The sequence below is a fragment of the Medicago truncatula genome, chromosome 7 (genome assembly GCF_003473485.1).
Source record: "Medicago truncatula cultivar Jemalong A17 chromosome 7, MtrunA17r5.0-ANR, whole genome shotgun sequence".
In the NCBI taxonomy this organism is placed as follows: Eukaryota; Viridiplantae; Streptophyta; class Magnoliopsida; order Fabales; family Fabaceae; genus Medicago; species Medicago truncatula.
The window spans coordinates 56,005,628-56,119,822 of NC_053048.1; the positions used below are offsets into that span (position 1 = coordinate 56,005,628).

At 33.0% G+C, this 114,195-nt stretch overlaps 10 protein-coding genes across 12 annotated transcripts; 6 read left to right on the forward strand and 4 right to left on the reverse strand.

Moving 5' to 3' along the window:
• Positions 1–17,340: 17,340 nt before the first annotated feature.
• On the reverse strand, positions 17,341–18,541 carry LOC25499744 (uncharacterized protein C594.04c). The gene is made up of 2 exons (XM_013595168.3): positions 18,288–18,541; positions 17,341–18,213 (listed from the first exon to the last, which is right to left on the reverse strand). The coding sequence occupies exons 1-2, from the start codon at positions 18,513–18,515 to the stop codon at positions 17,473–17,475; spliced, it is 969 nt and encodes a 322-aa protein (XP_013450622.2). The 5' UTR covers positions 18,516–18,541; the 3' UTR covers positions 17,341–17,472.
• A 13,438-nt stretch (positions 18,542–31,979) lies between these two features.
• On the forward strand, positions 31,980–36,191 carry LOC120577095 (uncharacterized). The gene is made up of 6 exons (XM_039828035.1): positions 31,980–32,113; positions 32,426–34,784; positions 34,899–34,963; positions 35,011–35,179; positions 35,257–35,362; positions 35,458–36,191. The coding sequence occupies exons 2-6, from the start codon at positions 32,428–32,430 to the stop codon at positions 36,103–36,105; spliced, it is 3,345 nt and encodes a 1,114-aa protein (XP_039683969.1). The 5' UTR covers positions 31,980–32,113; positions 32,426–32,427; the 3' UTR covers positions 36,106–36,191.
• A 91-nt stretch (positions 36,192–36,282) lies between these two features.
• On the forward strand, positions 36,283–38,777 carry LOC112416753 (uncharacterized). Its single transcript, XM_039828158.1, has 7 exons — positions 36,283–36,921; positions 37,034–37,281; positions 37,369–37,578; positions 37,656–37,748; positions 37,832–37,933; positions 38,155–38,448; positions 38,625–38,777. The coding sequence occupies exons 1-6, from the start codon at positions 36,768–36,770 to the stop codon at positions 38,185–38,187; spliced, it is 840 nt and encodes a 279-aa protein (XP_039684092.1). The 5' UTR covers positions 36,283–36,767; the 3' UTR covers positions 38,188–38,448; positions 38,625–38,777.
• An 18,181-nt stretch (positions 38,778–56,958) lies between these two features.
• LOC25499746 (probable RNA-binding protein ARP1) lies at positions 56,959–58,541 on the forward strand. 3 transcript variants are annotated; one of them, XM_024771585.2, is made up of 4 exons: positions 56,959–57,606; positions 57,709–57,760; positions 57,855–58,056; positions 58,222–58,541. In XM_024771585.2, exons 1-4 carry the CDS (start codon positions 57,134–57,136, stop codon positions 58,257–58,259), a joined length of 765 nt encoding a protein of 254 aa, XP_024627353.1. In that variant the 5' UTR covers positions 56,959–57,133; the 3' UTR covers positions 58,260–58,541. The 3 variants fall into 3 exon arrangements, with proteins under 3 accessions (XP_024627353.1, XP_013450624.1, XP_024627352.1); XM_013595170.3 differs by having other exon boundaries at positions 56,962–57,606; positions 58,216–58,541; XM_024771584.2 differs by having other exon boundaries at positions 56,962–57,606; positions 57,858–58,056; positions 58,216–58,541.
• Positions 58,542–64,122: 5,581 nt separating this feature from the next.
• LOC25499747 (ATPase 10, plasma membrane-type) lies at positions 64,123–74,527 on the forward strand. The gene is made up of 21 exons (XM_013595172.3): positions 64,123–64,368; positions 64,439–64,558; positions 64,670–64,768; positions 64,852–64,989; positions 65,100–65,234; positions 65,393–65,572; positions 67,228–67,434; positions 67,734–67,853; positions 69,523–69,642; positions 69,751–69,873; positions 70,146–70,250; positions 70,898–71,042; positions 71,285–71,446; positions 71,876–72,114; positions 72,362–72,394; positions 72,523–72,604; positions 72,775–72,935; positions 73,035–73,208; positions 73,337–73,519; positions 73,619–73,788; positions 73,956–74,527. Exons 1-21 carry the CDS (start codon positions 64,300–64,302, stop codon positions 74,050–74,052), a joined length of 2,862 nt encoding a protein of 953 aa, XP_013450626.1. The 5' UTR covers positions 64,123–64,299; the 3' UTR covers positions 74,053–74,527.
• Positions 74,528–74,664: 137 nt separating this feature from the next.
• LOC25499748 (triacylglycerol lipase OBL1) lies at positions 74,665–77,076 on the reverse strand. The gene is made up of 3 exons (XM_013595174.3): positions 76,297–77,076; positions 75,517–76,205; positions 74,665–75,195 (listed from the first exon to the last, which is right to left on the reverse strand). Exons 1-3 carry the CDS (start codon positions 76,850–76,852, stop codon positions 74,938–74,940), a joined length of 1,503 nt encoding a protein of 500 aa, XP_013450628.1. The 5' UTR covers positions 76,853–77,076; the 3' UTR covers positions 74,665–74,937.
• Positions 77,077–83,286: 6,210 nt separating this feature from the next.
• LOC25499750 (protein STRUBBELIG-RECEPTOR FAMILY 7) lies at positions 83,287–90,133 on the forward strand. The gene is made up of 16 exons (XM_013595176.3): positions 83,287–83,549; positions 83,684–83,822; positions 83,949–84,020; positions 84,101–84,166; positions 84,254–84,325; positions 84,410–84,481; positions 84,771–84,842; positions 84,931–84,996; positions 85,081–85,143; positions 85,240–85,559; positions 86,441–86,724; positions 87,073–87,344; positions 87,901–88,033; positions 89,191–89,327; positions 89,416–89,572; positions 89,674–90,133. The coding sequence occupies exons 1-16, from the start codon at positions 83,459–83,461 to the stop codon at positions 89,827–89,829; spliced, it is 2,172 nt and encodes a 723-aa protein (XP_013450630.1). The 5' UTR covers positions 83,287–83,458; the 3' UTR covers positions 89,830–90,133.
• Positions 90,134–93,141: 3,008 nt separating this feature from the next.
• LOC25499752 (uncharacterized) lies at positions 93,142–97,246 on the reverse strand. The gene is made up of 7 exons (XM_013595178.3): positions 97,028–97,246; positions 96,532–96,894; positions 96,405–96,457; positions 96,137–96,174; positions 95,712–96,030; positions 94,291–94,598; positions 93,142–94,001 (listed from the first exon to the last, which is right to left on the reverse strand). The coding sequence occupies exons 1-7, from the start codon at positions 97,038–97,040 to the stop codon at positions 93,422–93,424; spliced, it is 1,674 nt and encodes a 557-aa protein (XP_013450632.1). The 5' UTR covers positions 97,041–97,246; the 3' UTR covers positions 93,142–93,421.
• A 4,344-nt stretch (positions 97,247–101,590) lies between these two features.
• On the forward strand, positions 101,591–103,093 carry LOC25499753 (RING-H2 finger protein ATL3). Its single transcript, XM_013595181.3, has one exon. The coding sequence runs from the start codon at positions 101,956–101,958 to the stop codon at positions 102,823–102,825; it is 870 nt and encodes a 289-aa protein (XP_013450635.1). The 5' UTR covers positions 101,591–101,955; the 3' UTR covers positions 102,826–103,093.
• Positions 103,094–103,841: 748 nt separating this feature from the next.
• Positions 103,842–111,038, reverse strand: LOC25499754 (pumilio homolog 23). The gene is made up of 8 exons (XM_013595182.3): positions 110,060–111,038; positions 109,792–109,959; positions 109,129–109,272; positions 108,765–108,884; positions 108,436–108,621; positions 105,706–105,854; positions 104,749–104,931; positions 103,842–104,525 (listed from the first exon to the last, which is right to left on the reverse strand). The coding sequence occupies exons 1-8, from the start codon at positions 110,891–110,893 to the stop codon at positions 104,078–104,080; spliced, it is 2,232 nt and encodes a 743-aa protein (XP_013450636.1). The 5' UTR covers positions 110,894–111,038; the 3' UTR covers positions 103,842–104,077.
• Between the last annotated feature and the right edge of the window lie 3,157 nt (positions 111,039–114,195).

The window sequence follows — 114,195 nt, forward strand, 5'->3', positions numbered from 1 at the left end:
ACAAGACAATCATGATTTTCACTCCTCCAAGGTGTTTACAATTGTTTCCCAACTCTAGAATATAACCCCCAAAAGAGAACCAACCCTTAGCCTTTGATTTCACTAAGGATCTTCTCTTTTGGTTTCACAAGACTCACCCAAGTTGCTCACAAAAGACTCTCTACTCATGTTTTTTCCAACCCCATGAATCTTCCCCAAAAGGCACCAACCCTTTTCACAAGAGCCCCCTCTTTTGGTTCACATCTTGAAGCTTTGAACCTCACCCAAAGACCCTCAACCTTTAGTATCTAAAACCCTAAAAGTTCCCTCCTTTGGTTTCCATGAGATTCACCAAGCTTACCCAACAAATGGGTAAAAGAATGCATATATTGTGTTCAGATTCGGACAAAATTGTGTCATGATTTCCCCAATCGTGACACGTTTGGTGCAAGCCGAAAATCGTGTCACGTTTCCCCATAATCGTGTCACGATTGTGCACCCTGCAAAACAGCTCTCGACATTGCAAAATCGTGACACGCTTCACAAATCGTGTCACGATTCCAAGTTTTCCAAAACACCAAATTTTGAGCCATCCTCTACAATTTATTTATTATTAATAATTATAATTCTTTGATTGTTCAAAAATAAAAGGGGATTTGCTTATCAATAAATTTGATGATTTAACTTTTTTCCCCCTTGATTTAGATTCTTCTTAATTCTGAAGATTAATATAGCTAACCTTCTATATGTTAATTGAAAATTCATTGATATTTTCTACCCATCCAATGCAATAATAGTAGCTAGCTAAGTACTTTTGGAGCAGCTTATCAGCATCAACTAATACATAGTCCTTTTTTTTTTTTTTAAATTTAAAAAAACTAGCACATTACTGAAAACAAAATCATCAACTTACACAATTTGATCTTGTAAAAAAAACTTATACAATTTGATGATGATGATGGTGATGATGATAAAAGGTTGCATGCTTTTTCTTTTACTTTCATGAAATGAAACGTGATATGCGTACAAAGATAAAGCATATGCATGTATTACATATCACTAATACTTTTTTGAGTGGTGATATATGTACACACTCAAGTGGCATACACAACCTTCCACCCACACAAAATTTTGACATTTGGCAACTGTACCCCAGACAAATACACTCAGCAACTGTTTCTTTCTCTCTTTTCTCTCTCTTCCTTCACCCTCTCTTCTCAGACAATCCGCCGCCGCACCCACCGCCGCCGCCGTCTACCCTTCTCTCTCTTCCTTCATTCTCGTCACCGCCTTTCTCTCTTCTTCACCCTTTTTCTCCTTTCCCCCTCACTGAACACCACCACCGGCCACACCTAACCTCCACCGTCAACATCCCAAAACTCACCACCACCGCCGGTCAACTTCTTTTCCGGCGACGGTGATGGAAACGACGATCTCCCATCCATTTTTTTAGATCTGGGCTACCTCCGTCCTACTCACTCCATTGTCGTCGTTGCCTCCGTCAACTTCTTTACCTCACCGCCACTGTCCCACCAACCTCCCACCACCACCATCACCATCGTCCTCTTCTCCGGCCTTTTGTTTCTTAAACTGCCGGATCCACCGTCCTCATCACCACCGTTCAGATTCATCGCCTGCACAGTCGGTGGTAAAGATAGAGAGAGGGTCGAGAAAGAGTAGAGAGAATGGAAGATAGCAGAGAGAGAAGGGGACTCTCTGTTAGGAGGGAGAGTAAAAGGATTGAAAAAAAAGGTAATGAAATTACCAAAATAGCCTCCTAGTTGGGTGTGTACAAAAAGTGGCATGGGAAAAGGTGTTTATGAATCATTTTCCTACTCAAGTGGATCTTCTACATACAAATGACTCATTTTATAATTTTTTTGCTATTATTTAAAAAAAATATTCTCCAACCCATCACCTCAAAAAAATTGATAGGGTTTCACCAATAACTCTATATCATTATATATTTAAAATTCATTTATTTTCATAGAACTTATTAAATTGGACCAACAAAAAATGAAAAGAGAGAGTGCTTCCAAAGATATCATTTCAACAAACGCTTAACTTTTTTTTACCATAATGAGGGTGTCTTTTTAACATGATGGTAAACAGGGTTCGAACTGTTGTCGTGACATCCAGCTCAACAATTTCAGCATTTTTCTAGTTGAATTAATAGATTTTCATCATTGCCTTTCAACAATATTCATTTATTTTAAATACAATTTATTAATTGAGATCTGGAAAGAAAAAAAAAAAAAAGAGAAGAGAGACGATTCTTCCACATAGCACATATGTACCATTCTCTATAAACACCAAATATATTCACTTTACAAGGGAGAGTATCCATATAAACTTGGTGTTAAGAGGTGAAACACCCACCGTTATAGATGCTCTAAGTGCTAAAGAGGTGAAACATCAAGATTTACAGTTTAGTTCCAATAGAAACACTTTAGGGAATTAACCCATCGTTGATAGTAGAGGTAAGTGCCCCCATGCCCTAGGAAGGAATACTTTCCATAATAGTACTTTGATATATATTCTACTTGTGGCATATTAAGTTTCGGTTGTTCGAGAAAATAATATTTTCTATTCAAAAAGAAATGATTTTATTTCACATCATCAAGATGAGAGTAGGTGGATATTGACACTAGGGAGGGAGGGAAGGGATCTGAGATACTCCTTCAACAACGGTTACAAGTTACAACAGAAAAGCAGCATATAGTACATTCAAGTCCTCCTCCTCCTCATCATCTTCTATATATGCCTGTCTTGTCTCGCATACTAGTGTAGATCTAAAAGTCTTCCCTCTATATATTGCTTTTTTTTGCTTTCGATAATTGTTGTGAGTTCCGTTAACTAATCTCTCCTTTTTATGTGCTATCCATGAACAGTCTATTTTTAATAAATGCGACCTTAATTATATTCAAACCTCAACAGTTTTTATAAATACTACTCCCTCCGTTTCAAAATACATGCCCAATTTTTCCAATGTGCACTATTCATTTGACTTACTTTGACCATACTTTTTAACTAATATATAAATACAAATATTAGCATGTAAGATGTTGTTTGATTTGTCTCGACAAATATTTTCAAAATATTAAATTTTTATAATTTTTTACTTTAGAAAATTAAAGATATTAACAGTCAAAATTATGCATTGGCATATGTGAAGTGGTTGACTTGGACATGTATTTTGAAACGGAGGGAGTTGAATAGAAGAATTTGAACTTTGTGCTTTTAATTAATAATAAAAATAACTTTGCACTTTTAATTAAAACTTGAAGGATTTGCCAAAAAAAGAAAATTGAAAGATTAATGTCTTCACACGACAATTTTAATGTAATATTATATAGTTACTTGATTCTAGTTTATAGTTGTTGATTAAGAAAAGCAAGTAGCACTGCCAGTTTATCTGCTATATCTTGGTATATACGGATGAGGAATGATAAATTAACAACAAAAGCTGTCATCTACCGTATTTTAATACAACTAAGAGTATAATTCAAATATTTTAATCATCTTTAACTGCTTTGAAATGCGTGCCAGTTTGAAATTTCTTCATGGAAGAGCTACGGTATACAGGATTCACATAAGCACCCAAGGGAGAGATTCAAGATTGTAGATTGGCAAACCATGAGTGGTGATTTTTGAATTCATCACTCATCTCTCGTCGTTCTCTTATGTCATGATGTAGAATAAAATTTGGTGTCTATGGATTTTTTTTCTTTCCGTATTAGGTCTATGAGGGCCCATCCTCTTTGATGTTGAAGCTGATGGTTGCTCCATGTTGTTAAGACTTCTACCCAAGCGTAAGTGCATACAACAAATGTAGTCGTGGCCTAGATAATTGATGTATTAATGGTATTCGTTGAAGTGTCCTATCGGACGTGCCATATTTGTTATCGTATCTAAAAGTTAGATAAGTGATAATAGATCTCAATAGTTTGTCCTTTGTACTTCAAACAATTATGCAGAGTTTCATACTATGTCCCTGACTTATGAGTTCCTTAACTCCTCAAAAGAGTGTTAAATATATAGCAAGGTTTTTTGAGAGTTGCTAAACTAAGAAATGTATAAGTAAAATGAAAAGCATAATGAAAAAAAGATAAATTTACCAAACTAAGCTTATGTTGATTGGTTGAATTTGTTAATGAAATGTACTAGTGTGGTATTCAAAGAGAAAAGTAAATATTTGGACCAAAACAACACGGCCTACCGAATTTAGCCTCTTTTAGCTATTTTTGAAGGTAATATGAAATTCTTCTCGTAGCTAGGATTACGTAGTGCCCCACATATGTCTTGTTTATTCCCTTTTTGTGGAGTTTCTGTTTCTCTTATCCATATATGCATCGTTCCCTTGGAACGTGCCTTCAAGTAAATATAGTTGTTTATGTTAGTAGAACTATAAACAAAAAACACAACACGAGTCAAATGTCAAATTTTACTTAACTTTAACCCATAAATCTTTGTAGACGTGAATAAGATCTGTCTATCGCATGTTTTCATTATCTTCGTTCAACCGAATAGAATTGATTTTCCTGTAAATTCAGCTGCTAGCTTATTGTCTAATAGCAACATAATTTTTTTAGGTCTAAACATTTATAGATTGACCTCGTATAACCTCCGATGAAGGGTCCCCACCCTATAAAAGTAGACGTTAGGGGTAATTAAGAAGAGGATGGGGGGTTGCATGTTTATTTACGATGACATAAAGCAAATTGTACCATAAAGTTGGCCCAAGTTCTTCACTCTAGCTACTTAGTCATGCCGGCCGACCGACCTTTCATTAATTAGTTAATCTATTGAAAAATGTATCATTGGTCGAATGCGGTGTCTATCAGTGATCAATCCAAATCATCATCATATAATTTTGTTCTAAACTGGACCACATCCCACTACTTCATGCATAGCCCTTTATTAGATGAAAAGAATCGAACGAGAAAGTACCGGTAGCGTTGGATGACATATATTACTATGAATCTATGATCAGCAAAGAAAACATGAATTTATATTGGATTGGAGTACTGGAAGAAGCACTCTCAAAATGTATCATGTTGGCTATCTTTCAAGATTAACTTATACCATATGGAGAGGACATACATACATGATACATCTCCTGCCTCAACAACTCCAACTATGACCTGAAACATGACCACATTACTAAATAGACACATTTCATGTTTTTAAATAATAAGGGTTAAATATGTTTTTATCATTATAAATATATCGACTTTTTATTTTATTTTTTGTTTATAATTTTTTTTATTTTTAGTTTCTATAAAATTTTCAATCACCATTTTTGGTTCATATTTTTAAGTCAATTCATGTGTTACCTTTGCATTTTTAATAAAATCGTGCATAAATGTGTAAAGTATTGAAAAAACCTCTAAAAAAAAAGAATTTTTTAACAAAATAAGAATTAAATATGAACTTTTAATCGCAAAAAATATAAAATTTCATATTTATTTCATGTTTTATTTATTTTTGAGAAGGGATCCATTGACTTCAAGAGTAAAGTCTAAACACTTACTCTAAATCTTGACCCTTCATTTTAATAATACTTAATGGTTGTGATTAATTCTAATAATTGTTAAGGTGGGGTGTTTTCCTTCTGTGCACACAATAAGCCTCTATCTTTCCTTTCATTCTTCTCTCTCTCTCTCTCAAAAACTTCAATCCTTTTGTTTTAGGGTTCCTTATTAACATGTTGAATCCTTATTTATCAACGTTGCTTCACAGTAAAAATTATGTTTTTTTCCTCCAAAAATCTAGTTAGAGTTTATCCGATACACAATCTTTGATTGTTATTTGATAAGAAATTGAGTTTATGTGCATGTACAGAACGATTGAGGAATATTTGAGGAGCTTAATTGGTTCAATCGTTACTTTGTGGTGTCTCATGGCTTTTGGATGATGGCATACAACACCATTTTTTTTAATTGATTAATACAACCTTGTTCAACAAAAAAAAATTGATTCATGCAACCTTTGTAATGGCAGAAAACACCATATATGAGATAAACAAAGGCAAGTTTAATGGTCATGCACTTACAAAGGTTCCGATCCTTATCCTTACTGATAGGTTTATTGAAAAACTAACAAATTATTAAGAAAATAAAGAGCAAGCAGAAAATTGTTGAAACAAATCTTCATAGGAGAGCAAGGATCGGAACTTTCAATATCTGGATATGCAAAATTGGGTATTTTTTAGATTGCCCTCTCTTGTTTAGAGATAATTACTCTCTCATGATATCAACCAATCAAAATGTAATATACATTGATAACATTAAATGTCATAAATGAGTCAATTTTTTTTAAAAAAAAAATCAATTATAATCATAAAGTAACTTTTAATAATTTTAATTTTTATTTAATTATAGACATGATTACATTAGAGGTCATTTATCTTATTTATTTGTAAAATTTTATTTTTTAAAATATATTTTTATTAAAAATGAAAAAAATTCAGAAATATGATGAAGATATTCATCATCTTCATCTTCTTCATTTGAATCTTCATCATCTTCATTGAATCAAAAAAATTCTACACAAATATCATGAATTAATGTTATATTCACCTCAAATCTTCTTTTAAACACATAAATCAAAACCCTGTAGAGAAAGAGATTTAGTTTCATCGCAAAAAATAAAAATAAAAATTGTCACACTATATATTATTATTATTATTATTAGTATTTTCTAACTCAATATTCAATACCAGCATAAAAATAACCCCAAAATTGAGAGTAGTTTTGCACATCAATTTTGTTGTTTTCAGAACAATCTTAACTTTCGTAAAGCCTTACCCTTCCGCCAGTGACTAAGCCTCCACCATCCGCCTTGCAACATTTGTGAAATTAAGGTTTTGATTTTTGTGTTTAAAAGAAAATTTGAGGTGAATATAACATTAATTCACGATATTTGGAGATATATTTTATTAGAATTTTTTATTTATTTAAAGAAGATGATGAAGATTCAAAGGAAAAAGATGAAGATGATGAACATCTTCATCATATTTCTGGATTTTTTTTTTCATTTTTAATAAAAAATGAGAAAAAAAGATGTATATGTGCTTCTAAGAGAGATAAAGGACCTAAACGGGAAAAAATAAAGATAAAGGACCTAAACGGGGAAAAATAAAGATAAAGGACCAAAGTGTTACAAATAAATAAGATAAATGACCCATAATGTAATCTTGCCTTAATTATATTTAGGTGTTCAATCTTAATTAATTTACATTACAGGACTGACTTAGAACAATTAAAATTTGACATCAAATTTCTTTTATCTGAATGTCCTTAAATTTATCAGTTATATTCATAAAATTTCTTCTTCCCATTTTGATTGTTCAATTTTGTCGTTCCCAACTGCCGCATTTTTAAATTTTCGTGAGAATCGTCGTCGTTAGTTTGATTCCAAATATCGTGAGAATTGTCGTTATTTCCAGTACCACGTCAGGTATGGTGACTTGATTTTTCTTTTTGATTTGATTTTTCTTGGTTGTGAGGTAGTTAATTATGACAATTGAGTAAGTCATCTGTTGTACTTTGAGGGCTGCTAGCAGGTGTTGCCGTTGTGATGTTGTGGGAGTCTGCTAGCATTTTTTTGGTGGCTGCTGAAATGGTTATGTGAAGAGGCTTTTGTTCTTTTGTTTGGACTTAAAGGCTTTGGCTGATAGTCAGGAAGGTCTATCCGTGTTATAAGATTTTATTAGGTTGGCTGCTTAAATAAAAAAAATAAGTCACGATACCTGACACAGTTCTAGAAACAACGATAATTCTCACTATAATTGGAAACTGCGGTAGTTTGGAACGACAAAATTGAACACTCAAAATGGGAAGAAGAATGAAAAAGAAACAAGAATTGATCAATAGGAAAGAATAAAGAAGAAGAAATTTGAATGAAGGAGATGTTTTTGTTCTCACGTTCGGGGTTCTGGAATGGAATAAATTTTATGAATGTAAGTGATGAATTTAAGGACATCCAGATGAAAGAAATTTGATGTAAAATTTGATGTGTTATAAGTCTTGTGGTGTAAATTAATTAAGATTGAACACCTTAATATAAAAAATAAATCATTTGCTGTTTAAAAAAAATTAAATAAAAATTAAAAGTATTAAAAGTTACCTTATGATTAAGATTAACTCTCCTTAAAAAAAAGATTAAGATTAACTCTTTTTATTTTTAGAAAAAATCTACTCATTTATTTGACATTTAATATTACTTATGTATATTGCATTTTGATTGGTTGATATCATGAGAGAGTAATTACCTCTAAACAAAAGAGGGTAACGTAGGCCTCACCGCAAAATTGAGATGCGAAGTATGTACAATTGTTAATCAATTTATTATGAATTAATGACAGACATTAATTAACACCCACCTTAACAATTATTATGAATTAATTACGATCATTAATTATTTTTAAAATGAAGGGCTAAGATTTGGACTGAGTGTCAATTGATCCATTCTCTTTATTTTTTGGAGAGATTTTTATAATATAATAAACTTTTCAGTAAAATTTTGAAAGACTAAAAAGTCGAATAATTTTTTTAAAATGATTAAAACGAAAAACTAGTATATTTATAGGGTCTTTAATTAACTTGCGTATGTTTTACAAAGGAAAATAAGTTTTCATGCTTTTTTATCGGTGTTATTTTTAGTTTATATTATTTTTGTTTGAAAGATTAGGGAACAAACAGATATATGAAAAAATATATACATATGATTTCATCTCATCAAATGCAAGGAACAAGCAAATCTATGAACCCATTTAGCGTTTCAAAAAGAGGTACCATTTTAACTAAGGTTAAATATGTTTTTGGTCCCTATAAATATGTCAACTTTTTGTTTTAGTCCCTCTAAAATTTTCCTTCAACTTTTAGTCCCTATAAAGTTTTCAATCACTATTATATGATAGGTATGAATATATAGACACGCTTTTGTGAAACAAAGTGAAGCATGCAGATACACATCACATGACCATCGATCTCAGGGAGAAGAATTATGATCAGTGGCGAAGCTCGCAAAAAATTTATGCAGGGGTCAACTATAAAAAAGATTTTTTTTTTTTTTAAACAAACATATTAAATTTAAGGATAAAATATATTTTTAGTCTTATAAATTATAATTTAGGGTTAAAAAAATTATTCAATTTTTGTCTTTGTTTTTAATTTTTTAAAAAAAAAAAGTGTTTTTAGTCTTGAATTTAATCTCTAACAAAAAATTAAGGACTAAAATTAACAAATCTTAGGAACATAAAAATCGCTACTCCCTCCGTCTCATAATAACTGTCTCTTTACCATCTTTTCTTTTTCTCAAAATAATTGTCACTTTAAAATATTAATGCAGTATTTATTATTTTTTCCATTATTATACTCTTATTTATTGAATTTCATCCAACTTAACTACATCACTAACTACGATTAATAAGGATGTTTTAGTAATACTAGTTTTACCATCAAAATCAACACAATTAATCATTTCCTTAATAATCATGCATAAACCTCAAACGACTATTTAGAGATGGATGGAGTATTTCGAAACGTTGGCAAAATATGTTTCAAGAACCCAATTTCATCAATAATTGTTTGTTTAATAATAGATTAATAATGTGTTTTCAAATGTTAATAAATAGGTTATTTGCAAGAAACTCATTGTACATTTAATTTGTCTATGACTATTGTCTTGATCATTTTTATTGTTGAAAAAGTTTTCTTTATTGTTGTTATTGAGACGGGAAGTATCAAACCAATACAAACAAAGCTATAAAGTGTGTGGTGCTGGTGGGTTGAGAGTGTGTGAGCCTACAATTGTATTACTTTATTTGTTAAATAAACAAAATATTGTTATTATTTATTATTTATCTCTTTTTGGTATTAATCTTTCGGTTCCTATACGACATTATCAAATAATTTGAAGTTCGACCGAAAGTTAAATAAAGATAGAAAAAATTATTTCACTTAAAATTAAACTTGGGGTAGCTAAATATATATTATTAGGGGTAGTTAAATATAAAAATATACCCACTCGCTCAGAAAAATATTTTTTTTTGGGGTAGCAAGGGCTACCCCTCCCTTGTACTACCATCCGCCCCTGATTATGATAATTAAGATAAGGGAATTTTTTAATGAAAAAAATATATTAAAAATTATAATCCAAATAGTACAAAAAGTATTATTTTATGGTGACAACTAGGGTACCCATGGAAGAATGGTGTATAATTTACCCCAACCAATACACATTAGCCACATAAGCACATTTTTAAGTGGTATACATGAATTATCTTGACCCCACCAACAAATTGTTCATTTTCATTGGTTGGTGGATAAATTACCCACCATTCTTCAAAGGTAATCTAGAAAAAACCTTATTTTATAGATTGGTTTTTAAATAAAAAAGTGAGCATTTTAGTATTTGTGTAAAGATAATTTATGAATAAGTGATTACAAATGTTTTCGGTCTTCTTACTAACTAACGTACTCTCCTATTAAACATAGCTTCCTATATACTCATTCCGTATATGTAAATATCTATTTGATTTTATTTTTGTCTTTAAATGTAAATCCTTTTCAAATTACTAGATGCATTTATTATTTTTTTCTAAACATATCCCTAATTAATACCACTATCTTGTCTTGAAATATGAAAAGTCAAATTTAATACACATACAAACAAAAGACAATTTCGTAATATTAATACACAAAACAGACACATTAATTACAGTGACAACTTTTCTTAAAAAATGTGAAAAATGCAATAGATAGCTACATTAAGGGAGAGAGGGAGTATCTTATATACCAAGAAAGCAATAAATTAAAATATGAGGATCACCTAGTATATATATGTATGTATGAGTGATGATCGATATTCAGGATGAATGAGGCCATAAGAAGGCTCCCATAGCAAAGATTCTCCTTTGTTGAAGATCAGCAATGATTGGTAAGCCATACTGTTTGAGCAAGCAATCAAGCCTCCACTCAGGCATTATCTCATAGTCAGCTTGAGTGTACCTTGGGTAGTGCAATGGCATCTGAAATTCAAACCCACCAGAAGATGATGATGACCTCATCTTCTTTCTCTCTTGCTATTTTATAGAGAGATACATAGACAAAGACCTTTTTGGACAAAATATTTAGAATAAATAGACAATTACTCTCTTGAAATTGTAGTTTCGTCATTTACCTCATGAAATTAACAAAACGTCAATATCCCCTGAAATTGCACAACGTTAATCAATTTAACTCATTCGTCAAATTTTTCTGTTAGTCAACATGACGTTTTGCAAATACCCCCCCTGAAGTTTTGCACTTATGTGCAAAATGCAACCCGAACTTGAAAATTTATATATTTTTTTTCTTATCCTTAACTCAAAAGATATTAAAGACAAACAATTAATGATTAACTTTAATATTTACATGGCTCCTTCATTCTTAAAGGGGCATGCGATAGACGACCAAAGACTACAAGCTAAAGATGATGAACTCTTATCTCAACTTAAATCTAAAAGTTACCTTTGCTAGCTGAGTCATCATCGATGGAAATTACTAAGAAATGTATGTGTTAGAGACATAATGTATTATCCAAATTCTTTAGAGGATATATCACTATTGTAACCTTAAATATTGAAGTTAATCATTAATTGTTTATCTTTAATATCTTTTGAGTCAAGAATAAGAAATAAATAAATAAATTTAAAGTTCAGGGGGCATTTTGCACATAAGTGCAAAACTTCGGGGGGTATTTGCAAAACGTCATGTTGACTAATGAAAAATTTGACGGATGGGGTAAATTGATTAACGTTGTGCAATTTCAGGAGGTAGTTAACATTTTGTTAATTTCATGAAAGTAATTGACGAAACTTACAATTTCAGGAGGGTAATTACCTATTTACTCAAATATCAATGCCAATACAAATGTATCATCAATCTTTCCATACGAATAATCGTGTGACTCAGTCTAGCCGCGTTGCTATTTCTTGCGAGTTATCGCGACCATTTTTTTTGATTACATTTTATCGTGACCATTTGTTTATCTACTGTCAAGGAAAACTTGACATTAGATAGGCTCCAACAAAGTTTATTATTTGATTAAATAAAAACGTCACCTTTTAAGTCATCTGAATGTCCCCTAATTATTTTTTATTTGAATGTCTTTTCCGAAATCTAATGAATGAGTATAAGTAATACTTTTATGTTGTTATTATTGTAAGAGTAAATACTCAATTTGCCCTTGTGACAAAAATATTGAGATCTATTTTGCTCTCCTAACAAAAAATGTAACTTTTAGTTAAAAAAGTTATGTCAAAAAAATGTATGTGAAACTACGAGTGAAAATAAGTTATGTCATGCTACAATGGTCTACGGTATAATCTACGTTTAATCCAAACCAAATCATTTTTTTTAATAGGATAGACCAAAAAAACATTTAGACAGAAAGACCGGATCACAGAGCATAAGAAAAGTCTTTTAAGACCAATCAGACTGGCTTATTTAAACAAATATGAATAATTTTTTATTAGTATTAAATATATTATATTTTACACTTCAAATTAAATTATAAATTGGTTAACATGTCCGGTTTACGTTTATTAATCTACATTGTTTTTCTCATATTTAATTTTATTATTATAAACTAGAATTGAAATATCATATCATATCATGCATAATCAAAAAAATTAAATGTCATGTTAAATAATAAATGAAAGTTTAATATTATCAAATTGATAATTTGTCACTCTATGTAAACGTAAATCAAATTATCTATTTAAATACGTTCATATGAAGTAGACTTTTGAACATGCTAACATGTCATATCAGACTTTTAAAAAGTCAAACTCCGACAAAAAGAAATAAGCTTATGAACAGCTACATGTTAGATTTAAACCTTAATATTTTTTACCGTTTAAACTTAAACATTGCAAAGTTTAATTTGACCTAACCTATTCTCACCTCTATGTATTAGTGTAAGTACGCAGCCTATATTGATTAAACTCAATTAATATATAATAAATTTATGAAATATAATCCAGAAGTCCTAGCTCAACTGGCAAAATGCCGAAATTGTTAGGCCGGATGCCATGACCGGGGTTCGAACCCCGGTACCTTCACTTATGTGTGTGAGTTTATAATGGCTTTGCCATTTCGTCTATCTACCAAAAAAAAAAAAAAATTATGAAATATAAGGTTGTTTTGGTGGTTAAAGTGAAAGAAAAGGTATAAATGCGTTTTTAAATTTGCTTTCCATCTTGAACAAAATACTAACATAGAAGTATACAACGGTGCGTAACATAGAGAAAAAAAAAAATTCACGACATGGTCACAAAGGCTATTTATCACTGCATGATGCAATTCGTGATAAAAATCTTTTGAGTTTTTCTAATTAGACTCTGTTTAATTCTGGTTACACCTTAAAATGATAAAATTATCCTTCCATAAAATTTAATTTTTAAAAAGCATCTTTTTTTTTTTTTGGTTACACTCTAAAATTCCTCTTCAGTTTAAGTAGGTCATGTAAACTTAGTTTCAGTAGGTCATGTAAACTGAATTTAAGTGTACATACTTAAACTCAGTTTAAGTAGGTCATATAAACCGAGTTTAAGTGTACATTTAAAAGTTCAATCTTGTTCAATGATTCTACGTAATCTCAGTTTAAGTATGTACATGTAAACTTATTTTAAGTAGGTCATGTAAACTAAGTTTAAGTGTACATACTTAAACTCAGTTTAAGTAGATCATGTAAACTTAGTTTAAGTAGCTCATGTAAACTTAGTTTAAGTATACATACTTAAACTCAGTTTAAGTAGGTCATGTAAACTCAGTTAAGTAGGTCATGTAAATTGAGTTTAAGTGTACATCTAAAAGTTCAACATTGTTCAATGATTATACGTAATATCAGTTTAAGTAGGTTATGTAAACTAAGTTTAAGTAGATTATGTAAACTAAGTTTACATGAACCTACTTAAACTGAATTTAAGTTAACACCAACAATGTAAAACTGAAACTGTCGTACAGTGCAGTTGAACAAGAAGAAGAAAATTGAAACCAGCGTTATTGAAAAAGAAGAAAAAATTCACTTATTTATATACAATCGAGTATGAATGAAAGATATTTTGATTCACTCTTTAATCTTCCATAGAGATTAATTGAACATCATGATTGTTTAATCGTTGGTGGGTGAAAAAGAGTGAAATTTTAGAGTGACAATGAATCAAATCAAGATTTTATGAAAATTTATATAAAAGGATGATTTTGGTATTATCAAAAAAAATTTAAAAAAACTGGGTGTAACCAGAAATATATAGGGTGTGAATAGAAAAACTCAAATCTTTTTGATGCAATTTGCGATAAAAAGATTCGTGAAAAATAGCTTCGTTGGATAAAATATGGAGTAATTTATTTAAATTGACCCTCTAATATACGTGAAATCTGAAAAATGAGAATGTAAAAATAAAAATACATATTTTAATAATATGAGATAGTTCATATTTTTTGACAAATTAATATGCAAAGAGTCTAGAAAAGTGTCATAGATGTTGGATTTTTGTCATGATTTTTTCAAGGCGTGTTAAGCACCCTATATTATTCAACCTTTAAATCACTTTTTTAGACTTCCCGTATATTACAGGGTTAAAATAGGAAACATTTCAAATTACATATTTAAAATATGTGTTTTTATTTTTACAGAGTCATTTTGAAGACATGTGTATATTGAAGGGAAGAGGTAATTTTATTTTAGGTTAAATATGTTTTTGATCCCTATAAATATATCAACTTTCGTTTAATCACTATAAAAAACTTCAACTTTTTGACCCTATAAAATTTTCAATCGCCACTTTTGATCCCTATTTTTAAACCACTAAAATTTATTTTAGGTTAGAAATAAGTCGGTTCGAATTGAACTCGACATAGCTCGATTTGATAAGAATCTATTCAACTTTAAATTCGACTCGAGTCTAATACAAACTTTACTATTGATTGAAACTTGACTCGATTAAAGTTTACCCAGAACTTAGTCCGACTCGTAGCTCAAATCACATTACTTGAAGGTCAATTTTTTTTTAATATTTTTTACGTTAGCTCGAACTCACTCGATTCAAGTTTACGAATAACACAGTTCGACTCGTTAGCTCTTGAGGTGTTCGTCGTGTGGTTTGGATCGGTTTTAAGCAAAAACTCATCAAATCCAAGGATTAAATTATATGCGGTTCAATTATGTTTTGGATGATTAATTTGGATCATATTTTGTATTCAATCCAATTTAACGCGGTTTAATTTGGATCAATTTTTGGATTCCAAATTATAAATTTTAACTTTTTTTATTAATTATAATCTTTTAAAAATATGGTAAAATAGTAGGTTTGATTCAAAATATAACAAGTAATTTATTATCTTTGAAACATGTGAAATAATAACAAAATTAATTAGATTAAACTCATATGTAGTATTAAAAGAATTAAGAAGAAAAAACTAACAGCTTAATATAATATATTATACTTATAAATAATGGAAATATGTACTAAGATATATGTATGCGGTTCGGTTTGATTTGGTTCGGTTTTGAAAAATCAATCCAAGATCCGAGCAGCTTTCACAAAATAACATCCAAACACATTCAATAAAAGTCAGTTTTGTGTGGTTTTCGTTTTTTTAATTGGTTTGCGGTTTTGATTTTGATCGGTTTAGATTTGACCGGTTGAACACCCTAGTTAGCTTAAATCACATTACTCAAATGGAGAAATTCATTTTTGGGTCCTTAAATTGGTACACACGTGTACACAATACTCATTTTTAATTTTTTAACGTTAGTACCTAATAAACATTCAATTCCTCCAAGCCAGCACCTCACACAAATTTCTTAAACGGAATCCATTAATCATCTATCAATAACTTTATATCATTACATTTCATTTTTTAATATCAAATATGTGTGGGACCCACATGTATATGAGATGCTTATTTGAGACCTCCAAACTCATTAAGCACTCAACTTTTTTGCATAAATGGTGGTACCTAATAGGTTCCAAGTCTTATAGATTAATTGATGGTCTTAAGCAATTGCTAAACTCTTCAAAAAAGTAAATAATTACTAATTTTTTAATTAAATTAGCAATAATAATTCTTTTAAAAATTACATACAAAAATATTAGAGGAAGTCGTCCTCATAATTGACTCAGTATTGCCTAACAAATTTTAAATTTAGTTAATTATTTTTTGTATAAAAAATAAGCTAACTATTTTTAGTGTATATTCATGTTCACAATCTTTTATTTTATTTTTTATTATAAATATAATCGAGTCAGCTCATGAATCAAACGAGTTGAACCACATATATATCTTGAGTTCAACTTATTTGGTTAATGAACCAAGTTTAACGAATCAATTGTCGAGTGAAATTCAAAATTTTGTTCGAGTTTGCTCGATTCATTGTCAATCCTACTTCTAGCGTCCAAACTCTCGTTTGATGCTTCAATGGTTTATTCAGACATCAATGTTTTCAAAATGACAACAAAGTCCTCCTACCAACAATACTTCACTACAACATGAAATTTGAAAATGACAACCTGAATTGATTGATTGTGCATTTGAAATTTAGAATCCTACTTTGAGTAAGCAGTTCATTCATATGTATTTTTTGATTCAAGGATATTCATGAAATTTAATTTCTATCTTGCATTTCTTTGAAACATGCAAACTTTCAAAAAAGTTGATTCAAGCACTTTCGATTCATCATAAACCTTAGGATAAATGATCCACTATAGAAATTTTTAGGTTTATGTCTTGAACCTACTTTTTTTGGACTTTAGTTTGAGTACAAATAAAGTTTTAAGTCGATGAGAGTTGATAAGTGTCAGTTGATAAGTGTTAAATTGACGTTAGTTTAATTACCTATGTATTTTAAGGCACTTGTTGATTTATATTTCATGAAATGAAAAATCTCCAATTCTTATAAATATTACTAAGTCAAGTCCATATTGATTTCCTTGTATTTTTACCTTGTTTTTCACATATTTTGAGTAAATTATAACAAAGTAATAAATGGAAAAAGCAAAGGGTTAAAAAGAGGCCAATCGATTTGTTCGTCTGGTGAGTAGATCAAATGTCAGCGATTCAAGGTAGAGAGTTCAAAGCTGGGACAAGGCAAATTTTCCCATGTAATATGGAGAATTAGTCATGCTAGACTGACTATATATATAGTGAGAGAAATCTCGCGAAGGCATCGGGAACATGAAATTATGCGAATTTCTTTTCACTATAAACAACGTTTTCCTTGATTTAATAATATGTTAAAAATTAGCTGAAAGCAAATTAGAGTTATTTGTTTCACTGTAAGAAATTAGAGTTATCTATGTAAAAGATATATGGAAACTTAATATAAAATATTGAAAATTAATTGATTTCATCCACAAAAAGAATTAAGATTTTAAAATCCCACCAAGTTGAATATAAATAAGTGACAGTGTCTCATAATGAAGAAACAACAAAAGATGGATCAGGCATTCTTAGTTTTATTGAGTGGTAAATTAGGATATGATGATGAGTTGAACTTGAAGCAGGGGATCCATACAGAAGTTGTGTTCTGATACTTCCTATATGCTTCTACTCTTTCGTCTTGTTTCAACATTCTTTGTTCCACAAGTTTGGTCACATAACCCAAACACATTGTGTTGAGCAATGCTCCTATAAAGGTCCACCCATACCCCAAGTTCCAACCAAATACTACAAGTCCCCACCACCATAGCTGCTCACCAAAGTAATTAGGATGCCGAGTATAGTACCACAAACCACTCTCAAGGATCATATCATTACTCATCATCATCATCACAAAATTGTAAAGTTGATTATCCGCAAAGTATGCTATGAGGATGCCAGATACACACACAACAACAGCTACCAAGTCCCAGATGTTCAAAGGCTGATTTACTGAGTGGATAACATAAAAGGGAAGTGACAATCCAATGAGCAACAACTGGTGAGGTAGGTAGATGGAGAAAAAGGAAGCCCACCACCAATGTTTTCCATATTGTTGAATCATATCAGTGAAACGCCAATCTTCCCTTGCACCCCATTGCCACTTCTCTCGTCTGAAGTAGTTGTGGATGAGTCTAATACTCCACACCCAAGTCAACAGGATCACTATCCTTGACCTCCAGAAATCATAGTGAGCCAAAGGGTGGGCTGCATAATAATGGACAAGCATCACAGGTATCACTGTCCAATAAGGGTCAATCATCTGCATAACATAAATATATATATATCAATCATAGTGATTAAAAGAAGGAAGAAGATATACGGATATATACCCACCCAGTGGCTGGATTGGATTAGAGCGATGAGCCAAAAGAGGATATTGACGTTGAAGAAGAAAAGGAGATTGACTAATAGGAGGGGGTGGCGATAGCAGAATGGGTGATCAGTTGCATTATTAATGAATGAGAGGTAGAAGATAATGGAGGGAAGAGGAGCCAAGAATGCTATCACAGCGTTCTTCAAATTGCTGGTACACCCCATCTTCATGCTCATTTCAATATTCATGCCTTCCTCTTTATATATTATAGCTAAAAACTGAAGAATTAATTAATGAATATCCAATTAATAAATAATTAAACAAACTTCAGTTTTCTGCTTAATTAATTGTGGGTTCCCCACAATACTACATAGCATTAGGCACGCCCTACCCCCTGTTTATCAATTAGATGATGATCCCACACAATGATTGATTATCCTAATTAAAGTCAAAAAGTAGCGACTGCTTTTTTCGAGTTGAAACCAGCCTGCATGAAAAATAGTAAGTAGTCATAATATAAGGGGAGTTCTTCAACTTTCTTTTTTACAAGAAAGTAAACTTCATTCGAAAGATAAAATCGAGTATAATTAAAATGACCATGTGTTGGGACAAGCCTCATCCATATTTTGAAGGCAATCCTAGTGATCATAATCAAAGCCAAGAACAAGAACGCATTAAAGATTTACATTAAAGGTGCAAAAAACAACCAGAAACTAATTCTAACTACTTACTTTCACATGATTAATCATCAAGAATAATGGTCAATAGTCATATAAGTGAAATTCCTCAACTGAAGTCATATTAAACTGAGTTTACCCTGCTTACGCAAATTTCGTTTATGTATATAACAATGTGTGCACATGCAATATTTCTTTAATTTAGAGATTTGTTCAAAATATTGAAGATTGTAATCTGGAACATGTTCATATTGGTCGAAAGTTGAAGGAAATCATCTATATAGGTTGGAAGCGGCCTCAAGAAGGTTGGATCAAGCTTAATAGTGATGGTGCTTGCAAGGTTATGGGGGTTATTGCCGGATGTGGCGGCCTTTTTTGTGATTCAGATGGTAGATGGATCAAAGGCTACACTAAGAAGATTGGAGCTTGTGATGCCTTACATGCTGAGATGTGGGGGCTATATTTGGATTTGGACATGGCTTGGAGGGAACATTACTCTTATCTTATAGTGGAAAGTGATTCAAAGATTTTGATTGACATGATTTCTGATAATTTCAAGTTTAATGGGAATATTCCTGTTTTAGTTTACTGTATCCGGAAGCTGCTGAAGATGAGTTGGAATGTTCAACTCAACCATACTTGGCGTGAAGGAAATAAGAGTGCTGATTGGCTCGCTAATTTAAGCATTTCTACAAATCATTTTAATTTTCTAGTGTTGGAGTCTCCTCCTTCTGAGATCAAAAGAATCCTTTTTGATGATTTATCCGGGGCTTGCATGCTTAGGAATGTTCGATTAGCTTCTTAATTTTGTTTTCTTTTGAGCTTTGCCCTCTCTTACACCAAAAAAAAAAAAAAAAAATGTGTGCACAGGCAGCACATCTAGTCTAGCGAATAAAAAACTGCATTCATGAATGAATGAGTGAAGGACAATATCTATTCACACGTCAAAAAAATTTAGTTACACTTAATTTTAATTAAAATTTCTTGTTAATACCAAAACTACCCTTGATCAAATAAACTCAGTATAAGTATTCTTTATACACTCCTTCAAACAAAAAAAAAAAGTATTCTTTATACACAAACGGAATTTGCGTAAGCAAGTTAAACTCAGTTTATGCACACAGAAACGTAAACTCAGTTTATATAGGCTACATCATAAGCCCAATTTGTGATGAATACATGTTTTGAATAGGAGAGAAATGATTGAACGAATTTTAGATACAACTGAAATTATATTTTATATTAAGGATATTGTAGTCATTTCGGGGTATAATCAAATTTTGTTAAGGCAAAACCAAAAACTTTATATAATTTCAACTTAATGACATATTATGAGTTCCCATGAGTTTAACTCATTTGGTAAAGGATAATGTACAATATGTGCAGGGGTTGGGTTCGAACTTCAGACACTCCACTTATTCATCTTTAAGGTGAATTTCTCTAGCCACTAAGCTACTTGCCAAAAAAAAAAAGACATATTATGAAAGTTCTTCTAATTTATTATATTTACAAATATTGTGATTTAAATTAATATGTTGTTTTTTGAAGTACAATTAAAATTAATTTGTCTTTGTAATATAATTATGCCATAGTCAATAGATTTCAATTTAAAGAATGAATTTGTGAAATTATGTTAATTTATCCGATTTAATGAAAAAATGATATTTTTATTGAGACCAAATGACACAATCGAGTCATCAAATTTTATTTAATTTATTCATGCGATTTAACATCATGTAACTCAATACCCTAAGCATACCTTGTGCTTGGATATTGCTGTATGGTGTGTTATATAATTTCATTTTGATTTCTTAAAAAAAAAAAAAAAAACTCAATACCCTTGTACCATTAGGGTGATATTTTTGCTTGCTGCCTTCCATAGAAAACAGGGTCCCACTTCCCTCTCTTCTTTGCTTCAATTCCCGCCCCACAATCTACGCAGAAAAAACGAAAGTAGTCAAAGATTTTACCAAGGTCTATTTGGTAACATCCAAAGAGTTTTTAGCTCTTAGCTTATAGTTTATAAACTTGTTTGACGGAAAAAACTTTGTTTGGTAACACTTTTCATCATGAGTTTATAGTTTATTTCACGAGCTTATAAACTATTTTTCAGAAACTATTTCAAGTAGCGTTTGAGCATATAATTTATATCTTCTCACTTTTAATTTTAGTTTTACCCTTATTATTCTAACTAAATTTCATTTTTTACCCTTAAACATTTATTATATTATAAATTAAAATACATATGTTTTAAATATGAATGCTATCTTTTTATGAATGAATGATCCTTTTTTTCTCAATAGAAAAAGATATTTTTTTACCGTTACGTTTAAGTTTTTTTTCTTTATAATTGTTACGATTTTTTTTTTTGGACTATTTTAATATTTAAATATTATTTTTTTGTACAAACTATATTTTATTTATTGTTACGTTTAATTTTTTTTACACTTTATATCTAATTTTTTTAGGCAAATGAAAATAAATATAAATTAAAATTTAGGAATTAAAAATTAATTTAATAATAATAATATTAAATTAACAATTTTTAATTTTAAATACTTTAAATATTAATTGATATAAACTTTATTATGAATTAAAAATGTCCTTTTATGTAATTTTACATCTATCAGCTAATTGAACCGCTAATTTTACTAAACACTTCAAATAACTTATCAGCTACTAGTCATCAGCTATAAGCTATCAACTAGCTTATTTGTCATCCACTATTGTTACCAAATAAAGCCCAAGCTTCTGCTAGCTAAGCTGGCTGGAGGCACCATTATTGCCATCATCATCAATGCCCCCTGTCACCATGTATGCACTTCTATAATAATTTGTAAAGATTAAAGAACAATGCTTTACTCCACCCACTATAGACAACATTCCTTATTCATAACCATGCGCAGAGTAGCTCCAGCTAAATTTAAATTGATTTTCTTAAAGCAGCATGTTTGGCATTATACATTGGTGAGCAAGGTTGTCAACATTGAAATTTTACTTCAAATCTAAAGGAAATAACAAAATCGAAAATCGTAAAATCGCAATTGAAATTGAAAGATTTTACTCAACTACTTTTATATAACTAATAATATAGGATAGGAAAATCGTAAATTCCCAATCAAAATCGATGGATTCCACAAAAACAATGATAAATATTTGTTATGAATTACATACAGTCATAAATGACTCAAAGTTTCATGTTCAACAATATTTATACATAAATTACTCAAAACCTTAGATGCTAAGGAAACCTGTGATTTTATACAAACCGGTCAAAATTGACACATATAAATAAATTTCTTATAATCCTTTAAAATCGAGCGATTTTTCAAGGTTTTCACGATTTTATGTGATTTTCATGAGATTTTACTAGAATTTTGCATGTTTTTGAATTCTGCAATAGATTAAGGGTGAACATCTGAAATAGTGAGAGCATGCTAGTTGTTGATTCTTCAATTTAGTCTTTGGGCTTTGGTTTAACTCTTATGTTGCCTTTATAAGTTTACTAGCGAAAAGACAGGCATTCACGTGTCTGTCTTTCCTCTCTTTTTATTATGCTAACGTTTAAAAATTATTAACGGTGTTTTTTGTAACAGCCCGATTTTTAGCTAGATTTATTTTAATTACTTTTATTATGTGTTTGTGTGTGATTAATTGTGCTTGGGTGTATTTAATTGTCATTGGGTGCATTTACATGGATTACCTTATTAGAAGGGTATTTTGGTCATTTGGCAGGTAAGGGTAAAATGGTAATTTTGGTGAGAATTATTTTAATGTTTAGTGAGAACCCTTATTTTATTAAGTTACTAGTGTAGTGATTAGTTTTTACCGTTTAGTGACCGTTGGTTATAATTTACCGTTGTTAGTAATTACCGTTGAGTGTATAGAAACTTTTTAAAATTGTGGTTTGAATAGAAACGGGTTAAGCCCACTAAAACTAAGTTAAGCCCACTAGGGGGAAATAACATTAGGGTTGTGAGAGCAAATTCATTCATTCCTTTTCATTTCACTAAGTTAGAGAGAGAACTGAGAGGTGAAGGAAGAACAAGGTTAGAGGAAGGGAGAAACTTGAAGATTGAAGCAATTAGGAGCTAAAGTGAAGCCTAAGTTAAGATTAAACATCATCTAAGGTAAGGGGGTTTGTTTTCATCATAATCAATTCAAATTTTTGCATTTTCTCATGTTTTACGAAAATGGGTTGATGAACAATTGATGCTAAATTCGTGCTCTTACTGTGATGTTGTTTTCTTGTGCATGAATTGATGATTATGGTATGTTTGTGGGTGAAATTACATGTTCAAAGCATGCATAATTGTTAAGTTGTGAAATTATAACCAATTTGTGAATTTTTGATGTGTTGTTGAGAAATAAGATGTGATTCATGCTCTTTGATGTTGTTGTTGTTAATTGATGATTATTGTGAGTGAACCATGACTTGGGTATACATGTTCATGGGTTGTTGATGAGAAAAATGAGATGTTGTTGTTGTTTTGAGAAAATGGGTCAAATGGTGATGTTGTTTAAATTGATGTTTGATTCAAGTTTGTATATGATTTTAAGTATCTTTTCATGTTTAAAAACGTTTGGGTAAACTTTGGAATCAATTTGGGCATTGGGAAGTTGAAAATTGGGATTTTGGGGTGAAAATGGATTTTTCACGAAAACAGAGTTTTCTGCAAACTGTCAACACTCGCGAGGCGAGTGGGAGGCGAGCTGGTGGCGAGTAGCCACTGGAATTGCTCGCCATGGCGAGTAACCCTTACTCGCGAGGCGAGCTGCCCAGTGACAGCTTTCCCAGTTTCGCGCTCTTGCATCGTTTCCGCATATTTCTGTTTTGTTTTGGACTTTGGATAAAACATAAAAGTTGTAGACAATTGAGTTGGTATTCCTTTGGCTTTGGTTTGACTTGAAAATATTATTTTGTTTTTGAATTATGAAGAAAATACTCTAAGGATGTTTTACTAAAACTTTACGAAAACTTCCGCACCATTGCTTCTAAGTCAACCCAACCCTTATGGATAGTTTCCAAACTTCAAAGTCTGTTGTTATGAGTTCATTTAAAAGTGTTAGAGTATTTGAAACTTGGTTTACTTGAAAATGGGGATGTATGGATAATTTATGATACGTTGATATGATATTAAGATAGTGTGTTGTATGTTCTCTTAATTAATACTTGAGAATTATTGTAATGATAAGATGAGATCGATGAGTTCATATATATTGTTATTGTGATATGATGATGATTATTTATGTGGTGATGAATTATTGGTGTGATCGCGTAAATGCAAATAATATTGGTGAGAATTTGGTGAGTTGTTGTGTGGACATATGCATTATTATTGAGTCATATGTTCATGCATACATGACTGATGGAGATGGATATTTTACATATCTAAATGGTGATGATTTTGGTGATGATTATGATGTTCTATCGGCATCATGGGCGACGGCCTAATTATTTGTGAGAATGGTACCGCATGCATATAGAGGTATGTCTAGGATCATATCATGTTGTGGCATGAGTCCTAGTTGTGAAATTACTTGATGTACTTGTGGATGTACGTGATTAACGGTGATGTTTGTATTTGATGAATTGTTGTGTCATGTTATGATTAATTTTGTGAATGATGAATATTGATAACGATGTGTTCATTGAATTTATGTCGGCGAGACTTGGATTGTGGTGATAATGCATGTATGGAATTTATCTATTTTGATTCATTACATGATATTGGCTATGCTATTCCTGCTTATCTATATTATTGATTATGTTGATGTAATGCTCACCCCCAATGGTTTTAACCGCCTACTTGCCTGTATGGGTGAGTAGACGTTGTGCAGGAGTAGTGCTCGGTGAGTCTTGCTTGGGATATCGGGAGCTTCCTCCGATATCGGTGTTGAGTCGGCTCTGATCTAGGCTTGTTGTGTCGGTCTAGATTAGGTTGTTTTATTTTCCTTTGGATTATTGTTTTGTTGATGACTGCCCGTATGTTTGGGTTTTGAGATTCATCTTTGAGATATGATTTATTTATTCATGGCATGTACATATTTTGATCACTCTGATTTATATTCCGCTGTAATTGTTGAGGTTTATATACATGTCTATCCGTTTTGAATTTTGAATGTGGCGTAACCTCTATTTCTTGAATAAATGTATTATTCGCATGTTTAATTGCTTAAATAGAAGTAGGGCGTTACATTTTTTTTTTATAAAATTTTGATTTAGATTAAAACTAAAAATATAAATGTATGTTGCTTTGAAGTAATAAAAAACCAAACTAATCATGATTATTTATTTCAATGACACCAACAATATAACTAAAAAAAATAAAATCTAAATTCTTTGTTTTAGTGACACCAACAACGATCTTTATTATAGAAAAAGTTGTTTAAGGGTATAATTGGGATAATAAAAAAGTAAGTATAAATATATTCATATATTTTGTTACAATTTTTAAATATAAAGGAATAAAATATATATATATATATATATATATATATATATATATATATATATATATATATATATATATATATGCTAGAAGCCATCCATGAAGGTGTCTTTTAGCAACCCACACCTCAAGGTGTGATTTCCATTTTTTAGTTATAACTTTGCTAAAAGACACCTTCATAAAAGGTGTCTTATAGCAAAACCCTATATATATATATATAGGGGGCATATCAAGTGAGAATGGATATGTTATGTGAGAATGATAGGAATAATTGTCAGCCCTTAGATTAGTTTGGATGGTGGAGATTAAAAACTTTAATTTAAGGAACATCATAGTATTATTTTTCCATTACCCATTCATCTTCATCACTGTCCCTCATATGCAAAAGAATGTTGTCTTGCTGCCTCACCATCGCCGCCGTTCACACCCACGTCGCCATCTCTGTGAAACTTGCACCTCGTCGTTTCTCTTCATGAGCGTTGTCCCTCTCACTCTCACATCATTTTATCCACGGTTGTCTTTCTCACTATCACGTCTCTCTTTCCACCGTGAGTCGAGATCTGGAGATGGCATCAAGAACAACGACGACGAAATAGGATAGGTGAGGCGGCGAGGCAAGAGTAGATCATGTTTTCACGTTCCTCTTTGGGTTTTTTCCGTTTGATTTTGTTCTACTTTGTTACAGAGCTTTGATTTGTTTCTGAATTATAAAAATGGCCTTCAAAAAACAAAACCAATCTAGAGCTTGATGAAAATTGTAGATAACAACCTTACAATAATAAAAAAAAATCAGATCATCGATAACGATGAAGATGAATCGGTAGTGGATGAATAATACAATAAAGTGATACACACGTGCTCTTTAAATTAAAGATTTTAATCTCCACCATCCAAACTAATCTAAGGGCCGACAATTATTCCTATCATTTTCACATAACATATCCATTCTCACTTGATATGTCTCCTATATATATATATATATATGTCTAGTGAGAATGACTTCTTTATGTGAGAATACGACCTATCTTTACCTAATTCATCATCTTAGTCGGAATCCGACCGTCGTGGAAACGAGTCGTAACCGATCGTTATCTTGTTCAGTCGTCTTCATGATTTTTGTTTTCTTTCTTTTTTGGAGCTGTTGTTAATTTTTTTAGATTAAATAATAATTAAATTGAATTGAAACTATACACAGGTTCTATGAGATTAAATCCTTTTAGTAATCGGCTTAATTACCTTTTTGGTCCTCTAACTATTTAGTTGGTATCAGATTGGTTCTCTAACTAAAAATTGATTTATTTCGGTCCTCTAAGTTTCTCACTGTTACTACATTTAGTCCTTTCTGTTAGTTTTATTCAAATAAACGTTATGATTTGTGTTATGTGAGTATCTGACCTCTTGTTTCACACATACATATGAACCATAACAGTTACCAATAATATCAGTCACTATTTAATCATAATACCTTAACAAGGAATATGACCAAAATGATACTAATAAATAAAGTTAGAGGACCCACATAACACAAATCCTAACGTTTATTTGAATAAAACTAACAGAAAGGACTAAATGTAGCAACGGTCAGAAACTTAAAGGACCAAAATAAATCAATTTTTAGTTAGAGGACTAATCTGATACCAATTAAATAGTTAGAGGACCAAAAAGGTAATTTAGCCTTTAGTAATCAGTAGAAAGCTTGAAATCGGATCTGGGGTTGTTTCTGTTACACGGTTTCCGACCGCGAACGGTTCAGATTGGTGGCAACAACGGGATTCTGATCACAAACCGGCGGTGGGTGGTGGCGACGGCGTGCTTCGCGCCAGGGAGTGTCGGAGTTGCCGGAATAGATCAGTGGGGGAAGAAGAGACATCATCCATTGAAGGGAGAAGAAGAATAGTTAATAGAGAGAAGAGAGAAGGAATTGAGTGAGATTGATTGGTACATGTTGTTAAATTAGGCTTTTTAATCTTAGCCAATCAATTTTAATATAAAGGCTTATAATGTATTCTCACATTCTCACATAAAGAAGTCATTCTCACATTCCGACGAAGATGAAGAAGTAGGTAAAGATAGGTGGCGAATGGGTACAGATGCTGGTAAAATGATGAACAGTCAAAACAACAGGTTGATTTGTTGATTCATTCATTCAAGAGTCATGTTAATTGCTGATTCAAAGAAAGAAAGAAAAAAGAGGCATGTTAATTGATGAATATGCCATGGCTGATGAATATTAGACGAGGAAGAAAGGTTTAAAAGAAATGATAGAGTAGAGAGAGGCATGTGTTGTTAAATGAAGTTTTTGAATCTCATCCAATTAATTTTAATCTAAAGGCTCATAATGTATTCTCACATAAAGAAGTCATTCTCACTAGACATGTCTTATATATATATATATATATATATATATATATATATATATATATATATAGAGAGAGAGAGAGAGGTTGATTGGCTGAGATTAAAAAGTTGAAGAATCCGATATCCAATTTCAAGCTTTCTAGCAATTACTAAAAGAAAACAGTTGCTCACAGTGCGTTTCACGGCGGTCGGATTCCGACGGGGATGAAGAAGTAGGTACATATAGGTGGTGAACCGGTACAGATGCTGGAAAATTGATGTTAGCCCCAGGTTGAAGATGAACAGTCAACAACAAGAGATTGATTCATTGATTCAAGAGGCATGTTAATTGTTGATTCAAAAAAAAAAAAAGGCATGTTAATTGCTGGAAATGCCATGGGCTGATGAATATTAGACGAGGAGGAAAGAGGAAGAAAGGTTTAAAAGAAATGATAGAGTAGAGAGAGACATATTTTTTGTTAAATGAGGCTTTTTAATCTCAACCAATCAATTTTAATCTAATGGTTCATACTGTATTCTTACATTCTCACATAAAAAAGTCATTCTCACTAGATATGTCATCCATGAGTTCATCTTTGCTCCATTTACCATTGCTCCATTTACTCCTTTTGAATGCATGAATGTTTGACATGTGGAAAAAACAAATCTAATGGCTGAGGTAGATTTACTTTATTTACACCTTACTTCATTTGATAAAAAATAAAAGAAAGAAAATGCTTTTTCTCTCTGATACAAAAAAATTCAGAACTGCATATTCATCAAATATTTACAGACATCAATCATAGAACAAAACAGATTCAAAGCAAGAAACATTATCAACCACAATTTAAGTATTTGTTCGAAATAGAACAAATACCTTGAGCAAAGCAATAATGGAGGAGAAGTAGAGATTTTTTTTGAGAGGAGGAGAAATATGTCACGCCGTTTATTCTATAATGTCTGGAAATATTTAAATATTCTCCATTTTTAGTTTATGCTGTTTTGGAGTAAGGGTTTCATAACTTTCAAATCCCTAATCGCCGTCGTCTCGCAACCGCAAGCAAATGGCTGATTTGTTAAAAATAATTTCATTAACAAAAGTACAGCAATTAAGTACCCACTTTCACGTTATTGATGATTCCTAAACCTAAACCTTTACTTTCAAAAATAAGATCTAATTTCATGAACTCTTCATTTTTATTTGATTAGTTTCTTATAATTTTTGGCAGATGAAACGTTGGACGTTGTATCAGAGAGAAGAAGCGTTTTCTTTCTTTTATTTTTTATCAAATGAAGTAAGGAGTAAATAGAGTAAATCTACCTTAGCCATTAGATTTGTTTTTTCCACATTCAAACATCCATGCATTCAAAAGGAGTAAATGGAGCAATGGTAAATGGAGTAAAGATGAACTCGTCATCTATATATATATATATATATATATATATATGGTCAAATGCATCTAAAGGTTTTAAGTTTTTCATTTTTCCCAAAGTCGTCCTTTAAGTTTCAAAAGTCTCAAACAAGTTCTTTAAGTTTCAAAAGTCTCAAACAAGTCATTTTAGTTTTTGAATCGTTTCAAACAAGTCCTTTTAGAGGATGATAGTGATGATTTAGATGATAGAAACAAAGAGCATTATCCACCATTTGTCATGCCTAAAAAGATGATTAATTTTAAGTGGGTGTTAGGAGCCAAATTTGGTGCAAAAAATGAGTTCAAGGAAGCAATTACCAACTATGTTATCTACAATAGGACTTGTTTGAAACGATTCAAAAACTAAAAGGACTTGTTTGAGACTTTTGAAACTTAAAGGACGACTTTGGGAAAAATGAAAAACTTAAAGGACCTTTAGATGCATTTGACCTATATATATATATATATGGTGGTCGGGGTTTAAACCCCGGACCTTGCATATATTATGCATTGTCCCTAACAACTGAACTAAGCTTGTTACATATGTTATTTGTATTGAAAATTGAAGGCATTTTTTGAAAGAGAAAAAGACAATCCAAAAGAGCTTAAAGAGATTATTTTCTTTACATATACTGTATATAGTATAGATTATAGTAGTAGAGAGTAGATAACCGTTTTTTTAGTTTGTTATCAATTTTCAAAGATTATATATTAAAATATGACCATGTACCCCATTAAATTAAATTGGCTCAAATGTACTTTTCGTCCCCCTATTTTAACTTAATTGAGATTTAAGTCCTCCTATTTTTAAAACATTATTTTCGTCCCCCTATATACACTACAAGAAAAACTGCATTTTGCGACACTTCATCTGCGACCCTTAACTTACAACTGCCTCAAAATGCATTTTTGCAACAGTTGTTGCGGCTGTTTTGATGAACCGTCGCGAGTTTTCTTTGATAATTAATTAGAACGCGCGTTATAATTTTCATTCCCCGCTTAACCCAAATTTCATTCCCCCCTTTAGTCTCACTTCCCCCTTTCGTCTCCCTTTGCCAAATCTCAGAATCAAATCCCCCTTTCGCTCCCACTCGTTGCTCACTCCCAAAACCCCCAAATCTCAGAATCAAATCTTTCCCAAAACCCCCAAATCGTTGCTCCCACTCGTTGCTCCCAAATCATTGCTCACTCAATCTCAGAATGACAAAACCTAACCCCCAAAACCTAACATGAGATTCACGAAACCTAACCCCCAAAACCCCAACAATCGGTGGTCACTCAATCTCAGAATCACAAAACCTAACCCCAACAATCTCAGACGGTTGAATCGGAACTCAAACGGTGCTCAAACGGTCGAATCGGAACTCAAACGGTGCTCCAACGGAACTCAGCTCACTCAATCTCAGAATCTTCTCACTCACTCACTGAATCGGTGCTCAAAAGGTTCTCACTCACTCTTTGTTCTCCTGAATCGTGTTTAAAGAATTTTTGGATAATTTTTGTTTTTATTTTTTATTTTTTAAAGAAATTGGCTTATATTTACTGCATTGTTGTGTTCTAATTTTACTCTTATGTTTTTTTATCTTCATTTTGTGTTCATTGTTGATTGATAATACAATTTTGAACACTCTTATGTAGTAAATTTTACTGAATCATTGTTGTGTTCTAATTACAATGGGTACACTCTTGTTCAACAATGTAGTTCAGTCAAATTGTATTATAAGAATTTGGCTTATATTTACTGCATTACAATTCTAGACCTTTGAATATCAAGCCCGCATAACAATTTGAGCATATTTAAGCCATTTTTTTTATCTTCATTGTTGTGTTCTTTTGTTTTATTTGACTGAATCAATACTTGTATGTTGTGGTCAAAGTTTTTTGTAAATAATATTGAATAATTTTAAATCTCAATTTGTTAAAAAAATGCAGTTGCATATGTATCCCTCACAATCTCTGTTAACTGAATTCTTTATGAGTGCATATCATTGTGTTTGATTGGAAAAGCTGCCAACAGGTGTAGTACAAAAAGCTGCTATCTTTTGAAAACGATGAGATTGAAAAGGCTACAAAACTTGTGTATGAAATGAGCCATGTGATGGATGTTGCTGCAAGAGTAGTTTTTGGGGTCTTAGTATATGTTTAGGCTTGTGGAAGCTAAAGGGTTTGCCAACTCCCACTAACACCACACTGTTAATAGTTTAGTAGTTTTAGTATATCTCTGCTGGATCTGATGTCCTATTTGGTAACTTTGGATGTAATTTGTTTGTACTCCATGGTTTTTGCATTCCATTGATATGTTGTGACTCAAACTCTATGGAAAACTTCAATTCTGATTAGAAATGTGATTTCTGCAACTTTTTGATAAATTTGTTTTTCATTTGTTAACATATGTTGTGACTCCCTCATGTTACTGATATTTTCCCTGATGCTTCTTTTATGCGTTCTACTTTTTGTCTCAAAATGAGGTTTACTTATAATAGCGTACTACCAAATTAAACCAAAAAGACCAGTTTAATGTCGGCTTAATCAGTATGCATAATTAGTAGAAGTTGAATGTGAGCATAATCAGTATGTTAAACAAAACTAGAAATGAAGAAAATTCAGTTGAACCATTTGAATTTTTTAGAATTCTAATTTCCTAGACAGAGAAGCAAAAGGTAGAGATGATTGGTGAAGGACTAGCATGTGTTCCTCTAAAACTCAGAAAACGTTGTGTGTGTAGTTATCGGCGTGATTACATTAAGGCTGTTGATTATGAGTTATATGTCTGCTATTTTCCATTTTATTGGTGTTATTTATCAACATGTTAACTCTACTAACAAAATGTTTACGACAGATTCACAACAGGTCTGATCTGTTACGTGCATATTGTGTCGCGTTGCCATCTGCTCTGTTTGTGCCTACTTCCTTTTGTGTCGCTCTCTGTTCTGCACACTATTGGTTTTTTAAGTCTGCTGCTGTTTATGTAAGTCTTTTTTCCTTCCTGTTTTTTTTTATCTTCGACTGTTAATTTTGCACATTTTTTCGATATGTTATTGCTGGAATTGTTATTCATTGTGTTGTAAAATGGGGATATAGATTATGTCTTATCGATTTGCTTCTGTTTGGTGTTTTTTGTGATGGTTGTATAAACTTGTTCTAAAATATAATGACACCTAGCTATGATTTTCTAAACTACATACTGTGTGAATCACTTTTCATTATTGAAATCCATATGTTTAAGTCAATATATTTGTCATTTTGTGAACTTATTGAAATCCATATTTTATATTTAAAGCAATGGATAAGTCATGGATTATGAAACCACAAACGTCGGCTGCATACGAGCAAGGGATAGTGGAATTTATTAATTTTGCCTTTAAAGACGAAGTGGAAAATGGTGAAGTAATATGCCCTTGTAGAGTTTGCCGTTTCAAAAAACCGCAAAGTAGGAGCGTAATGTTCGACCACCTAAAGTGGTCACCATTTCCAAAGGGGTACACTGTTTGGCTGCATCATGGGGAGTCCTTGGGAGAAACTAGTAGCGTCCCAACTAGTACTATTCCAAATATAGGTCAAGACACGGTGGTTGTTGAAGATCCTATTCAAAACATGATAAATGATGCGTTTGGAGTTGATAGGGATCAGACAAATGCGGAACCCATTGCATCAAATGTGGAGATTGATCGAGATGAAGATGTGATACCAAGTGTAAGTGAAGAAAGGAATGAAGCCAAAGAATTCTATGAACTAACTAGAGATGCAGAACAACCTTTGTATGAAGGGTGTACAAGATATTCAAGATTGTCTTTTTTGTTAAAGTTGTATCACATCAAGTGTTTGTGTGGGTTGAGTGATAAGTCGTTGACAATGATTTTAGAGCTATTAAAGGATGCATTTGAATTTGCAAGTATTCCAAGTTCGTTCTATGAAGCAAAGAAAACAATTACAAAACTTGGTATGAATTATGTGAAGATACCTGCATGTCCCAACGATTGTATGCTTTATTGGGGTGAAGATGAAGAGAGGGAGACCTGTAAAATTTGTAACACTTCAAAATGGAAATCAGGGGAAAAGGATTGTGTTGTCAATAATCGGAAAAAAGTTCCAGCAAAAGTTCTTCGTTATTTCCCATTAAAACCTCGATTGAAAAGACTGTTTTTTTCATCAAAGACTGCCGAGGATATGAGATGGCATGCAGTTGATAATAACAACGATGGAATGATGAGGCATCCTAGAGATTCTGAAGCTTGGAAACAATTTGACCTGAAACACACTTGGTTTGCATCAGATCCGCGAAACTTGCGTCTTGCATTAGCTAGTGATGGCTTTAATCCATTTGGTGTAATGAGTTCAAATTATAGCATTTGGCCAGTTGTGCTCATCCCATACAACACTCCTCCATGGTTGTGCATGAAAGATACATCTTTTATAATGTCGATGATAATTCCTGGTAAGTATTCGCCAGGAAATGATATCGATGTCTACTTACAACCTTTAGTCAAGGAGTTGAAGGAGTTATGGACAACTGGTGTGGACACATATGATTCTTTTAAGAAAGAGGTGTTCACATTACACGCAACCTTGATGTGGACGATTAGTGACTTTCCGGGGTTAGGTATGCTTTCTGGTTGGAACACATACACCGGTTTTGCATGTCCTTCGTGTAACACCGACACTGAACCTTGTCGTCTTCAAAATAGCAGTAAATGGTGTTTTATGGGTCATCGTCGTTACCTTGATCGGAGACACAGATTTAGATTGAACAAGGTTCGCTTTGATGGTGAGCAAGAAATGCGTAGTCCACCGGTAACATTATCTGGACATCAAGTTCTTGAACAGGTTGAAAACATAAAGGTCATTTTTGGTAAAAAGCCAAAGAAAGCAGGGTTGGGAAAAAGAAAAGGCAAGAAACAACCTACACAAGGTGACCCTCCAAACCAGAAAAAAAGGACAGGCAAGAGGCAATCTACAAAAGATGACCCTCCAATCTGGAAGAAGAAAAGCATATTCTTTGAACTTCCATATTGGAAGGACAATCTTCTGCGTCATAATCTTGACCCGATGCACATCGAGAAAAATGTGTTGGATAATATCATATATACTTTGCTTAACGATAGTTCAAAGAGTAAAGACCATGTTGATGCTCGTAGAGACCTTGAAGTTATGGGCATAAGATCTGACCTTTGGTGCAATGAAAATGGAAAAATTTCTCCGGCAATTTTTACTTTGACTGGTAAAAGTAAGAGGGACTTTTTAACAATTTTAAAGAATATCACAGTGCCTGATGGTTATTCAAGCAACATTTCTAGATGCATTGACTTAGAAGCTCTTAAGTTGAAAGGAACGTTGAAGAGTCATGATGGCCACATATTGATGGAACAACTTCTACCATTAGCCATTCGGACAACATTACCTACTGAAGTTTCAGCAGTATTGATCGAGTTATGCTCATTCTTTAGACAACTATGTGGTAAAGTATTGAAAGTTGAAGATTTGGAAAAAATGCAAAATCAAATTATCCTCACTTTATGCCACATGGAAATGATATTTCCTCCATCATTCTTCACTGTCATGGTTCACTTGGTTGTTCACCTTGTTGAAGAAGCTAAACTTGGAGGTCCCGTTCAATATCGATGGATGTATCCTATCGAAAGGTAAAATATGTCGGATTTCATTCTTTCAATAATTTAGTAGTTTGTAATTTTTTTTTTTTTTACAAGTAGTTTGTAAAGTTATTGAAAATAATATTATTGTGGTTCAATTTATAGGTACAACCAGAAGGGTCTATTGCAGAAGGGTACATCATACATGAGATTCTTACATACGGTTCAAGGTATGTAGAAAACATTGAGACTAAATGGAATCAACCAGGTCGTGTAGATGATGAGCCTATTAATGATGTACAATTTGACCCGCGTGTAACCGAATTATTTCCTAGAGTTGGAAAACCTGTTGGTGGATCTTCACGTTACACTCTTACACTGATTGAAAAGTTACAAGCTCATAGACATGTTTTAACAAACTGCCCTATAGTTGAGGACTATCTAATGTAAGTAATTTTATCACATTAAAAAACTTTATTACTACTTTTTAAATTTTTACATCTAATATGAAATAACCAAATAGGCAGTACAGAAGTATCATACGAGGTCAGCTAAGGAGTAGTGCAAGGACTACTTCTGAGGTAGACAAGAAGGTTCATAAAGAGTTTGCTTGTTGGTTCTTCAATCGTGTTAGTGTTCATAAACCCATATAGTTTCATAGAGTTTGCTTGTATGTGCCTTTAAGAATAAGCATGTGACTAACTGTATATTTTATGGTGTTTAGATCTGCAACAATCTTGACACCATTGATGGACCAGATAAAGATGTTCTCATTAGTCTTGCTCAAGGTCCTTTTGATAAAGTAAGAAGGTTCACTGCATACAATGTCAATGGATTCAAATTTCGAACAATGGCGCGAGACGAGTTATTAAAAACACAAAACTGTGGAGTTTTTGGCATGTTTGGGACGCGAAGTTATTCAAGCAATAGTGATGCCCAAATGAGATTTGGAGGGGTGCCTTACTATGGAAGATTAATAGACATCATTGAGCTTCGCTATGATGGCTTCACAGTGCCAATGTTTAAATGTGAATGGGCTAATACCACAAACCCAAGAAACATTAAAATAGATAAGTTGGGTTTTAAGTCTATAAACTTTACAAGATTAACACATACTGGACAACATGAAGATGATGAGCCATTCATTAAAGCGTCAGAAGCTCAAATGGTTTATTATGTGGATGATGAGAAGGAAGAAGGATGGAGTATACCTGTTCATTTGAAGCCAAAAGACTTGTATGACATGGGTGGAAATGATGAAATTATGGCCCCCACTGAGCCATACCCATCACAAAATTTAGAACAAATATTCTCTAATGATACCACACATATACAATTAGCAAGACCGACTACATATGATGATGATTGCTAAGAAGTCTATGTAGTTGGGTTAACCCCGATGTACTTGTGATTGTTATACAATTAATGCAATGAAGTGTTACTTTTGCTAGTTTTTTATTATACTACTCTGCTAGATTTTACTTTTACTTGAGATTGTTATTTTTTAATGTTACTTGTGATTGTTATTTTTTAATGTTACTTTTGCATCGTTCTAACTTGTTTATCATCAATCTTGCAGTGTAAAAACATGACACCATACGAGGAAGATAAGTTGAAAAGAGTGGCAGAAAATCAAAAAAGGATTGAGGCTCTAAAGATTCCAATTATCTCTCAAGAACTTGCAAAATCCCATTCTGCCACTTCAAAACGTTCAACAAAAAAGATTGGAGGCTCTAAATATTCCAATTCTGTCTCAAGATATATGTTCTTATTTTTCTGTCATTTGATAATTTGATAATGGAATTCTTTCTTTAGGTTGTGAAGGGAAAATCAAAGTTTGTACAACCTGGAGCTCTTGAGGCAGCCAATAAGAAGCGCCTCCGTTCACAAGCTTTACCACATGCAGCTTCACAACCTACACATGTGACACCTTCACCTCATGATCATGTTACAGATCCACCACCCACACATGAGACACCTCCATCGCCTACACATGTGACACCTTCACCTACACATGTGACACCGACACATGATATGCCGTACCCTGGCTCTGAAGATGATGATGTAGATGATTATGTAGATGATGTTGTAGATGATGATCCAGATGATGATCTACATGATGATGTAGATGAAGAGCTAAACATTACTGATAAAAAGAAACCAAGATACTGGGAGGTTGATGTTATAAGTATGTAATCTAGTGTTCCTATTTGTGGTGTTGTGTTTTTTCTCCTGTAGGTGCTGTTATTGATTGTTTTAAATGGTTAACTTATGCTATGTTTCAATTTCTTATGTGTTAGATGCGGCGGGTCAGATTTCAAGGAGACGTTTAACAGTGGCAGATGTGCTTGAAGAATCTCCAAATGGAACCAGGATAATGACTCGATGGAATGATGTTCCTCAACCGGTGGGGCAATCTGCTAAATTGTTAGCAAATTATTTGGGCCAATTGGCAAGGCAATTTAAAGATTTTCCGATAATGGTTGAAAGATGGGATGCTGCAATTTTAAAGAAAAAGAAAACTGAGTTTTATAATAGCAAAGTAAAGGTATAATTGATATACATTTGAATATATATGATTTTTCTTGTTTTTTGTGTTAACTAACAATTTGCTTTTTTATGTTTATGTTGTAAGTCAAAGTTTGTTGTTGATGATGATGGAGACCATAAAAAATATGTTATGTCTAGCCTTGGAAAGAAATGGAAGGATGGAAAGTCTCGATTGTTTAATAAACATTACAAATGGGAACTCACATTAGAGGAGAATCTCAAAAATCGCCCAAGTTTTATTCACCCAGATCACTGGGCTGTTTTTGTGAATTTTAGGAGGAAGGCTGAACAAGTGGTAAATTATGGTTTCATTTGTTTTTTTAAAGCTTTTAACTGATGCGTGTATAAAAATTATTGTTTCAATTAATGCAGGCGATTGCACAAAAAAATGCAAGAAATCGAAAAAAGCAAAAAACTCCTCATACCCTAGGAACTGACTCGCTTGCGATCAGAAAAGATGAGTTGGTATGGTTCACTCAAAGATGAACAAGTACATTATAAGATTGTTTGGAAATGAACAAGTAATTATTATATGTGCTTACTTGTAGGAATTGAGATATGGTCGAGAATATAGCAGGGGAGATATGTATGTTGTTTCGCATAAAGATGCCAAGGGAAAATTTGTCAATGAATATGCAAGTCAAAAAGCTGTAAGTGACAATTTCTTTTCTGCACAATTGGAAAAGAGGTCATAATACCTCATACTTCGCCTAAAATGAAATGTTTGACATTATCACTGCATTATTGCCTAAAGAGGTCATAACATTGAAAGTTTGTTTTGTTTAATTTATGAAATGCTTGACATTATCACTGTCAAAGTTTGTTTATGTTCTATTTTATTTAGTTGTTTCATGAACTGTTGTATATGCAGGAACTATTGCAAGTTGAAATGCAAAACACTTAATGTGAGAATGAAGCATTTTTCAAAGTGTTTGGAAAGGAACATGCTGGATATGTCCGTTCTATGGGGCTTGGGATAACACCATCTCGAATCTCTAGTCGCTCTACTAGATTAGCCTCATCTTCCATCGATGCTAATGAGAAAATGTTGAAAATGCAAGCTGAGATTGATTCTCTTAAGGAGAAGGCTTCACAAGTTGATTTCTTGAACGCGCAAGTTGCTTTTTTAATGCAAATGCAAGCGCAAAATTCTAGAGACAAAGAGGTAACTTTTTTTTCTTGACAACTCTGGTGCTTTTTTTTAGCAATACAAGTACTCGAATATTGTGCCATTTATCGATATATTTGATATCTCTGGTTTTTTTTTTCCTTTTCAGTTTCAATATTTTGCGTTTCAATTTACTAATCACTGTCTTATTTTTTTTTTCTTCTTCTTTTCAGCCAACAAACTTAGAAACAAGAGATGGTAGACATTCATCTGAGTCTAGCCACCGCCTTCAGGATCATTGAAGCAACATCACTAGGGAACTTCTAATTTTGCTACAGCTGTTTTGAATGTTCAATCACTAGTGTTTCATTTTTTGAATGTTTAAACTTGCCACTGTATATCTTTTATTTTAGTTAAGTTGATGTATGGATCAAACTTCTTACTCTTGAATTATGTATATTTTGCATTTTAAATCTTTAGTAATATATTTTGAGATTGTCTTCAAATTTTAGAGAAATTTTTTTAAACAGGGCATATTAAATTATATTTTAAGATTGTGACTTTTAAAAAAAAAAAAAATTATACATTTGCGACTGTTCAAAAACAGTCGCAGCATAATAAATTATCAATTTTAAATTACACATTTGCGACGGTTAGCAACCGTTGCAAGTCCCTTGAAATCCATGTGAATCTCCTCATTTGCGACTGTTCGCAACTGTCGCAGTGCCTTTTGCGGCAGTTGGTGCGGCTGTTCCATGAAGGGTCGCAGATGACACTTGCGACCCCAACATCCGCGACTGTTACGGAACAGCCGCAATTGTACATTTGCGACCCTTCTAACAGTCGCAATCAGCCATTTTAAAAGTCGCAAAATGCAGTTTTTCTTGTAGTGATAATACATTTTTTTGGGGTTTTTTAGTCCCCATCGATTTGGGTGATTAGTCACTCTCGTAACACTAACATGTCATATGTGTGTTGATTTTCTCATTATCCATGTCATTTATAATAATTAATTTACATACATAAAAAAACTAATTGATTAATCATTAAAATAAAGAAAATAATTAAACGATGAGAAATTCCTCAACCCCCCTCTTCATTCATATTCCTCCTTATTTTCAAATCAAACGAATTCAAATTCCTCATCCCCCTCTTTCATTTTCGAATTCATTCAAGATCTAGCATGATTATTTTTGTGCAATTTTTCAAGGAGATCAAATGCAACTTTCCACTGAAACTATTGTTCCACAATATCAATATCCAAGTTCAAGTATGATCCTCTCAAAAAAAAAAAAAAAAAAGTTCAAGTAATGATCCCAATACCGGACAAAGTATTGTCACTTAAATCTAGAGACTTCAATGTTTTCATATGATTTTAATAATCATGGACCTTTCTTATGAACGATCTAATGTGTGGAATCTATTCATCGTATTGTTAGTACATAAAAACAAGTGAGCTCCTGAAAATTTGTTCTAAGACAACTTTAGAAATGATTCACGTTGAATTTATTTTGGAATTGAACCTTCAAATTGAGGAATTCGAATTTGTTTGATCAAAGAAGAAGGAGGATGAATGAAGATTGGGGATTTTAGAATTTAGGGTTCATAGTTCCTCAATCTTAAGTTAAAATAGAGTGTAATCGAAAGTACATTTAAGCCAACTAAATTCATTAAAAAATTGACCGATGACACATTAGTAAGTTTTTTGGACATCGATTTAAATATATTATTATTATTATTATTATTATTATTATTATTATTGTTATTATTATACAGCGGTAGATTTGATTGTAGTGTATTCCAAAAAAAATATTGCCAAATACAAGAAAATAAACATATAATTAAATGCAATAGAAAAGCAGTAAGAACGTTAGGATCCGTCTTTACGCTAATAATAATAAAAATAATAAACCCACTTTGATTAGTTTGATAGTGTTGGTTTTGGACTTTAGAGTTTGCTCCTACCAGAGCAACACTAATATATTATTGTATAAATGCAACTCTTAAGTTAACTAATGTGTACAAATTTTCAATCGGATTTTTTTTGAAAAATTTAGAGTTTAGAGTTTGCTCCTACCAGAGCAATACTAATATATTGTTGTATAAACACAACTCTTAAGTTAACTAATGTGTACATACTTTTCAATCTGATTTTTTTTTTGAAAAATTTACACTAAACAACTTAATTTCTTTTTTAAAAAAATTGTGACAACTTTTTTGTCTAAAATTAGGGTTGGAAATGAGTCGAGTCGAACTCGTCTGAGCTCGACTCGATATGAATCAGCTCAGCTCAAAACTCAACTCGAGTTCGATACTAACCTTTTTTTTAACTCGAGTCCGGCTCGTTTAATGTTCACGAGCAACTCGATTCGATTCGTTAGGTTCAAATCGTTTACTAGAGTAACCTAATTAAAAAGTTTTTTTTTGTCAAAATTGGATATCTTGACAATTTAACTTTCTTTTTTTTAAAAAACAAAAATTCAAGTAAAATAAAACCATTAACCTTGTTGGTCTTAAGACTACCAAGGAAATAAAGTAGGAGCACTTTTTTCTCATCTCTAATGCCGTTAAACTCCCAGATGTGGGACTAAATTTAGCAAACATATAATTGGTTGAAAGAAAGCCTGCATATATGTTATTAACTTCTTTTCTATATTAGATTGATATTTTAAAAGACTATTTTGGCAAAAAAAGTTTTGAAAATTTTAAAAGATTGTAACAGAATATATTAACTTTTAAGATTTTGAGAGATTTTAACTCATAGACTTTTAAGATTTGAAAGTACTTTTTCCTAAAAAAAAAAAAAAGATTTGAAACTACTTTATAAGAATTCCTAAGATTTTATGAGATTGACTATAATAATAATAATAAGGGTAGTGTTAACTTGTGCCCTTAGGGCACATGTTAAGAAACCTAAAAGAAAAAAATTTCTCTAAAATTTTATGCATTCAATTCATTAAAAAGTTAAAGACTAAAGACAATGTACACATTCCAATAAACTATTTTTATATTTTATTTATTAACTTGTGTCTTAAGGGCACAAGTTATTTGATTTAATAATTACTTAATTAAATCAAACTTATATTCCTTACAAAAGAAAAAACTTATTGATGAAAAAAGAATAAACATGAAGCTTGTAATAAACTATTCCATCCAGTCACATTTATAAATAAAAAAAATACTTTTTAGATTCATTGAATACATAATGTATTTGGTCTATATATAGATTAAATACATTAAATATTGAATGAATCTAAAAATCATTTTTTTGCTTATATATGTGACCGAAGGGAGTACATATTTATCTTTAATATTTAAGTTTGTACTCTGTTAATATTTACCAAACTAATATTACATATATACGCACACATATACATATATGTATCGAGCTAACTCATGAATCAACCGAGTCGAACTATATTCAACTCAATTCTAACTCATTTATTTAACGAACTTAATTTTTAGCTCAAGTTCAACTCATTTGGTTCATGAACCAAGTTCAACGAGTTAATCTACGAATCGAGTTCTGAACTATTGTCGAGTTGATTTGGTTCATTGTCATCTCTATCTAAAATAAAGTAATATAGATATTATAAAACGGAAACAAAGTAATTAAATTAAAACAAATGGTAAAATATAAACAACAAATTACAATCGAAAAAAGCTGATAGACAAGCATGTCTATGTGCATCTTTTCGCTAGTAGTATAGTAATAATAATAATAATTTGAAAAGTGTACAACTTGTTTGCTGCCATAACATAGTAGTAACATACAACATTAATTAAAGTTTCCCTTGGTCACTTCACTTGCATATGCCTGATCAAGTAGCTCAGGAAAGGAAAAAAAAGAGCAGCATCAACTGAAAGAAGTGCAGATTGTGGTAAAAGCAACACTGAGGGTATCCATAAAACTCTCCTGTTTGTCCCCTATCTATCTATATTAGAAAGAAAAGAAAAAAACCACGGGCTTTTGGTAGCCCAAATGGGTCAAAAAAAATAGGGGAAGGAAGGAAGGAGAGACTAATTAAGGTGGCAGCCTGCAGTGAAGCTCATACAACCTAACTGAACAAACAATCAACCAGATAGAAATGGAGAATATATATATATATATATATATATATATATATATATATGATAACATTAAACTTAAATATATATGTAATTAATTTTATAGTTCAGTCATCTCCTTGGATATACGAACAGAGGAGCATGGTGGCACAGCGGCGCAAGATGTAGAGACGAGCACGTTGTTCCTTAACCAAAGAAGTGCATTTGTTGCTAAAACCAAATCCCTTTCTCTTTCTAAGGACCTTAGCATCATCCATAATCAATATTGAAAACTAGTACTGTTCTTCAAAGGCCAATTATCACCCAAAAAAAGAAAAAACAAGTATGTAGAGGAGATGGACTAATCTATATATATATATATATATTAAGGTGAAAGTTGCACGGAATGGAATGGAATGTAGTGTATAGGAAGTTAACGTACGTGTGGGTGGGGAGGCTCGAAAACTAAGGCAAAAAAAGAGATTTGCAAATTAAGTTGGAAGGGAGGGAGGGGGAGTGAATGTTGTTAATTTAACTTAATAATGCAATAAAATAGTGTCCTTGGTCTTACTTGTATTGTCAATGAAATCAAGGTGGATATATAATATCAAAAGATTTATTAGAAAAGTATCAAAGGTGAGCATAAAAATAGGAACAGAACAGTGATCAAGGTGGATATAAGATTTTGTTCATTCTTCCTTTAATTACATTCTCTTTATGACCGTCGACAAAGATCAATCAGGATACAATTGTTTATTTTTTAAGGGGTTGAACATCGAAGTTGAAGCACATGTTGTAAGCTGAATACCATGAGAAAATCATAACAAGGCTTGATTTCATTCATTCATTCATAAACAATGCATTCATTGTACCTCCTCCACAAGTGTCTCACAAGCCGTCAACTTCTACTATATGCAACAATAGAGTACAGTTTTAGCAATTTTTTTTATTATCACGTATACATGAAAATTTAGATTCACCTAAAAAGCTTCATGGTTCGTAATCATCTTTGGTTACATGTTTTTTTTTTTTACTTCAACGTTAAAAATAATTTTATCAACAAAAATATGACAATAAGTTAAATGTAAAGAGGTGGAATCTCTTCTATCTATATATTTTTGAATTATGAAAAAACATATTTAGCTAATGGGGAAGGACCTTGAAGTACAAGGTGTGGATCTCTTCCTTAAGTTACAAGACTATAAAAAAAATACAACAATCGTCATATGTCTACCACTTGACTTTATTTCATCAAATTGGGATATTTGCGGTCCTTTAAGTTAGATACAGGGCCGGCCCTAGGCATAGGCCACGAGTGCGACGGCCTAGGGCCCATGCCGGTAGGGGGCCCTAAAAAAATTTTATTGTTCGGGGTGTATATAGTAAGAATTGGTTTTCTGGGGGTTTATATAGTAAAATATTGGCAGGCCCGAAAATTGCATGAAAAGCTGGGTTGCAGTCCGTTAGTTTTGGCCTTTTTGATGCAATTTGCTATATATACCCCATATGAAACAAAGCTTTCTATATACACCCTCCCAAAAAAAATTGGCCCTTTGTTTCTAATAATGTGCCAAGAATTTTATTTATATTTTTTGGGGCCCTTTGTTCCTAATAATGTGTCTTACTAATATTAAAAATACATGTGATATTTATTATCCAAAAAATTGGGAGAATTTTCATAACCAAACAAATTATATTTTAGTTGAAAATGGGCCTACTGAAGAAATTAATCTTAATCTTTCCTTGAAAGTATCCAAAATAAATTAATTATATCAATATAGTAATATAAACTTGGTACTTATAGCATATAAAAAGATGAATGATTTATTTGTAGTATAACAAATGAGTTATTGTATCTTAGATTACTCTAAAAAATTTAACACTAATTTTGTTTATCAAGTATTATTGTTGTTATGTGTTTAGCATTGGAGAATTTTGTATCCAAATGTCTAAAATTTAATTAATTACGTGTTGATATACTTTTATTTTTTTGGTTTTCCTATCATTAGATGTCAAAAATTAAGTGTCTACTATTTAGGTGCTAAAATTTCAGTCTACTTCGGAGAAGCTATTGTATCTGTTTAGTTTTGTTTAGTTTTGGTTTCTATAGAGTATTTGATTTATTTGAAGATGTTGCCTAAAAAAGTTGTTATCTTATAGTGAAAAGTGAAGGAAAAGAGCGTTAGTAAAATCATAACAAGAAACTAAAAAAGTTTATGATGTATTATGTAAGGGCCCATTTTTTCGAACTATGCCTAAGGCCCCTTAAACACTAGGAACGGCCCTGGTTAGATATTTATAACAAATCATTCATTTAGATTTTTTTGGTTACAAATTGGTCCTTTAAGTTAGGAAACATTTGCACTACGTAATCTTATTTTCATCAAACTCAGGTAAAAATGCTTATGCGGACGCTTAATGTTAAGTTGGTATGTCCAAATTCACCGTTGTTAAAAGTAAGGTTCATAAGTATATTATCCGAACTTGAGCAAATGTTCTTTCAAATGCATAGATTATCCAATCAGAACACTTCCATAGATTATCAAGAAGCATACAAAAATAATGAAATTAAATCATTTTCTAATATACATGCAACAGAGTAGATGTTTCTTTCAAATACATTTTTTTATGGGTTTTAATTTAAGTGAGAAATGCTCACCTTTAACAAAGGAAATAGAAGGAACTAATAGAGAGTGTTTCCTTATCTTCCCTCCTTATACATGCCCAACCTCAACTAAATTCCTAACTTTTCCAAGCTCTAAGATAAGTGATATGACATTCTTCTCTTTTCTCTCTTGATGTATTTGTGAGGGATGGATTGCAGTTTTTGTTAATGTGAGAGTGCTTCTTTTCTGTTAGAAGCATAAAATTATACAGAGGGTTTAAATTTTTGTATGGGTAAAAATTGGCCTTAAATAAATATTAGTGCAACAACACAGTTTTCATTGTTTACTCGAGTGTTCTATGGAACTTTGTATTTCATATTTTGGTTTTCATGTTTTTAATTTGTATAGCTAACATTAAAAAACTAACCAATAGATGAACGACATCCACAACAGTGAGAAACGATGAGTTTGGTCTGGCTTGTAGCTAGGGTTTCTTTTTTAGTAGAAATGAAATATAGTCCGAGTGATGAGATGATGAAGGAAGAAAGTGAATGAATTAAAGAGTATTTTATGTTGAACTTTAATTTAGTCATAATCATATGTGTGCGCGCTTCAATTTGATAATCGAATCAAACTAGATAGTTTTTGTTAGTTCAGTTCAACTTTTTTATGTGTCACAAAAACAAACATGCCATAATTATGCATCTTGAATGCATGCATGAGCTGCTTAAATGGCCCTTGATCATTGTTGAATTAAAATTTGGAGATTATTAAAAAGAAAATCTAAATTTTCCATCTTACGCTTCAATAGCATTTATGTCAACAAAGTATATTTCAATGGAAACAATTGATTTTTATTCAAAAATATGCTTCAGGAAGGCAAAAAAGAAAAATTCGTTGTATTTTTTGAAATTATATATTAAGACTGGGTTATTAAGCACCAAAAGGGTCAACCAAAGACATCCTGAACTTAGCTACAAACCATAATATAAGCAAGATTTGAGATTCAAACTCCGACAAACATTAGATAAAAAGGGTCAAACCAAAAATAACTTTGAAAGCAATACAAACTGGTGTATTAAGCAAATTGGAATTGGTCTCTGTACATGTAGGGGCGGCGTGATTTCTCACTGCATACGCCTCTACAAACCTAGTTTTCAGTTTTCACTCTCGTTACAACTATAATTACATTATCTTCATTATTCACAATGAAGTACTTTTGAGGAGGATCCCACTTGATATTGACTAGCTTATAAGATTACCTAGATAAGCTTCGCTGATTTTCAAGTGACTTTTTGGACGAGAAGAAGCTCCCTTTGAAATTTTAGGGTTAACTAGATTAATTGTTGACCCGTGCTCCGCTCGGATTTATTGCAAATAGATTGACATACAAATAATAAAATGTAATATATAATTGATAACGGTGAAAAATAACACGTGATAATTCATAGTAGACAAAATAAAACACTTCATAAAATGTATGAAATATGAAAAATATTATAAAAGAAAATTCGGTAATCCTATCAATAATTCGGTAAAAGAAATATGAAATTTTTAGTACATTGGCATGTATTTTCATTACACATTCCAAAATGAGTAGTGATATTTGAACAACTCTTTTGGTACAACTTTTGGAACAACCTTGTTGTGTTCTCTTCGTATTGGTCAAAAACAATAGAGAGAGAAAAAGGAAGAGAGAATAAGAAGATAATGTGAGTATGAGAGAGAAGGTTGTACAAAAGTTGTACAAAAATGGTTGTACAAATATCATTTCTCTTCCAAAATACTTCTTATTAGACGTTACATTTGTATCTTCACCATCTTCATCAATGTTCAATATCTTTAGTCATTCTCTGGATGTACTCTTGAAACAGCAACCAGCAATCCTATCAACCAAAACTTCAAACTTATTTTTCTTTCGGTCGATCAGGTTGACCAAATAATTGATTTTGTCTCCGAAATCAGCTGCAAACATGTTTGGTAACTTGACAACACCCTAAAATAAAATAGAAACGACAACTTAGGAAGGAAAACGACAACTTAACATGTTTTGTGTCCTAAAAAACAACATATTAGGAAGAAGTTAGGAAGACAACACCCTCAAATTGTTAACTATAACAATTGAGAGAAGCAAAATTATATTAAACAATGGAAATTCCTAAGCAATAACTCTAGCTAGAAACAAAATCATTCTCAATCATTGCAATGGCAATCGAAAATCAAACAATAGTCAAGTAACAATCAATATATATATATATATATATATATATATATATATATATGGAATACGGCTCGAAACAGTAGCAATAACAATCCACAATTTAAAAAAATTTAAAGTAGGGTAACGTAATAGCAACAAGCAAAAGTAATTGGAAAAGTAATGGCTTTAAAATGACAAATATTGTATTTCACACTGCTTTGTGTTATGTATTACGTAAACTGCTTAGTGCTGGTGACTGCAATATTGTATTTCACACTAAAACTTTAAGTCCTTTGTTGCCAAATAATATATTGCAGAATGATAGTTTTCGTAAAAAACAAAAAAAGACCAAGAAATTAGGAAGGAAAATGACAAATTACATCTTCTGTGTCGTACTAAACTATGTATGTTATGTACTTCAATTGAAGTTTGGTGACAGTCTCATCCATCACAGTAACAGGATGAGTCATCAAAGGACCTACCAAATAAGTGGAAAACAACATGTTACAAAATGTATGACAGTTGTATAATTCAAAAAACACTAATAATAACAATCCAAAAAATGGAAGAAAAAAAAAATCAGAATTGAATGAAAGTTACTAGTTAGGGCTTGAAATAAAGTTTAGGGCTTGGTATATATAACCAAGTTTACATGAAAATTAGGGTAGCCGAGTTTGCATGAAAATTATGATATTCTATTTGTAAATGTATTAAATAAGTGTAGAAAATATTATCAAAAATAAAAAGGCAACAGGATAGGAATGAAATAAAGGCATGAAATTGGTTCAAAAAAAAAAGTGTGCAAAATATTGTAAAAAGAAAAGGCATGAAATTAGTGCGATGAATTTTCTAGTATTGTCTACAAAATATTGTCAAAAGAAAAGGCAAGAGGATAGGAATGAAATTGGTGCGATGCATTTTTTTTAGATGAAATTTGTTAGGTTAAATAATTGCAAACCTAATAAAGCAAATGAGCGGGAAGAAATTAGGTTAAATTGCTGCAGACCTTACAAAATTAATAAATAAGGATATGCTCATAGTTTCCAGAACAAACGTGAAGCATCAAATAAATGAAAATATTTCCTTCAAAAAAAAAAAAGGCAAGAGAATATGAATGAAATTGGTGCGATGCATTTTTTTAGATGAAATTTTTTTGGTTAAATAATTGCAAACCTAATAAAGCAAATGAGCGGGAAAAAACTATGTTAAATTGCTACAGACCTAACAAAATTAATAAATAAGGATAAGTGTAGAAAATATTGTAAAAAAAAAAAAAAAAAGGCAACAGGATAAGAATGAAATAAAGGCATGCAATTGGTTTAAAAAAAAAGTGTACGAAGTGCAAAAAATTGTCAAAAAAAATATAAATATTTGAAGCCCTAAACGTTAAGATTGGTGTAGAAAAATATTTCAAGCCATAAAAATATTGAAAAAAAAAAGTGTACGAAGTGTACGTAATAAAATTGGTGTAGAAAATTGTACCAAAAAAAAAATTGGTGTGAAAATATTTCCATAAAAAAATGGCAAGAGGATAGGAATGAAATTGATGCGATGAATTTTTTTTTAGATGAAATTTGTTAGGTTAAATAATTGCAAACTTAATAAAGCAAATGAGCAGGAAAAATTAGGTTAAGTTCCTGCAGACGTAAGAAAATTAATAAATAATTAAGGATATTTGTTTACCCCTCCTATTTGAACGAGTTTTGGTCTACACCCTTGTAAAATAAAAAGTTTAAGATTTCTCCTTGCCATTTAAGATTCTTTAATTTTTGACCTTAGGAACATCTTAAACTTAATATGTGGCACATTGATTATGCATTAATTAATAACATGGCACACTAACTTTGTTTTTTATGAGGATATGGAATTATAAAATAAAGTGACTCATCAAATGTCAATAAGAAAATAAAAAATAAAATAAAAATACCAATAAGAGAATAAAAAATAAAATTAAAAAGGGAATACAAAACTTGCTTCTTTTACGTTGTTTCATCTTCTTCAATTTTCCCCAATTTTTTTTTTTTTGTTGTTGTTTGGAATTCGACATATTTAAGACTTTTTCTAGTTACACCATTTATATTTTTGGTTACACCCCAAAACGACAAAATTACTCTTTCATAGAATTTATTTTTAAAAAGCATTTTTCTTCTTTCTTGGTTACATCCTAAAACTCCTCTTCTTTCCTCTTCCAAAATTATACTTCTCCAAGCAAGATTTCAAAGAAAATTCGAAGCATGTGAGGTTAGTAAGTTGTGTTCTTCAATCGATTATATTTTTCTTGTTATTGGTTCCATAATTCTTAGCTTTTTCTAGGATCAATTTGCGTTTTCCTTCTATTGCAATTTAATCTTAAACTCGGTTTAAGTAGGTCATGTAAATTTAGTTTAAGCATGTCATATAAACTGAGTTTAAGTAGGCCATGTAAACTCAGTTTAAGTAGGTTCATGTAAACTTGAATTGAATTTAAGTTGACCTTGATGTAAATTGCAACTAGCGTACAATGCAGTTGAACAAGAAGAAAAAAATTGAAACTAGATTTATTGAAAAAGAAGAAAAAATTCACTTGCTTATATGCAATCGAATATGAACGAAAGAAGTTTTGATTCACTGTTTAATCTTTCATAGAGATTGATTGAACATCATATTGTTTGATAGTTTGTCGGGTGAAAGGGGGTGAATCTCGGTGACAAGGAATAAGATTAAGGTTTTAAAAAAAATTATATAAAAGGGCAATTTTGATATTATCAAAAACTTTTAAGAAAATTTGGGTGTAACTAAAAAAAATATCGGGTGTGAATAGAAAAACTACATATTTAATTTAGATTACTGCCATTTATGTTACAAGTAGTGGTGTTCGCAGTGCGGTTCGGTTTTGAGGGTAAAATTCATCTGAACCGCAAGATTAAAAAACATGCGGTTTGGTTTGGTTCGGTTGACTTTAAAAATTAAATTTGAACCAAACCAAACCAAACCAATGCGGTTTGGGTTGGATCGATTGGTGCAGTTTTTTTCGAGAAGATACAATTTTCTTTACAGCATTAAAATCAAGTTAAAAAGCTTAAACACACCATATTTACAGCAATGTTTTAAATTTCATCAAATATTACAATTTCATTTTCATTTTACAATGTTTCCAACAACATAGACCAAGTTAAAAACATGGACAAAACGTAATCATATTTTGTAAGAAATACAAAAGACTAAGATTTTATCATTCTCTAAAAAATCAAGTAGCACATAAATAAGTTTAAAAAAAAAAAGTAAAGAAAGAATGTAACAAGAGAAAAAATATGTCATTTTATAAAGTTTTCATTGAGTTTCTATGAGTATTGGTATAGGTGAGATATGTTTAATTAACATTTTTCTTATGTTGCGGTTTGGTTCAGTTGGTAAAATGTAAACTGCAAACCAAACCAAACTATGTGGTTGAGCAAGAAAATGATCCAATTACATCTGAACCAAATGCAATTTTTTGCGGTTTCGGTTTGGATTGGTTCGGTTTGCGATTTTTCAATTGGGTTGGTTCGATTTTGAACACCCCTAGTTACAAGGAATTCAATAGATTTAATTAAGATTACTACAATTTATTATTTTTGACAAAAATAAACGATATTCATTCATTCAAATTGATAGAGTACATCGATACTGTTAGAACTTTATATTATTTAGTATGTTTTTCGTATTTTATTTGACAAACTCACAATGTTTATTGTTGACTCATTGTGAGTTTGAGGGTAGATGTTAGATGATAAAATATTAGGTTTAAGTTTTTGGGCCTTTATATTAGCAAGTTAGAGTCTATTAGGTTTTTTTTTTCAATAATTAACAATAACTTAATATTACAAATCGAATTAATAGTTTTGTACATATAGCTAATAGTTTTGTTTGTTGGTGAGATCTATGTAGGATCTTTGTTATCATAGCTTCTCATCACTATCTTTAAAATCTTAAATGGTTTAAATTTGTTTGAGTCTTCCTTTAGTGTCATGCTTTATTCAATTCGAATTTAATAATTTTGTTTTGGGGTCTATTCACGATAATCAATTCAAGAAGGGCAACATTCCACATTAAAAATGTGTGATTTCTTTTGTTAAATAGTTATACTTTTATGTTGTAGATCTATATTTGTATAATTGTTACTAAATACAAATATATACTTCAAATTAAATTCTATTAGGTTATTAGTAAATGTATGAAAACTTATATATAAAAACACTAATTTAAATCATAATCGGAATTACACAAAAAATATTGCTTAAAATTTATACGCGTCAGCACAGTAGAAAAAGCGGACAGACGGGCACGAGAGTGTCCGTCTGGACGCTAGTATAATATAATAAATATTTTATTTATTTTATGTGTACAATTATTAAATTTATTTAGCTATTTAAGGATAAACCTAAACATAAAAACTAATATGGTAATCGTTTCATCCTTACCTTCGTAAGCTCACGAGCTACAAATTTATGATTTAAATCAATTTGATGTTTATTTTAGCATGCACTTTTTTATATGTATTTTGAATGTTTTTAGTTGAATTTTCGAGGAATTTTGGATGTTTTTTCATTTGGTTAAATACTACAATTTGTACTATTTTATGAGTTGCTTTAAAAAAAATTGGATCACAATTTTATTTGAATTGTGATGTTTTTTATAATTTAAGTGCGGGTAATGGGTACAGGTATGAGCACTTAGATGCCCACAGGGTATAGGGAAGGGCACGAAAGTTGTTACTGATGACAGTCAGTCATTCTTTATTTTTAGTGTCATTTTCATGATGTTTTGAGTTCACAAGCAAGCTTAAACAACAAGGAAAGCATGAAAAATACAAGATTTTGAAGAAACAGTTGTTTTGATGTTTTTATTGAGTCTGTAGCAATTTTAGACAGCCTGGGGGTGTAAAAAGCAGAAATTCTGGAAGTGCTGGAAATTAGCAACTGTGGCGCGATTTTGAGTGGCGTGGCGCAATTTTGTGACCAGAATGAAGGTTTGGTTCTGCCACAGAAATCGTGGTACGATTTCTGGTGGCGTGGCGCGATTTTTTAGAATCTTGTCGCGATTTTATGAGGCATGGTGCGATTTTGGACGCATAAAATGTTGCCTATTTAAGCTGAAGACTATTCTGAAAACAAGGGTTACGATTTTGGAGAGTTAAAGTGCGATTTTAACACCCAGAAGACTGCAGAAGGGGCGATTTCATCATCTCTAATCCAGTTTATGTATGTTTTAATTCTTCCATTGATTATGCTATATGTAAACTCAATTATGCGTAGCTAAATCTCTTAGAGATTAGGTCTGAGATGAATCCTTGTAACCCTAATTGATCCATGTTGCTGTGAAACTCTATTTATTATTAATGACAATCTAGTTTTTATTCAAATCAATTGTTCTTAATGCTTTTTATATCCTGATCAAATATAAACATGATTTAGTGATAACGAATGACTACTGACCATAGCTTTTGACTTAGACCTAATTGAATTGTTCTAATAAACATGGTTAGTCTAGGAATGGATAATCGTTTGTTACTGATATTAGGTTAACGTTCTTAAACCTTCAAAGATTATTAGACCACCTAAGGAATTAGGGGCTGTAGTTTGAGAAGAGGGTCCTAACTCAAGGGATTGATTAGGGCTATTTTGTTAACCATCGTGAAACTAGAAAATCATTCATAAGAATAGGTGCAGTATACCAATTAGGGGAACATCGATGATTCGAAAGATCTAGTCTCATCTCTCCATATATTTTCCAAACATATCTTTATTTTCTGTTATTTACTTTTATTGCAATCAAATCAAATCAACTGCCTCAGGCATCAAAATATTTTATACATCCTAAATATTTACTTTATTGCTAAATTGAAATTAACACAGTCCTCGTGGATACGAACTTATTTTATTACTTCGATGCATTTTTAGTACACTTGCTAAAAGTTTATCAAGTTTTTTGTTTTGATGCTTTCCTTGTTGTTTAAGCTTGCTTGTGAACTCAAAACATCATGAAAATGACACTAAAAATAAAGAATGACTGACTGTCATCAGTTACCCACGAGGATACGTGCTCGGATACATGCAATTTTTACAAACACATGTATGGGGAAGGATATTATAGTACCCTACCCATTGGGTACTCATTGCCATCCCTAAATCTAACCGTACAAATAAGGAGTAAATAGTCACTTTGGTCCCTGACTATGCACCTCGCTGTCACATAGGTCCCTGACTCAGGATTAAATACAAATAAGTCCCTGACTCTACACTTCCGTTATCACTTTAGTCTCTGTCGTTAAAAAAATATATTAAGTGATGATGTGGCGCATATAAGGTGTCACAGAGACCAAAGTGAAAGTAAAAAATGGTCACTTTGTCCTTGAACCAAAAATTAATATTTCTAAATTGAATATCAAATTCCTAAATCCCTAAATCTCAAATCCCTAAATGTCATCTTAATTCTCTTTTTTGTTCAAAATTAATCTTCCATTAAATACAACTTACTGTTAGGTCCCTGACTGTGCATACTTACTATCAGTTAGGTCCCTGACAATGAATAAGCAAATCCATTAGCATCTATTACTCTTGATTATTGTTATATTCACATGATAATTCATATCTCAACCCCATAGGTCCGAGCATACAGTAACCAAGAGCTCAAGGTATATTCAAATGATAAATCATTTCTGTTGAATTTCTTTTAACATAATTTCTAACTTAAAATTTGTTCTACTTAGTAGGTACTAGTGCTACATCTAACATAAGTTGTTTATGTTTCCATGTTTATTATCAAATTTCTCACTTTAATTTTTTCTTTCATGAGAAGTTAAAGCAACTAAAGCATAAGTTTTTTCATGTAACTTAATAGCATGAATATGATATTTGATACTATTGAATCAACGCCTTTCTGTACAAATCTGAATGTCATTGTCTATGCACAATGTCTTAAACTTTGGTAATAATAATCACAACAGGCAACTTAAAGTCTGTGTATTTTAGTAAGTGAATTTATGCATTAGTTATTCAAATCTCTCCACCAAAAATTGGATATATTTGTTGAAAGACACATAAAAAATTAAGCTATGACTTTAAAATACTTACAAGGATTATAATTAAACACACCGTTAATAATTCATTTCTCTATATATGTAATCCTGATGCCATTATATACTAAAGGGAGAAAGAGGTAACAGAACCACAACACTATGACACTACTATAAAACTCCAAACCTTAGCCCAACATACCATTGCCTCAATATCAGATTTCAAGTCAAAAAAGTCCCTAATAGCCAGGGACTTTAGTGAAATTTCGTGTTTACTGTCAGGGACCTAACTAATAGTAAGTATGCACAATCAAGGACCTAACAGTAGGTTGGTGTTTAATGGAAGATTGATTTTGAACAAAATAGATAATTAGATGATATTTAAGGATTTAAGATTTAGGGATATAGGGATTTGGTATTCAATTTGGGCATATTGATTTTTGGTTCAGGGACGAAAGTGACCATTTTCTACTTTCACTTTGGTCCTTGTGACACCTCATATGTGTCAAATCATCACTTAACAGATTTTTTTAACGTCAGGGACTAAAGTGATAACAAAAGTGCAGAGTGAGAGACTTATTTGTATTTAATCCTGAGTCAGGGACCTATGTGATAGCGAGCTGTAGAATCAGGGTCTAAAGTGACTATTTGCTCTACAAATAAGGTATAACACGCGTATAATTAATTTTTATTTTCATTTTTTTTTTCAAGTTGGATATACCCTTACAAGTCATTATGTAAAAAAAATAAAAAATTAAACATCACCACACGTTATTCTTCCATCTCTCTCAACAAACAACATTTTCAACTCTTTCTCCTTCCATCTTCTCCATTGTCTTCATCACTCCATTAATGAATATCATTATCAAACTACCTCCTTCTCATCCTTTCCACTTGTTTCTTAAATTGACCAATCTGAACCCTATACCCCTCCCTCAACCTCCTCCACTTTTATTTTTGGGTTAATTAAGTTTTTAGTCCCTATAAATATTCTCAGTTTTGTTTTTAATCCGTATAAAATAAAATCACACTTTTTAGTCCCTGTGATATTTTCCTTAAGTATTTTAGGGACCAAAAATGTTGATGGAAATTTTTGAGAGGGACTAAGAATGCTGATGGAAAAATTTTATAGGGACTAAAAATGTTAATGGAAAATTTTATAAGGACTAAAAAGTGTGATTTTATTTTGTAGGGACTAAAAACAAAATTTTGAATATCTATAGGACCATTTACTTAATTAACTCTTTATTTTTTCAATTTTCGCTCCCTTTGTTTGGGAATAACGTTTGGTGATACTTGGATTTGGGATGAACATGGTGATTAAGTTTGGGGATATTTTTTTTTTTTGGTAAATATCTCTTTTCGTCCCTGTAATATCAGCGAATTTCGATTTTAGTCCATGTAAGAAAAAGATTTAGATTTTGTCCCTGTAATTTCAGATTTTTTCATTTTTGGTCCCTCATTCCACCACGTAAGTAGAATCTGCATACATGGCACGTAAAAGGAGGGACCAAAATTGGAGGAATCTGAAATTACAGGGACGTAATTTATGCAGATTCTGTTGACGTGATGAAAGGAGGGACCAGAAGTGGAAGAATCTAAAATTACATAGACAAAATCTAAATCTTTTTTTATAGAGACTAAAATCGAAATTCGCTAATATTACTGGGACGAAAAGAAGTATTTACTTTTTTTTTTTTTTTCAATTGAAGAGATGAACAGAGGGATGTGATGCATCAATCTTATTTCTTTGTTTATTTGATGGTGATTGATGTTAGTCACCATAGAAAAGAGAAAGAAGAATAACCAATAGAATAAAAATTACATGGATACGAAAATTTTGGGTTTGAATGAACTTAATTGTTGATGTTGGATGATGTTTATTGAATGAGTTTGGAGGAAGGTTTAAGTTGAAATGATGAAGATCAAGATTAATATTGATGATCATTTAAGTTGTAATGAAGAAGATTTTGATTTTTTTTTAAAATTTTTTGTTTTAAAAATAATGACATTTTTGTTTATTTAATTTTAAAAAAAAAAAGTGTTGAACCAAAAATGCTATATGTACCCAAAAACATTTTAAAAGAAAAATAATTATACAGTCAGCGCGCCACATCAGCTTATTTGTACAGTCAAATGAGTTAATGATTTAAAATCAAAGAATCTTCAAATGTTAAAGGAAATTAAAATTTTATTTTTTTACAGAGGTTAAATTAAAATTCGCTCACATGGTAGTGGTGTAAAACAAGGGACGAAGTTGAATGCAATTAATTTTTTTTGAACAAACCAAAATAGAATATAATAAATCACTACTAGTGATTCATCTCGCAAAGTTGAATGCAATTAATTATTTTATACGTCAACTAAATCAGCTTGATTATGATGGTTGAGTCAAGATCAAAGAATTCAAATAGTTGGATCTGCATAAAACCATGATAGTTGAGTTGAGTGTTTGAATGCGGCAAATAGTTGAATGCACGTAAGGGTTATTGTATTTCCGAAACAGGGGGCGTTGTTTTTAATTTTTTTCTTTTCTACAGCCAGGCTGGCTGGAAGTCCTGCATGATGAGCGGTAATAGGGTCACGTTGATGACTGCTAATGCTTAATCAAAGTCTACCTGTCTTCCTATCTGTCATTGCCTCCTTGCCAGCCTTTATAATACTAACTATATTACTCTGTCTCTTATTATATCTCAGAGATACTAATAAGTAGTAACGTGCACCCAAATATTTTTGTTAGTGAGTGATCATCATCATTCATCAAATTCCTTCTTTCTTATAGACTGACTAGTTAGTATTAATTAGTAGCAGCCGGGTGAACCAACTGATATTTAGAGAGATCAATCAAATAGATTGATGATGGGCAGCAACAATGGATCACCATCACAGTTTGGGGACACAACGCTGACAAAAGTGTTCGTTGGAGGTCTTGCCTGGGAAACTCCGAAAGACACATTAAGAGAACACTTCGAAAAATACGGAGACATCCTTGAAGCTGTCATAATTTCTGATAAGGTTACCGGCAGATCCAAAGGGTATGGATTTGTAACATTCAAAGATGCAGATTCTGCAAAGAAGGCTTGCGAGGAACCAACTGTGATCATCAATGGTCGACGAGCCAACTGCAATATCGCTTCTCTTGGTGCTCGTCGTCCAAGGTCTTCTCCCATCACTCCTCCTCCTTCTCCTCCTCCTCTTCCATACACACAAGGAGGAACAAAGAATATCCACCGTAGAAATCAGCAGCAGGTTCAATGGTATTATCCGGTGGTAACACCTACACCTCCTTCCTCAATATTCCATCATCATCATGCCCTTCCTTTCTACGGGTATATATATTATATTTTATTCTTGCTTTTTGTTCTAAAAAATAGGCGTTGAGTTTTGGCATATAATGTGATTTAGTGAATCTCTTTCTCTCATTCATTCAGGTACACGCCCACCTACATTGCAACAGATCATATGAATTACAATTACAATCAGGTAGGTCTGGTGGTTATTACGTATTGCATGCCCAATTCAATAACAAGAAATAATATTTTTATTTTTATTTGAAAAAATTGTTGGACGAATGCAGCAGAAACTGAGCTATGGAATGGGTGGGGGCTACGTGTACCCGCCGCCGAGGCAGGCTATTGTGGGTGCGATGCCAATCATGTACCACCACCCTGCTCCTGTCTACAGATCAACCGAGGCTATGGCAATGGGTGTCCCTCCACCTCAAATCTTCCACCAAACTCATCAATATCATTATGCCCCATCCATCACTCCTACTACAGGTTAATATTACCCTTTTATAAATTAATCTCATCCGTAAATATTTATTTTTACAAGAAACATGTCCGAACTTTTGTATGTAACCTTGAAGATTTGTTTATTGATTTTATGTATGTATTTTAAAGTGACAGTTTGTCTTTGTGGGTGTGGAATATTGATAGGTACAGTTGGCACGGGTGAATGCTTCAAAAGGGTAGTGGTCTGAGTCAGAGTCAGAGTCAAAGGAGAGGGACGTGATCGTGAATGCACGCAGCTACATTATTATTTCATCTGTTCTGCATCTGCATTCGGATTCTTTATTATTATTTTTAATCCTAGGTGTTTCATTTCATTCATCATATTCTTTCTTTCATTATCTCTCTTAACTTCTCAGCGTGAGCTGTGAATTGTTTCATTTCAGTACAAGAAAACAACAATATGCCCCATACATCTGTAATATCTTCAATCAATCACCCATAATACCTAATGGGTTTCTTTTCCTCACTTATTCATGTCTTCTTCATGCCTATCTTCTTTTCTTTTTAATTTACTTTTTATGTACATCGTCTTATCCTACTTAATCTTTAAAAACGGTAACTTAATTACATATTTAATTCATTAAAATACCATCTAAATTTTGAACAAAACAAAAAATAGCATCTAAATTACATTTACAATGACATTCAAATTACTAATTGTTCAAAACTAACATTATTTTTTCACAAAATTATGCAAGTTTGATTCATTTCCTAGTCAAGCCATTTAAGTTTTCTTCTTTCCAAATTGTTCGTATGTTACATTTCGTTTGCATTATTATAATTGTTTTCTTTCAAAGACATTTCATTAAAAAAATATGATGTCTTGAAATCCAGAAGAAAAAAGAAAACTAGAATCATCTTCCTTTTGTCATATTCAAAAAGCTCAAACCCCCCTAAATTTTCAGGCACAAAATCCAAAATCAAAACCAAGACTAAATTAAACTTTAATTCACAAATCAAAGTAACATACCAGCGGATGTGATTGAATAAACAGTTTTTTTGTTGCGTTTCAATTGAAGAAAGTAACAAAGAAGTTTAGGTATTTTGACTTTTTGAGATAATACACAACATCCCTAATGAGTAAGGAAGCCACAATCCTGATCTGAAGAAAACAACAACGTCCATGCACCACTTGCACAATCTAACGAGCCCGCGTACGGACTTGAAACCAAATTGCAAAAAATGTGGTGTGTAAGTCGTTGCGCATCGGATTCATGTCTTTGATATGACGAAAGAATTTGACCGTCAACACGGTAATGATGAATACATTCACCTATAATTTACTATGACAACATCGAAGAATTCTCGGTCATGTCTAGACATACAGTCCATCTTCAATCACGAAGAATTGACGAGGACATTAATATGGTGACCCGAATCTGAAAAAGTTGAAACAACCTCGAACCTCTAACGCGGTGAGGATAGATTTGAAAATGAAATGATACTGTAGTGAAAAGAATACAGTTGAAACCTATAAAGAACAATCCACTAGGTCTAAATCAAATCAACAAGAAAAACCACCACCACTCACGACAAATCTTGCAGACCAATGTAGAACAACGACAAAGGAGGGTTAAATGAGGCTAGAATAGTGGCGGTCACAGGAAGGAACCAGATCTCGCCATAAAACAGTTTGAAAGGAACAAAAGCAACCAAATTTGGAAAAGAAAAAAAAATCCCATCATGAAGAAACACAAACACGGAAGCATCTTCAGGCATCACGAAACATAAGCATGTTGAACCACCGCAGTTAGAGGATCATATTTTTGAATGACCCTAAGAAAGGGGTTTGGAGATGGTGATATGGAGAACCTGCAGAGTGCGTCGCATCACCAACAACAAGATTACATTCAATGATCAATACACAAATTTGTAAAAGAAGTTGACTAAGAATGAAAGTGATTTGTTCAACATTGTAAACAGTTTAAAGATAAACGACTAACTTGACAAAAAGAAAGAAGGTAAATAACTTGTTTGAAATTTTAAAGAGTTCCGATACACTCACTCATATGTGACATACCACTCTTCTACCACCATTTAGTTAGCAAATTTAATAATAAAAAATTATGCTTATTCCATATAAAAAAAATTGAATGCTCTCTCTTCTCTGACCACTTTGTCGCCCCTCCGACTCGCCGCCTCCGAACTCACTCTCCTCGCTGTAACGCCCTGAATTTTGATCCAAGACATTACTCCTAATTCATGCTCATTTTTGAAAATTACTACTATTTTCTTTTTATCATGAATAATAAATTCTTAGCAAAATCAATACAAAATTCTTTACATAATTTAATAAAAATTCCTAAAATAAATATCCTTTAAAATTTACAATTCGATAAAAACCCAATTTGTCCCCCGGTACGCACTTCAAGCAAAAACTTCAAAGCATAGACCATCTCTTCTTTGGTACCTAAAATATTAATGTAAGGGTCAATTTCCTTATCCAAATTGGTTCATACTCAAAGCACAAGAAACAATGAATAGATAATATCAAAACTTCTCAATCAAAAAGATTTAAGAAAATACATTCAAGTCATATGTTTTTAAGTAAAGTTCATACACATTTCTTTTGCATTATAATAGTTTAACACTTATCAACACACAGATGAATAAAGACACACATATGTATATAGCAGACCCAATGCAATGCAATTATGTGTAAAATGCAAGCTCTTAAATACTACATGATCCGGATATAACCCGCCACACAGGCACCGCACAGAAATAACCCGCCACACAGACACCACACAGATGCATATGTTATGCATGATCATGAAAATGGATCATGAATCCCGCCACTTAGGCACCACAAAGAATTATAAGTTTAACCCGCCACTAAGGCACACCAAAAATGCTTATGTCATGATAATAAAAATAGATGCAATCCCGCCACTTAGGCAACCACACAGAAAGTAATAACACAACATCTTATACATGATAAAAGAAATCTTTCATAAAAGGCTCATTTCTCTTCTTATTATTTCAGTTCGATAACGATCTCACATTTATGTTCATCAATCCAACGCATATACCAACATAAAAGGAGAGTCTACCTTTCATCTTTTGAATTCATATATTAAGTCCTACCAACACATACATACTCATGAGTAACAAACAACTTTATTTCTATAGTTCATTAACTTAATTATTTCTATTGGAGTGGAGAACATTAACTATTGTCAGCTAACTACAAGAATTAATTAAGCTATACATATACCGCAAGTTTAGACTATTAAACGTACAGAAAAATAAAATAAACTTAAGCATTTTGCTCCAAGAATATATCACCACATATATGCTAAAAATAACAATACAAGCATTTTTCTCCGGTAAATAATATAGTCACATATATACTATAATAAAATTAAACATTTATTAATTTATCCAGGAAGAATTTCAGCAACCATATAATCATTATTTCTAAGATTTATACCCTTTTTCTAATACTCACATCATCATATTTTTCCTCTCTTTGGTTTTTCAAAACAAATTCTAACATTTATTTCCTACATCACAAAAACAAATAAAGCATAAACTTTTGTAAACTGTTAAATATTACCACCTAAATATATATTTTAGTTGTTTTTCTTTCCAAAAGACAAGAATTTGTACTTCTAATTCACAACATCATCCTAGTACTTAGTATGGACGTATGGGGAAAAAACCCTTACCTCGAAAGCTTTTGTTCCTAGCCGAACTCTAAACCACCTCAAACTCGATACACATCATTCCTCACTCCACTAACTCTCCTCGACTCCAATTGGCCAAGACAACGGTAAGAAAACATGATTCTCAAATGTGTTGATAGCTATATGAGATTCTAGGAAAATATTGACGAAAATGAATTATAAGTTGTGACCAAGATAAAAGTCGATGAGTTGGATATAGATGTCGGCATATATGTGGTGTTTGTGGAAAATTACAATAGGTGGAAAACCCACTCCTAGGTGACCATTATACCAAGAGATGATTGAGAGGGTTTGATTACCTTTTTCTAAACCGTGTGGTACATGGCCTATGAGAGACTAATGCCTATATAAGGAAATGTTAAGTTAGAATATAAGTAAGTGTGAGTCATACAAGAAGTGTTTGGATAGCGGTTACCACTTAGAATGGAGAAATAAGAGTGGTCGAATGTTTGACAATGGGAAGTGAATTCATGCGGATAATTATATGGTATGGCTAGTATAAATTGTTGGTTAATTAACAAAATTGATGCAATGAAATTTGAGAGGAATGGCTCGTGTATGTATATTTAACTAGTGGGAAGCCAACTGATTGTGAGAGACTTGGACGTTGGCATATATATATATATAGCTAACGTGTGCTTATTTTTAGGAACAAAATATCTATTTCCTTGACTCCACAATTTAAGGCAACAACAAAGTGACATATAGAAAGGAAGAAATATGCACGTTTCCTGATAGTGTATCTAATCTCTAATTACTATTATTATGCCACAAACAATAAAAGGAAGATGGGTTGGTTACCTATTATTTCTCCCAAGCAAGGCCACAAAACCATGTATATAGGAGATGAGTTGAAGCATGTAATTAGGCAAGGAAAAACGTGTTGTGTGACCAAATCAAAATAGAAAACCAATTAAAATAATAATTAATATAATAAAATTAATTAACTCTAAAATAGATTACAAATAATAATACAATATTAAATTATTTGAAATTAAATCATGTAAGGAATTATTATCCTATTTTTGGCACACATAATTGATTAATAAAAATGCACTATATGAAAGAAAATCTAATTAATAAACCAAAGTAAGGAATACCAAGATTTGAAATTTCTCGCACATAAAATAAATTGTTGAACAACTAAGTTACAAGTCAAGAAAATCATTTAAGATACATATATAAATTATTGGGATGTTACACTCACCATCTCTCTTCCTCTCTAATGTTTTACTCTTCCTCATTGTGAATCTGATCGTCACCAGTGTGGATCTAAAGGTCTCGGGTCCTCGGTAATGTATTGCATAGTACTCGTGTTGACTTAGGGTGCGACTGATGTTGAAGCATAGGTGGTGGCGGCAATGGAAGGAGAACATAAGGTTTTTTTTTGGGTGTGGATCTGCTGGTGTGATATGAAGATATGGTAGGGCGAAGGGCAAGGGTTGTGGTGATCGAGGGTGTGGTCGATGGGCGACAGTGGCGAGAGAGGGTGGAGGGTGTGGTAGATGGGGGATGACGGTGGTGGTGGTGGTAAGGAAGGGTGAAGTGTTTGTGTGTGTGTGTGTGTGTGTGAGAGAGAGAGAGAGAGAGAGAGAGAGAGAGAGAGAAGAGAGAGAGAGAGAGAGAGAGAGGAGGTGGTGAGGTGAAATTACAACAATGTCCCTAGTGCCACATGAGGGTGTATAATAGGAGTATGAAAAGAAGTGTGTTCATAAAAAATTGTTCAATTTTAAATTAAGTTTAAAGACCTCTTGTGCGGATTTGCCAAAACCAAAACAAATATAAAAGACACATTTAAGCATCAACAAGTGTTAACATGTGTCTAAGAGAGTGCATGTTAAAGAACTCAATATAAAAATATTTGTCTTAAAATTCATGCATTCAACTTGTTTTTAAAGTCAAAATATGAAATGCAATTGAAACTTAAGAATTTAAAGCATCAAACTGAAACTCAAAATAAAAATAAGAAATAAAAAATGTAATTTAACTTTGAAAGGAGAGTATGTAATGGAGCAAAAAAATTGTATTTGTAACTCAATCGAACAAAATAAAACGAATTTTTTTTTTTTAGAGGAGTGAGTAAAGTGAAATATAAAATTTACTTAAAACACCAAAAATATAATTTAGCCAAAAATAAAACGGTAATTAATGAAATTAGAAGCTATAAATTGAATTTGGCAGTAGCAGTACCATTAATACTAGTAGTAGAAGTTGAAGAAGGTTAGATTTTGAGGTAAGTTTTGAAAAGTAGTTGGAAGCCAACGGTCTTTCTTTGTTTGTCCTCTCTGCAAATCTAATGTTGGAAGGTGCGGTGCCAATAAAAATTGAGACATTTGCATTTTGCATTGAAAATGGAAATGGTAATGTATACAACCACAAAAAAATCTAATGTTGGAAGGTGTAGCTAGTGAGTGATGAGTGAGTGAGAGTGATCGTTCCTTCATTTTATGTATTCTAACAAACAGTCAACTGGTATTATAAATAACATTCATATTTATCTACTATACTATACTTACGTACTAAACAAACTGTAAACAGCATGGCTGAGGAGGAACTGGATAAACCTTTGCTTGATCCTGACAATTTCAACCGAGAGGGCATTGATTTGGTAACTAGCTTTCTTCTTGCATTTTCAACTTCATTTTGTAATTTTTGCATTTACATGTTCTTGACTTCAGGAGCGCATACCACTAGAACAAGTTTTCGAACTGTTGAAAACATCACCAGGAGGACTTTCATCCGACGATGCTGAAGCCCGACTTCACATATTTGGCCCAAACAAACTCGAAGAGAGGAAAGTAAGACCCCTTATCCTATGAAGCAACATATACAGAATTTACTATCCATACCTAGCATTATGCAAGTAAAAGTAATTCTAGCCATAACTCCATCCTCAACTTTTGTTGCAGGAGAACAAACTATTGAAGTTTCTTAGCTTTATGTGGAATCCTCTTTCATGGGTTATGGAAGCAGCAGCGTTGATGGCAATTGTCCTTGCCAATGGCGGAGTCAGTACAAAACTTAACCTTCAACATTAATTTAATTCCAATTTTGTTCCTTATTCTTATTTGAAGAGGTATTTTAATTTCAGGAGGACGGTCCTGATTGGCAAGACTTTGTAGGGATTATATGCTTACTGGTAATAAACTCAACAATTAGTTTTATAGAAGAAAATAATGCTGGTACTGCTGCAGCAGCACTAATGGCTCGCTTAGCTCCTCGAACAAAGGTGACCTTCCTCTTAAGAGTTTTTGGGGAATAAATGAATTACCTTCTTCCTGAACTTGATTATGGCTCCTTCCTTGCATATACCATTAATAAGTAAATCTAATCATTCAGGTTAGAAGAAATGGTCAGTGGAAAGAAGATGATGCGGCTATTTTAGTACCTGGGGATATAATCAGCATAAAGCTAGGAGATATCATTCCAGCTGATGCTCGCTTGCTTGAAGGAGACCCTCTCAAAATTGACCAGGCAAGTCTTCATTTGTTAGACGGAAATGAAGAAAAATTGTGTTACAAGTTTCTTCTCATTAATGTTTTCACTATATATTTTTTCATGACATAAACTGTATATAACTGATCAAGAATCAGGACGGAGTTCATATGATGACTTGGTTTTGATTCATGCAGTCAGCCCTTACTGGAGAGTCCCTACCTGTCACGAAAAAAACTGGTGACGAGGTCTTTTCAGGTTCAACGTGTAAACACGGAGAGATTGAAGCTGTAGTGATAGCAACAGGGGTTCATTCCTTTTTTGGAAAAGCAGCACACTTGGTTGACAGTACCGAAGTTGTTGGACATTTTCAGAAGGTAACTCTCAGAAACTTTCAACATTTTTTAGCATCGTCTCATTCATACGAAAAATGCAAAGCCAAGATATTTACGAAGGGTGTTGCAATATGTTTAATGAATGACCCTTGAAGCTTCTCAGTCAGTTTTAATTCTCCTAAATTCTAGGCAATAAAGATTAAGTGGCTGATTTGATTTCCTTTTATTTAGGCATCAGTTATGTTAATTAGTGGCAACGTATTTGCCTTTCTACTTTCCTTATGGTTGTATAAGTACACCAGTCTTTCCTGCTAAATAATACACAAGCCTTTTGCATCATATTTGCTCTTTGTTCATTCTTGTTATAACCACTATATTTCATCAAATAACCAACAAATTGGTAATCAGAGCATTTTTCTTACGGGATCTGTGAGATGAATGCTGAAACAAGTTTTTCACATGTTGCTCTTCCTATTTTTGATGGTGAAACTGAAAGCTATGATCTATGGGCTGTGAGGATGGAAGCCTACCTAGATGCTTTAGATCTTTGGGAAGCTGTGGAAGAAGATTATGATGTTCCTCCGCTTCCAGAGAATCCCACCATAGCTCAGATTAAAAACCACAAAGAGAAAAAAACCAAGAAGTCAAAAGCAAAAGCATGTCTATTTTCCGGTGTCTCAAAAACTGTCTTTACCAGAGTCATGACTCGCAAAACGGATTCTGAGATATGTTAAGGGCACACTTGATTACGGAATAAGGTTCGTTCAAGTTAAAAGTTTCAGCCTTCTTGGTTATTCAGACAGTGATTGGGCAGGATGTGTTGATGACATGAGAAGCACCTCAGGTTATTGTTTTACAATGGGTTCTGGAATTTTCTCATGGTGTTCAAAAAAACAAGAAGTTATAGCTCAATCAACGGCAGAGGCAGAATATATCGCTGTTGCTGCTGCGGTGAACCAAGCTATTTGGATCAGAAAGCTCATGACAGACTTGCACATGATTCAAACAGAAAGTACTAAGATATTTGTGGACAACCAAGCTGCAATTTCAATTGCTAATGATCCAGTGTTCCATGGTAGAACCAAACACTTCAAGATCAAATTTTTCTATCTAAGAGAAGTTCAGAAGGATGGTGAAGTTCAACTTGTCTATTGTAGAACAGAACATCAGAATGCAGACATCTTAACAAAGGCACTTCCTAAAGCTAGATTTGAGTTCATGAGAAAAAGGCTTGGAATATGCAGCTCCAGTGTCAAGGAGGAGTGTTTAATGAATGACCCTTGAAGCTTCTCAGTCAGTTTTAATTCTCCTAAATTCTAGGCAATAAAGATTAAGTGGCTGATTTGATTTCCTTTTATTTAGGCATCAGTTATGTTAATTAGTGGCAACGTATTTGCCTTTCTACTTTCCTTATGGTTGTATAAGTACACCAGTCTTTCCTGCTAAATAATACACAAGCCTTTTGCATCATATCTGCTCTTTGTTCATTCTTGTTATAACCACTATATTTCATCAAATAACCAACACAATACAATTCCTGGCTTGATTTACTTATGACAAAAACTGGAACAGAGGAGTAAGGAAGATTAATTATTTATTATATATGGAAATTCACTTGAATATAAAATTATTTTTGCAAAGTTTTTTATTAACCACTCAAATATTAAACTGTGATCTAATTGTTTACTTTTCTGTAGGTTCTTACCTCAATTGGCAACTTCTGCATTTGCTCAATAGCTATAGGGATGATTCTTGAAATAATTATAATGTTCCCTGTGGAGCACCGTTCATACAGGGATGGAATCAACAACCTTCTTGTTCTCCTGATTGGAGGAATTCCCATAGCTATGCCAACAGTATTATCTGTAACACTTGCCATTGGATCCCATCGCCTTTCTCAGCAGGTTTGCAAGTTTTTATCTATTAGCTTTAAGTAGTATAGTCCGTATCAAATTCCCTAGTTATGTTCGTTTGGCACTAAAATTCAAACAAATGGGGTGAAGTTAATTTAAGCTTTTGTCTGCGTTACTCATAACTGTAGTTTAAGTTTGGCAAATTCTGTAATACTCATAAGGATAATCATATATCCCCAGAATCATTTGGAGAAAGTTATCACATAGGGCATATGGCGACTACAGAATTACAGCAGATGTTTCCACAGCTGACTGTGCTTTTTCTTTATTTTATTGACTTCATTCTTAAGGGAGCTATCACAAAAAGAATGACAGCAATTGAAGAAATGGCAGGCATGGATGTCCTATGCAGTGACAAAACGGGTACTCTTACGCTTAATCGCCTGTCTGTTGATCGGAATCTTATAGAGGTAGGTACTTGAAAAGTACATTTGAAAATACACTATCCATGTTGTTAACGAAACATTTACAGCCCATTTGATTTTCGTTTTCATTTTTTGTTCTGTTTTAACTACAAAGTTGTCATTATATTTATTTTGTTGACTGTTTCCAAAGTTTAAACAATGAAAACAGTTGTTTTTACGTTTTTCTGTGCAAAGCTTTTGAATCAAGAAACAAAATGCCAATAAGGACCTAATGTCTAAATCATCAGCTAGGACAGAAGTTCCCATGAGTCGTTTACATAACTATTGAAAATCCGTATTATATCATGTTTGGAGAGTATATGCTGAATTTTGAAGCTGTATCTGAGAAATCGTGGTTGGCTTAACACACCCCGTCACAAACCAACACTATTGGGCTTGGTTCGTGGACATAAACTCCATATTATATCATGTTTGGAGAGTATATGCTGAATTTTGAAGCTGTATCTGAGGAATCGTGGTTGGCTTAACACACCCCCTCGCGAACCAACACTATTGGGCTTGGTTCGTGGACATAAACTCCATATTATATCATGTTTGGAGGGTATATGCTGAATTTTGAAGCCGTATCTGAGAAATCGTGGTTGGCTTAACAACACCCCCTCGCAAACCAACACTATTGGGCTTGGTTCGTGGACATAAACTCCATATTATATCATGTTTGGAGAGTATATGCTGAATTTTGAAGCCGTATCTGAGAAATCGTGGTTGGCTTAACACACCCCCTCGCGAACCAACACTATTGGGCTTGGTTCGTGGACATAAACTCCATATTATATCATCTTTGGAGAGTATATGCTGAATTTTGAAGTCGTATCTGAGAAATCGTGGTTGGCTTAACACACCCCCTCGCGAACCAACACTATTGGGCTTGGTTCGTGGACATAAACTCCATATTATATCATCTTTGGAGAGTATATGCTGAATTTTGAAGCCGTATCTGAGAAATCGTGGTTGGCTTAACACACCCCCTCACGAACCAACACTATTGGGCTTGGTTCGTGGACATAAATGGTGGGTGGCCCGAAAGCGGAAACCTGATAGCAGGTGGCTCAATGGTTCTTAAAGAGGCTCTGATATCATATTAGAAATCGTGGTTGGGTCTAACACAATCTCACAAAACCGGCTTGTGAGGTGAGGATTGCCCCCACCTATAAATACATTGTCAGGTCATCTCCTATCTGATGTGGGACTCTTAACATCGTAGCTAGGTTGTTTCCGATTTTCTTTTCAATTTACATTTTCTTTGTTTGGTTATCAGACAAAAGTCTCTTAAATTGCCATCTGGAACTGCTCAGGTGAGCATATTACTTAGCCCTACTTTGACATATTCTAGAGGACAAGAAATTATTCCCCACCCTCAGTAAAGTATTAAAGAAGCACTATAAAAAAAATTAAAAATTGAGGTCCAAATAAGTCATACAATTGAAAAAATAAAATAAAAAATCCACTGTTTGTCATGAACCAACTTTCCCACTACCTTAAGTTATTAGGTGAAGGCATGTGAATAGTTTAATACCTTTATATCCACATAAGAGTGTTAAACTTTGATAATCTTTCTCTTAGTTTTCTAGATAGTTTTTTATTTTTCAGAGGACTGCTGGGAAGTGTTGTCCTTACTTAGAGCTTCACCTGAAAAATTTACTTGTAAAAACAGGTCTTTAACAGCAATATGGACAAAGATATGATTGTTCTACTGGCAGCTAGGGCAGCAAGATTGGAAAATCAGGATGCCATTGATGCTGCCATCGTTAATATGCTAGCTGATCCAAAGGAGGTAGAGTGTAAAGAAACATGTGTTACAAAAGTTTTCCCAATACTCCTCAACAATATGGAAGCAATGGCATACTAATGAAAGAAAAATGATTTCCCTTTTTCTCTACAGGCACGTACAAACATAACTGAAGTTCATTTTCTACCATTCAATCCCGTAGGCAAACGTACAGCTATAACATACATCGATTCTGATGGCAACTTTTACAGGGCCAGCAAAGGAGCACCGGAACAGGTATCAAAATTTTATGAAAGATGCTGAATACACATAGAATATTTTAACTGCTTAACGGTTTCTCATTTTACTTCAAATCTAAATCACAGCTTATCTCATAGGAGCCTTTTCCAAAAGAGAAAATTTATCTACAATGAAGAAATTTGAAATTTTTAATCTTATTTCATATACTACACTGTGACAATTATTTATCTCGGTGTAAGATGATTGTAAGTGCCGTTTAATTTTGTATCAGAACTTCACATTTCCTTTATATTCTTCCTGAATATCAGATTCTAAATATGTGCCAAGAGAAAGACGTGATTTCCAGAAAAGTGCTTACAATCATAGACAAATTTGCTGAAAGGGGATTGCGATCTCTTGCAGTTGCTTTTCAGGTATAGCAGCCAGTTATCCTGCTGTACTTACGTTTCCTGCTGAAAGGAGAATTTAATGAAGAGACGTCAATTCATGTTTTAACTGATGCAAGTTTTCCAAAATAGAAGACACGGTCATAACTTGAGCAATTTTAGAAAGTTAGGGTATGTTTGAACTTTGAATGGAGATAAAATGTTATTTTTCTTTTCTAAATTAAGGAAGCTATAAAATGTTTCTCAAAATAAATTAAGTATAATTGAAATGTTATTTAATCATCTATCATGTTATTCTTTCAATTTCTTTAAAACCTCAAATATAGACCAAAAAATAGATTTAGCCCTTCAAAACCCTCAATCCAAACATACCTTTAGATAGGAAAGCACTCATGTGCTTTCACCCTTCATGATCACATAACTATGCCAGACCATCAAATTTGGCAGAGTCTCTATAACTATGTGGTATAGAGTTTGATCCTTGTTTCCCTCGTACCTCTAAATCGAAGAAAGTTTTTAACACAAGGGAAATGAACCTGTGTATTGTGACGACTTCAAACTTTGTGTGAAGGATTATTTTAAATAATGTGTTTAAATTCAGTAGCTGATGGAAGCATTGGCTTATCACATAAAAATTAGTTTGTATTTCTTAGATGGATTATAACCTCTTTCAGGAAGTACCTGAAAAATCAAAGGATAGCCCTGGAGGTCCTTGGACGTTTTGTGGTTTATTGCCTTTGTTTGATCCACCAAGACATGATAGTGCCGAGACCATCCGAAGAGCACTTAACCTTGGTGTTTGTGTTAAGATGATTACAGGTAATAATGATATTCTAATGATAGAATAGAAGACTATAGTTTAGTCATTTGTTACTTTTACAGAGAATTGTGTGCTTCTGCGGATATATTAAGTCATGCCAATGCCATGTTCCAATCTAACTCAAGTTTAAATATTTTCTAATAAGATGGTTAAATATTTTATAATGTCAACTAATTTTGTTATATGCACTTGCACATTTGAAATGGTGAAGTCAGATGAGGCAGTTTACATGTCAATGCAGGGGATCAGTTGGCTATTGCAAAGGAGACGGGCAGAAGACTTGGCATGGGGACAAATATGTACCCTTCTTCATCTTTGTTGGGTCGCGACAAAGATGAGAATGAAGCTCTCCCAGTAGACGAGCTCATTGAAAAGGCAGATGGCTTTGCTGGTGTATTTCCTGGTATTTGAATTTGATATTTCAGAAATTTTGTGGTTTCTCTCTGATCATATATTTCTCTCTTCTATCCTATCATTTCCATTATATCAGAATAATAAATAAGTAAATAACTACAAACATAAAGCAACCTCACTATCCCAGCAAACAAATACAGAGAATGATACAACATTGATGAACTAGATGAGCAAAATCTTCTGCAATTGATCTTTGTTACACTTTTTAGCTTCCAATAACCTATAAATATAACCCAGAAAATATGGATAAATTTTCGATCAGATATGAACCTTGTATAATAATCCATAGTCAACATTAGTTAATATTTTCCATCCAAATAAGAAGTAATCTTGCGGATGTGGTTACCTGTTATTTTCATAAATGCTTCTTTTTCACCAAATATGCTTAATGATTAGTTTTAACAACGAATATTTTCAGAACACAAATATGAAATAGTTAAAATTTTACAAGAAAAACAGCATGTTGTTGGAATGACTGGAGATGGAGTAAATGATGCCCCGGCATTGAAGAAAGCAGACATTGGAATAGCTGTGTCTGATGCTACAGATGCCGCAAGAAGTGCTGCTGATATAGTCTTAACTGAGCCTGGCTTAAGTGTTATTATCAGCGCTGTGTTAACTAGCCGAGCTATATTTCAAAGGATGAAAAATTATACAGTTGAGTCTGCAAAATCCTCTTCTCTTTTATATTACCATTGAAGAAATATATTTTTCTACTTTTATATATTATATAGCCTCAATATGAAAGCTTGATTCCAAGAAAATAGCACCATCAGGTAAATATATTGTTCAGTCCACCAGTTATTATAAATGTAATATCCAGTAATAACTAATAACTCAATTAAAGTATTTCATGATTTTTATTATTTATTTGAAGTAAATTTTATAGTTGTCATGATTGCAGATATATGCAGTCTCCATCACAATAAGGATAGTGGTAAGATAAGTTCCTATCACCTATTTCAGTGTTATATTTTTTATGCTTTGTTTTACATAATCTTGGACTTTAAATAAGTCCCTCCCTCTGTACTTGCATATAATTTGTCAAACTATATCCTCTTGCAGCTTGGCTTTGTTCTCCTAGCATCAATCTGGGAGTATGATTTTCCACCCTTCATGGTCCTGATCATTGCAATCCTAAATGATGGTAATACATCACAGATAAGTGTTTCCATCCGAAAACTTGCTTCTATTTTCCTTCTCTTCTGTAAATACATACATAAATGATAGATGGAAACTGTACTCAACAATTTTGTGTGACTAAATGACAACATAAAAATGAGGACGGTATACTGATATGTAACTGTTTTAAATTAGGGACTATCATGACCATAGCTAAAGACAGAGTAAGGCCATCCCCAACACCTGACAGTTGGAAGCTGCCTGAGATATTTGCAACAGGAGTAGTGATTGGGACTTACCTTGCTTTGGTTACTGTCCTCTTCTACTGGGTAGTAGTCGAGACCACTTTCTTTGAGGTACAAAACTATATATTTCTCTATTTATTTTCAAACCCTCAAATAAAAATTTGATTTCATTCAACCAACATCTTTAAGCTAAATAATGTGTTGTTGCAGACCCACTTCCATGTAACCACCTTATCTAGTGACAGTGAGAAAGTTTCCTCAGCTGTATATCTGCAAGTTAGCATCATTAGCCAGGCTCTAATTTTTGTTACTCGTAGCCGTGGTTGGTCATTTCTGGAGAGACCTGGAGCTTTACTGATGTGCGCCTTTGTAATAGCTCAGCTGGTAAAGTTTATAAATAAATGTAGCTCCTACAAGGTGCTTTAATATGTCCATTACATGAATCCGATTAGGAAATTTAGAATATTTACTATTGTTTGAATAATGGATTGGGTTTTGTGGATTATGGTCAGGTGGCCACCTTGATCGCAGTCTATGCAAATATCAGTTTTGCTAAAATTCAAGGGATTGGATGGGGATGGGCTGGTGTTATATGGTTGTTCAGTTTAATCTTCTATGTACCCTTGGACATCATCAAGTTCACAGTGCGCTATGCCTTGAGTGGAGAAGCATGGAATCTCCTATTTGACAGAAAGGTTAGTAAAGAATCCCTCCAGTTTCGCCTTATAATGTTGTCCCAATTAGATAAGCCTTTGCTAGTTGTGGTATGCGTATTGATTTGTCTATTTCAACAGACTGCTTTTACATCTAAGAAAGACTATGGGACGGAAGACAGGGCAGCAAAGTGGGTTCTTTCTCAGGGAAGTCTGCAAGGACTGAATCAGATGACCTCAGGCTTGGAGGTCAGTGGAAGGCGGTCTTCTATGATAGCTGAACAGGCCAGAAGACGTGCTGAAATAGCCAGGTACATTCAATTTTGGCTCATTCATTAGTAATCACCTTCTTACCTGTTTCTCTTGAATGATCTCTACTATTTGACTCGCATTTATTACTTGGCAAATCCTTCTCCATAACACCCTTGATCCCCAACTTAAAGTTGTGTTACTGATTAAATTATAAAATGCATTCCAGGCTGGGGGAATTGCACACGCTCAGAGGACATGTAGAATCTGTTTTGAAACTCAAAAATTTAGACCTGAAGGCGATCCAATCAGCCCATACAGTCTGATGCCACGGCAAAAACCTTACATGGACCTACTTGAGTGAATTTAAGATTGAATTGGTCGTTATGTTCTTTTTTTATGCAATGCTAAAAGATAGAGACTCTACCATTCAAAGCTGTTGAGTAAGTTTTTGGACCATTATAAGTAGTAGAATTTACATTGTTAACTGAAACACTGAACTCGGAGGAGGCCTTTTGGAAACCAATATTTTCAAATTGGTAAGAGGATTACTGATGGAGATTCAGAATAAGAAACTATTCTTGTTGAGAGCCTTGTGTTAAGGAATAATAAAGCACAGCTGCTACTGAGAGCAGAGCATGCAATTTTATTTTATTTTTCATAGGGAATATATATGTACCGTACGTGCACAATATATATGTAAGAGTGCAGGAGGACTCATGAATTTTCACTCTGTATTTACAATATGATACTTCAATAATTTCACTAAGAAAAACATGTAACAAAGACAACGATTCAAAACCTGATACTTGAATCAAATACCTTTGTTACGAGTTCTATTTTTATTATAGTTTAGAATTTAGATGTTGGTTTCTTGCCATGGAAGTATTTCCTCAAAGCTAGTTAAAACAAAAATAAGTGATTATACCATGATTGCCTTAAACAAAAACTTGCCACGGATACATTTATTTCAATTTCAAATTTTTACCTGGTAGTAATTATAGCATACTCTTCATCACCAACATAAAAATCACATAATAGGGATAACAATATCTTGCATAGGAACCCCTAAAAAAATATATATCTTGCAAAAGAAAAGAACCACAGCCATAAGGGGTTCATGTATGAATTTTAGACACCTGACAAACCGAGCAACATTCGGGAACAGAGAACAAGGCCGACATAACACATGAGAGATCTTCTTAGAATTCTTAGATAGAAGACATGTGAATGGAGCTTTCCTTCCCAAGTCTGATAGAGTTGACATAATCTGTGGGACAATGAGCCGAAAAACCAGGAAGTGCCAGTCCAATTATTCTTACCAGTATGCGAAACCACCCTTCCTTATACTCTGCTCCTTCAACGTAACCCATTGTCAAGCCTCGAACTAACTCCCAAACAGCATTCAAATGTTGTGATAATATGAATCTCATTCCGAAGAAATTTCTGTTCGGCTCCTCCTTCACATTCTTTGGTGATGATAAAACACCAAAACAATAAAATTAAATATTTTGAAGAATGAGTTAATGAATCTGCTGATACTAACTTGTTTAGAACTGAAAATTATTTAATTATCCAATAACACATTTAGTATCAAATGAATTTGTGTGCAAATACAACAGTCAACAGAACTATAATATTGTCATAAAGTTTTAAAAAACAATATATGGTGCAATAATTTAATGAGCCTCTCTGCTGACATGTGAGGCATTTGAAATTGAAAGATAGCAAATGGCAGATTCAAAAAATAAAATTGTCTCAATAAATAAAAGAAAGATAAAAATACCTACTTTTTCAATGTAGTGGCTGTTGTAGTAAAGACACTGTCCAAAATGTTTGTACAAGAAGGTTTTGTCATCATAAGGCAACCTGGGGACAATATCATTGCAATAAACCACCCTGAAGTACTTTGGAACAGGGCGATCCAAATGAGGTTCCATGAATCTCCCAAGCTGCCTATTCCCAATCCTAGGTTGGCCAAATGTGTATACACCAAGCAGTCTTTCCATTATCTCCATCTCCTCATGCACCACAAGTACTGTTGGAAACAATATGGCCAGGGCTCCCCCCAAGCTATGCCCAGTAACTATGAATTTTGCATCCTTATGCTCCTTTAATAAGCTTCTGAGTTTGCTTCTCACAATGTCATATGCGGTTTTCTCCGCTGGTGTCTTCTCAGGCACAAAAGGTTGATCCTCATCGGAGTCCGTGCCCAAGAACAATGAGCCATAGTTGGCTTTCCGTTGGAGATTCGAGTAGAAGGTGGTGGGTTGATTTCTATTTCCCAGACCAAGGGCTTCTAGGAAGCCAATGTGGATTTTTCCAACATTTGGGATTTGATACCAGGAATAATCAAAATCAGTAGACCAGTCATGAGCATCAAAAGGTTCAGTGCCCCTAAAGCTGACTAATACCAAATTTGCATCTTTGAGCTTGTCACATAGGATGAAGACTTGAGTGGACATCTGTTTCTCGAAATCTAAGAATTGATTGATGAAGGAAGGAATAGGAAGTGAGAAAAGTTGAATTGAATGAAATAATTAATTATGATTGTAGATAATGCAACATACCATTCCAACAATGATAGAAATCTACAAAGTGCATGTTCCAATGGTGGTTGACGACATTTTTGATGAGTTTAGGGTTCTCATATGCTATCTTGGAAGACATAATGCAGAGATCCATTAAAGCACGGTTTCCCATGTGTGGTTGGAAGGCTCCATTTCCATTTGTGGTTTGAAGATCAAGCCTGGCGTCTAAGTGACCAATTGTACTTACAAAAGATTGAGAACCCCTGTCGGGTATGACCACTCTTCCATGTATGAAGTTGTTGAGAAGAGCAAAGAAGGAAGCACCGTTAAGGGAAAGAAGATTGAGGAAAAAATCAAGAAAGAAGCCAGTCCAGTAGATAGGAATAGCAAAGAAAGAGATGAATTTGCGAACAAGAATGGAAACGAGGATGACCCATCTCCAACTCCAATTGCAATCAACAGATGAAGATGAAGAATGGTCATCATCATCGACAAAGCGGTCAAAGTCACGACCAAGAAAAGCATAACGGAATAACTCTACAAAACCACCCTTCTCAGGACGCACAATCAGATACCTCCTCCACTCCGAATCCATCACTTCACATGCAAATGGTTGGTTTAGTCTGAAAAGAAAAGAAAGAGAGGTTTACGTTACGTGTGTGATGGAACAGAACAGAATAGTATGATTCTTCAGGTGGCAAGCAAGGTAACGAACCAATTAATATACTCTTTCCTCTCACTTTCTTCACTCTATACTCCCATTTGCTTTTCGATTTCCAACACAAATAAAACAAATATTTTCAAATTGTAGGTTCGCCTTAGGCCACCAAAATCTTATAAACGGCCCTGCGTCCAAAAAGATTTAAACTCCATCCACCTTTTACCTTTGAACAAAAAGTTCCATTCTTTTAGTCCATCATTATTAAATCTATATATATAAGATCCATTGACACCAGGTGTCAACGAATTCATTACCACCAAATCTTAAACGTTCATTTTTCTTAATCTAAATGTTGATAATTATTCATCAAAATCTTAAGGTTTGTTTGGTTTGTCGATAATTATTCATAAAAGTACAAAAATGGCATTGAAATATATATAATATGATTAAAAAAATCTCCACCCACTTTCCTCTCAATTTGGAGAGAACTCAAAAAGGTGTGGGTCCCACATTATTTTATTCTCTCTTCACAGTTTCATTGATGTTCCAAACAAGAGAAGTTGTTTGTTTCTCTTCAATTTCTCTCGCATGTCTTTCTCTCCGCTGTGTTTCTCGCCTACCAAAAAAGACCTTAATGTGGACATTCAATATTTCATATCTCCTTTTCTAAAAATCATCTTTTCTAAACGAGACTTGTCTTCTTCCTAATGATACATCCTCTACCAGCATCATATTCTACTTTTTTTTTACAAAAGCACCATATTCTACTGTGTTTGTGTTTTTCCTCTCAATAGCATACAATTGTCGTTTTTAATTTTAATAATTGAATATCCCCTTCTTCAAAAATAATAATAATTGAAAATCCAATTCATCATAAGCATATACTATTTGTCCTAATTAGTTACACCACCATCACCTTTCAAACCCAGTATTCTTCATTTTTTTTCCATCGAAAAAAAATAGTGAATCATAGAAGATTTTGGATTGGATTGAACAAAATTATCAAATCATGTCACCAAAATTATGATTATTCATAAAACGCAATTCAATAAAGTTTAATTGCTTCCAATTTCTAACTTACAAAACTCTATTGATCGATGAACACAAACCATCTGAGAGAGAAAATAAAAGATTCATTTATGGGAGAATTGTAAAATATATGGAAATTCAAAAGAGAGACATTGAGGTTCAGAATAAAAGAGAGAGATAATAAGGTGCGTAAAATATATTTGGTGTAACATGCACTTTTAAGTGAATAATTATTAACCTCATGATTAAAACAAATTAATGGATGAGATTTGGTGTGAACAAATTCGTTGACACCTGGTGTCAATGGTTAATATCTTAATATCTTATATATATATATATATATATGTGTGTGTGTGACCTATTATTTACTACATTTTTGAACAACTAAATTTACATAATTTTATTAAAGTTTAATACATCATTTGGTCTCTTAATTTATTTTTGGTTTTTAATTTGATCTCTTAACTATAAAGTATCTCAATTTGATCCATAAATCTTATGCCGTTTACTATTTCGGTTCTCTCCGTCAGTATTTTGAAAAATTTGTTTACTCCTTTCCACTTGTCATTTAAGATTGGTGATCAACAGTTAGATTTAAAAAAAAAAAAAACACATGACATATCGTAGACTCACAATGTATGATAACTTCTATTATCGTCTTCTTCCCTCTTCATCTTCATATAACCTTCATCAACCTTCATAAAAAAAATCCAATTTATTTTTTAAAATCCAATTTTTTCCTTTAAAAATTTCATCATTTCAAACTTCATCAAAAACCATATATTCCCATTACAATTTCTTTTTCGAAAAAAACAACAACTCGATGGAAGTAATTGAAGACTTTCTTCGTAGTTTTTCTCTCATTAATCACAAATCATACAAACACCTTTTTCTATTACTATTATCCCTATTCATTCTTCTTGTTTTGTTTTTGCATTATTATTATTCTTCTTCTACTACTTCATCTTTTTTTCCTCCTTAATCAACTACACATCTTAATCACTCTCACAAAAAGTTATAGAGAGAAGAGATAGGGTTGCTCAAGCTCAAATTTGGAGACAGAAACTCCAAATTCGCACTTCAAGCTATGATTTTTATCAACTTCTTCGTGTGATTTTCGTTACCGGGTTACTTCTAGTGTGGATTTTTGTTACTGGGTTCAATCTCTTAGGGCAGAAGACTCTTTCACAGTTGGAGATTCTTGAAAAAGCTTATGCTAGTAAGTGAAAAAAATTCACCTTTTTACTCACATTATTACCTTCATAGCTTCAAAATTACAGAATCCGAAGTGTATGAGTATGAAAATGATGCACATCAAAGAGATGGAAAATGATGCACATCAAAGAGATGGAAAATGAGTATGGTTCAGATTCAACATTTTTTTCCAGAAGGAATAGTGAAAAAAAGAAATAGCGTTGTTTTGCTTATGAGAGAGGTTTTAGAGAGAGAAAGTGAAGATGAAGAGGGAAGAAGATGACAATAGGTTGAAGGCTTTGATTATATGGTTTTTGATGAAGTTAAAATGATGAATTTTTAAGGAAAAAAATTGGATTTAAAGGATGGTGAAGGTTATATGAAGATGAAGATGGAAGAAGATGACAATAGAAATTAGGGTAAATACCTCTTTTCGTCCCTGTAATATTAGTGAATTTCGGTTTTAGTCTCTGTAAAAAAAAAAAGATTTAGATTTCGTCTCTGTAATTTCAGATTCTTCCACTTTTGATCCCTCATTCCACCACGTCAGCAGAATCTGCATACATGGCATGTAAAATGAGGGATCAAAAGTGGAGGAATCTGAAATTACAAGGACCAAAAGTGGGAGGAATTTGAAATTACAAGGACGTAATTGATGCAGATTTTGCTAACGTGATGAAAGGAGGGACCAAAAGTGGAAGAATCTGAAATTACAGGGATAAAATCTAAATCTTTTTATTTACAGGGACTAAAACCGAAATTCGCTAATATTACAGAGACGAAAAGAGGTATTTACCCTAGAAATTATCATATCTTGTGAGTCCACGATATTTCATGTCTGCTTTTTAAATTCAACCTTTGAACGCCAATCTTAAATGACAATTGGAAAGGAGTTAACAGATTTTGCAAAATACTAACGGAGAGGACTAAAATAGTAAACGACACGCGATTTATGGGACCAAATTGAGACACTTTACAATAATGGAACCAAATTAAAAACAAAAAATAAATTAAGAGACCAAATAATGTATTAAGCCTTTTATTAACTTATGAGTTATGTCATAATGGCTCCTGGGATACAACCGCACAATTATATTGGTCACATAGAAGTTGAAATCATACAATGATGAGTACATTTGTCTTTGCATGTCTATTTAGAAATTGGGAAATAATATAATTGAACTTCAACGAGGATGAAACATATTGATGGTCATCTTTGTTTATAATTTTTCATTTTTTATTTTATTTGAAGAGATAAAGATACAAAAAGTTTAAAAAAGATATAAAATAATTAAAAATGGTGAAACATGTTTAGTGTATTGACTAGCGTAAGGAGGTTGCGTTAATTTTGTTAGGGTTGAAAGTCTTAATACCAAAAAAATCCGAAGATTAACATTTTACTCAGAGCATGACTATCACGAGTCATCTATTGAAAAATTCTTCCATTTCTTTCCTTTCAAATGATCCAAAGAACTGCAATCCAAATAATATTGAAAGCCATACGGGAATTTTTAGAAAATCCCCCTAAACCACCAAACTGTAAGAGATGATCTTGAATGTTTCCATGTAGAGATGTTAAAATACCTAGCCAACCTGAGATCACTAGCCAAAGAGAACCAAATACCTTGCAATTTATAAAAAGGTGGTCTCTATCTTCCGTATAACCATAATCAGCAGAGCTAATATTGTTAGATAATGCCTAGATATGACACCTAACCAAGAGATAACTTGTTCAGCATTAAACTATAAACAAAAATATTGAATTTAAGCGGAACCATTTTTAGCCACAACACATATTTAAAACCAACATTAAAATCAAGATCTATAGAAGTCAAGTTCCCATAAGCACTTTTAACGGTATATTGTTTGGACGAACGAAGATTCCACACCCACCAATCCGCCATTTCCATCTGCAAATAACATTAGCCAACCTATCCACGCACTCTGTTAACAACTCATCCTCCCACGCATATGGGCTTCCACACCATCTCCAAGCTTCCCAAGATTCACCCCAACCCATTACCTTCGCATTTGCAACAGTAACTAGTTTATTCTCCGCTAACTCAAAAAGTCTACGATAACTGATCTCTAACAAACCCCATCAAGCCACGAATCTCTCCAAAATAAAGTTTCCCTCCCATTCCCAACCTCCCGAGCAATATTGTCAATTAACCACCCCTCATTCACCAAACCAACCCCCGTCCTAATTTTCTGCAAATTATCCCACCACACCAACCCTCCACTCCCACCAAAACACAAACTTCCACCTTCCTCACCGTATCGTGCAGCCAACACTAGCATTAAGACGGACAATAACATGCCACGTCTGTCTTTTCGCTATTATGGGCTTTGCAAAAAACACTAAAGTGGTAACAATAACTAAGTGAGGTGTGAAATTAAAAGAAAAATGTTACACTAAAACACACTTTTTTTACGTAAGGTAAAAATAAGGTTTTGATACGGTGTTTAATGTCGTTTTTAGTGGACTTCTCGCTTTTAGGTTTATCAGAGAATTAGTCATTTTTGTCTCTAAATGATTAACAAGTAATGTCAATAGTCTCTCAATGTATCAGATCATTTTAACATAATACACATTTAAAGTCTATTTTAAAATTTTGATATATTAAAAAATTAGTGTTTTTTTTTTTGGTTAAGTAGTCTAGTGACTAGAGCTCACACAATTTAATTATGGAGAAGTGGAGTGTCCGGGGTTTGAACCCCAACCCCTGCATATAAAATGCAATATCCTTATCAACTGAGTTAAACTCACGGAAATAAAAAGAAATTATTGTGTTTATTTGTTAGATATTCGAAGATAAATTTTTTTTTTAATTTTTTTTTTTACGGATAAAAATGATTATTTATCCTCCTTAGTGTACCAGTTTAATTACACATGCGGTTTAGTGACAGATTTTATTTTTTTTAAGATAGTGACAAATAAGTTATACATTTTTATTTAGAAAAAAGAAATAAGTTCTACATTTTCTAGTACGAAACTTAGTTTGGCTTCAATGCGTCCTACTGCTTGTTGGACACAGTCACATATAATACATCATCATCATCTCTATATTATTATCAATAAAAATCATCATTGCCATGTTCTGAAGACCGACACTTTTGAAATTATTATTGACCCCTCATTATCACCACAAAATAGTAGAAAAACGAAAAAGCCATTAAAAACCGGCAGCAATAGCGGTGTTCGCGATGCGGTTTGCTTCGGTTTTGGACATAAATTTCACCCAAACCGCAAGATAAAAAAGCACGTGGTTTGATTTGGTTCGGTTGATTTTTAAGAAGTCATCCAAGCCAAACCAAATCAATGCGGCTTGGATCGGTTCGGTTTGTGCGGTTTATCGCGAGATAAAAAAAATATTATATTAACTCTAATATTGTCAATTTGTTACAAAATAAATATAGGACATTTTATTTTGCTGTTTATATGATAAAATATTAGGCAAAATTTATATCAAAATAGGTAAAATTAAGAAGAAACATAAACATGAAACAAATTATTAGGAAGTAAAGGAAACAAATTCATCACTGAAAATGAATTCAAAGAGATGGAAATGAATTAGAATCAAACCTGATGGTGCAACAATGGAATAATCAAACCAAAAGAGGTTATTTTTTAGCTATGTAATTAGGCTAATACATGTTTAAGTAATATTTATTATTCTTACGGTTTGATTTTGTTTGGTTCAGTTGCTGCCGCAGCAATATTGCTATTACCAAAATTTAAAAATTCTCAATGCTCACTCGTTATTTTTGTTTATTTATCAAAATTGAATTTTTTAATAATTGATTTCTTTGACTTTACTTCGTATTTCATCAAGCCGTTGGCATGAACGGCATATATATATATATATATATATATATATATATATATATATATATATGTTGGAGTCACATTTATTAACTTAGACCTTCATGTTTTTATGTTGGTTTAACATAACAAAACATATTTAAATTATATTTATATAAAAATATATAAAGGGAGAGAGTGTGACCTTGTTTGTATTTGTTTTATATTAATCTCAAATTTTACAGTAAAAAGTTTTAGTAATCCGAAATTTACGTGTTAATCGAAGTGATATTTAAGTGATTAACCCACTTGAGTGGAATAGTTGTGTTATTATAGAATAGAATAATAATAATAAGGTTGGTGTTGTGTGGCTTTGGATTGTTGTGGGAATTCAGTGTGGGTGGAGTGGAGTGGAGCTTTCTCTGCTTTGCTTTTCTGCTGCATATATAAAGAAGAAGAATAATAATAATATACTCTCTCTCACTCTTGTTTCTTTTCTGGGTAGGAATAGGATGATGGTGTTATTAACTACTTGCATTATTCTTGTTCTTGTTTGGAATTGGAATTTGAATGGTGCCACTGCTGCCACAGATCCAACTGATGGTTAGTTACTTTTACTTTCTTCTGCTTTGCACTTTAATTAATTACTCTCCTTTCCCATTTTAGGATTATTACCTTATTCTCTTACAATTAATTACTTATTATTGGAAAAATGAATGAATGAATGATGCATGCAGTTGCCTCTGTAAAGGCTATATTTCAAAGTGCAAATTCAGCACCTCAACTTGGTTGGCCTGCTAATGGTGACACTGATGATGATCCATGTGGTCAGTCTTGGAAAGGCATTACTTGTTCAGACAACCGTGTTACTCAAATGTATGTAATGTAATTTTATTATTTATCCAATCATTCATTATTTGCTTTGCTTTGCTTTCTCATCCATCCATTCCTTAATAACAATAATAATTAATATTCTTATGTTACTCTTCATCATCACATCAGTAATTTATCCAATCTTGCTCTTACTGGAACATTGCCTTATGGATTACAGGGCTTCACATCTCTCACCATTCTGTAAGATTTCATTTATTATTATTATTATTATTAATTCATTCACCAAAATCTAATTACCATTCTTCCTTTTTAATTTGCAGAGACATGAGTAACAATAATCTTGTTGGTACTATACCATACCAACTTCCTCCAAATCTACACCGCTTGTATGTCATGTCTTCTATCTCTCACTCTTCACTTCATTTTAACTTTCATATTATTTATTTAACAATCTTCATTCTTTCTATATGCAGAAATTTTGCGAATAATAACTTGACAGGGCCACTCCCTTACTCTATTTCTAACCTCACCTCTCTCACAGACCTGTATGTAATTAATTATCTTCTTGCAAACTTTTTCTAATTCTTCCTATCAAACATTTTAATTTCCTCATCATTTTGAGAATGTAGGAATCTCAATCACAATCAGCTCCAGCAAGCACTCAATGTCAACTTTCAAAATTTGTCTACTCTCTCCAAATTGTGAGATTTCTTTCAAAATATATTCTAGATGGATGTCAAGCTATTGTTGCTGTAACTATAATATATTGATCATGTTCACTTTTCAGCTTCAATATATGATTTAAACTATTTTTCTTTTGTTTTTCGTTGCATGTGAAGACGTTTATATAAACAGCATACAGCACTATATCAAGTGCCATATGGTTTTTGTAGTTTCATATCTACATGCTCTTTGTTTTCAACTGGAAATATTTTTGGATTTTGATAATAATACATGACTGATTGAGTTGAAATATTTTTCTCGTTGCAGAGACCTCTCTTTCAATTCTTTGACAGGTGACCTCCCTCAGACTATGAGCTCACTAACAGGCATAACCACCATGTAGATATCCAAAAAAAAATTATGTTTTGTGCTAATATTTTACATGTTATTGATTTCATTCTAAGTTGCCATGTTTACATTTGTGTAGGTATCTGCAAAACAACCAATTTACAGGCGCTATTGATATTCTTGCTGATCTGCCTCTGAATAGTCTGTGCGTCTCTATTGTATCATTTATTATTCTTTGCAATATTTCCATAAGAAACCACTTGTGTTTATTTTCTCAGATTCTTCTCAGGAATGTAGAAAACAATAATTTCACTGGATGGATACCGGAGCAGTTGAAAAACATAGACCTTCAGTAAGTCTTGCCATAATTTGCAATCTGGTAACTATGGATCTATTTTTCACCATTAATTTCTATTAAGACCTAAAAATGGGATAAATTTATTCACAGGACGGGTGGTAATGCATGGAGCTCAGGACCTGCACCACCACCTCCTCCTGGGACACCTCTAGTACCTAAAAGCAACCAACACCACAAAACTGGTGGTGGAAGAAGTACCACTGGACAAGATGCCAACAGTGACACAAGCAATGAAGGCAAAAAATCTGGAATAGGAGGTGGTGGCATAGTTGGAATCGTGATCTCCGTCATTGTTGTTGGGGCAATTGTAGCATTCTTTCTTGTGAAGAGAAAATCCAAGAAGTCATCTTCCGATTTAGAAAAACTGGGGAATCAGTCTACCGTTCCTCTTCCTTCAAATGAAGTGCCTGGTATGCATCTTGCATACAATTTACAGACATTTTTTATTATTTTTCATGATGAGGTCATCCTTATTCCATATTGCTCGGTAAGAGCATTTTCCATTTTTCGTTCTATTAGATTTTCACTTCATAAGTTAGTTATATTTTCAGAAACCACCTACTCTATTGATTGTTCTTATACACGATTCTGCTTTTTGATAAATGAGGTCTACAATTCCATCTATCATTTAGGTGGATGATACACCCTTAGCCTGAGTGTATTGTAGGAAGAAAACTTGGCTTGAACTTGAATATGCCTTGGAATGTGGGTTGCCCGCTTATATCCACAAGAACGAAACAGGCTAGGCAGTTGGCAGGCTAGCCTAGGAGTAGGAGTGCTGCTGAGGGAAGAGAATGAATAGGGATCTGTGGAAGAATGTGGGGTATTTATAGGTATTCAGTGGGTGGGTACAAGAGGTTAGGAAATACTTGAGTGCATTTTGGCAGTTCCTGGGTGTTGGGGAGTCCATTGTTTTCTTTTCTGGTCCTTTTCATTCATGTTATGTAATTGTTTTTAGTTTTCCATGTTTTCAGAGGTCTTCCTTTGCATTCAGGAGCTAGTCTCCTAATACATGCATATCTATATTTTTCACATTCTATCAGTGGATAATTTGTTCTATAAGCCAAGACACTATCAATTATTTTAATACTATTTTACTGGAAGAATTCATGCTTCATAATCGACGACACCATGCTGTCTTTTTTATTTGCTACTTATATATAACCGGTCCGTCCTTTTCTCATTAGTAATCTTGCTTTACCAAATTAATGCCTTCAATACAACTTTCAACAGTTAGTTCTGTGTTTCAACTTTGTTATCCAAATTAACATATTTTAGTGTCACAATGCAGAAGTTACATCTGTGCAGACTTCTCCCGTATTTGACTTGAAGAAGTTTGACTCTTCTGCCTCAATAAATCTCATACCCCCACCTATCGATCGTCATAAATCATTTGATGACAACGAATTCTCAAAAAAAACCACTATTGTCAAGAAGACTATAACAGCTCCTCCAGATTTGCAATCATATTCTATAGCCGATCTTCAAATTACTACTGGCAGCTTCAGTGTGGATCATCTCGTTGGTGAGGGGTCTTTTGGGCGTGTGTACCATGCACAATTTGATGATGGAAAGGTATTTCTTGGCCCTTAGTCATGCAATTCCACTCTATGCTTGATTCCAATAGCCAAGAATTGTGTCATGGTACTATGCAAATTTTCCCTGAAAAGGCATAGTACCAATACACGAGCATGTAAATGTAGATGCACGCATTCTTCATACAAATATGGCTCTTTATTTTAGTATCTTTCTAGTCTCTTGATCCCCAGGAAAAAAAAAGCAAAGAATCATGGAAACCCATGCGAACATAGATATAGCTAATATGATCCCAACAGATACAGTGAATTCTAATACTGTGGACAAGCCTTGAATCAATGCATGTGCTTAAAAGTTATTAATGGTTTTTTGTTTTTTAAAATGTAGGTTCTTGCAGTGAAGAAAATAGATTCATCTGTCCTTCCCAATGATTTTTCAGAAGATTTTATAGAAATAGTGTCAAACATCTCCTGTTTACATCATCCAAATGTAACTGAGCTTGTAGGTTATTGCTCGGAGCATGGACAACACCTCTTAGTTTACGAGTTTCATAAAAATGGATCACTGCATGACTACCTTCATGTGTCAGATGAATACAGTAAACCATTGATATGGAATTCCCGTGTTAAGATAGCTTTGGGGACTGCACGTGCTTTAGAGTAAGTTTTGAACTAATGGGATTAGAAGATCCCATCTGTGGGGAATCTTTTCATCATTGCATAATTAATTATTTTAATCTTGTAAATCCAGTTTTCCCATTGATTTATTAACTCATTCCCATCTCTCATCCCACTTTATAGATTTCATTTAGCATCTTACCTAACTTACATATGCTGACTTCTATGGTTTTACTGATTTTAAATCAAGGTCTCCTTTGAAATTTGCTCTGTTTTCCAGTTAAAAAAATGTATGGATTGTTACAATATCTAAGGTTCAAATTTGAAAATGTAAAAGCAGGAAGATTAGTTTGGACTATAAACTATGAAATTTTGCCCCTACCACCTTGAAAAGTGCCGCTTCACTAAATAGTTTGGACTATAAAATATGAAATTTAGCCACTACCACATTGAAAAATGTCGCTTCACTAAATTAATCAATGTATTTTAATTACAATTGGAGTTTTCAATTGATTTTTTATATGTGGCAACATATGATTTATGTTTTGCCAGAGATCTGAGACTCAGGACCGGACTTTATGCTCAATTTTTGTTCCAGGTACTTGCATGAAGTTTGTTCTCCATCAGTTGTGCATAAGAATATTAAGTCAGCCAATATACTACTTGATGCAGAGCTTAATCCTCATCTTTCAGACTGTGGATTGGCAAGCTATATTCCAAATGCAGAGCAGGTGATTTTAGAATTTATGGAACTTTATGTTGTCAATAATGGTTTTACTCTGTTTGCTGTTAGTCTTTACTTACTTTTAGGCTTTGTTAATCATATCAATTGGTCAGTTTCAAATGTTGAGTTGTGCCTAATTTTCAAAAAACCCCAACTAGGAATTGAATCAGATTCAGTGAATCCATTGGTTCATGGTTTATTGAATCAAATGTAAGTATGGGCAAACCAGTAACAATTTTTTTTTTAAGAAGTTAAACTAGTAATAATTAAATGCATATTTTTAATATTATATACTATTTCAATTAATAAACAAACATAAATTAACAAACAAATTAATATAGACGGTTTGATGGACAATATTATATGTTTTATAAAAGGACAAATTAATAACAATACTCTAAATAATAGCCCTCTATAAGTCAGCCTTATACATGTTCATTTTTTTGACTCATAAAGTTTCATATTAAATAAAAAAAATTGAAATAGAAAAAAGAAACTATAACTATTTGGGAGCATTAGTTTCTTTTAGTGATTTTGATCTGGTTACCATCATCTTCTATGCTTTTAAATCTTTTGGTGTTTTGGATTCTTTAATCTCTACATATAGTGACTTGACTGGTTCAGCCTAACAGTCCAACTTTTTTATTATCGCATTGGTTATAATATTTATTCAGTAAACAAATATTTGGGTTGAGCATCTAATATGTTTTATGAATAGCAACTCTTCCTAGTTGCTTTCTCAAGTTATGAGTAGCTTAGACAAGCTTAGAGATATAATATATTTCCAAGGTAAAATGTGAAAGCTTAGACAAACTTTTTTTTGGAGTCTTGATGTGAAAGCGGGTAATTTTTGTATTATGAATGCAGTTACACTTGCTTCTAGATTGCGTTGGTTAAGCTATTTGCAATGAATAATAAAAGTGCGCTAGTTGGGTTAATTGTTGGGAAAAGTCGTTTTATTAGCTATTTTTAAAATCTAACAAGGTAAAATGTGCAGTACCCTAGGATTCTATTAATTTACCAATAAAAAAAAATTTGCATTCCAGAAATTCCGTTGGATGTATAATTTAATTGTTTTGCACTTTAGTGGGATGTTGATCATGCTCTTTACCCAGTGACATTAAGTTTAGTGAATTGTTGAATTAATAACTTTGTTATGCTCAGATACTAAACCATAATGTTGGATCTGGATATGATGCACCTGAAGTTGCGTTGTCTGGTCAGTATACCTTTAAAAGTGATATCTACAGCTTTGGGGTTGTCATGTTGGAGCTTCTGAGTGGACGCAGACCATTTGATAGGTTAGAACTGAAATACCGATCCTGCCCAATTTGAAGTTACAAATAATATAATATTGTGGGTGCTGTTTGTTAATACATTTTGTAACAGCTCAAGGGCAAGACAAGAGCAGTCTTTGGTTCGATGGGCAACACCCCAGCTTCATGACATTGATGCATTGGCTAAAATGGTTGATCCTACGCTGAAAGGGTTATATCCTGTTAAATCTCTATCACGTTTTGCTGATGTTATTGCTCTTTGCGTACAGGTATTGTGATGAAAAAAGAATATGGGTGTGTGTGTGTGTGTGTGTCGATAGAAAATATTTGCTTGTGTTAATGAATTCCAATTGTATATTTTTTGGGGCAGCCGGAGCCTGAATTTCGACCACAAATGTCAGAGGTGGTTCAAGCACTGGTACGATTAGTGCAGCGAGCTAACATGAGCAGGCGGACATTCACATTTGGAAGTGATCATGGAGGATCCCTACGAGGAAGTGATGAGCCAGCTATACGAGACATCTAATTTTGTGTTGCTACAATTACAAAAGTCCTCAAAAGCTAATGTTGCACTAATCACATTTTTTCCCTGTTTTTCTAACACCTCAAATACGTCTTTCTAAGTTAGATTGGTTGCACATTTTTCTAACCAAGTTAAGACAGACAATGGGTGTTGCATGATATTTGAGTTGCTATTTTCTTTTTGTGATATAGAGTAAATCATTTAAGGAACTGGTTGCAAAGTTGAAACTCACTTTAGGTTGATGTTAGTTTTTCCACCTATCTATTGTAATGAAAAGAAGGAACAAGATTGATGCTCTGTTCGGTCATGATGAGACTTGCATCCATCATATTTGTAGGCAGGTTTAAAAATCAGTCCACTACTAAGATTACAATATTACCCCCATTTCATTTTTTGACATTACACGTTTTTATTTATTATAAAAACGAAAAATAGCGTCATGCAAACACACTATACACAGTGGAATATTTATTTTGGAAATACAAGTTAACGTTGTCTTAAAGTAATAATTACATCGGTGAAGTTTACGTTACCCTCTCTTGTTTAGAGGGTAATTACCCTTTTATTATATCAACCAATTAAAATGTAATATACATATGTAACATTAAATGTCAAATAAATGAGTAGATTTTTTTCTAAAAATAAAAGAGTTAATCTTAATTTTGTTTTTGAAATAGAGTTAATCTTAATCATAAGGTAACTTTTAATATTTTTAATTTTTTATTTAATTTTTTATTTTGAAACAGCAAATGATTTATAATTTATTTTTTTTATATTAAAGTGTTCAATCTTAATTAATTTACACTACAAGACTTGTAACAAATAAAATTTTACATCAAATTTCTTTCATCTGGATGTCCTTAAATTCATCATTTACATTCATAAAATTTCTTCCATTCTAGAACCCCGAACGTGAGAACAAAAACATCTCCTTCATTCAAATTTCTTCTTCTTTATTCTTCCATATTGATCAATTCTTGTTTCTTTTTCATTCTTCTTCCCATTTTGATTGTTCAATTTTGTCGTTCCAAATTGCCGCAATTTCCAATTATCATGAGAATTGTCGTTGTTTCGAGAACCGCGCCAGGTATCGTGACTTATTTTTTTTTATTTAAGCAGCCAACCTAATAAAATCTGTTAACACGCATAGACCTGTCTCACTATCAGCAAAAGCATTTAAGTCCAAATAAAAGAACAAAAGCCCCATCACATAACCATTTCAGCAGCAACCAAAAAAATGCTAGCAAACTCCCACAACATCACAGCGGCAACACCTGCTAGCAGCCCTCAAAGTACAACGGATGACTTACTCAATTGTTATAATTAACTACCTCACAACCAAGAAAAATCAAATCAAAAAGAAAAATCAAGTCATCATACATGACGTGGTACTGGAAATAACGACAATTCTCACGATATTTGAAATCATGACGATTCTCACGAAAATTGAAAAATGCGGCAGTTGGGAACGACAAAATTAAACAATCAAAATGGGAGGAAGAAATTTTATGAATATAACTGATAAATTTAAGGACATTCGGATGAAAGAAATTTGATGTGAAATTTTAATTGTTCTAAGACAGTCTTGTTGTGTAAATTAATTAAGATTGAACACCTAAGTATAATTAAGGCAATATTACATTATGGGTCCTTTATCTTATTTATTTGTAACACTTTGGTCATTTGTCTTTATTTTTTCCCGTTTAGGTCCTTTATCTCCCTTAAAAGCACATATACATCTTTTTTCGCATTTTTTTTATTAAAAAATACATAATTTTATTTTTAAAAATATGATGAAGATGTTTATCATCTTCATCTTCTTCCTTTGAATCTTCATCATCTTCTTTAAATAAATAAAAAATCTACTAAAATATATCTCCAAATAAATAAGATAAAGAACTTCTAATGTAATCATGTCTATAATTAAATAAAAATTAAAAGTATTAAAAGTTACCTTATGATTATAATTGATTCTTTTTTTAGAAAAAAATTGACTCATTTATGACATTTAATGTTACCAATGTATATTACATTTTGATTGGTTGATATCATAAAAGGGTAAATATCCTCTAAATAAGAGAGGGTAATCTAGAAAAAACCAATTACATCACTTTGTCTTAAAGTACTCCCTCCATTTCAAAATGAGTGTCGTTTTAGCAAAAAAAAAAAAAAAAAATCTCAAAATGAATGTCACTTTCGGTTTCCAATGCAATAATAACTTTTTCTTTTCAATTGTACCTTTCAATTAATACTATGTTACACCACTTTCAAAGTATTATTTTTTCTTTAATAAAAAACAAATCAATAGATGATAAGGATAATTTGGTAAAATTGTTATGACATTTGACTACTTTATTTCATTCCTTAATCTGTGTGCAATTGATTAAAGCGACACTCATTTTAAAACTGAGGGAGTAATAATTACATCACTTTCTATGTAAATGTTACCCTTTAATTGCTTAAGCAATGCCTCAAGGGAACTTATTAGCAATTCACTAAAAAGTGTTCTTCAAAAATACAATTCATACACGAGACAAATGTTTGTCAAGAATATCATGTAAATGATAAAGGAAACAACTATAGTTTGTGAAATTTGTTGTGGTTTTCTTCACTACAATATGAGTCTTAAAACATCTTCCTCGAAAAGGTAGCAAAACATGAGTCTTAAAACCTCAGAGCAGAGACACCAATATGTCAACCCATGCATGGTAAGTCTTCATATAGCTTATCCACGAGCCTCAATTGTATCCCAAAGTTTTTCTTGATTGTGTCGACTATGAGGTTGAGATCCACCAACTACAGACCAAGAGGCCTCACCTCTGCCGCAACTGGATAACGCAACACTTTTTTTTGAGAGTTTTGAAAACCTTTTTTGACTTGAGTCTGAGTTGGAGGGCATCCCCCATGGTTGCTCTTGGTTTGGCTCACCATTGTTTCTCCAATTCTAATGAACTCTTGGAACCAACATAATATTATATTGCTGAAGTGGATTAGTAATCCATTGTTGTTTTCCACTATAACTAACAACATGTAGTCAAACCCATCTGAGATGTGTAAGAGCCTTGCACATCTTTTTCATATAATAAACACTCTATTTCATCTCCTAATTCCTGTGTTTCTATCATTATCCCTCGAAAATATGAAACTGCATTTTTGTGTATAGCCCACGGGTAGTAGTTAATTAACAAGAAATGCGTAATTTTCTAAATTCTTAGAAATATTATCTTAAAAATCAGTTTGTAATATGAAAAAATTGAAAACACTTGCCCACCGGTGTCTTTCTCTTTATTATCCGGCCACCACATGCTACAAAACTACCAACATAATAGAAAATAATATCATTAATTTATAGTTTAATGTAACAACATCAACTGAAGTAGATGATCCTATAAACTAATATAGATACATTCTCTCTTTAGCTAAAGCTATTTTGGTCTCCATGTCTACCTAGACAATTGGTGGCTGGTCAGCTAATGATTTGGATGATTGCATTGCAATGATCACACTGTTGAAGAAAGACATTTATGGTGATCTATATAACACGCAGCAAACAGTTTTGTACTATGTTTGAAAACTGGGCTAAGCTTTACACATTTTACTGATTCTCTTCACTCACTTCAACAAGCCTTCCGCGAACCCACTTTTTAGTTGCAATAGGGGAACTAGATAGTGTTTCATCTTCAAGGGACTGAATTCCCATCACAGTTGGAGAATGATCTGTTTCGTCTTCGCTGCTCTCATCCTGTTCTGTTTCCCTTTGCTGTTTTGATTGGCTATCTTGGTTTATCTGGCTATTCAAACTGAAAGGTAAAGAAGCACATCCATTGGTTAGGTGAAGTTCTGGAACGCCATTAACTGGTCTCTCCAGGGAAAGTTCACCAAAATCTTCAGAGAACTTGTAGAAGCTTGGTGACAATGTTGTGTGTCCATTTACTTGGGCCATTTCTGAAGGGTTTCGAACGTCAAATGCTGATTCGTTTTCCTGATTAACCTTGCTCCAACTAACCGAAGGGACACTACAGTCATCTATCTTTTGTGTATCAATGGATTCAAGTGATTGAATAGCTTCGGCTATAAGCTTTCTGGTTTCTATTAGAGAAGACTGAGCAATGGGACTCTTTGCCGCAGCAACCTCCAGTGCCTTGGCCGCTTTCTCAGCTTCGGCAATCAATAGTCTAAGCATATAACATTATTTCATGAAAATATATACAGGATAATAGTTACAGTTGGAATCAAATGAAGCTAAACCTGTAATTTTATGATTTAATCTCGAAAGCAAAACAGAAGTAACCAATGTTCATCGCATCCACCATGATCATAAAAAACCAAAGAGGTTCTTAACATTTTCTTAGGATTTTATATGCTTCAAAAGAAGTTAAATCAGAAATACTAAATTTCAATTTTCGGTAAAGTACAGAAATATCCAAAAGAAATCAATTAAAACAAGTATTAAAATGGGTCTACCTTGCTTGTTGTATGGCTTGAGTTTGTCTGGTATCCACGGAAGCTCTTTGTGCTCTGATGTTCTTTATCATCTCAAGCTTGGAATTCACCAAAGGATCCTTATAGGCAGGGGATTTTCTTTTTCTCAGCTGGATCGGCTTAACAATTTTGGAGGCACTCTTAATAACAATGCTAGTATCAGAATCTCTTTTTGTAATGGGTTTCTTCTTCTTGGTGGGTTGTGCACTATAACTGGGCCTTGTTCTAGGTTTCCTTTCAGTAGAATGATGGTACTTGGCAATTGCAGAGCAGACTCTTTCACGGTAATCCTGATTTAAAAGAAAAATATGTTGGTCCTGAAGAGAGAAAAATACCAAAAAGGCGGAAACAACCCTAAATAAAATCCTACAGAAAAGAAACTTGCAAATCTGTTTCAATTCTCAACACCGAGTACTTTGACAACTTTTTCCAGGTACAACACTTTGGCAAAACTTATCTAGACCATTTGGTGTAACGAGTACTTGCAAGATTGTAAATCAAAGTCCACAGATAAGGATGGAAACACATGCATATCATCATCCATTTTCTATATAGGGCAACGATGACTATTCTGATATTCATTAGGTAACATCTCCATCTAAAACATGTAATGTATAGTTCAGACCTTTGTCTATTCTGACCACACTTCATCCTCCCCCTCCAACCTTCGCATAAACTATGAACGAGATGAGTGCTAGGAACTCTCTTATAAAAGAATTTACACCTCGGGCCTTTGACCCAACTTTTTAATTATACTAGGCCTTTATTGGAGGGCAGTTTATTAAAGAAATTATTTTAGGCACTTATTGGAGAGCACTTTATGAAAGAATATCAACATAGAAAGGTTAGCCAAAACAAAAGTTAATATAATATTTCTAATAGTAAAAAGACACCTCTATTCTAATTGATCTATGTAGCTTACAAAAACCTGTTGTGTGAGATTCGGCTCAACAAAACATCAGGGCCTGTTTTTAATTGGCAAATACGTTTTCTATTTCAATTTCCTGTTTTCGTTAGCAATTACAAGAATGTGTATAGGTAGTAAAAACATGAAGAAAAAAAAAATGTTGTTTTCACCATTCTTTTACAAAACAGGAATAATAAGAAAACATCAATACTTATGTCATTATTGGTGCGAGAAGAAATAAAAAAAGAAAACAATTTTGAAACCAAATGCGCCCTTTAGAAGCAAGAGAATCCAGTTACCTGAAACTGCATGTGTTTCTAGTTAATCATGGGAGGGAGAGGGACAATGCTTGAGTATTCAAAACATCAAAGTTATTTTTAAAAAAATGTTAACTTCTTTAAAGTCAATGACAGACAAGTAATTTATGAGACTCTAATAGCAAGCTAACTGAGAAAAAGATCTAGCAAACACTCAAGATGTTAACATATACACTTACGGGATCAGCCCATTTTGCAGCAATAGCTTCTGCAATTTTCCTTCTCTGTTCAGGGGACTTGGGTGCTCTGTTGCTAACTGGTGTCCTCGCCATTTGTTTCCTTTCTTCAACACTGACCAACCACTCCTGCTTAAGCTGTTCATCCAAGGTTACATAGGAATTCCATTGCAGCTCTTCCTGACCAACAAAGCCTTGCCTAGATGCTTCTGCAATTAAATTCTGCCACTCAAAGCAGCAACTCTCCTGCACCATCTTCCTACCACGCCTCATTTCCCATAGCTTTCTCACTCCAACACTAATCTTCATTTTTGTTTCTGTACTGTGCAATCCATAAAGAAGGAGATTGTATGGGGTAAAAGGAATAATAAAGAAAGAAGAAAACATTTAAAAGTAATAAAAATGGTGATGGAAAGGCTTATAGTTACGTTTGAGCATGTCCAAGATTAGTCAACTTCATTTTGACCTGCATTGCGAAAGAATTTGTTAGGAAGAAAAAGAAAAGAATAGGAAAATTGATAGAAAGAATGAAAAGAAAAGAACAATTTTATTGAATAGTCAATAGTGACAATCTGTTAGCTGTGTTGGATGATTCCCTCTATTTTATTTTATCCTATATATCATGATACACACTCTAAGAATAGATAGTTAATAAAATGACAAAAAAAAAAAAAAAATATGCTTACATGACATCACCTTAGGATTCTGCATAGCGATGCGTGTTCTTTCCCTGATCTTCTGCAAAGTTTCTGGTGAAATAGGAAAAAGTATTAATAGATAAAGAGAGAGGAGATTAATTGATAATGATTAATTAGTTAGTTACCGGGACTGTGCTTTCTTCCTTTGTTCCATGGAGTGTTTCCTTTATTAGCTTTAGAAATCCTCAATCTTCTCAATTTCTCGCTCTCATCAAGTGGTCGTTCATCATCGTCGTCATAATGATGATGAAGCATGAACGGATGAGGATTTAGAGGCTCCTCCAAGTGATTGTTGTTGAATTTAGGTGGTTGTTCAATGATGGTAGCAGCAGTAGCAACGGCTTTAACGAGGAATGGAAACCTCCTCCTCCTAGTCCTAGTCCTACTACTAGTAGTAAAAGCATCGTCTAGTGGAAAGCAGGAAATTCTTCTTCTAATTGAGTGTGGATATGGTAATGGAGCCCTCAGTAAATGTGCATTTGTTATCTCTGTTGTTGTTGTTGTTGTTGTTAATATATATATATACAATAATAATAATCAATAACCGATATGATATGATATGAGCGAGTACAGAGTTGAATTAAACAAAATTGAAAGAAATAAAGAGATAAAAGTACGAACCAATCAAAGGCATGGGGGCTCATTCAGCGAGCGAGCGAGCGATAGTGAGAGAAATTTATTATTATTATTAGAATGACAAACAAGAGAAGAGCATGAAGGAAAGAAGGATTTTTGGTAATGGTGGGATTCGATGTAAACCAAACCAGAGAAGAGGATAACGTTTTGCTTCCTTCGGTTCGTTCTCTGTTATTGTGAATAACAAACAGACAAACAAACAACTATCTCATCTATTCACTCGGCCCATCTTTCTTATATCCTCTCCCCTATTACCACCTCCCCTTTTTACTACTTCATCTCTATACACTCCTTTTATTTTATCCTTTCATTTTAATTTAAACAACTCTATTTTCGATTCTATATTCAAAACCGCTTAGATCAACGTTAAAACTCATAACACAAATTTATCATCCATTTTAATGATTTTAGGAATTAATTTCCGCTTAATACTTGATTTTAAAAAATAAAAAAAAACTTTGAATTGTATGAGGAGTTAGATATCATAGATATAATTACTTAAAATTTTGCAAATCATTAGTTATTTTCTTGCTAGTTTGTTATTCTTATCCCTATAAACAAACTTTTTGTTTTGTTCTTCTAAAAAAAATTCTTCAACTTTTAGTCACTATAAAATTTTCAATCACTACTTTTGGTCCTCTTTTTAAGTTATTTTTTGTATTTTTTTAATGAAATTGTGCATAAATGTGTAAAATATTGTAAAAAAAAAAATCCAAAAAAATATTAGAATTTTTTAACAAAACACAAATTAAATATGAATTTTTAACTATCAAAAATATAAAAATTTATGTTTTGTTAAAATATTCTTAATTTTTTTAGCGAGATATTATTATAATATCAAGAATTTTTTTGCAAAATTTTATTCAAAAATATGAATTTTACATACAAATTTACTTTAAAGGAGAGACCAAAAGTGAAAATGGAAAATTTTTGAAGGACTAAATGTTGAAGAAATTTTTTAGAAAGACTAAAATGAAAAGTTAACATATTTATAGGTACCAAAAACATATTCAACCCTATATATTATTATTTTTTAATAAAATATAATTCGATGCATCCATATCCCGTGTATTCCACACATGGGTGTATTGTATTGCTATTATCTTTTCATTAGAACATGCAAGTCTAGTGGGCAAAAGTTATGGTGCATAAAGAAATCCTTATGCACCGTGCATAAACAGTTCACAACCATCAAATCTAGTGTACACGTGTAATAATCATAGGCTTCATCTCTACCGATCGGTTATGGTGCATGACAAAAGTTATGTGCATAGACACTTCACAACCATCAGATCTAGTGTACACGTGTAATAATCCTAGGCTTCATCTCTACAATTATCCCTCCCTCTCAAAAATTTCTCTCACTAAAACATAAAGCTCTCCCTCTCTCTCTACAATTCAGATGAGTCTTCATCTCTTCCGGCCACACATGATGATTCCGGCACGGCGGCCGCCGGTGGCACCACCGCACTAGATTTCAAAACTCCGTTCAAATCAAAAAGTTTTCACGGTTTTAGACATCCTTTTTTGTGTTGATTTCAAATATCGCCTTAGATTTCTCAAAAAAAACTTGCACGAGCGTAGATCTACGAGTAAAAAAACATAACAAAAAGAGAAAATGAAACTACCTCTTGTTCTTCACGGATCCGTTTCGCGTTTTGGTCTTCTTCTCCGATTCGGTTCGGATTTGTTGTTGTGTTGAAGTGTTGTTCCGATCCGGTTCGAATCTTGTTGTTGTAGGCTGTACGAATTCCGATCCAGTTTCGCCTTAGATAACGACGGATTTGAACTTATTTCTGGATTTATTGATGAATTCGAGAGTGGTAGATAATGTTTATGTGATTTTCTGTGGTTTAGTGTTCATGAGGCTCACGATTTCAGATCTGAAACTACTGGAAACCATTAAGCACATCTAATGGTTTTGGAGTACATCTGTTGGAAACCATTAAGTACATCTAATGGTTTTCCACAGCAAAATGGTTTTGGCATTCCGGTACGGTGATGATGATGAACGACGGTGTTGATGATGAGATTGAAGATTCTGGAAACCATTTCCATAGCAAAATAGGTTTGGAGTACAACTCACAAAAACCATTTCCACAGCAAAATGGTTTTGACATTCCGGTACGGTGATGATGATGAACGACGGTGTTGATGATGAGATTGAAGATTCCAGTGGTGATGATGATGAACGAAGGTGATGATTCAGTTTGTTTCCGCGTTTGGTTCGTTTTGTTTTGTTTTGTTTGGTTTCCTTTGGAGGTGTAGGAAGCAATTATGTTGGGATTTATGCACGGTGCATAAGGATTTCCTTATGCACCATAACCGATCCCAGTCTAGTGCTGCAATAACAGATACGTCTATTTTCGTTGGAAACTTTTCGCACCATATATAGCAGTACCGATCAAAAATATATATTAGATCTCGAAAGTTTACCGGGATCAACCACAAGAAGACCACTTATAGAGAATTATATACTATTCACTAACAAAATTTTCACATCATACTCAAACCTAGATTTTCGTAAGATCTCAGCTAAATCTTTATCAATTTAACGAACCAACTCATGTTTATTTTCTATACAATGGCGCCTATCAACTTTTGTAGCATGGTATCTCCTTCTTGTATTTTATGTTTATTCTTCTTGTTATAATTTGTATTTTTTATTTTGCATATCGCTATTCTTAATCGTCAATTTTTTATTCCCTGGCCTTCGTTTTCGCACCTAAAGACATTGCTTATCTCATATCACTTTTTTTTTCTTCAGAAATCTGCTTCTATGGTGATTGAATTTGTAATGGATCAAAACTTACTTGTGAATCGGAACAAAAGAACTATAACAAGACCTAAAATCATAAAGCAACATAAAGCTCACGAATATGGGTGTACACAGGTCGGGTCAGGTTGAACAAACTCATTACTCAACTCGTTCAACTTTCAACATATGAAGTTCGTCACTCAACTCGCATTTTCACTCTCAAACCTCAACCTGATCAACCTAATTGTGAGCGGTTGGATCGGGTTGTGTGTCTAAAATAAAAATAAAAATTTTTGATAGAAAAATCATTATTTTTTAAATTCTCAAAAAATTGTGGTTTGAAATGAGAATCTGTTGTAAATGAAATTAAGGTTAAGTTGGGTTCATATTTGTTTTTGGTAGAAATTGAGCTCAGATAAAAAAAATATTGACATATATTTCTTAAGTTTTTTTTTCTTTCTTAAAATAATAACATAATAAATCAATACTAGGGGGTCCGTTTCGTGGGTCCCGTGGGTTCGAAAACGTAATCTCAATACTCAAACCAAACATTGTGGGTTGTAGTAGATTGGGTCACGTTAGACCCGTAAATGATCGAGATAGAATAATTAACGAATTGAAAATTGTTCTTCTCCCTTTTGTTTTTACTCATTCACGTGTATGCGTGAGTTAACTCACGTTGAAAAAACCAAGCGTGAGTTAACTCACGCTGGACATAATTAAGGGAATGAGTAATTTTAAAAGGGAGAAGAGCAATTCCCTAACAAATTTAGTCGTTTTGGGTCATTGTGAGTCAGCACACACCCATGAATATCTTTAATCACGAAATAAAAAAAAAAAAAATCAATTATATGAAGAAGGACGAGAGAAGGCGACCCTTCACTATGAGTATATTTTTTTAGGGATATTAATCTTTCATTCTGTTTGCTTTCTGTATTCACTTTGATTTTCTGATCATTTTCTTTTACTAATTATTGAATAATAAATAAGTTTTGGAGCAATCTCCGTAAGCTTAGTTCAGTTGGTAGAGACAGTGTATAATATATGCAGGAGTTGGGGTTCAAACCCCAGAGGCTCCACTTCTTCACATTTAAAATGTGTGAGCTCCCGCCTCTAGGCTATTTGACAAAAAAAAAAGATTTGGAGCATGTGAATGGTTCACAAGCTTTGTTTAATTGGCCACCACTCATGTCCAAAGTTCATTCTACTTTATACACAACCTTATTTCTTTACTGAAAGGTCGAAAGGTGCAAAAATTACACCTGATTTAAGATAGAGGAGTAATGTGAAATTTACAAAGTATGATAGAAAGTTGGATGTATTACTTATTGGTATTTTTTATCATGGACAAGTTTGCATTGATAAGAAGTTTAAAGTGGTAAATATGTATTGAAATTTGTGACTGAATTTTTTTATCATTTACAAGTTTGAAACTAGATATGGACATATATCCTCTAAAAAAAATGAAAATATATTTATTTTTAATAAAGTTGAATAAAGATATGATATAAGGTTTTATGGCATTATGCGTTTGATGTACAATACATAAGATAAAGAATTTATAAAAGAATATTGTCTTAAAAATATAAGTTAAACACTATAAAATCATAAATTTATGTTATTCTATACAAAAACTATCTTTATTTTTTAAACAATATAAAATTACCCTTGTTAAAAAAAATGATTTGAAGGAGACATAATATTTGGTCTTCTAGATAATTCGGGGTGTTGAATAATATGAATTGGTACCTTTTGTGGTGGGGGGATTGATTACTACAGATACAGAGGCTGCTGCTAATGGTTTGACTTTGGGTTTGAAATGAAAGTATTAAAAGAAAGATCCCGGAAACATGGCAGTAAGAGAAAGGAAAGTTTGATATATCTATCACGAATTGAATGGCGTCATATTTCTCTTCTCCTGTCTCTGTCTTGCTGAATACTCCCTCCCTCCCTCAAATTGCCAAGTCAAAAGTCCATTGTGGAGGTTTGAACAAACTCTCTTGTTAGTCTCCCCTCCCCTTCCCTTCCTCCTACCTATATCTTATATTTCCCTCCTTCCCCTTTTTCATTCTCATTCATTCATTCAAACACATCAACACACCTAGCTCTCTCAGTTCAATTATACTTAGCCACCTGCTTCTAAAAAGCTTCAACAATGAGTGACTCATTGGCAAGTGATAATAATCAACTTCATGATTCCCCAGCCGTTGATATAACCGGCAAGATCATGGTGGTCATCATCATTCTTCTCTTCATGGTTATTGTTACTTTTCTTTTCTTCCATCTTTTTGCCAAGGGATTCTGGTGGACTCAGAGTCGGAGGAGCAGTGACAACAATTCCCAATCCCGAAGGCGCCGGCGTAGTGGTCAAGAGGGTGGTGGTCTTGATCCTTCCGTACTCAACTCCCTACCCATATCAATATTCAATTCAAAAGAAGATGGTTTTGATTTGGAGTGTTCAGTTTGCCTGTCGGAAGTGGTTGAAGGAGAAAAGGTGAGGGTTTTGCCTAAATGCAATCACATGTTTCACATAGATTGCATTGATATGTGGTTCCATTCCCACTCAACCTGCCCTCTTTGCAGGACAACACTTGCTGCAACTCCTCCTCCCTCCTCAGTAGTAGTAGTAGTAGACATAGAATCATCAACATCTGCTGCTGCTGCTGCTGCTGCTTTTCCCACAAATGTCTTGATTTGGGGCAACCACAACCAAATAACCTCTTCTTCTTCATCTACTACTTCGGAACAAAACACTTCTTCATCATCATCCGATGGTGATAATACTATAAATAACAACAGCAGAGCTGATGATGAAGGAAATGGAATGTTAAGGATTGATATACCCAATGAGTGTGAGGCCACTACTTCATCATCATCACCCTTATCTTCGGCGGAAGGGAGATTAAAGTCATTAAAGAGGCTTTTAAGCAGTAGCAGCAGAGGCATAATGAGCCTGAATCCTTGGAGTCCCACTTCTACTGTCCAACAACAAACAAAGCCAAAGGAAGCAGCAGGACAAAGCTAGCTGGCTGGCTAGGGTGGAACTCCAATTTCCCAATGTTTTATTCATTCATTCATTATTATACTTTTTAAGTACATATATAGATGTACATGTAGGTATGTTAATGTAAGCCCGCCCAAACTGAGGCAGCAGCAATCAATCAATCAAAGTTGTATATTATACAAATACTCTGAGAATAGAAAATTAAATTTAAAACAAACCAGGAAGTAACTGTGCTGACCATTGTAAACAAGAACCAAAATAAAATGGTACTGTCTTCTGTCTGTGACCACCGTCTTCTTGGCCCTCTCTCTCTCTCTCTCTCACTCACACACGGGCCATACAAGTGCACTCTTTGCCATCAAGCAAGACATCATCTTCTCTCAAGGTTTTGCGTGCAAATAGAAATAATCTTTCAAAACAAGTGGATTCAAGTTTCCAAATGATACCCCCAAGCAAATCAAATCTCTCACAAAACAAGTAGTAACTGTTACGTTAAACAGTTTAGAGTCTTTCCATTATGTGACTGTTGTGCTGTGCTGTTAAAGCAGGTGATTCAAACTACATAATCGTTTACAGAAATTACATCTCCACCACAGGTTCAATCCTTCAAAACATGGCTGAAAAGACAACAAACAGCACAGCAATATCAGAATTACTCTCTATTCTTCTCTTATTTCGTTCATCTGTTTTTGTACATGGATATTCAAAAGCCAAGTGCCAATGACTATGCATTGCAATTTACTCTCACCGGTCTCAACTATAAAGATTTTATTTTTCAGATTTATTGAATAACTGATGTATTTAACTTAAGTGAATCTAAAGAGATTTTTTGCTTATAAAATTTTAGTCCCTATAAAATTTGAATGATAGATAACTTTAGTCCTCCGTATTATTGTAGTCTTCAGTAATTTTAGTCCCTATTTTAAAAACTTTTTAGAAAACAGAATATTTTTAGTCCTCCAAAATAGTCTCTATAAAATGCAAATAGGGACTAAAAGTGAATTAAAAAAATTAGGAACTAACTTGAAAGCTAATAGTTTTGTATTTTAGAATCTAGAAAAGTCAGAATGATCTCAATATTTGAAGTTAAGTCATACATTTCCGGTTCCAAGGGTATTCTTTGGAGGAAAATTTTCTATATTTTGCACTTGCAGTAATAAGTACTCAGTGTAGGTGGTAGATGATACAAAATTACTAGCAAAGAGCAAATAAATTAACCATGCTTAATGCCATCATTTTTCTTAAAATTCAATAAACAAAATTGTCTTCCACTCTACTCGTCTGATGTCTTTAATTTCTTCCCCGAAGCCTCAGATGCATCACGATTTCTTTGTCGTTTCTTTGCAGTCTTGGCTGCCTTAGTACCAGCAGTATCATATCCACTTTCAACCTTTTCCTTCTTAGACCTTTTCTTTTTCCTACTCGAGTCATCTTCATTTCCACCAATCTCAGCGTTTTTCTTGTTTTTCTGCTTTGCTTTTTTTGGGTTTCTGTTAAAGCCATCCGTGCTCAGAAATGATGAAGAACCAAGGGATTGGTCAATTTCTTTTCTCATTTCCTTCACATTATTTGAATTAGGTTTATTATTTGAGGTATCAGCAAGGAAGCCATCATTTTTGGTTGACCTTGTATCACTGGAGCCAAACGTAGCATAAAATTCTTTATAAGTAGATTCTTTGGATGCTTGCTTTGACCTCCAATGATCTGGACTTGCAGCAAATCTGTTGCAATAAATCAAAGGCATAAGTATTGCAGATAAGCTTGATTAACACAAAGGAAACACAATATTACTACAATGGTCTATCATATGTCAGACTCTAATTCCTAAGCTTTAAGATATGAACAGAAAAAAGCTTGAGCCCTTTATATGGTATGCTTTCTATTTCTAATTCCCTGGATATAGATATGGAAATTCCATAACTCAGCAAATATACAACAGCATACCCATCAACATCTAATTTCCTCAATAGGTAAGAGCCCTGCTTTGTCTTCGAAAGCTCACTTTGCACAGCCAATAGTTCAGACACTATAGTCTCTCTTAGTGATAGGTTACAGGCTGTGAAGCACTTTTCAATGGTAAAAGCACCTGATGAGTGGAGTGCAACCTCTCCAAAATGCCCCTGTAGTCTACAAAACAAGTTACAAAAGAAAGGGAAAAGAGAGAGACACTCAATACTCTTGAAATCTATTAAATCACAACAAATTTCTTGAAATTTTCAGCTTGCTGAAGTTTAGAAAAAGTTAGCTAAAAACTATGGGAAAAAATAAATACACCCTCCAATACTAAGGTTTTGGCAACTAGAGTGCACAGCTAAAATAATTGGAATTTACCGTCCTCTCAAATTTGCAAACAATTTCAATAGCTAACCATTTTTTTTCAAAACTCAAGTAATAATATCTGAAGAATCCCAAATCACAAGGGTTAAACTGTAACTTCAAATCAAATATATTAAATTTCAGCCAAATAATTATTCTCATCTAATGTGCATGTATCTGTGATACTAAACTTGAATATGAATCTTATAAAGTAGTTATAAAGTAATAAAACATCGGCTATTGATTCCATTTATTCCTTTAGCTTAGCATAATTAAGAATTTTACAAAAAAAAAAGGGTTAATTAAGTTTAGTCCCTATAAATATTCCCAGTTTTGTTTTTAGTCCCTACAAAATAAAATCACACTTTTTAGTCCCTGTGACATTTTCCTTGAGCATTTTAGGGACCAAAAATGCTGAATGAAAATTTTTGACAGGGACTAAAAATGCTGATGGAAAATTTTTATAGGGACTAAAAAGTGTGATTTTATTTTGTAGGGACTAAATCAAAATTCTGAATATTTATAGGGACCATTTACTAAATTAACCCAAAAAAAAATACAAAAAAAAGAGTTGAAAAAACATACTTTGCAACCAATCTGCGCTTCTGTTTCCCAGGAGCACCTGAACACAGAAAAGCCTCAATAACATGTGATCCTCTAGCATTTTTCACCGCCTCAAGAACATGAGCTGTGTCCATGGATGTTATACTGGTGATAAAAGGTTTTATATATTCCTGTAAAAATAAAATGAAGGAATACAGCACATGAACACCATTTTGTAACACAAATGAAATCAAATAATAAATGGGAAACTGGAAACTGTTTTAGGCATTCTACCTTGCATAGAAAGATAGACTTAAAAGCACCACTTGTTTGAATATAATATAACCAGGATTAGCAATATATGGCATGGGGTTTACATTGATTTCCACAATAAGCATAACACGTCATCTAGTTTGTCTACACACACACTATGCATCTAAATATTTCTATACAAATATATACAAGTAATTATTTTACTATTAGTTTATATGATAGAAATGGGAAACCTCCTATTAAACAAGTTTATGTTAGGAAGTAACTGAATAGGAATAGAGAGGAAGATATTAACAGAATTATATAACTGATTAGTAAAATTGTAACTGCCAGTAGTTAGTTGTTGAGGTAGGTGTTAGGCTGAGCTTATTAATATAGGGTGAATTAGTTAGTTAAGTCACTTTTGCATAATAAGAAATTATTTGGGAGGCCTCTAATTCCTCGAATTATCTGATAACTTGGAAGTGAACTCCCTTTTGTACTGAAACGGTTTATTCCCGGAAGATTTCTTACTGGTCCTAGTCCTATCATTATATTACTATTAATATTGTTCTATTTAATTATTGGTCTAAAAGCCTAAGGTACTCAAAGGCCTAATTTTTTATGATGCTTTTAAGTTGAATTTTTCTTTAGATCGGACCTTAAGGGTGTGATTGATCTGCTAACATAAGGCAACATAAGGCAGAACAGCACAAGACAAGCTTTTATGGTATTGAATGACTTTTGGTCTTGTACGATTTTTTGTGGACATAAGTCTATTTTGGTATTTTAGACAACTTGTACGTGGAACAAATAGTTGTGTTGTGGTTTAGTGAGGGACAAGAATTTCAGTTTTTGTCTTATTGTACAGTTGGGGTTGTCATGTCCTTCATTGTTAGCAGGTCAAATGCACTCTAAGGGCCTAGACGTATTCTTCTCCCTTAATCTAGTATTCTTCTCCCTTAATCTAGTAGACCTAACGGATGTGTTGTGTAACGTTGGCCTGTAGCAAGACATTTGTGCTGCACACAAACAGCAGCTACATGTGCAGCTGTAAAAATCACAGGAGCAGGGCAAGGCAATGGGGATTGGCTTCCGTTCTAAACTTGAGATAGAAGCCTCTAGCAGGAAAACGCAATTCTTGTTGGAACATGCAGATTTCGTGGTCTCTTTTTGGGGCCAGAAAACTCAGATCAGGTCAGGAATCGTGCCAAGTCCTTTCTTTTTCAATTTCTCCTTCATCTCCTCTGGTTTGGCCCTGAAGTGCTGCACCATACGCGTCATCCGCGGCACTGGCCACGCCACCATACCACAGCGTATTGGGGAGCTCTGAGGCGGAAGCCACCCGCTCGGAACCACTCCTCCACAATTTTGACACTATCCGCCACCACTACTGACAACCCAGCAAATCATAATTCATAATAATATAAAAAATTCACCACGCTGGCAGATATCTGAATGTGCATCACTATCTTACCCAAAAGACATGCAAATAACAAATCATCACTAAATTGGAAGACTCCTTGCCCTAACATCAAACATTTAAGCTTCCTAAATTTTAAAAGGCTACAACACCACTTGAAGCTCCTCACATTTTCATATTAAACGACAGTCAAAGATATTTTTGTAGGAGCAATATATCCCACATCTGCGCCTCAAGAATAAGTTTAACTAAGGTTGTCGAACTACAAGAGTCTACATAAACTCAAGTCTCTTAATACGTTTGAAGTTATGGGGTTGAGACTCAATAATGTTTTGCTCACCTCCTTTGCAGATGCAGCTGTGTAAGAATGTTAGATGCATACGTGGAATAGAGCACTGCAACTGTGAAGTGAATGTTTTGTATACTACCAAGTTTAACATAAATGATTTTGCAAGCAAGTTAACTCGATTTTGGTACCTAGAGTTGTAAACTCATACAGTTCTAAGTTAACTCGAGAGTTTGACAACCGTGAGTCTAGCTTTAAAGCTACAATCTAACCTATTAAACAATGCGCCAAGTGACAGCAAAAGATTCCAACAAAGTCAAAAATGCAAACATACATCTCCTATATTTAGTATTTTAGTTTACCCTAGACCCTGTTCATGTTCAATGTAAATAGTTATTTTCCTACAGTTCAGTGGGCAGGACTTATTAATCAATATTTCTAGGCTGTAATTGGTGATGGAAGTCTTATAGACAGTGGGTAGGACTTATTAATCAATATTTCAAGGTTGTAATTGGTGATGGAAATCTTATAGATAGTCTTAGAAGTGCTCCATCTTCTTTGAAGCATCCATTTCAGGACCTCATGAAAGGTCTCTAAGAAAAGGCTTAACCAAACATTGGAGACCTATTCTGCATAATAAGGATGCCCTCATGCCAAAAAAAAAAAGTTCTACATAACATTTCCATGTTGGGAATCTGCTTGTTCCTGTGCTATACCTTGAGATGATTGACATGTCTGCATGCCCCCTCCTACCCTTTTTCAATCAAAACCGAAAAGAAAGAAAAAATGCAAGTTCAAGAAAATTGCTTACACTATTAAACCGGAATATTGACTGCAGGATCAGAGACCCCATGACGTTCATTTTTGCTCCACTTTGCCAGATCCAACTGGATTTATCTTCACAATTGAAATAGCTATCAAGAAATAGTAGTCGTGGAACAATCCATTTTGAAGACTCGTCTGCTAAACACACTGTTTTAGCAAGGACTTGACAACACTGCCACAAAGGAACAGAAATGCAATTAAACTTTTCATAAAGATGTGGAACAAAATGAAGTAAAATAATTTCAGTACATAATAAAAGTAACAGCAAGTATATAGGAATCCACTAATCCTAGATACAATAACTAAATTGCAAACCTTATGTTCATTAATATGAAGCCTTTCACATGCAGCAATAAGTGAAGCAACCACTCCCGACCTTCCCATTTGGAAAAGACCCTCCATATTTGGCCTAAGCTCATCCCAGATCAGCTCCATCTACCAAAGCGTTGAAAAAGTTAAAACAGAAATAGGGATAACATTTTGCAAAGAGAAGTTATAATACAAATAGATGTCATTAAAAGAATATGCAATAGAAAATAGAAAAATGGAATACATGCAAAATAATCCAACCAATCCTATACTGGACAAAATTAATCGATGGCCAGCATTAAACTTCTAAGATTAAAAAAGTAAAGCAATAGTCAATACTTTAAAATGAAAAAGAAACTACGCGTAATACCAGATCTTGATCGCTTGCATGGGAAATCAATGCTTGAACAACAAAGTTCCCATGTTGATGAGACGATAACTCAAACAAGGAATTCCTGAATACTTTTGTGAACAATTCATTGAACAAGGCTACAGGAGACACTTCCAAAACAACCTGTTAAACATTTAGAAAAATTGATTACCTCAATGTCTATTTAGAAACAGAACTTCATTGATGCCACCGTAAAAAAAATGAAGGTATATAATGACCTGTGAAAATAGGCATCACACAGGTTGTATAATGAATCACAGGACAATTTACAAGCATGATATATCTAACGGCAAGACCATTGTCAACCATGAAAAATCATTTTGGGACTAACTAGTCTTACTAATAATACATAACTTGACATAGTTACTTGTAAGTTGTAATACCAAACTTTCTTTTAGATTACATTTGTGGAAGGGTTAGTTTGAAAATGTATAATAGTATACATTGAAAAACTAAAGGAAAAATACACACAATAGACAGTTTTGAAAGGAACATGAGAATATTATTATATTTTAAGTAAAAACAAGTAAGAATAAACAAATTATATATAGTATCTATTAAACTTCTCTTCGTATTATAAGGAAGTTCTTGCACTAGTATAAGTAATTATAAAGAGGTTCCCTCCTTTAGGTTTGCTTATACCTCCATTAGATGGCTAAAGCCAGGTTCTTTGAACAAATTCTTGAGCTCTGGCACTATTGCAGTCTCTATAAGATTCCCCTCAGCATTGTTCTTATTCTTGCAGCCAAGAAGGATAGGAATGACATCTAACAACAGTTCATCATTGCCTGCCAGCACCCTTAGAGTTGTCTGCCATTCATTATTGAATTGAAGGAAAATAAAGTTAGAATGAAGTTTGAAATATTTTATCTACACAGTATGATATGAACCATAAACATGAATAGAATACCTGAAAAACCAAACTACTAAATTGGTCAAGTTGAAGGGACTTGATGTATTTTGTAGCATGGTTGAACATCTGAGAAACAAGTGAATTCAATAAAATTGGGAATCCAGAGTGAAAAGCATCCTTGTTTGAAGAGAATTGTTTAAAATTCAAACGTTCAGCAAGAGCGGTAGTGGATTTAGAGAGATAGAATCCAGAGTTATCTAAGGGTACTCCTTTACAAAGGCAAAGAAGAGTACGAAGCACATGGGAGCCGTAGCAATTACACATAACATCAAGAGAATTGGCGGCAATGACATTGCATATAAGGGTTAGAGCTTCCTCAACGAGAGAGTGAGTATGTTGGTCGTAGTCGTATTGAAGATGAGAAGCGAGAGAGTTGATGGCAGTCTGGGCAACATGAGAACCTGATCTATCCATAGCAATGAAGGGGAATTGATTGGCACTGCTATGAAGGAAAGCACAGAGATTATCGACATCACAACCCTGTAGGATGGTTTCCAAAGTGTGGCTGAGAATATAATCAGTTGCAATTTCAAATTCTTTACCCTTTGTTTCTTCAAGTGCATTGGCGCATATGAGTGATCGTTCCTCCAAAGCAACGCCATCGGATTCAAAAAGATTAGAGATTTGAGACAAATATTTAGTAGTTTCAGGGTCAACCTGTTTCCTAATACGCGAAGAAGAAGAAGAAGAATAACTGTTGTTGTTGTTGTTGGTATCAGATTCATATTCATGAGTAGAAGAACCCTTCTTAGGTTTCTTACTCTTCTTGCCTTCTCGACCCATTGAGCTTCTTCTTCTTCTTCGTAATGCTTTTGAACCAATTGAAACCATTGATTCACCTTCTTCACTTGTCTTCTCTCGTGATGTGCTGCCGCCACCACTCTTCACAACGCCTATCTTCCTTCGACTACTTTCTAGGGTTTTACTTTTACACACACCCTGCTACATACAATTGCAAATCCATCTCCTTTTTAAAAAATTTGGTTAAATTCCATTTTTTGTCCCTTAACTATGCTTAACTATTAAAGTAATATCGTTTTGGTCCCTTAATTATAATTTGATTTATTTTGATCACTTAATTAAAATTCGATTTATTTTGGTTTTTAATTTTCTCTCTGTTACAACTTTTGGTTATTTCCGTTAGTTTTAATTCAAAAACGTTAGGGTTTATTCATTTTCTTCTGGATTTTTTCTGAGATTTTTGTTGGTGAAGGTTGATGGAGATGATATGAAGATGAAAAAGAGGAGAAAAAGATGAAAAAACTCTAACGTGTTTGAATTAAACTAACATAAAGGACCAAATGTGTATCGGACAGAAAGTTAAAGGACCAAAATAAATTGAATTTTAATTAAGGGACCAAAGCGATACTACCTAAATAGTTAAGGGACCAAAAATATCATTTAGCATAAATTTTTCTAATTACACTTACGGTTTCATCAACCCTGGATTTGTATGAATCGGCCAAATTCGTCCCCCAGTTTTAACGAAATATCAAAATAGTCCCCGAATTTGTTATCAAAATGGCCCCTCCGTCCAAATGTTATGTTACATGTTGTGTTGTCGTGTACACGTGTCAACAAGGAAGTCACGTGTACAAGGACCAATTTGATGGAAACGATGAAAATTTCAGTTTTCACTTTTCAACTTCAATTTTTTGTTTTTCCAATTTTACCCTTGCCTTCCACCCTCATATTTCACTCTTTTCACATCAAACACGTCTTTGGCCTTTCTACTTCCCGCTAAAACCTTCACCATCTTCGCCTCTCCAAAATCATCATCATCTTCGGCGATCAACGTTAGATTTTTGAAGGAAGAATTCGTCTGTGGTTAAGGTAACGTCGTTCCTTTTTTTTTTCTTTGTTCGTTTTCACCCATTTTTTGCCCGTTTTTTTTTATTTTCATTTTCAGTTTTTATCATTTCGTTTTCAACTTTAAACTTCATTTGATGTTTGCTTCGTCGTTTGTTTGTGAGTGTTGTGTTTTTGAGATGGTTGTTTAGATTATTCATTTTAGAGTTTTCAGTTTAAGACTTAAAAATTTGATTTTTTTCTAGTTAGTTACTAAAATTGATGAAGATGAACTTAGTAATGAAGCAAATTATTGATTGATTAAAACAGTTTCTTAAAAGGGTTTGCTTTTTAGGGTTTGCATTTTGATGTTGTTTTGTTTGTGATTAAGACAAATGTTGCCAAAATTCGTATGATGGAGGACAATATCACGTTAATCCTCCATCACGGTGGCGGTTTAGAGCAAGATGAGTATCAGAGGCTAAAATATGTTCGTGGTGAATTATGTGTTTGGGAAAAAATGAATGTTGATGAGTTATGTTTATGGGACGTTGTAAAGGCTACTTCAAGGATCAATTTGATTTCTGTTTATATAATCAAGGACTTATTTGATGGTATTTTAATATAATGTAAGGATCAGTTTGATAGTTAGACAAATAATTCATGGACTAATATGATGGTAAAATTATTATAGAAAGGATACATTTCATTCATCTTCAACCTGTTTTCATTACAACTTTACACACACATAAAACAATACAGCGGCATGTTAAAAAACTCAGACAAGCAAATTATGACTATAAAAAAAATTTAATCGATCACTTTGATAATTCTTTTTGCCCATATGCCCACCCCATCATTTCGGATTCAATTTGAACAGTTTTGCTTGAAGAAATTATGGAGATTCTGGTTTTCGGATTCAATCAAAAAAGTTAGGGTTTGGAGTTTTTTGGAAAATTAATGCAAATTTTTTTTTGGATTTTTCTGAGAATGTGAAAAATAAGGGTCTTGCTAACCAGTGCCCTCATGACAATGGTTAAGGAAACTAAAAGTAGTAGTTTTGCATTAGAAATTACAACTTTTTAACTTTTAGAAAGTTGAATTCAACACTTTTCACCATTTTTCAACAAATTATTTCTATTTATGTTCTCTTAAACAATGCCCCAAGGCCACTCCTTAGCATCTCCCTAAAATGAAAAGAAAAATGGGTCTAAACGATGAAATTTTGGAATTTGAGGGGCGGAGTCCTATAAGAAGTCCCTTCTACGGGATCCTGGATTCTTGAATTTTTTAAGATTTTTTGGGAAAGTTTCGGAACAATATGATCAAGTAGCCCGAAAATTGAATTTTTTACTGAGAACAATAAACAATGACCTAAAACATAAAGATCCGAGTTAGGAAGATTAATATGGTACTTAAACTAGTTATCCGTGTTAAAAATAGGCTTAGAATCTGTGCTGATACAGTTCAGATTATATAAACCGAATTGTTTTCCCCTTGAATAAGGGTGTTCAAGGGTCTTCAAATTCTATAATCTGAAAAAAGCAAGGAACGCGCCCTAATTTTTGGGGTGTTCGGATTATAAAATCCAAATTGGTGAAAAACTCATCTTGCCTCCCCAAAACAAAGGGTAAACTCAATTCATATTATAAAATCCGGAAATCACATGTGCATTTTCGTAAAAAATAAAATAAAAAATAGGGCGCGCGAGAAATGTATAGGCTTGAAAAAGTAAGAGTCTATAAAAATTGGGTTGGGTTGGACTAACCCATCGGACATCGGGCCGGCCCAATATCACTATTTTCATTTGCTTTTTTGTTAAAAAACACTATTATTTTTTTTAAAAAAAAAATTATCAATTAATTTAAAATTTATTAATAAAAAATATTTAAATAAGTAAACCTAATAAAAATGGATAAATTTAGCTCAAAATTTTAATATTCTAAATTTTTTAAGTTATCAATTAATTTAATATTCTTCGGATGCTAAAATATGATTGGATATTCAAAGTTAGTGCAAAAATTATTTACGCTTCCATGTCTATCCAATCATATTTTAGCAAGATAGTTGTGAGTAACTAATATATCAAAAATACATAAAAAAAAAAAAAAATGAATATAAAAATAAAAAACTAAAACGGGTCAGACCAACCCATATTCACACAAAGATCGGGTCGAAATCTAGAATGTGTGGCTCAACTACAAATGGGTTGGGCAGGGCTGGCCAATTTATGTCGTCAGGCTTCCCCGGACGCATTGGGTTAGATCAGCCTATGTGACACGTCTAAGATAGATAGACAGAAGATTTCGGGTTAAAAATTCATCTAAAACCATCCTCTCATGAAA

Excerpts from the sequence above, each read along its gene's own strand:
- LOC25499747 (XM_013595172.3), top strand. The coding sequence starts at position 64,300 with ATGGCTGAGGAGGAACTGGATAAACCTTTGCTTGATCCTGACAATTTC. Across the intron at positions 70,251-70,897 it reads CTCTTGCAGTTGCTTTTCAG|GAAGTACCTGAAAAATCAAA; the intron begins GTATAGCAGCCA and ends AACCTCTTTCAG. Across the intron at positions 71,043-71,284 it reads TTGTGTTAAGATGATTACAG|GGGATCAGTTGGCTATTGCA; the intron begins GTAATAATGATA and ends ATGTCAATGCAG.
- LOC25499748 (XM_013595174.3), bottom strand. The coding sequence starts at position 76,852 with ATGGATTCGGAGTGGAGGAGGTATCTGATTGTGCGTCCTGAGAAGGGT. Across the intron at positions 76,206-76,296 it reads TTTCTATCATTGTTGGAATG|ATTTCGAGAAACAGATGTCC; the intron begins GTATGTTGCATT and ends ATCAATTCTTAG. Across the intron at positions 75,196-75,516 it reads ACAGCCACTACATTGAAAAA|AATGTGAAGGAGGAGCCGAA; the intron begins GTAGGTATTTTT and ends TCATCACCAAAG.
- LOC112416753 (XM_039828158.1), top strand. The coding sequence starts at position 36,768 with ATGCCGTACCCTGGCTCTGAAGATGATGATGTAGATGATTATGTAGAT. Across the intron at positions 36,922-37,033 it reads CTGGGAGGTTGATGTTATAA|ATGCGGCGGGTCAGATTTCA; the intron begins GTATGTAATCTA and ends CTTATGTGTTAG. Across the intron at positions 37,934-38,154 it reads AATATGCAAGTCAAAAAGCT|GAACTATTGCAAGTTGAAAT; the intron begins GTAAGTGACAAT and ends TTGTATATGCAG.
- LOC25499754 (XM_013595182.3), bottom strand. The coding sequence starts at position 110,893 with ATGGTTTCAATTGGTTCAAAAGCATTACGAAGAAGAAGAAGAAGCTCA. Across the intron at positions 109,960-110,059 it reads TTAGTAGTTTGGTTTTTCAG|ACAACTCTAAGGGTGCTGGC; the intron begins GTATTCTATTCA and ends AATGAATGGCAG. Across the intron at positions 104,932-105,705 it reads AAGCGCAGATTGGTTGCAAA|ACTACAGGGGCATTTTGGAG; the intron begins GTATGTTTTTTC and ends CTTGTTTTGTAG.
- LOC25499746 (XM_013595170.3), top strand. The coding sequence starts at position 57,134 with ATGATGGGCAGCAACAATGGATCACCATCACAGTTTGGGGACACAACG. Across the intron at positions 57,607-57,708 it reads CATGCCCTTCCTTTCTACGG|GTACACGCCCACCTACATTG; the intron begins GTATATATATTA and ends TCATTCATTCAG. Across the intron at positions 58,057-58,215 it reads ATCCATCACTCCTACTACAG|GTACAGTTGGCACGGGTGAA; the intron begins GTTAATATTACC and ends GAATATTGATAG.
- LOC25499753 (XM_013595181.3), top strand. The coding sequence starts at position 101,956 with ATGAGTGACTCATTGGCAAGTGATAATAATCAACTTCATGATTCCCCA.
- LOC120577095 (XM_039828035.1), top strand. The coding sequence starts at position 32,428 with ATGGATAAGTCATGGATTATGAAACCACAAACGTCGGCTGCATACGAG. Across the intron at positions 35,180-35,256 it reads ATAGTTGAGGACTATCTAAT|GCAGTACAGAAGTATCATAC; the intron begins GTAAGTAATTTT and ends ATAACCAAATAG. Across the intron at positions 35,363-35,457 it reads CTTGTTGGTTCTTCAATCGT|ATCTGCAACAATCTTGACAC; the intron begins GTTAGTGTTCAT and ends TATGGTGTTTAG.
- LOC25499752 (XM_013595178.3), bottom strand. Across the intron at positions 96,458-96,531 it reads AGGAAGAAAGCACAGTCCCG|AAACTTTGCAGAAGATCAGG; the intron begins GTAACTAACTAA and ends CTATTTCACCAG. Across the intron at positions 96,031-96,136 it reads AATCTTGGACATGCTCAAAC|TACAGAAACAAAAATGAAGA; the intron begins GTAACTATAAGC and ends TGGATTGCACAG.
- LOC25499750 (XM_013595176.3), top strand. The coding sequence starts at position 83,459 with ATGATGGTGTTATTAACTACTTGCATTATTCTTGTTCTTGTTTGGAAT. Across the intron at positions 84,326-84,409 it reads CTCACCTCTCTCACAGACCT|GAATCTCAATCACAATCAGC; the intron begins GTATGTAATTAA and ends TTGAGAATGTAG. Across the intron at positions 84,843-84,930 it reads CTAACAGGCATAACCACCAT|GTATCTGCAAAACAACCAAT; the intron begins GTAGATATCCAA and ends ACATTTGTGTAG.
- LOC25499744 (XM_013595168.3), bottom strand. The coding sequence starts at position 18,515 with ATGAATATTGAAATGAGCATGAAGATGGGGTGTACCAGCAATTTGAAG. Across the intron at positions 18,214-18,287 it reads TAATCCAATCCAGCCACTGG|ATGATTGACCCTTATTGGAC; the intron begins GTGGGTATATAT and ends TATGTTATGCAG.